The 142,962-nt window shown below is 44.3% G+C and overlaps 20 non-coding genes across 20 annotated transcripts; all 20 read right to left on the bottom strand.

Annotated features, from left to right (window-relative positions):
• Positions 1-2,772: 2,772 nt before the first annotated feature.
• On the bottom strand, positions 2,773-2,879 carry LOC138570816 (U6 spliceosomal RNA). The gene has a single exon (XR_011303841.1). It is a non-coding gene; the product is annotated as a U6 spliceosomal RNA (small nuclear RNA).
• A 5,415-nt stretch (positions 2,880-8,294) lies between these two features.
• LOC138570637 (U6 spliceosomal RNA) lies at positions 8,295-8,403 on the bottom strand. Its single transcript, XR_011303674.1, has one exon. It is a non-coding gene; the product is annotated as a U6 spliceosomal RNA (small nuclear RNA).
• A 5,416-nt stretch (positions 8,404-13,819) lies between these two features.
• On the bottom strand, positions 13,820-13,928 carry LOC138570638 (U6 spliceosomal RNA). Its single transcript, XR_011303675.1, has one exon. It is a non-coding gene; the product is annotated as a U6 spliceosomal RNA (small nuclear RNA).
• A 5,415-nt stretch (positions 13,929-19,343) lies between these two features.
• Positions 19,344-19,452, bottom strand: LOC138570641 (U6 spliceosomal RNA). The gene has a single exon (XR_011303677.1). It is a non-coding gene; the product is annotated as a U6 spliceosomal RNA (small nuclear RNA).
• Positions 19,453-24,867: 5,415 nt separating this feature from the next.
• LOC138570642 (U6 spliceosomal RNA) lies at positions 24,868-24,976 on the bottom strand. Its single transcript, XR_011303678.1, has one exon. It is a non-coding gene; the product is annotated as a U6 spliceosomal RNA (small nuclear RNA).
• A 5,417-nt stretch (positions 24,977-30,393) lies between these two features.
• Positions 30,394-30,502, bottom strand: LOC138570650 (U6 spliceosomal RNA). The gene has a single exon (XR_011303686.1). It is a non-coding gene; the product is annotated as a U6 spliceosomal RNA (small nuclear RNA).
• Positions 30,503-35,915: 5,413 nt separating this feature from the next.
• Positions 35,916-36,022, bottom strand: LOC138570817 (U6 spliceosomal RNA). Its single transcript, XR_011303842.1, has one exon. It is a non-coding gene; the product is annotated as a U6 spliceosomal RNA (small nuclear RNA).
• A 5,415-nt stretch (positions 36,023-41,437) lies between these two features.
• LOC138570556 (U6 spliceosomal RNA) lies at positions 41,438-41,544 on the bottom strand. The gene has a single exon (XR_011303596.1). It is a non-coding gene; the product is annotated as a U6 spliceosomal RNA (small nuclear RNA).
• Positions 41,545-43,970: 2,426 nt separating this feature from the next.
• On the bottom strand, positions 43,971-44,077 carry LOC138570818 (U6 spliceosomal RNA). The gene has a single exon (XR_011303843.1). It is a non-coding gene; the product is annotated as a U6 spliceosomal RNA (small nuclear RNA).
• Positions 44,078-60,733: 16,656 nt separating this feature from the next.
• On the bottom strand, positions 60,734-60,840 carry LOC138570557 (U6 spliceosomal RNA). The gene has a single exon (XR_011303597.1). It is a non-coding gene; the product is annotated as a U6 spliceosomal RNA (small nuclear RNA).
• A 2,425-nt stretch (positions 60,841-63,265) lies between these two features.
• LOC138570819 (U6 spliceosomal RNA) lies at positions 63,266-63,372 on the bottom strand. The gene has a single exon (XR_011303844.1). It is a non-coding gene; the product is annotated as a U6 spliceosomal RNA (small nuclear RNA).
• A 7,949-nt stretch (positions 63,373-71,321) lies between these two features.
• Positions 71,322-71,430, bottom strand: LOC138570643 (U6 spliceosomal RNA). Its single transcript, XR_011303679.1, has one exon. It is a non-coding gene; the product is annotated as a U6 spliceosomal RNA (small nuclear RNA).
• Positions 71,431-79,374: 7,944 nt separating this feature from the next.
• Positions 79,375-79,481, bottom strand: LOC138570820 (U6 spliceosomal RNA). The gene has a single exon (XR_011303845.1). It is a non-coding gene; the product is annotated as a U6 spliceosomal RNA (small nuclear RNA).
• Positions 79,482-95,482: 16,001 nt separating this feature from the next.
• LOC138570558 (U6 spliceosomal RNA) lies at positions 95,483-95,589 on the bottom strand. The gene has a single exon (XR_011303598.1). It is a non-coding gene; the product is annotated as a U6 spliceosomal RNA (small nuclear RNA).
• A 5,411-nt stretch (positions 95,590-101,000) lies between these two features.
• On the bottom strand, positions 101,001-101,107 carry LOC138570560 (U6 spliceosomal RNA). The gene has a single exon (XR_011303600.1). It is a non-coding gene; the product is annotated as a U6 spliceosomal RNA (small nuclear RNA).
• Positions 101,108-109,511: 8,404 nt separating this feature from the next.
• On the bottom strand, positions 109,512-109,618 carry LOC138570561 (U6 spliceosomal RNA). The gene has a single exon (XR_011303601.1). It is a non-coding gene; the product is annotated as a U6 spliceosomal RNA (small nuclear RNA).
• Positions 109,619-115,042: 5,424 nt separating this feature from the next.
• LOC138570562 (U6 spliceosomal RNA) lies at positions 115,043-115,149 on the bottom strand. The gene has a single exon (XR_011303602.1). It is a non-coding gene; the product is annotated as a U6 spliceosomal RNA (small nuclear RNA).
• Positions 115,150-120,562: 5,413 nt separating this feature from the next.
• LOC138570563 (U6 spliceosomal RNA) lies at positions 120,563-120,669 on the bottom strand. Its single transcript, XR_011303603.1, has one exon. It is a non-coding gene; the product is annotated as a U6 spliceosomal RNA (small nuclear RNA).
• Positions 120,670-129,073: 8,404 nt separating this feature from the next.
• On the bottom strand, positions 129,074-129,180 carry LOC138570564 (U6 spliceosomal RNA). The gene has a single exon (XR_011303604.1). It is a non-coding gene; the product is annotated as a U6 spliceosomal RNA (small nuclear RNA).
• An 8,394-nt stretch (positions 129,181-137,574) lies between these two features.
• On the bottom strand, positions 137,575-137,681 carry LOC138570565 (U6 spliceosomal RNA). The gene has a single exon (XR_011303605.1). It is a non-coding gene; the product is annotated as a U6 spliceosomal RNA (small nuclear RNA).
• Positions 137,682-142,962: the final 5,281 nt, after the last annotated feature.

Raw genomic sequence — 142,962 nt, forward strand, 5'->3', positions numbered from 1 at the left:
CTTACCTTTTGTGTAATCCTTTTGCTCTCAGCAGGGTTTTCCAAAGTTCCTTACTTAAAGAGGCTTTCTTATAAAAAAAAAATCCAAGACCTGTTTTTTATGGCCCACATGCCTCATATCCCGTTGCTCCCGATAAACTCACATCATCTCCCACCAATACAAGCTGTAAAAGATGTCAAGTGCATAGCCAAGAAAACTAGACGTGGGTCAAAGGTTGAGCAATCCTTAAATCAGCAGCAAAAATAACATTGAAATCAGCCTCAGAATCTCTTAAAGGATGGGCCAACATTGATTGCTTGCAGGGCGCAATCGGGCAGCCTCTGGTGCTGACGCCTTAAGGCAAGCGCAAAGGGAGAGCCAACCAAACCATTGATTAGGACCTCTGGACTTTCTGCCCTTTGACATAAGGACATTTGATATGGCAAACGTTTGACCAAACACAATTTAGATGTTGGATGGTATGAAATTAAGAGGCAAACAGCAATACACCAGCATTCTTTGCTGCTGTACTGATCTGGTCCTAAATGGTTTGGTTTAATGCCAATTATATTTAAAGATAAAAAGATTCATGCTCCAGGATGCTTGCAAATTGACACCCCCTCCCCATCACGATGGCTGGGTGAGGCACGCGTGAGAGCATCACAGCAGACGCACAGACATGAGAAACACTCTGTACCTCTGAGTGTATGTGGGCCCATGGCTGGATCAAGGACAAGGCAACAACAGGAGATGGTTTAAGGTGTCAGCACCCAGGCTGCCCCATCGCGCGCTGCAAGCATCAGATGTTGGACCATCCTTTAAGAGATTCTGAGGCTAATTTCAATGTTAACTTTGCTGCTGATTTAAGGATTGCTCAACCTTCGACCCACGTCTAGTTTGCTTGGCTAAGCCCTGAAAATCTTTTACAGCTTGTATTGGTGGGAGATGATGTGAGTTTATCAAGAGCAATGGGATATGAGGCATGTGCGCCACAAAATGCTGGTCTAGGATCTTTTATATGAAAGCCACTTTGGAAAACCCTAGTGAGAGCAAAAGGATTACACAAAGGAAAGGGAGTCAGTGGATCAAGGGATAGCACATCTGACTGTGAGTCCGTTAATTGTAAGTCCAAATCCTACCCGTTTCGACATTTTTCCAGGCTTTTTGTTTCATTTCTTAACAGATCCATTCCTATGTACCTCTGTGTTTTCAACAGAGTTTTCATTGTAAGGGAGGGACATACAGTATGCCTTAAACATTCCTGGCAGGGAAGACTCTATGTAAAAGCAAGAGTAGAGTACAGCTTAATAAATAATCAGCAGGACACTCTAGACCTTCCCCAAAAAACATAACATTATTTCTCTGCATGAATGTGCGTTGAACAGCGCAAGTAGTTTGGTTAATGTCAGTGGATAAATGTCACTTTCCCACAGCGCAGAACAAAATCACTTGTACAGGCCGCTTCTGCAAAAGCATTACCGCTGTAGAAAGCAGTGAAAAGGTGAGGCAGTGTGCAGTCACCCCTGACCCTTCACTGCCCTGATCGGCCACGATCGGCCAAGGACCTCTCTATGAGAGCTGGGGGTGGAGTTTTTCTGGACCTCGGTAACTTAGGGAGACATGGCTAAAGGGATCCTCAATCAACGGCCCAGCCTTTGCTTTGTGGCCTGTCCGAATATTTCTGTTCTCCAAATTACCTGCTGCTGCCCAGGTGTCAGCTGGTGAGATGGAATGACGTCCCAGGGATGATCCTGGCAGATGATTTGCATAGGCACACCCCCTCTCCCTCTGTCCTAGCCCTGCTTACTCCACAATAGCAAGTATCTGGGGAAAATATAGTGGTCGAGTTAGGGTAGCAGTAACTAGCCAATCTGAGAAAGTAAATCTGGGGCGCTTGGCGACTTGTGGGGAACAACTGCAGAGCTCAGTGCCCAGAACGTTGTGGCACAGGGAGGAGGTCTGTGGGATTTCAGTAACGTAGAGACATGCAACCTGGTCGGGAGTGCTTCAGGTCTTCTTCCTTGCATGTTCCAAGCAACTCAACAAAGCATCAACAGGCTGAGATACCAGCCAATGAGCCCCTTTCCACTTGATTTAAAGCCTAAAATCTTTTCCATGCAAACACATAGCCCCCAAATATCATATTTTCTTTGTTTTCTCTCTCTCAGTCTCTCTCACTCCCCCTCCCTCCTACCCTCCCTCCTTCCCGCCCTCACTCTTACTCCCCCCCACAAACCTCCCTTTCCCTCTCACTCTTCCTCTTCCTCTCCCTACCATTCATTTTAAGTTTTCATGCACTGCAGCACATTGTGACAATGGTATTTCACAATGAAACTGTTTGTTGATTTCTTTTTTGATTTCTGTAACTTTCAAACTAAAAGCAGCCAAATCCGGAGTACAACGCTCCGCTCCAATTAAAGATTAAGGCCTAGAAGCAAGTAAAGCTGTAGTTCAGAGCGATGTTTGCAAATAGCACCTTAAAGCAGTTTACGCTGGAGTGCACAACAAGGGGGAAAGTGATAATACTGAGTTTGGTAAAATGGGATAAAAAAAATCAAAAGACGCGTGCCACTTCTAAAAGTGCAAGCCGAAATTGAAGGCGACGGGGCTGTTCATTCAGTCAATAGGACTCACAAGTAAAAGGCTCCTGAGGCATTAGTGTTGAATTTGGCTCAAAATGTATTGTGTTGTCGTGTAATATGTATGGACATACAATTTTAATCTTCATTAAAAAAGATGTATTAAAAAAATAAAGCCTTGCAAATTAAGAAAGTTTCTGTCCTGTCATGCGCCAAAAATAGTGAATGCTTTACGAATGTGCGTGCCACCCTTTAGAGCAGGGGCCAATTTAATTTTCCCATTATCATTCCAATATTAGTACATGTGTTGCTGAAGCAAGCGCAAAGGGAGAGTCAATCAAACCATTGATTAGGACCTCCAGTCAAAGGTTTGCCATACCAAATGTCCTTATGTCAGAGGGCAGAAAGTCAAAACACCATTTAGATATCGGGTGGTATGAAATGAAGAGGCAAACAACAGTGAATAAGCATTCTTTGCTGCTGTATTGATCTGGTCCTAAAGGGGCTGGTTTAATGCCAATTATATTTAAAGATTCATGCTCCAGGGTGCTTGCAAAATGACGCCAACCTCCTCCCCATCACAATGGCTGGGTGATGCAAGCCTGAGAACATCACAATAGACCCATAGACATGAGAACAACTCTGTACCTCTGAGTGTATGTGGGCCCATGGCTGTATCAAGGACAAGGCAGAACAGGAGGTGGCTTATGGCGCCAGTTCCAGAGGCTGTCCAATTGATCCCTGTAAGCAACAAATGTTGGACCATCCTTTAAGAGATTCTGAGGCTGATTTCAATGTTAACTTTGCTGCTGATTTTAGGATTGGTCAACCTTCGACCCAAATCTAGTTTGCTTGGATAAGCCCTGGAAATCCTTTACAGCTTGTACTGGTGGGAGATGATGTGAGTTTATCAAGAGCAACGGGATATGAGGCATGTGTGCCACAAAAAGCAGTTCTAGGATTTTTTATAAGAAAGCCGCTTTAAGAAGGGAAGTTTGGACAACCCTACTGAGAGCAAAAGTATTACACAAAAGGTAAGGGGGTCAGTGGGTCAACGGATAGCACATTTGACTGCGAGTCCGTTTATTGTAAGTCCAAATACTACCAGTTTCGACATTTCCCAGGCTTTTTGTTTAATCTCTTAACAGACCCATTCCTATGTACCTCTGTTTTCATTGTAAGCGAGGGACATACCGTATGCCTTAAACATTCCTTGGCTGCGAAGACTCTATGTAAAAGAAAGAGTAGCAGACAGCTTAATAAATCATCAGCAGGACCCTCTAGACCTTCCCCAAAAAAAATAAAATGATTTCTCTGCATGTATGTGAGTTGAGCAGCGCAAGTAGTTTGGTTAATGTCAGTGGATAAATGTCACTTTCACACAGCGCAGAACAGAATCACTTGTACAGGCCACTTCTGCAAAAGCATTACCAGTGTAGAAAGCAGTGAAAAGGTGAGGCAGTGTACAGTCACCCCCGACCCTTCACTGCCCCGATCGGCCACGATCGGCCAAGGACCTCTATGAGAGCTAAGGGTGGAATTTTTCTGGAGCTCGGTAACTTAGGGAGACATGGCTAAAGGGATCCTCAATCAACAGCCCAGCATTTGCTTTGTGGCCTGTCCGTATATGTCTGTTCTCCAAATTACCTGCCGCAGGCCAGATGTCAGCTGGTGAGATGGAATGACGTACCAGGCAGGATCCTGGCAGGTGATTTGCATAGGCACATCCCCTCTCCCTCTCTCTTAGCCCTGCTTACTCCACAGTAGCAAGTATCTAGGGAAAATACAGTGGTCGAGGTGGGGTATTAGTAACTAGCCACTCTGAGAAAGTAAATCTGGGGCGCTTCGCGACTTGTGGGGAACAACTGCAGAGCTCAGTGCCCAGAACTTTGTGGCACAGGGAGGAGGTCTGTGGGATATCAGTAACTTGGAGACATGCAACCTGGTTGGGAGTGCTTCAGGTCTCCTTCCTTGCATGCTCCAAGCAACTCAACAAAGCATCAACAGACTGAGATACCAGCCACAGAGCCACTTTCCACTTGATTTAAAGCCTAAACTCTTTTCCATGCAAACACATAGTCCCCAAATACCATATTTTCTTTGTTTTCTCTCTCTTTATCTCTCTCTACCTCCCTCCCTCCCTCCTGCCTTCCCTCCTGTCCTCTCTCTTTTCCCCCCGCCCCGCTAACTCTCCCTCTCACTCTTCCTCTTCTCCCTTCCATTCATTTTAAGTTTTCATGCGCTGCAGCACATTGTGACAATGGTATTTCACAATGAAACTGTTTGAAAGTTACAGAAATCAAAAAAGAAATCAACCAACTAAAAGCAGCCAAACCCGGAGTACAATGCTCAGCTCCAATCAAAGATTAAGGCCTAGAAGCAAGTAAAGCTGTAGTTCAGAGCGATGTTTGCAAATAGCACCTTGAAGCAGTTTACGCTGGAGTGCACAACAAGGGGAAAAGAGATAATACTGAGTTTGGTAGAATGGGATCGAAAAACAAAAGAAGCGTGCCACTTCTAAAAGTACAAGTCAAGAAATTGAAGGGGACTGGGCTGTTTATTCAGTCAATAGGACTCACAAGTAAAAGGCTTCAGAGGCATTAGTGTTGAATTTGGCGCAAAATGTATTGTGTTGTCGTGTAATATGCATGAACATACAATTTCAATCTTCATTAAAAAAGATGTATTAAAAAATAAAGACTTGCAAATTAAGAAAGTTTCTGTCCTGTCATGTGCCAACAATAGTGAATGCTTTAAAAATGTGCGTGTCATCCTTTAGAGCAGGAACCAATTCCATTTTCCCATTATCATTCCAATATTAGTACATGTGTTGCTGAGGCACATAGGAATGGATCTGTTAAGAAATTAAACAAACACCTGGAAAAATGTTGAAACAGGTAGAATTTGGACTTACAATAAACTGACTCACCGTCAGATGTGCCATCCCTCGACCCACTGACCCCCTTACCTTTTGTGTAATCCTTTTGCTCTCAGCAGGGTTTTCCAAAGTTCCTTACTTAAAGAGGCTTTCTTATAAAAAAAAATCCAAGACCTGTTTTTTATGGCCCACATGCCTCATATCCCGTTGCTCCCGATAAACTCACATCATCTCCCACCAATACAAGCTGTAAAAGATGTCAAGTGCATAGCCAAGAAAACTAGACGTGGGTCAAAGGTTGAGCAATCCTTAAATCAGCAGCAAAAATAACATTGAAATCAGCCTCAGAATCTCTTAAAGCATGGGCCAACATTGATTGCTTGCAGGGCGCAATCGGGCAGCCTCTGGTGCTGACGCCTTAAGGCAAGCGCAAAGGGAGAGCCAACCAAACCATTGATTAGGACCTCTGGACTTTCTGCCCTTTGACATAAGGACATTTGATATGGCAAACGTTTGACCAAACACAATTTAGATGTTGGATGGTATGAAATTAAGAGGCAAACAGCAATACACCAGCATTCTTTGCTGCTGTACTGATCTGGTCCTAAATGGTTTGGTTTAATGCCAATTATATTTAAAGATAAAAAGATTCATGCTCCAGGATGCTTGCAAATTGACACCCCCTCCCCATCACGATGGCTGGGTGAGGCACGCGTGAGAGCATCACAGCAGACGCATAGACATGAGAAACACTCTGTACCTCTGAGTGTATGTGGGCCCATGGCTGGATCAAGGACAAGGCAACAACAGGAGATGGTTTAAGGTGTCAGCACCCAGGCTGCCCCATCGCGCGCTGCAAGCATCAGATGTTGGACCATCCTTTAAGAGATTCTGAGGCTAATTTCAATGTTAACTTTGCTGCTGATTTAAGGATTGCTCAACCTTCGACCCACGTCTAGTTTGCTTGGCTAAGCCCTGAAAATCTTTTACAGCTTGTATTGGTGGGAGATGATGTGAGTTTATCAAGAGCAATGGGATATGAGGCATGTGCGCCACAAAATGCTGGTCTAGGATCTTTTATATGAAAGCCACTTTGGAAAACCCTAGTGAGAGCAAAAGGATTACACAAAGGAAAGGGAGTCAGTGGATCAAGGGATAGCACATCTGACTGTGAGTCCGTTAATTGTAAGTCCAAATCCTACCCGTTTCGACATTTTTCCAGGCTTTTTGTTTCATTTCTTAACAGATCCATTCCTATGTACCTCTGTGTTTTCAACAGAGTTTTCATTGTAAGGGAGGGACATACAGTATGCCTTAAACATTCCTGGCAGGGAAGACTCTATGTAAAAGCAAGAGTAGAGTACAGCTTAATAAATAATCAGCAGGACACTCTAGACCTTCCCCAAAAAACATAACATTATTTCTCTGCATGTATGTGCGTTGAACAGCGCAAGTAGTTTGGTTAATGTCAGTGGATAAATGTCACTTTCCCACAGCGCAGAACAAAATCACTTGTACAGGCCGCTTCTGCAAAAGCATTACCGCTGTAGAAAGCAGTGAAAAGGTGAGGCAGTGTGCAGTCACCCCTGACCCTTCACTGCCCTGATCGGCCACGATCGGCCAAGGACCTCTCTATGAGAGCTGAGGGTGGAGTTTTTCTGGACCTCGGTAATTTAGGGAGACATGGCTAAAGGGATCCTCAATCAACGGCCCAGTCTTTGCTTTGTGGCCTGTCCGAATATTTCTGTTCTCCAAATTACCTGCTGCTGCCCAGGTGTCAGCTGGTGAGATGGAATGACGTCCCAGGGATGATCCTGGCAGATGATTTGCATAGGCACACCCCCTCTCCCTCTGTCTTAGCCCTGCTTACTCCACAATAGCAAGTATCTGGGGAAAATATAGTGGTCGAGTTAGGGTAGCAGTAACTAGCCAATCTGAGAAAGTAAATCTGGGGCGCTTGGCGACTTGTGGGGAACAACTGCAGAGCTCAGTGCCCAGAACGTTGTGGCACAGGGAGGAGGTCTGTGGGATTTCAGAAACGTAGAGACATGCAACCTGGTCGGGAGTGCTTCAGGTCTTCTTCCTTGCATGTTCCAAGCAACTCAACAAAGCATCAACAGGCTGAGATACCAGCCAATGAGCCCCTTTCCACTTGATCTAAAGCCTAAAATCTTTTCCATGCAAACACATAGCCCCCAAATATCATATTTTCTTTGTTTTCTCTCTCTCAGTCTCTCTCACTCCCCCTCCCTCCTACCCTCCCTCCTTCCCGCCCTCACTCTTTCTCCCCCCCACAAACCTCCCTTTCCCTCTCACTCTTCCTCTTTCTCTCCCTACCATTCATTTTAAGTTTTCATGCACTGCAGCACATTGTGACAATGGTATTTCACAATGAAACTGTTTGTTGATTTCTTTTTTGATTTCTGTAACTTTCAAACTAAAAGCAGCCAAATCCGGAGTACAACGCTCCGCTCCAATTAAAGATTAAGGCCTAGAAGCAAGTAAAGCTGTAGTTCAGAGCGATGTTTGCAAATAGCACCTTAAAGCAGTTTACGCTGGAGTGCACAACAAGGGGGAAAGTGATAATACTGAGTTTGGTAAAATGGGATAAAAAAAAACAAAAGACGCGTGCCACTTCTAAAAGTGCAAGCCAAGAAATTGAAGGCGACGGGGCTGTCCATTCAGTCAATAGGACTCACAAGTAAAAGGCTCCTGAGGCATTAGTGTTGAATTTGGCTCAAAATGTATTGTGTTGTCGTGTAATATGTATGAACATACAATTTCAATCTTCATTAAAAAAGATGTATTAAAAAAATAAAGCCTTGCAAATTAAGAAAGTTTCTGTCCTGTCATGTGCAAAAAATAGTGAATGCTTTACGAATGTGCGTGCCATCCTTTAGAGCAGGGGCCAATTTAATTTTCCCATTATCATTCCAATATTAGTACATGTGTTGCTGAAGTAAGCGCAAAGGGAGAGTCAATCAAACCATTGATTAGGACCTCCAGTCAAAGGTTTGCCATACCAAATGTCCTTATGTCAGAGGGCAGAAAGTCAAAACACCATTTAGATATCGGGTGGTATGAAATGAAGAGGCAAACAACAGTGAATAAGCATTCTTTGCTGCTGTATTAATCTGGTCCTAAAGGGGCTGGTTTAATGCCAATTATATTTAAAGATTCATGCTCCAGGGTGCTTGCAAAATGACACCAACCCCCTCCCCATCACAATGGCTGGGTGATGCAAGCCTGAGAACATCACAATAGACCCATAGACATGAGAACAACTCTGTACCTCTGAGTGTATGTGGGCCCATGGCTGTATCAAGGACAAGGCAGAACAGGAGGTGGCTTATGGCGCCAGTTCCAGAGGCTGTCCAATTGATCCCTGTAAGCAACAAATGTTGGACCATCCTTTAAGAGATTCTGAGGCTGATTTCAATGTTAACTTTGCTGCTGATTTTAGGATTGGTCAACCTTCGACCCAAATCTAGTTTGCTTGGATAAGCCCTGGAAATCTTTTACAGCTTGTACTGGTGGGAGATGATGTGAGTTTATCAAGAGCAACGGGATATGAGGCATGTGTGCCACAAAAAGCAGTTCTAGGATTTTTTATAAGAAAGCCGCTTTAAGAAGGGAAGTTTGGACAACCCTACTGAGAGCAAAAGTATTACACAAAAGGTAAGGGGGTCAGTGGGTCAACGGATAGCACATTTGACTGCGAGTCCGTTTATTGTAAGTCCAAATACTACCAGTTTCGACATTTCCCAGGCTTTTTGTTTAATCTCTTAACAGACCCATTCCTATGTACCTCTGTTTTCATTGTAAGCGAGGGACATACCGTATGCCTTAAACATTCCTTGGCTGCGAAGACTCTATGTAAAAGAAAGAGTAGCAGACAGCTTAATAAATCATCAGCAGGACCCTCTAGACCTTCCCCAAAAAACATAAAATGATTTCTCTGCATGTATGTGAGTTGAGCAGCGCAAGTAGTTTGGTTAATGTCAGTGGATAAATGTCACTTTCACACAGCGCAGAACAGAATCACTTGTACAGGCCACTTCTGCAAAAGCATTACCAGTGTAGAAAGCAGTGAAAAGGTGAGGCAGTGTACAGTCACCCCCGACCCTTCACTGCCCCGATCGGCCACAATCGGCCAAGGACCTCTCTATGAGAGCTAAGGGTGGAATTTTTCTGGAGCTCGGTAACTTAGGGAGACATGGCTAAAGGGATCCTCAATCAACAGCCCAGCATTTGCTTTGTGGCCTGTCCGTATATGTCTGTTCTCCAAATTACCTGCCGCAGCCCAGACGTCAGCTGGTGAGATGGAATGATGTACCAGGCAGGATCCTGGCAGGTGATTTGCATAGGCACATCCCCTCTCCCTCTCTCTTAGCCCTGCTTACTCCACAGTAGCAAGTATCTAGGGAAAATACAGTGGTCGAGGTGGGGTATCAGTAACTAGCCACTCTGAGAAAGTAAATCTGGGGCGCTTCGCGACTTGTGGGGAACAACTGCAGAGCTCAGTGCCCAGAACTTTGTGGCACAGGGAGGAGGTCTGTGGGATATCAGTAACTTGGAGACATGCAACCTGGTTGGGAGTGCTTCAGGTCTCCTTCCTTGCATGCTCCAAGCAACTCAACAAAGCATCAACAGACTGAGATACCAGCCACAGAGCCACTTTCCACTTGATTTAAAGCCTAAACTCTTTTCCATGCAAACACATAGTCCCCAAATACCATATTTTCTTTGTTTTCTCTCTCTTTATCTCTCTCTACCTCCCTCCCTCCCTCCTGCCTTCCCTCCTGTCCTCTCTCTTTTCCCCCCGCCCCGCTAACTCTCCCTCTCACTCTTCCTCTTCTCCCTTCCATTCATTTTAAGTTTTCATGCACTGCAGCACATTGTGACAATGGTATTTCACAATGAAACTGTTTGAAAGTTACAGAAATCAAAAAAGAAATCAACCAACTAAAAGCAGCCAAATCCGGAGTACAATGCTCAGCTCCAATTAAAGATTAAGGCCTAGAAGCAAGTAAAGCTGTAGTTCAGAGCGATGTTTGCAAATAGCACCTTGAAGCAGTTTACGCTGGAGTGCACAACAAGGGGAAAAGAGATAATACTGAGTTTGGTAGAATGGGATTGAAAAACAAAAGAAGCGTGCCACTTCTAAAAGTACAAGTCAAGAAATTGAAGGGGACTGGGCTGTTTATTCAGTCAATAGGACTCACAAGTAAAAGGCTTCAGAGGCATTAGTGTTGAATTTGGCGCAAAATGTATTGTGTTGTCGTGTAATATGCATGAACATACAATTTCAATCTTCATTAAAAAAGATGTATTAAAAAATAAAGACTTGCAAATTAAGAAAGTTTCTGTCCTGTCATGTGCCAACAATAGTGAATGCTTTAAAAATGTGCGTGTCATCCTTTAGAGCAGGAACCAATTCCATTTTCCCATTATCATTCCAATATTAGTACATGTGTTGCTGAGGCACATAGGAATGGATCTGTTAAGAAATTAAACAAACACCTGGAAAAATGTTGAAACAGGTAGAATTTGGACTTACAATAAACTGACTCACCGTCAGATGTGCCATCCCTTGACCCACTGACCCCCTTACCTTTTGTGTAATCCTTTTGCTCTCAGCAGGGTTTTCCAAAGTTCCTTACTTAAAGAGGCTTTCATATAAAAAATAAATCCTAGACCTGTTTTTTATGGCCCACATGCCTCATATCCCGTTGCTCCCGATAAACTCACATCATCTCCCACCAATACAAGCTGTAAAAGATGTCAAGTGCATAGCCAAGGAAACTAGACGTGGGTCAAAGGTTGAGCAATCCTTAAATCAGCAGCAAAAATAACATTGAAATCAGCCTCAGAATCTCTTAAAGGATGGGCCAACATTGATTGCTTGCAGGGTGCAATCGGGCAGCCTCTGGTGCTGACGCCTTAAGGCAAGCGCAAAGGGAGAGCCAACCAAACCATTGATTAGGACCTCTGGACTTTCTGCCCTTTGACATAAGGACATTTGATATGGCAAACGTTTGACCAAACACAATTTAGATGTTGGATGGTATGAAATTAAGAGGCAAACAGCAATACACCAGCATTCTTTGCTGCTGTACTTATCTGGTCCTAAATGGTTTGGTTTAATGCCAATTATATTTAAAGATAAAAAGATTCATGCTCCAGGGTGCTTGCAAATTGACACCCCCTCCCCATCACGATGGCTGGGTGAGGCACGCATGAGAGCATAACAGCAGACGCATAGACATGAGAAACACTCTGTACCTCTGAGTGTATGTGGACCCATGGCTGGATCAAGGACAAGGCAACAACAGGAGATGGTTTAAGGTGTCAGCACCCAGGCTGCCCCATCGCGCGCTGCAAGCATCAGATGTTGGACCATCCTTTAAGAGATTCTGAGGCTAATTTCAATGTTAACTTTGCTGCTGATTTAAGGATTGCTCAACCTTCGACCCACGTCTAGTTTGCTTGGCTAAGCCCTGAAAATCTTTTACAGCTTGTATTGGTGGGAGATGATGTGAGTTTATCAAGAGCAATGGGATATGAGGCATGTGCGCCACAAAATGCTGGTCTAGGATCTTTTATATGAAAGCCACTTTGGAAAACCCTAGTGAGAGCAAAAGGATTACACAAAGGAAAGGGAGTCAGTGGATCAAGGGATAGCACATCTGACTGTGAGTCCGTTAATTGTAAGTCCAAATCCTACCCGTTTCGACATTTTTCCAGGCTTTTTGTTTCATTTCTTAACAGATCCATTCCTATGTACCTCTGTGTTTTCAACAGAGTTTTCATTGTAAGGGAGGGACATACAGTATGCCTTAAACATTCCTGGCAGGGAAGACTCTATGTAAAAGCAAGAGTAGAGTACAGCTTAATAAATAATCAGCAGGACACTCTAGACCTTCCCCAAAAAACATAACATCATTTCTCTGCATGTATGTGCGTTGAACAGCGCAAGTAGTTTGGTTAATGTCAGTGGATAAATGTCACTTTCCCACAGCGCAGAACAAAATCACTTGTACAGGCCGCTTCTGCAAAAGCATTACCGCTGTAGAAAGCAGTGAAAAGGTGAGGCAGTGTGCAGTCACCCCTGACCCTTCACTGCCCTGATCGGCCACGATCGGCCAAGGACCTCTCTATGAGAGCTGAGGGTGGAGTTTTTCTGGACCTCGGTAACTTAGGGAGACATGGCTAAAGGGATCCTCAATCAACGGCCCAGTCTTTGCTTTGTGGCCTGTCCGAATATTTCTGTTCTCCAAATTACCTGCTGCTGCCCAGGTGTCAGCTGGTGAGATGGAATGACGTCCCAGGGATGATCCTGGCAGATGATTTGCATAGGCACACCCCCTCTCCCTCTGTCCTAGCCCTGCTTACTCCACAATAGCAAGTATCTGGGGAAAATATAGTGGTCGAGTTAGGGTAGCAGTAACTAGCCAATCTGAGAAAGTAAATCTGGGGCGCTTGGCGACTTGTGGGGAACAACTGCAGAGCTCAGTGCCCAGAACGTTGTGGCACAGGGAGGAGGTCTGTGGGATTTCAGTAACGTAGAGACATGCAACCTGGTCGGGAGTGCTTCAGGTCTTCTTCCTTGCATGTTCCAAGCAACTCAACAAAGCATCAACAGGCTGAGATACCAGCCAATGAGCCCCTTTCCACTTGATTTAAAGCCTAAAATCTTTTCCATGCAAACACATAGCCCCCAAATATCATATTTTCTTTGTTTTCTCTCTCTCAGTCTCTCTCACTCCCCCTCCCTCCTACCCTCCCTCCTTCCCGCCCTCACTCTTTCTCCCCCCCACAAACCTCCCTTTCCCTCTCACTCTTCCTCTTTCTCTCCCTACCATTCATTTTAAGTTTTCATGCACTGCAGCACATTGTGACAATGGTATTTCACAATGAAACTGTTTGTTGATTTCTTTTTTGATTTCTGTAACTTTCAAACTAAAAGCAGCCAAATCCGGAGTACAACGCTCCGCTCCAATTAAAGATTAAGGCCTAGAAGCAAGTAAAGCTGTAGTTCAGAGCGATGTTTGCAAATAGCACCTTAAAGCAGTTTACGCTGGAGTGCACAACAAGGGGGAAAGTGATAATACTGAGTTTGGTAAAATGGGATAAAAAAAAACAAAAGACGCGTGCCACTTCTAAAAGTGCAAGCCAAGAAATTGAAGACGACGGGGCTGTCCATTCAGTCAATAGGACTCACAAGTAAAAGGCTCCTGAGGCATTAGTGTTGAATTTGGCTCAAAATGTATTGTGTTGTCGTGTAATATGTATGAACATACAATTTCAATCTTCATTAAAAAAGATGTATTAAAAAAATAAAGCCTTGCAAATTAAGAAAGTTTCTGTCCTGTCATGTGCAAAAAATAGTGAATGCTTTACGAATGTGCGTGCCATCCTTTAGAGCAGGGGCCAATTTAATTTTCCCATTATCATTCCAATATTAGTACATGTGTTGCTGAAGTAAGCGCAAAGGGAGAGTCAATCAAACCATTGATTAGGACCTCCAGTCAAAGGTTTGCCATACCAAATGTCCTTATGTCAGAGGGCAGAAAGTCAAAACACCATTTAGATATCGGGTGGTATGAAATGAAGAGGCAAACAACAGTGAATAAGCATTCTTTGCTGCTGTATTAATCTGGTCCTAAAGGGGCTGGTTTAATGCCAATTATATTTAAAGATTCATGCTCCAGGGTGCTTGCAAAATGACACCAACCCCCTCCCCATCACAATGGCTGGGTGATGCAAGCCTGAGAACATCACAATAGACCCATAGACATGAGAACAACTCTGTACCTCTGAGTGTATGTGGGCCCATGGCTGTATCAAGGACAAGGCAGAACAGGAGGTGGCTTATGGCGCCAGTTCCAGAGGCTGTCCAATTGATCCCTGTAAGCAACAAATGTTGGACCATCCTTTAAGAGATTCTGAGGCTGATTTCAATGTTAACTTTGCTGCTGATTTTAGGATTGGTCAACCTTCGACCCAAATCTAGTTTGCTTGGATAAGCCCTGGAAATCTTTTACAGCTTGTACTGGTGGGAGATGATGTGAGTTTATCAAGAGCAACGGGATATGAGGCATGTGTGCCACAAAAAGCAGTTCTAGGATTTTTTATAAGAAAGCCGCTTTAAGAAGGGAAGTTTGGACAACCCTACTGAGAGCAAAAGTATTACACAAAAGGTAAGGGGGTCAGTGGGTCAACGGATAGCACATTTGACTGCGAGTCCGTTTATTGTAAGTCCAAATACTACCAGTTTCGACATTTCCCAGGCTTTTTGTTTAATCTCTTAACAGACTCATTCCTATGTACCTCTGTTTTCATTGTAAGCGAGGGACATACCGTATGCCTTAAACATTCCTTGGCTGCGAAGACTCTATGTAAAAGAAAGAGTAGCAGACAGCTTAATAAATCATCAGCAGGACCCTCTAGACCTTCCCCAAAAAACATAAAATGATTTCTCTGCATGTATGTGAGTTGAGCAGCGCAAGTAGTTTGGTTAATGTCAGTGGATAAATGTCACTTTCACACAGCGCAGAACAGAATCACTTGTACAGGCCACTTCTGCAAAAGCATTACCAGTGTAGAAAGCAGTGAAAAGGTGAGGCAGTGTACAGTCACCCCCGACCCTTCACTGCCCCGATCGGCCACGATCGGCCAAGGACCTCTCTATGAGAGCTAAGGGTGGAATTTTTCTGGAGCTCGGTAACTTAGGGAGACATGGCTAAAGGGATCCTCAATCAACAGCCCAGCATTTGCTTTGTGGCCTGTCCGTATATGTCTGTTCTCCAAATTACCTGCCGCAGCCCAGATGTCAGCTGGTGAGATGGAATGACGTACCAGGCAGGATCCTGGCAGGTGATTTGCATAGGCACATCCCCTCTCCCTCTCTCTTAGCCCTGCTTACTCCACAGTACCAAGTATCTAGGGAAAATACAGTGGTCGAGGTGGGGTATCAGTAACTAGCCACTCTGAGAAAGTAAATCTGGGGCGCTTCGCGACTTGTGGGGAACAACTGCAGAGCTCAGTGCCCAGAACTTTGTGGCACAGGGAGGAGGTCTGTGGGATATCAGTAACTTGGAGACATGCAACCTGGTTGGGAGTGCTTCAGGTCTCCTTCCTTGCATGCTCCAAGCAACTCAACAAAGCATCAACAGACTGAGATACCAGCCACAGAGCCACTTTCCACTTGATTTAAAGCCTAAACTCTTTTCCATGCAAACACATAGTCCCCAAATACCATATTTTCTTTGTTTTCTCTCTCTTTATCTCTCTCTACCTCCCTCCCTCCCTCCTGCCTTCCCTCCTGTCCTCTCTCTTTTCCCCCCGCCCCGCTAACTCTCCCTCTCACTCTTCCTCTTCTCCCTTCCATTCATTTTAAGTTTTCATGCGCTGCAGCACATTGTGACAATGGTATTTCACAATGAAACTGTTTGAAAGTTACAGAAATCAAAAAAGAAATCAACCAACTAAAAGCAGCCAAACCCGGAGTACAATGCTCAGCTCCAATCAAAGATTAAGGCCTAGAAGCAAGTAAAGCTGTAGTTCAGAGCGATGTTTGCAAATAGCACCTTGAAGCAGTTTACGCTGGAGTGCACAACAAGGGGAAAAGAGATAATACTGAGTTTGGTAGAATGGGATCGAAAAACAAAAGAAGCGTGCCACTTCTAAAAGTACAAGTCAAGAAATTGAAGGGGACTGGGCTGTTTATTCAGTCAATAGGACTCACAAGTAAAAGGCTTCAGAGGCATTAGTGTTGAATTTGGCGCAAAATGTATTGTGTTGTCGTGTAATATGCATGAACATACAATTTCAATCTTCATTAAAAAAGATGTATTAAAAAATAAAGACTTGCAAATTAAGAAAGTTTCTGTCCTGTCATGTGCCAACAATAGTGAATGCTTTAAAAATGTGCGTGTCATCCTTTAGAGCAGGAACCAATTCCATTTTCCCATTATCATTCCAATATTAGTACATGTGTTGCTGAGGCACATAGGAATGGATCTGTTAAGAAATTAAACAAACACCTGGAAAAATGTTGAAACAGGTAGAATTTGGACTTACAATAAACTGACTCACCGTCAGATGTGCCATCCCTCGACCCACTGACCCCCTTACCTTTTGTGTAATCCTTTTGCTCTCAGCAGGGTTTTCCAAAGTTCCTTACTTAAAGAGGCTTTCTTATAAAAAAAAATCCAAGACCTGTTTTTTATGGCCCACATGCCTCATATCCCGTTGCTCCCGATAAACTCACATCATCTCCCACCAATACAAGCTGTAAAAGATGTCAAGTGCATAGCCAAGAAAACTAGACGTGGGTCAAAGGTTGAGCAATCCTTAAATCAGCAGCAAAAATAACATTGAAATCAGCCTCAGAATCTCTTAAAGGATGGGCCAACATTGATTGCTTGCAGGGCGCAATCGGGCAGCCTCTGGTGCTGACGCCTTAAGGCAAGCGCAAAGGGAGAGCCAACCAAACCATTGATTAGGACCTCTGGACTTTCTGCCCTTTGACATAAGGACATTTGATATGGCAAACGTTTGACCAAACACAATTTAGATGTTGGATGGTATGAAATTAAGAGGCAAACAGCAATACACCAGCATTCTTTGCTGCTGTACTGATCTGGTCCTAAATGGTTTGGTTTAATGCCAATTATATTTAAAGATAAAAAGATTCATGCTCCAGGATGCTTGCAAATTGACACCCCCTCCCCATCACGATGGCTGGGTGAGGCACGCGTGAGAGCATCACAGCAGACGCATAGACATGAGAAACACTCTGTACCTCTGAGTGTATGTGGGCCCATGGCTGGATCAAGGACAAGGCAACAACAGGAGATGGTTTAAGGTGTCAGCACCCAGGCTGCCCCATCGCGCGCTGCAAGCATCAGATGTTGGACCATCCTTTAAGAGATTCTGAGGCTAATTTCAATGTTAACTTTGCTGCTGATTTAAGGATTGCTCAACCTTCGACCCACGTCTAGTTTGCTTGGCTAAGCCCTGAAAATCTTTTACAGCTTGTATTGGTGGGAGATGATGTGAGTTTATCAAGAGCAATGGGATATGAGGCATGTGCGCCACAAAATGCTGGTCTAGGATCTTTTATATGAAAGCCACTTTGGAAAACCCTAGTGAGAGCAAAAGGATTACACAAAGGAAAGGGAGTCAGTGGATCAAGGGATAGCACATCTGACTGTGAGTCCGTTAATTGTAAGTCCAAATCCTACCCGTTTCGACATTTTTCCAGGCTTTTTGTTTCATTTCTTAACAGATCCATTCCTATGTACCTCTGTGTTTTCAACAGAGTTTTCATTGTAAGGGAGGGACATACAGTATGCCTTAAACATTCCTGGCAGGGAAGACTCTATGTAAAAGCAAGAGTAGAGTACAGCTTAATAAATAATCAGCAGGACACTCTAGACCTTCCCCAAAAAACATAACATTATTTCTCTGCATGTATGTGCGTTGAACAGCGCAAGTAGTTTGGTTAATGTCAGTGGATAAATGTCACTTTCCCACAGCGCAGAACAAAATCACTTGTACAGGCCGCTTCTGCAAAAGCATTACCGCTGTAGAAAGCAGTGAAAAGGTGAGGCAGTGTGCAGTCACCCCTGACCCTTCACTGCCCTGATCGGCCACGATCGGCCAAGGACCTCTCTATGAGAGCTGAGGGTGGAGTTTTTCTGGACCTCGGTAATTTAGGGAGACATGGCTAAAGGGATCCTCAATCAACGGCCCAGTCTTTGCTTTGTGGCCTGTCCGAATATTTCTGTTCTCCAAATTACCTGCTGCTGCCCAGGTGTCAGCTGGTGAGATGGAATGACGTCCCAGGGATGATCCTGGCAGATGATTTGCATAGGCACACCCCCTCTCCCTCTGTCTTAGCCCTGCTTACTCCACAATAGCAAGTATCTGGGGAAAATATAGTGGTCGAGTTAGGGTAGCAGTAACTAGCCAATCTGAGAAAGTAAATCTGGGGCGCTTGGCGACTTGTGGGGAACAACTGCAGAGCTCAGTGCCCAGAACGTTGTGGCACAGGGAGGAGGTCTGTGGGATTTCAGAAACGTAGAGACATGCAACCTGGTCGGGAGTGCTTCAGGTCTTCTTCCTTGCATGTTCCAAGCAACTCAACAAAGCATCAACAGGCTGAGATACCAGCCAATGAGCCCCTTTCCACTTGATTTAAAGCCTAAAATCTTTTCCATGCAAACACATAGCCCCCAAATATCATATTTTCTTTGTTTTCTCTCTCTCAGTCTCTCTCACTCCCCCTCCCTCCTACCCTCCCTCCTTCCCGCCCTCACTCTTTCTCCCCCCCACAAACCTCCCTTTCCCTCTCACTCTTCCTCTTTCTCTCCCTACCATTCATTTTAAGTTTTCATGCACTGCAGCACATTGTGACAATGGTATTTCACAATGAAACTGTTTGTTGATTTCTTTTTTGATTTCTGTAACTTTCAAACTAAAAGCAGCCAAATCCGGAGTACAACGCTCCGCTCCAATTAAAGATTAAGGCCTAGAAGCAAGTAAAGCTGTAGTTCAGAGCGATGTTTGCAAATAGCACCTTAAAGCAGTTTACGCTGGAGTGCACAACAAGGGGGAAAGTGATAATACTGAGTTTGGTAAAATGGGATAAAAAAAAACAAAAGACGCGTGCCACTTCTAAAAGTGCAAGCCAAGAAATTGAAGGCGACGGGGCTGTCCATTCAGTCAATAGGACTCACAAGTAAAAGGCTCCTGAGGCATTAGTGTTGAATTTGGCTCAAAATGTATTGTGTTGTCGTGTAATATGTATGAACATACAATTTCAATCTTCATTAAAAAAGATGTATTAAAAAAATAAAGCCTTGCAAATTAAGAAAGTTTCTGTCCTGTCATGTGCAAAAAATAGTGAATGCTTTACGAATGTGCGTGCCATCCTTTAGAGCAGGGGCCAATTTAATTTTCCCATTATCATTCCAATATTAGTACATGTGTTGCTGAAGTAAGCGCAAAGGGAGAGTCAATCAAACCATTGATTAGGACCTCCAGTCAAAGGTTTGCCATACCAAATGTCCTTATGTCAGAGGGCAGAAAGTCAAAACACCATTTAGATATCGGGTGGTATGAAATGAAGAGGCAAACAACAGTGAATAAGCATTCTTTGCTGCTGTATTAATCTGGTCCTAAAGGGGCTGGTTTAATGCCAATTATATTTAAAGATTCATGCTCCAGGGTGCTTGCAAAATGACACCAACCCCCTCCCCATCACAATGGCTGGGTGATGCAAGCCTGAGAACATCACAATAGACCCATAGACATGAGAACAACTCTGTATCTCTGAGTGTATGTGGGCCCATGGCTGTATCAAGGACAAGGCAGAACAGGAGGTGGCTTATGGCGCCAGTTCCAGAGGCTGTCCAATTGATCCCTGTAAGCAACAAATGTTGGACCATCCTTTAAGAGATTCTGAGGCTGATTTCAATGTTAACTTTGCTGCTGATTTTAGGATTGGTCAACCTTCGACCCAAATCTAGTTTGCTTGGATAAGCCCTGGAAATCTTTTACAGCTTGTACTGGTGGGAGATGATGTGAGTTTATCAAGAGCAACGGGATATGAGGCATGTGTGCCACAAAAAGCAGTTCTAGGATTTTTTATAAGAAAGCCGCTTTAAGAAGGGAAGTTTGGACAACCCTACTGAGAGCAAAAGTATTACACAAAAGGTAAGGGGGTCAGTGGGTCAACGGATAGCACATTTGACTGCGAGTCCGTTTATTGTAAGTCCAAATACTACCAGTTTCGACATTTCCCAGGCTTTTTGTTTAATCTCTTAACAGACCCATTCCTATGTACCTCTGTTTTCATTGTAAGCGAGGGACATACCGTATGCCTTAAACATTCCTTGGCTGCGAAGACTCTATGTAAAAGAAAGAGTAGCAGACAGCTTAATAAATCATCAGCAGGACCCTCTAGACCTTCCCCAAAAAACATAAAATGATTTCTCTGCATGTATGTGAGTTGAGCAGCGCAAGTAGTTTGGTTAATGTCAGTGGATAAATGTCACTTTCACACAGCGCAGAACAGAATCACTTGTACAGGCCACTTCTGCAAAAGCATTACCAGTGTAGAAAGCAGTGAAAAGGTGAGGCAGTGTACAGTCACCCCCGACCCTTCACTGCCCCGATCGGCCACAATCGGCCAAGGACCTCTCTATGAGAGCTAAGGGTGGAATTTTTCTGGAGCTCGGTAACTTAGGGAGACATGGCTAAAGGGATCCTCAATCAACAGCCCAGCATTTGCTTTGTGGCCTGTCCGTATATGTCTGTTCTCCAAATTACCTGCCGCAGCCCAGACGTCAGCTGGTGAGATGGAATGACGTACCAGGCAGGATCCTGGCAGGTGATTTGCATAGGCACATCCCCTCTCCCTCTCTCTTAGCCCTGCTTACTCCACAGTAGCAAGTATCTAGGGAAAATACAGTGGTCGAGGTGGGGTATCAGTAACTAGCCACTCTGAGAAAGTAAATCTGGGGCGCTTCGCGACTTGTGGGGAACAACTGCAGAGCTCAGTGCCCAGAACTTTGTGGCACAGGGAGGAGGTCTGTGGGATATCAGTAACTTGGAGACATGCAACCTGGTTGGGAGTGCTTCAGGTCTCCTTCCTTGCATGCTCCAAGCAACTCAACAAAGCATCAACAGACTGAGATACCAGCCACAGAGCCACTTTCCACTTGATTTAAAGCCTAAACTCTTTTCCATGCAAACACATAGTCCCCAAATACCATATTTTCTTTGTTTTCTCTCTCTTTATCTCTCTCTACCTCCCTCCCTCCCTCCTGCCTTCCCTCCTGTCCTCTCTCTTTTCCCCCCGCCCCGCTAACTCTCCCTCTCACTCTTCCTCTTCTCCCTTCCATTCATTTTAAGTTTTCATGCGCTGCAGCACATTGTGACAATGGTATTTCACAATGAAACTGTTTGAAAGTTACAGAAATCAAAAAAGAAATCAACCAACTAAAAGCAGCCAAACCCGGAGTACAATGCTCAGCTCCAATCAAAGATTAAGGCCTAGAAGCAAGTAAAGCTGTAGTTCAGAGCGATGTTTGCAAATAGCACCTTGAAGCAGTTTACGCTGGAGTGCACAACAAGGGGAAAAGAGATAATACTGAGTTTGGTAGAATGGGATCGAAAAACAAAAGAAGCGTGCCACTTCTAAAAGTACAAGTCAAGAAATTGAAGGGGACTGGGCTGTTTATTCAGTCAATAGGACTCACAAGTAAAAGGCTTCAGAGGCATTAGTGTTGAATTTGGCGCAAAATGTATTGTGTTGTCGTGTAATATGCATGAACATACAATTTCAATCTTCATTAAAAAAGATGTATTAAAAAATAAAGACTTGCAAATTAAGAAAGTTTCTGTCCTGTCATGTGCCAACAATAGTGAATGCTTTAAAAATGTGCGTGTCATCCTTTAGAGCAGGAACCAATTCCATTTTCCCATTATCATTCCAATATTAGTACATGTGTTGCTGAGGCACATAGGAATGGATCTGTTAAGAAATTAAACAAACACCTGGAAAAATGTTGAAACAGGTAGAATTTGGACTTACAATAAACTGACTCACCGTCAGATGTGCCATCCCTCGACCCACTGACCCCCTTACCTTTTGTGTAATCCTTTTGCTCTCAGCAGGGTTTTCCAAAGTTCCTTACTTAAAGAGGCTTTCTTATAAAAAAAAATCCAAGACCTGTTTTTTATGGCCCACATGCCTCATATCCCGTTGCTCCCGATAAACTCACATCATCTCCCACCAATACAAGCTGTAAAAGATGTCAAGTGCATAGCCAAGAAAACTAGACGTGGGTCAAAGGTTGAGCAATCCTTAAATCAGCAGCAAAAATAACATTGAAATCAGCCTCAGAATCTCTTAAAGGATGGGCCAACATTGATTGCTTGCAGGGCGCAATCGGGCAGCCTCTGGTGCTGACGCCTTAAGGCAAGCGCAAAGGGAGAGCCAACCAAACCATTGATTAGGACCTCTGGACTTTCTGCCCTTTGACATAAGGACATTTGATATGGCAAACGTTTGACCAAACACAATTTAGATGTTGGATGGTATGAAATTAAGAGGCAAACAGCAATACACCAGCATTCTTTGCTGCTGTACTGATCTGGTCCTAAATGGTTTGGTTTAATGCCAATTATATTTAAAGATAAAAAGATTCATGCTCCAGGATGCTTGCAAATTGACACCCCCTCCCCATCACGATGGCTGGGTGAGGCACGCGTGAGAGCATCACAGCAGACGCATAGACATGAGAAACACTCTGTACCTCTGAGTGTATGTGGGCCCATGGCTGGATCAAGGACAAGGCAACAACAGGAGATGGTTTAAGGTGTCAGCACCCAGGCTGCCCCATCGCGCGCTGCAAGCATCAGATGTTGGACCATCCTTTAAGAGATTCTGAGGCTAATTTCAATGTTAACTTTGCTGCTGATTTAAGGATTGCTCAACCTTCGACCCACGTCTAGTTTGCTTGGCTAAGCCCTGAAAATCTTTTACAGCTTGTATTGGTGGGAGATGATGTGAGTTTATCAAGAGCAATGGGATATGAGGCATGTGCGCCACAAAATGCTGGTCTAGGATCTTTTATATGAAAGCCACTTTGGAAAACCCTAGTGAGAGCAAAAGGATTACACAAAGGAAAGGGAGTCAGTGGATCAAGGGATAGCACATCTGACTGTGAGTCCGTTAATTGTAAGTCCAAATCCTACCCGTTTCGACATTTTTCCAGGCTTTTTGTTTCATTTCTTAACAGATCCATTCCTATGTACCTCTGTGTTTTCAACAGAGTTTTCATTGTAAGGGAGGGACATACAGTATGCCTTAAACATTCCTGGCAGGGAAGACTCTATGTAAAAGCAAGAGTAGAGTACAGCTTAATAAATAATCAGCAGGACACTCTAGACCTTCCCCAAAAAACATAACATTATTTCTCTGCATGTATGTGCGTTGAACAGCGCAAGTAGTTTGGTTAATGTCAGTGGATAAATGTCACTTTCCCACAGCGCAGAACAAAATCACTTGTACAGGCCGCTTCTGCAAAAGCATTACCGCTGTAGAAAGCAGTGAAAAGGTGAGGCAGTGTGCAGTCACCCCTGACCCTTCACTGCCCTGATCGGCCACGATCGGCCAAGGACCTCTCTATGAGAGCTGAGGGTGGAGTTTTTCTGGACCTCGGTAATTTAGGGAGACATGGCTAAAGGGATCCTCAATCAACGGCCCAGTCTTTGCTTTGTGGCCTGTCCGAATATTTCTGTTCTCCAAATTACCTGCTGCTGCCCAGGTGTCAGCTGGTGAGATGGAATGACGTCCCAGGGATGATCCTGGCAGATGATTTGCATAGGCACACCCCCTCTCCCTCTGTCTTAGCCCTGCTTACTCCACAATAGCAAGTATCTGGGGAAAATATAGTGGTCGAGTTAGGGTAGCAGTAACTAGCCAATCTGAGAAAGTAAATCTGGGGCGCTTGGCGACTTGTGGGGAACAACTGCAGAGCTCAGTGCCCAGAACGTTGTGGCACAGGGAGGAGGTCTGTGGGATTTCAGAAACGTAGAGACATGCAACCTGGTCGGGAGTGCTTCAGGTCTTCTTCCTTGCATGTTCCAAGCAACTCAACAAAGCATCAACAGGCTGAGATACCAGCCAATGAGCCCCTTTCCACTTGATTTAAAGCCTAAAATCTTTTCCATGCAAACACATAGCCCCCAAATATCATATTTTCTTTGTTTTCTCTCTCTCAGTCTCTCTCACTCCCCCTCCCTCCTACCCTCCCTCCTTCCCGCCCTCACTCTTTCTCCCCCCCACAAACCTCCCTTTCCCTCTCACTCTTCCTCTTTCTCTCCCTACCATTCATTTTAAGTTTTCATGCACTGCAGCACATTGTGACAATGGTATTTCACAATGAAACTGTTTGTTGATTTCTTTTTTGATTTCTGTAACTTTCAAACTAAAAGCAGCCAAATCCCGAGTACAACGCTCCGCTCCAATTAAAGATTAAGGCCTAGAAGCAAGTAAAGCTGTAGTTCAGAGCGATGTTTGCAAATAGCACCTTAAAGCAGTTTACGCTGGAGTGCACAACAAGGGGGAAAGTGATAATACTGAGTTTGGTAAAATGGGATAAAAAAAAACAAAAGACGCGTGCCACTTCTAAAAGTGCAAGCCAAGAAATTGAAGGCGACGGGGCTGTCCATTCAGTCAATAGGACTCACAAGTAAAAGGCTCCTGAGGCATTAGTGTTGAATTTGGCTCAAAATGTATTGTGTTGTCGTGTAATATGTATGAACATACAATTTCAATCTTCATTAAAAAAGATGTATTAAAAAAATAAAGCCTTGCAAATTAAGAAAGTTTCTGTCCTGTCATGTGCAAAAAATAGTGAATGCTTTACGAATGTGCGTGCCATCCTTTAGAGCAGGGGCCAATTTAATTTTCCCATTATCATTCCAATATTAGTACATGTGTTGCTGAAGTAAGCGCAAAGGGAGAGTCAATCAAACCATTGATTAGGACCTCCAGTCAAAGGTTTGCCATACCAAATGTCCTTATGTCAGAGGGCAGAAAGTCAAAACACCATTTAGATATCGGGTGGTATGAAATGAAGAGGCAAACAACAGTGAATAAGCATTCTTTGCTGCTGTATTAATCTGGTCCTAAAGGGGTTGGTTTAATGCCAATTATATTTAAAGATTCATGCTCCAGGGTGCTTGCAAAATGACACCAACCCCCTCCCCATCACAATGGCTGGGTGATGCAAGCCTGAGAACATCACAATAGACCCATAGACATGAGAACAACTCTGTACCTCTGAGTGTATGTGGGCCCATGGCCTGTATCAAGGACAAGGCAGAACAGGAGGTGGCTTATGGCACCAGTTCCAGAGGCTGTCCAATTGATCCCTGTAAGCAACAAATGTTGGACCATCCTTTAAGAGATTCTGAGGCTGATTTCAATGTTAACTTTGCTGCTGATTTTAGGATTGGTCAACCTTCGACCCAAATCTAGTTTGCTTGGATAAGCCCAGGAAATCTTTTACAGCTTGTACTGGTGGGAGATGATGTGAGTTTATCAAGAGCAACGGGATATGAGGCATGTGTGCCACAAAAAGCAGTTCTAGGATTTTTTATAAGAAAGCCGCTTTAAGAAGGGAAGTTTGGACAGCCCTACTGAGAGCAAAAGTATTACACAAAAGGTAAGGGGGTCAGTGGGTCAACGGATAGCACATTTGACTGCGAGTCCGTTTATTGTAAGTCCAAATACTACCAGTTTCGACATTTCCCAGGCTTTTTGTTTAATCTCTTAACAGACCCATTCCTATGTACCTCTGTTTTCATTGTAAGCGAGGGACATACCGTATGCCTTAAACATTCCTTGGCTGCGAAGACTCTATGTAAAAGAAAGAGTAGCAGACAGCTTAATAAATCATCAGCAGGACCCTCTAGACCTTCCCCAAAAAACATAAAATGATTTCTCTGCATGTATGTGAGTTGAGCAGCGCAAGTAGTTTGGTTAATGTCAGTGGATAAATGTCACTTTCACACAGCGCAGAACAGAATCACTTGTACAGGCCACTTCTGCAAAAGCATTACCAGTGTAGAAAGCAGTGAAAAGGTGAGGCAGTGTACAGTCACCCCCGACCCTTCACTGCCCCGATCGGCCACAATCGGCCAAGGACCTCTCTATGAGAGCTAAGGGTGGAATTTTTCTGGAGCTCGGTAACTTAGGGAGACATGGCTAAAGGGATCCTCAATCAACAGCCCAGCATTTGCTTTGTGGCCTGTCCGTATATGTCTGTTCTCCAAATTACCTGCCGCAGCCCAGACGTCAGCTGGTGAGATGGAATGACGTACCAGGCAGGATCCTGGCAGGTGATTTGCATAGGCACATCCCCTCTCCCTCTCTCTTAGCCCTGCTTACTCCACAGTAGCAAGTATCTAGGGAAAATACAGTGGTCGAGGTGGGGTATCAGTAACTAGCCACTCTGAGAAAGTAAATCTGGGGCGCTTCGCGACTTGTGGGGAACAACTGCAGAGCTCAGTGCCCAGAACTTTGTGGCACAGGGAGGAGGTCTGTGGGATATCAGTAACTTGGAGACATGCAACCTGGTTGGGAGTGCTTCAGGTCTCCTTCCTTGCATGCTCCAAGCAACTCAACAAAGCATCAACAGACTGAGATACCAGCCACAGAGCCACTTTCCACTTGATTTAAAGCCTAAACTCTTTTCCATGCAAACACATAGTCCCCAAATACCATATTTTCTTTGTTTTCTCTCTCTTTATCTCTCTCTACCTCCCTCCCTCCCTCCTGCCTTCCCTCCTGTCCTCTCTCTTTTCCCCCCGCCCCGCTAACTCTCCCTCTCACTCTTCCTCTTCTCCCTTCCATTCATTTTAAGTTTTCATGCACTGCAGCACATTGTGACAATGGTATTTCACAATGAAACTGTTTGAAAGTTACAGAAATCAAAAAAGAAATCAACCAACTAAAAGCAGCCAAATCCGGAGTACAATGCTCAGCTCCAATTAAAGATTAAGGCCTAGAAGCAAGTAAAGCTGTAGTTCAGAGCGATGTTTGCAAATAGCACCTTGAAGCAGTTTACGCTGGAGTGCACAACAAGGGGGAAAGAGATAATACTGAGTTTGGTAGAATGGGATTGAAAAACAAAAGAAGCGTGCCACTTCTGAAAGTACAAGTCAAGAAATTGAAGGGGACTGGGCTGTTTATTCAGTCAATAGGACTCACAAGTAAAAGGCTTCAGAGGCATTAGTGTTGAATTTGGCGCAAAATGTATTGTGTTGTCGTGTAATATGCATGAACATACAATTTCAATCTTCATTAAAAAAGATGTATTAAAAAATAAAGACTTGCAAATTAAGAAAGTTTCTGTCCTGTCATGTGCCAACAATAGTGAATGCTTTAAAAATGTGCGTGTCATCCTTTAGAGCAGGAACCAATTCCATTTTCCCATTATCATTCCAATATTAGTACATGTGTTGCTGAGGCACATAGGAATGGATCTGTTAAGAAATTAAACAAACACCTGGAAAAATGTTGAAACAGGTAGAATTTGGACTTACAATAAACTGACTCACCGTCAGATGTGCCATCCCTTGACCCACTGACCCCCTTACCTTTTGTGTAATCCTTTTGCTCTCAGCAGGGTTTTCCAAAGTTCCTTACTTAAAGAGGCTTTCATATAAAAAATAAATCCTAGACCTGTTTTTTATGGCCCACATGCCTCATATCCCGTTGCTCCCGATAAACTCACATCATCTCCCACCAATACAAGCTGTAAAAGATGTCAAGTGCATAGCCAAGGAAACTAGACGTGGGTCAAAGGTTGAGCAATCCTTAAATCAGCAGCAAAAATAACATTGAAATCAGCCTCAGAATCTCTTAAAGGATGGGCCAACATTGATTGCTTGCAGGGTGCAATCGGGCAGCCTCTGGTGCTGACGCCTTAAGGCAAGCGCAAAGGGAGAGCCAACCAAACCATTGATTAGGACCTCTGGACTTTCTGCCCTTTGACATAAGGACATTTGATATGGCAAACGTTTGACCAAACACAATTTAGATGTTGGATGGTATGAAATTAAGAGGCAAACAGCAATACACCAGCATTCTTTGCTGCTGTACTTATCTGGTCCTAAATGGTTTGGTTTAATGCCAATTATATTTAAAGATAAAAAGATTCATGCTCCAGGGTGCTTGCAAATTGACACCCCCTCCCCATCACGATGGCTGGGCGAGGCACGCATGAGAGCATCACAGCAGACGCATAGACATGAGAAACACTCTGTACCTCTGAGTGTATGTGGACCCATGGCTGGATCAAGGACAAGGCAACAACAGGAGATGGTTTAAGGTGTCAGCACCCAGGCTGCCCCATCGCGCGCTGCAAGCATCAGATGTTGGACCATCCTTTAAGAGATTCTGAGGCTAATTTCAATGTTAACTTTGCTGCTGATTTAAGGATTGCTCAACCTTCGACCCACGTCTAGTTTGCTTGGCTAAGGCCTGAAAATCTTTTACAGCTTGTATTGGTGGGAGATGATGTGAGTTTATCAAGAGCAATGGGATATGAGGCATGTGCGCCACAAAATGCTGGTCTAGGATCTTTTATATGAAAGCCACTTTGGAAAACCCTAGTGAGAGCAAAAGGATTACACAAAGGAAAGGGAGTCAGTGGATCAAGGGATAGCACATCTGACTGTGAGTCCGTTAATTGTAAGTCCAAATCCTACCCGTTTCGACATTTTTCCAGGCTTTTTGTTTCATTTCTTAACAGATCCATTCCTATGTACCTCTGTGTTTTCAACAGAGTTTTCATTGTAAGGGAGGGACATACAGTATGCCTTAAACATTCCTGGCAGGGAAGACTCTATGTAAAAGCAAGAGTAGAGTACAGCTTAATAAATAATCAGCAGGACACTCTAGACCTTCCCCAAAAAACATAACATCATTTCTCTGCATGTATGTGCGTTGAACAGCGCAAGTAGTTTGGTTAATGTCAGTGGATAAATGTCACTTTCCCACAGCGCAGAACAAAATCACTTGTACAGGCCGCTTCTGCAAAAGCATTACCGCTGTAGAAAGCAGTGAAAAGGTGAGGCAGTGTGCAGTCACCCCTGACCCTTCACTGCCCTGATCGGCCACGATCGGCCAAGGACCTCTCTATGAGAGCTGAGGGTGGAGTTTTTCTGGACCTCGGTAACTTAGGGAGACATGGCTAAAGGGATCCTCAATCAACGGCCCAGTCTTTGCTTTGTGGCCTGTCCGAATATTTCTGTTCTCCAAATTACCTGCTGCTGCCCAGGTGTCAGCTGGTGAGATGGAATGACGTCCCAGGGATGATCCTGGCAGATGATTTGCATAGGCACACCCCCTCTCCCTCTGTCCTAGCCCTGCTTACTCCACAATAGCAAGTATCTGGGGAAAATATAGTGGTCGAGTTAGGGTAGCAGTAACTAGCCAATCTGAGAAAGTAAATCTGGGGCGCTTGGCGACTTGTGGGGAACAACTGCAGAGCTCAGTGCCCAGAACGTTGTGGCACAGGGAGGAGGTCTGTGGGATTTCAGTAACGTAGAGACATGCAACCTGGTCGGGAGTGCTTCAGGTCTTCTTCCTTGCATGTTCCAAGCAACTCAACAAAGCATCAACAGGCTGAGATACCAGCCAATGAGCCCCTTTCCACTTGATTTAAAGCCTAAAATCTTTTCCATGCAAACACATAGCCCCCAAATATCATATTTTCTTTGTTTTCTCTCTCTCAGTCTCTCTCACTCCCCCTCCCTCCTACCCTCCCTCCTTCCCGCCCTCACTCTTTCTCCCCCCCACAAACCTCCCTTTCCCTCTCACTCTTCCTCTTTCTCTCCCTACCATTCATTTTAAGTTTTCATGCACTGCAGCACATTGTGACAATGGTATTTCACAATGAAACTGTTTGTTGATTTCTTTTTTGATTTCTGTAACTTTCAAACTAAAAGCAGCCAAATCCGGAGTACAACGCTCCGCTCCAATTAAAGATTAAGGCCTAGAAGCAAGTAAAGCTGTAGTTCAGAGCGATGTTTGCAAATAGCACCTTAAAGCAGTTTACGCTGGAGTGCACAACAAGGGGGAAAGTGATAATACTGAGTTTGGTAAAATGGGATAAAAAAAAACAAAAGACGCGTGCCACTTCTAAAAGTGCAAGCCAAGAAATTGAAGGCGACGGGGCTGTCCATGCAGTCAATAGGACTCACAAGTAAAAGGCTCCTGAGGCATTAGTGTTGAATTTGGCTCAAAATGTATTGTGTTGTCGTGTAATATGTATGAACATACAATTTCAATCTTCATTAAAAAAGATGTATTAAAAAAATAAAGCCTTGCAAATTAAGAAAGTTTCTGTCCTGTCATGTGCAAAAAATAGTGAATGCTTTACGAATGTGCGTGCCATCCTTTAGAGCAGGGGCCAATTTAATTTTCCCATTATCATTCCAATATTAGTACATGTGTTGATGAAGTAAGCGCAAAGGGAGAGTCAATCAAACCATTGATTAGGACCTCCAGTCAAAGGTTTGCCATACCAAATGTCCTTATGTCAGAGGGCAGAAAGTCAAAACACCATTTAGATATCGGGTGGTATGAAATGAAGAGGCAAACAACAGTGAATAAGCATTCTTTGCTGCTGTATTAATCTGGTCCTAAAGGGGCTGGTTTAATGCCAATTATATTTAAAGATTCATGCTCCAGGGTGCTTGCAAAATGACACCAACCCCCTCCCCATCACAATGGCTGGGTGATGCAAGCCTGAGAACATCACAATAGACCCATAGACATGAGAACAACTCTGTACCTCTGAGTCTATGTGGGCCCATGACTGTATCAAGGACAAGGCAGAACAGGAGGTGGCTTATGGCGCCAGTTCCAGAGGCTGTCCAATTGATCCCTGTAAGCAACAAATGTTGGACCATCCTTTAAGAGATTCTGAGGCTGATTTCAATGTTAACTTTGCTGCTGATTTTAGGATTGGTCAACCTTCGACCCAAATCTAGTTTGCTTGGATAAGCCCAGGAAATCTTTTACAGCTTGTACTGGTGGGAGATGATGTGAGTTTATCAAGAGCAACGGGATATGAGGCATGTGTGCCACAAAAAGCAGTTCTAGGATTTTTTATAAGAAAGCCGCTTTAAGAAGGGAAGTTTGGACAACCCTACTGAGAGCAAAAGTATTACACAAAAGGTAAGGGGGTCAGTGGGTCAACGGATAGCACATTTGACTGCGAGTCCGTTTATTGTAAGTCCAAATACTACCAGTTTCGACATTTCCCAGGCTTTTTGTTTAATCTCTTAACAGACCCATTCCTATGTACCTCTGTTTTCATTGTAAGCGAGGGACATACCGTATGCCTTAAACATTCCTTGGCTGCGAAGACTCTATGTAAAAGAAAGAGTAGCAGACAGCTTAATAAATCATCAGCAGGACCCTCTAGACCTTCCCCAAAAACATAAAATGATTTCTCTGCATGTATGTGAGTTGAGCAGCGCAAGTAGTTTGGTTAATGTCAGTGGATAAATGTCACTTTCACACAGCGCAGAACAGAATCACTTGTACAGGCCACTTCTGCAAAAGCATTACCAGTGTAGAAAGCAGTGAAAAGGTGAGGCAGTGTACAGTCACCCCCGACCCTTCACTGCCCCGATCGGCCACAATCGGCCAAGGACCTCTCTATGAGAGCTAAGGGTGGAATTTTTCTGGAGCTCGGTAACTTAGGGAGACATGGCTAAAGGGATCCTCAATCAACAGCCCAGCATTTGCTTTGTGGCCTGTCCGTATATGTCTGTTCTCCAAATTACCTGCCGCAGCCCAGACGTCAGCTGGTGAGATGGAATGACGTACCAGGCAGGATCCTGGCAGGTGATTTGCATAGGCACATCCCCTCTCCCTCTCTCTTAGCCCTGCTTACTCCACAGTAGCAAGTATCTAGGGAAAATACAGTGGTCGAGGTGGGGTATCAGTAACTAGCCACTCTGAGAAAGTAAATCTGGGGCGCTTCGCGACTTGTGGGGAACAACTGCAGAGCTCAGTGCCCAGAACTTTGTGGCACAGGGAGGAGGTCTGTGGGATATCAGTAACTTGGAGACATGCAACCTGGTTGGGAGTGCTTCAGGTCTCCTTCCTTGCATGCTCCAAGCAACTCAACAAAGCATCAACAGACTGAGATACCAGCCACAGAGCCACTTTCCACTTGATTTAAAGCCTAAACTCTTTTCCATGCAAACACATAGTCCCCAAATACCATATTTTCTTTGTTTTCTCTCTCTTTATCTCTCTCTACCTCCCTCCCTCCCTCCTGCCTTCCCTCCTGTCCTCTCTCTTTTCCCCCCGCCCCGCTAACTCTCCCTCTCACTCTTCCTCTTCTCCCTTCCATTCATTTTAAGTTTTCATGCACTGCAGCACATTGTGACAATGGTATTTCACAATGAAACTGTTTGAAAGTTACAGAAATCAAAAAAGAAATCAACCAACTAAAAGCAGCCAAATCCGGAGTACAATGCTCAGCTCCAATTAAAGATTAAGGCCTAGAAGCAAGTAAAGCTGTAGTTCAGAGCGATGTTTGCAAATAGCACCTTGAAGCAGTTTACGCTGGAGTGCACAACAAGGGGAAAAGAGATAATACTGAGTTTGGTAGAATGGGATCGAAAAACAAAAGAAGCGTGCCACTTCTAAAAGTACAAGTCAAGAAATTGAAGGGGACTGGGCTGTTTATTCAGTCAATAGGACTCACAAGTAAAAGGCTTCAGAGGCATTAGTGTTGAATTTGGCGCAAAATGTATTGTGTTGTCGTGTAATATGCATGAACATACAATTTCAATCTTCATTAAAAAAGATGTATTAAAAAATAAAGACTTGCAAATTAAGAAAGTTTCTGTCCTGTCATGTGCCAACAATAGTGAATGCTTTAAAAATGTGCGTGTCATCCTTTAGAGCAGGAACCAATTCCATTTTCCCATTATCATTCCAATATTAGTACATGTGTTGCTGAGGCACATAGGAATGGATCTGTTAAGAAATTAAACAAACACCTGGAAAAATGTTGAAACAGGTAGAATTTGGACTTACAATAAACTGACTCACCGTCAGATGTGCCATCCCTCGACCCACTGACCCCCTTACCTTTTGTGTAATCCTTTTGCTCTCAGCAGGGTTTTCCAAAGTTCCTTACTTAAAGAGGCTTTCTTATAAAAAAAAAATCCAAGACCTGTTTTTTATGGCCCACATGCCTCATATCCCGTTGCTCCCGATAAACTCACATCATCTCCCACCAATACAAGCTGTAAAAGATGTCAAGTGCATAGCCAAGAAAACTAGACGTGGGTCAAAGGTTGAGCAATCCTTAAATCAGCAGCAAAAATAACATTGAAATCAGCCTCAGAATCTCTTAAAGGATGGGCCAACATTGATTGCTTGCAGGGCGCAATCGGGCAGCCTCTGGTGCTGACGCCTTAAGGCAAGCGCAAAGGGAGAGCCAACCAAACCATTGATTAGGACCTCTGGACTTTCTGCCCTTTGACATAAGGACATTTGATATGGCAAACGTTTGACCAAACACAATTTAGATGTTGGATGGTATGAAATTAAGAGGCAAACAGCAATACACCAGCATTCTTTGCTGCTGTACTGATCTGGTCCTAAATGGTTTGGTTTAATGCCAATTATATTTAAAGATAAAAAGATTCATGCTCCAGGATGCTTGCAAATTGACACCCCCTCCCCATCACGATGGCTGGGTGAGGCACGCGTGAGAGCATCACAGCAGACGCATAGACATGAGAAACACTCTGTACCTCTGAGTGTATGTGGGCCCATGGCTGGATCAAGGACAAGGCAACAACAGGAGATGGTTTAAGGTGTCAGCACCCAGGCTGCCCCATCGCGCGCTGCAAGCATCAGATGTTGGACCATCCTTTAAGAGATTCTGAGGCTAATTTCAATGTTAACTTTGCTGCTGATTTAAGGATTGCTCAACCTTCGACCCACGTCTAGTTTGCTTGGCTAAGCCCTGAAAATCTTTTACAGCTTGTATTGGTGGGAGATGATGTGAGTTTATCAAGAGCAATGGGATATGAGGCATGTGCGCCACAAAATGCTGGTCTAGGATCTTTTATATGAAAGCCACTTTGGAAAACCCTAGTGAGAGCAAAAGGATTACACAAAGGAAAGGGAGTCAGTGGATCAAGGGATAGCACATCTGACTGTGAGTCCGTTAATTGTAAGTCCAAATCCTACCCGTTTCAACATTTTTCCAGGCTTTTTGTTTCATTTCTTAACAGATCCATTCCTATGTACCTCTGTGTTTTCAACAGAGTTTTCATTGTAAGGGAGGGACATACAGTATGCCTTAAACATTCCTGGCAGGGAAGACTCTATGTAAAAGCAAGAGTAGAGTACAGCTTAATAAATAATCAGCAGGACACTCTAGACCTTCCCCAAAAAACATAACATTATTTCTCTGCATGAATGTGCGTTGAACAGCGCAAGTAGTTTGGTTAATGTCAGTGGATAAATGTCACTTTCCCACAGCGCAGAACAAAATCACTTGTACAGGCCGCTTCTGCAAAAGCATTACCGCTGTAGAAAGCAGTGAAAAGGTGAGGCAGTGTGCAGTCACCCCTGACCCTTCACTGCCCTGATCGGCCACGATCGGCCAAGGACCTCTCTATGAGAGCTGGGGGTGGAGTTTTTCTGGACCTCGGTAACTTAGGGAGACATGGCTAAAGGGATCCTCAATCAACGGCCCAGCCTTTGCTTTGTGGCCTGTCCGAATATTTCTGTTCTCCAAATTACCTGCTGCTGCCCAGGTGTCAGCTGGTGAGATGGAATGACGTCCCAGGGATGATCCTGGCAGATGATTTGCATAGGCACACCCCCTCTCCCTCTGTCCTAGCCCTGCTTACTCCACAATAGCAAGTATCTGGGGAAAATATAGTGGTCGAGTTAGGGTAGCAGTAACTAGCCAATCTGAGAAAGTAAATCTGGGGCGCTTGGCGACTTGTGGGGAACAACTGCAGAGCTCAGTGCCCAGAACGTTGTGGCACAGGGAGGAGGTCTGTGGGATTTCAGTAACGTAGAGACATGCAACCTGGTCGGGAGTGCTTCAGGTCTTCTTCCTTGCATGTTCCAAGCAACTCAACAAAGCATCAACAGGCTGAGATACCAGCCAATGAGCCCCTTTCCACTTGATTTAAAGCCTAAAATCTTTTCCATGCAAACACATAGCCCCCAAATATCATATTTTCTTTGTTTTCTCTCTCTCAGTCTCTCTCACTCCCCCTCCCTCCTACCCTCCCTCCTTCCCGCCCTCACTCTTACTCCCCCCCACAAACCTCCCTTTCCCTCTCACTCTTCCTCTTCCTCTCCCTACCATTCATTTTAAGTTTTCATGCACTGCAGCACATTGTGACAATGGTATTTCACAATGAAACTGTTTGTTGATTTCTTTTTTGATTTCTGTAACTTTCAAAGTAAAAGCAGCCAAATCCGGAGTACAACGCTCCGCTCCAATTAAAGATTAAGGCCTAGAAGCAAGTAAAGCTGTAGTTAAGAGCGATGTTTGCAAATAGCACCTTAAAGCAGTTTACGCTGGAGTGCACAACAAGGGGGAAAGTGATAATACTGAGTTTGGTAAAATGGGATAAAAAAAATCAAAAGACGCGTGCCACTTCTAAAAGTGCAAGCCGAAATTGAAGGCGACGGGGCTGTTCATTCAGTCAATAGGACTCACAAGTAAAAGGCTCCTGAGGCATTAGTGTTGAATTTGGCTCAAAATGTATTGTGTTGTCGTGTAATATGTATGAACATACAATTTTAATCTTCATTAAAAAAGATGTATTAAAAAAATAAAGCCTTGCAAATTAAGAAAGTTTCTGTCCTGTCATGCGCCAAAAATAGTGAATGCTTTACGAATGTGCGTGCCACCCTTTAGAGCAGGGGCCAATTTAATTTTCCCATTATCATTCCAATATTAGTACATGTGTTGCTGAAGCAAGCGCAAAGGGAGAGTCAATCAAACCATTGATTAGGACCTCCAGTCAAAGGTTTGCCATACCAAATGTCCTTATGTCAGAGGGCAGAAAGTCAAAACACCATTTAGATATCGGGTGGTATGAAATGAAGAGGCAAACAACAGTGAATAAGCATTCTTTGCTGCTGTATTGATCTGGTCCTAAAGAGGCTGGTTTAATGCCAATTATATTTAAAGATTCATGCTCCAGGGTGCTTGCAAAATGACACCAACCTCCTCCCCATCACAATGGCTGGGTGATGCAAGCCTGAGAACATCACAATAGACCCATAGACATGAGAACAACTCTGTACCTCTGAGTGTATGTGGGCCCATGGCTGTATCAAGGACAAGGCAGAACAGGAGGTGGCTTATGGCGCCAGTTCCAGAGGCTGTCCAATTGATCCCTGTAAGCAACAAATGTTGGACCATCCTTTAAGAGATTCTGAGGCTGATTTCAATGTTAACTTTGCTGCTGATTTTAGGATTGGTCAACCTTCGACCCAAATCTAGTTTGCTTGGATAAGCCCTGGAAATCCTTTACAGCTTGTACTGGTGGGAGATGATGTGAGTTTATCAAGAGCAACGGGATATGAGGCATGTGTGCCACAAAAAGCAGTTCTAGGATTTTTTATAAGAAAGCCGCTTTAAGAAGGGAAGTTTGGACAACCCTACTGAGAGCAAAAGTATTACACAAAAGGTAAGGGGGTCAGTGGGTCAACGGATAGCACATTTGACTGCGAGTCCGTTTATTGTAAGTCCAAATACTACCAGTTTCGACATTTCCCAGGCTTTTTGTTTAATCTCTTAACAGACCCATTCCTATGTACCTCTGTTTTCATTGTAAGCGAGGGACATACCGTATGCCTTAAACATTCCTTGGCTGCGAAGACTCTATGTAAAAGAAAGAGTAGCAGACAGCTTAATAAATCATCAGCAGGACCCTCTAGACCTTCCCCAAAAAACATAAAATGATTTCTCTGCATGTATGTGAGTTGAGCAGCGCAAGTAGTTTGGTTAATGTCAGTGGATAAATGTCACTTTCACACAGCGCAGAACAGAATCACTTGTACAGGCCACTTCTGCAAAAGCATTACCAGTGTAGAAAGCAGTGAAAAGGTGAGGCAGTGTACAGTCACCCCCGACCCTTCACTGCCCCGATCGGCCACGATCGGCCAAGGACCTCTCTATGAGAGCTAAGGGTGGAATTTTTCTGGAGCTCGGTAACTTAGGGAGACATGGCTAAAGGGATCCTCAATCAACAGCCCAGCATTTGCTTTGTGGCCTGTCCGTATATGTCTGTTCTCCAAATTACCTGCCGCAGGCCAGATGTCAGCTGGTGAGATGGAATGACGTACCAGGCAGGATCCTGGCAGGTGATTTGCATAGGCACATCCCCTCTCCCTCTCTCTTAGCCCTGCTTACTCCACAGTAGCAAGTATCTAGGGAAAATACAGTGGTCGAGGTGGGGTATCAGTAACTAGCCACTCTGAGAAAGTAAATCTGGGGCGCTTCGCGACTTGTGGGGAACAACTGCAGAGCTCAGTGCCCAGAACTTTGTGGCACAGGGAGGAGGTCTGTGGGATATCAGTAACTTGGAGACATGCAACCTGGTTGGGAGTGCTTCAGGTCTCCTTCCTTGCATGCTCCAAGCAACTCAACAAAGCATCAACAGACTGAGATACCAGCCACAGAGCCACTTTCCACTTGATTTAAAGCCTAAACTCTTTTCCATGCAAACACATAGTCCCCAAATACCATATTTTCTTTGTTTTCTCTCTCTTTATCTCTCTCTACCTCCCTCCCTCCCTCCTGCCTTCCCTCCTGTCTTCTCTCTTTTCCCCCCGCCCCGCTAACTCTCCCTCTCACTCTTCCTCTTCTCCCTTCCATTCATTTTAAGTTTTCATGCACTGCAGCACATTGTGACAATGGTATTTCACAATGAAACTGTTTGAAAGTTACAGAAATCAAAAAAGAAATCAACCAACTAAAAGCAGCCAAATCCGGAGTACAATGCTCAGCTCCAATTAAAGATTAAGGCCTAGAAGCAAGTAAAGCTGTAGTTCAGAGCGATGTTTGCAAATAGCACCTTGAAGCAGTTTACGCTGGAGTGCACAAGGGGGAAAGAGATAATACTGAGTTTGGTAGAATGGGATTGAAAAACAAAAGAAGCGTGCCACTTCTAAAAGTACAAGTCAAGAAATTGAAGGGGACTGGGCTGTTTATTCAGTCAATAGGACTCACAAGTAAAAGGCTTCAGAGGCATTAGTGTTGAATTTGGCGCAAAATGTATTGTGTTGTCGTGTAATATGCATGAACATACAATTTCAATCTTCATTAAAAAAGATGTATTAAAAAATAAAGACTTGCAAATTAAGAAAGTTTCTGTCCTGTCATGTGCCAACAATAGTGAATGCTTTAAAAATGTGCGTGTCATCCTTTAGAGCAGGAACCAATTCCATTTTCCCATTATCATTCCAATATTAGTACATGTGTTGCTGAGGCACATAGGAATGGATCTGTTAAGAAATTAAACAAACACCTGGAAAAATGTTGAAACAGGTAGAATTTGGACTTACAATAAACTGACTCACCGTCAGATGTGCCATCCCTTGACCCACTGACCCCCTTACCTTTTGTGTAATCCTTTTGCTCTCAGCAGGGTTTTCCAAAGTTCCTTACTTAAAGAGGCTTTCATATAAAAAATAAATCCTAGACCTGTTTTTTATGGCCCACATGCCTCATATCCCGTTGCTCCCGATAAACTCACATCATCTCCCACCAATACAAGCTGTAAAAGATGTCAAGTGCATAGCCAAGGAAACTAGACGTGGGTCAAAGGTTGAGCAATCCTTAAATCAGCAGCAAAAATAACATTGAAATCAGCCTCAGAATCTCTTAAAGGATGGGCCAACATTGATTGCTTGCAGGGTGCAATCGGGCAGCCTCTGGTGCTGACGCCTTAAGGCAAGCGCAAAGGGAGAGCCAACCAAACCATTGATTAGGACCTCTGGACTTTCTGCCCTTTGACATAAGGACATTTGATATGGCAAACGTTTGACCAAACACAATTTAGATGTTGGATGGTATGAAATTAAGAGGCAAACAGCAATACACCAGCATTCTTTGCTGCTGTACTTATCTGGTCCTAAATGGTTTGGTTTAATGCCAATTATATTTAAAGATAAAAAGATTCATGCTCCAGGGTGCTTGCAAATTGACACCCCCTCCCCATCACGATGGCTGGGTGAGGCACGCATGAGAGCATCACAGCAGACGCATAGACATGAGAAACACTCTGTACCTCTGAGTGTATGTGGACCCATGGCTGGATCAAGGACAAGGCAACAACAGGAGATGGTTTAAGGTGTCAGCACCCAGGCTGCCCCATCGCGCGCTGCAAGCATCAGATGTTGGACCATCCTTTAAGAGATTCTGAGGCTAATTTCAATGTTAACTTTGCTGCTGATTTAAGGATTGCTCAACCTTCGACCCACGTCTAGTTTGCTTGGCTAAGCCCTGAAAATCTTTTACAGCTTGTATTGGTGGGAGATGATGTGAGTTTATCAAGAGCAATGGGATATGAGGCATGTGTGCCACAAAATGCTGGTCTAGGATCTTTTATATGAAAGCCACTTTGGAAAACCCTAGTGAGAGCAAAAGGATTACACAAAGGAAAGGGAGTCAGTGGATCAAGGGATAGCACATCTGACTGTGAGTCCGTTAATTGTAAGTCCAAATCCTACCCGTTTCGACATTTTTCCAGGCTTTTTGTTTCATTTCTTAACAGATCCATTCCTATGTACCTCTGTGTTTTCAACAGAGTTTTCATTGTAAGGGAGGGACATACAGTATGCCTTAAACATTCCTGGCAGGGAAGACTCTATGTAAAAGCAAGAGTAGAGTACAGCTTAATAAATAATCAGCAGGACACTCTAGACCTTCCCCAAAAAACATAACATCATTTCTCTGCATGTATGTGCGTTGAACAGCGCAAGTAGTTTGGTTAATGTCAGTGGATAAATGTCACTTTCCCACAGCGCAGAACAAAATCACTTGTACAGGCCGCTTCTGCAAAAGCATTACCGCTGTAGAAAGCAGTGAAAAGGTGAGGCAGTGTGCAGTCACCCCTGACCCTTCACTGCCCTGATCGGCCACGATCGGCCAAGGACCTCTCTATGAGAGCTGAGGGTGGAGTTTTTCTGGACCTCGGTAACTTAGGGAGACATGGCTAAAGGGATCCTCAATCAACGGCCCAGTCTTTGCTTTGTGGCCTGTCCGAATATTTCTGTTCTCCAAATTACCTGCTGCTGCCCAGGTGTCAGCTGGTGAGATGGAATGACGTCCCAGGGATGATCCTGGCAGATGATTTGCATAGGCACACCCCCTCTCCCTCTCTCTTAGCCCTGCTTACTCCACAGTAGCAAGTTTCTAGGGAAAATACAGTGGTCGAGGTGGGGTATCAGTAACTAGCCACTCTGAGAAAGTAAATCTGGGGCGCTTCGCGACTTGTGGGGAACAACTGCAGAGCTCAGTGCCCAGAACTTTGTGGCACAGGGAGGAGGTCTGTGGGATTTCAGTAACGTAGAGACATGCAACCTGGTCGGGAGTGCTTCAGGTCTTCTTCCTTGCATGTTCCAAGCAACTCAACAAAGCATCAACAGGCTGAGATACCAGCCAATGCGCCCCTTTCCACTTGATTTAAAGCCTAAAATCTTTTCCATGCAAACACATAGCCCCCAAATATCATATTTTCTTTGTTTTCTCTCTCTCAGTCTCTCTCACTCCCCCTCCCTCCTACCCTCCCTCCTTCCCACCCTCACTCTTTCTCCCCCCCACAAACCTCCCTTTGCCTCTCACTCTTCCTCTTTCTCTCCCTACCATTCATTTTAAGTTTTCATGCACTGCAGCACATTGTGACAATGGTATTTCACAATGAAACTGTTTGTTGATTTCTTTTTTGATTTCTGTAACTTTCAAACTAAAAGCAGCCAAATCCGGAGTACAACGCTCCGCTCCAATTAAAGATTAAGGCCTAGAAGCAAGTAAAGCTGTAGTTCAGAGCGATGTTTGCAAATAGCACCTTAAAGCAGTTTACGCTGGAGTGCACAACAAGGGTGAAAGTGATAATACTGAGTTTGGTAAAATGGGATAAAAAAAATCAAAAGACGCGTGCCACTTCTAAAAGTGCAAGCCAAGAAATTGAAGGCAACGGGGCTGTTCATTCAGTCAATAGGACTCACAAGTAAAAGGCTCCTGAGGCATTAGTGTTGAATTTGGCTCAAAATGTATTGTGTTGTCGTGTAATATGTATGAACATACAATTTCAATCTTCATTAAAAAAGATGTATTAAAAAAATAAAGCCTTGCAAATTAAGAAAGTTTCTGTCCTGTCATGTGCAAAAAATAGTGAATGCTTTACGAATGTGCGTGCCATCCTTTAGAGCAGGGGCCAATTTAATTTTCCCATTATCATTCCAATATTAGTACATGTGTTGCTGAAGCAAGCGCAAAGGGAGAGTCAATCAAACCATTGATTAGGACCTCCAGTCAAAGGTTTGCCATACCAAATGTCCTTATGTCAGAGGGCAGAAAGTCAAAACACCATTTAGATATCGGGTGGTATGAAATGAAGAGGCAAACAACAGTGAATAAGCATTCTTTGCTGCTGTATTGATCTGGTCCTAAAGGGGTTGGTTTAATGCCAATTATATTTAAAGATTCATGCTCCAGGGTGCTTGCAAAATGACACCAACCCCCTCCCCATCACAATGGCTGGGTGATGCAAGCCTGAGAACATCACAATAGACCCATAGACATGAGAACAACTCTGTACCTCTGAGTGTATGTGGGCCCATGGCTGTATCAAGGACAAGGCAGAACAGGAGGTGGCTTATAGCGCCAGTTCCAGAGGCTGTCCAATTGATCCCTGTAAGCAACAAATGTTGGACCATCCCTTTAAGAGATTCTGAGGCTGATTTCAATGTTAACTTTGCTGCTGATTTTAGGATTGGTCAACCTTCGACCCAAATCTAGTTTGCTTGGATAAGCCCTGGAAATCTTTTACAGCTTGTACTGGTGGGAGATGATGTGAGTTTATCAAGAGCAACGGGATATGAGGCATGTGTGCCACAAAAAGCAGTTCTAGGATTTTTTATAAGAAAGCCGCTTTAAGAAGGGAAGTTTGGACAACCCTACTGAGAGCAAAAGTATTACACAAAAGGTAAGGGGGTCAGTGGGTCAACGGGTAGCACATTTGACTGCGAGTCCGTTTATTGTAAGTCCAAATACTACCAGTTTCGACATTTCCCAGGCTTTTTGTTTAATCTCTTAACAGACCCATTCCTATGTACCTCTGTTTTCATTGTAAGCGAGGGACATACCGTATGCCTTAAACATTCCTGGGCTGCGAAGACTCTATGTAAAAGAAAGAGTAGCAGACATCTTAATAAATCATCAGCAGGACCCTCTATACCTTCCCCAAAAAACATAAAATGATTTCTCTGCATGTATGTGAGTTGAGCAGCGCAAGTAGTTTGGTTAATGTCAGTGGATAAATGTCACTTTCACACAGCGCAGAACAGAATCACTTGTACAGGCCACTTCTGCAAAAGCATTACCAGTGTAGAAAGCAGTGAAAAGGTGAGGCAGTGTACAGTCACCCCCGACCCTTCACGGCCCTGATCGGCCACGATCGGCCAAGGACCTCTCTATGAGAGCTGAGGGTGGAGTTTTTCTGGACCTCGGTAACTTAGGGAGACATGGCTAAAGGGATCCTCAATCAATGGCCCAGTCTTTGCTTTGTGGCCTGTCCGAATATTTCTGTTCTCCAAATTACCTGCTGCTGCCCAGGTGTCAGCTGGTGAGATGGAATGACGTCCCAGGGATGATCCTGGCAGATGATTTGCATAGGCACACCCCCTCTCCCTCTGTCTTAGCCCTGCTTACTCCACAATAGCAAGTATCTGGGGAAAATATAGTGGTCGAGTTAGGGTAGTAGTAACTAGCCAATCTGAGAAAGTAAATCTGGGGCGCTTGGCGACTTGTGGGGAACAACTGCAGAGCTCAGTGCCCAGAACGTTGTGGCACAGAGAGGAGGTCTGTGGGATTTCAGTAACGTAGAGACATGCAACCTGGTCGGGAGTGCTTCAGGTCTTCTTCCTTGCATGTTCCAAGCAACTCAACAAAGCATCAACAGGCTGAGATACCAGCCAATGAGCCCCTTTCCACTTGATTTAAAGCCTAAAATCTTTTCCATGCAAACACATAGCCCCCAAATATCATATTTTCGTTGTTTTCTCTCTCTCAGTCTCTCTCACTCCCCCTCCCTCCTACCCTCCCTCCTTCCCGCCCTCACTCTTTCTCCCCCCCACAAACCTCCCTTTCCCTCTACTCTCCCTCTTCCTCTCCCTACCATTCATTTTAAGTTTTCATGCACTGCAGCAGATTGTGACAATGGTATTTCACAATGAAACTGTTTGTTGATTTCTTTTTTGATTTCTGTAACTTTCAAACTAAAAGCAGCCAAATCCGGAGTACAACGCTCCGCTCCAATTAAAGATTAAGGCCTAGAAGCAAGTAAAGCTGTAGTTCAGAGCGATGTTTGCAAATATCACCTTAAAGCAGTTTACGCTGGAGTGCACAACAAGGGGGAAAGTGATAATACTGAGTTTGGTAAAATGGGATAAAAAAAATCAAAAGACGCGTGCCACTTCTAAAAGTGCAAGCCAAGAAATTGAAGGCGACGGGGCTGTTCATTCAGTCAATAGGACTCACAAGTAAAAGGCTCCTGAGGCATTAGTGTTGAATTTGGCTCAAAATGTATTGTGTTGTCGTGTAATATGTATGAACATACAATTTCAATCTTCATTAAAAAAGATGTATTAAAAAAATAAAGCCTTGCAAATTAAGAAAGTTTCTGTCCTGTCATGCGCCAAAAATAGTGAATGCTTTACGAATGTGCGTGCCACCCTTTAGAGCAGGGGCCAATTTAATTTTCCCATTATCATTCCAATATTAGTACATGTGTTGCTGAAGCAAGCGCAAAGGGAGAGTCAATCAAACCATTGATTAGGACCTCCAGTCAAAGGTTTGCCATACCAAATGTCCTTATGTCAGAGGGCAGAAAGTCAAAACACCATTTAGATATCGGGTGGTATGAAATGAAGAGGCAAACAACAGTGAATAAGCATTCTTTGCTGCTGTATTGATCTGGTCCTAAAGGGGCTGGTTTAATGCCAATTATATTTAAAGATTCATGCTCCAGGGTGCTTGCAAAATGACACCAACCCCCTCCCCATCACAATGGCTGGGTGATGCAAGCCTGAGAACATCACAATAGACCCATAGACATGAGAACAACTCTGTACCTCTGAGTGTATGTGGGCCCATGGCTGTATCAAGGACAAGGCAGAACAGGAGGTGGCTTATGGCGCCAGTTCCAGAGGCTGTCCAATTGATCCCTGTAAGCAACAAATGTTGGACCATCCTTTAAGAGATTCTGAGGCTGATTTCAATGTTAACTTTGCTGCTGATTTTAGGATTGGTCAACCTTCGACCCAAATCTAGTTTGCTTGGATAAGCCCTGGAAATCTTTTACAGCTTGTACTGGTGGGAGATGATGTGAGTTTATCAAGAGCAACGGGATATGAGGCATGTGTGCCACAAAAAGCAGTTCTAGGATTTTTTATAAGAAAGCCGCTTTAAGAAGGGAAGTTTGGACAACCCTACTGAGAGCAAAAGTATTACACAAAAGGTAAGGGGGTCAGTGGGTCAACGGATAGCACATTTGACTGCGAGTCCGTTTATTGTAAGTCCAAATACTACCAGTTTCGACATTTCCCAGGCTTTTTGTTTAATCTCTTAACAGACCCATTCCTATGTACCTCTGTTTTCATTGTAAGCGAGGGACATACCATATGCCTTAAACATTCCTTGGCTGCGAAGACTCTATGTAAAAGAAAGAGTAGCAGACAGCTCAATAAATCATCCGCAGGACCCTCTAGACCTTCCCCAAAAAATATAAAATGATTTCTCTGCATGTATGTGAGTTGAGCAGCGCAAGTAGTTTGGTTAATGTCAGTGGATAAATGTCACTTTCACACAGCGCAGAACAGAATCACTTGTACAGGCCACTTCTGCAAAAGCATTACCAGTGTAGAAAGCAGTGAAAAGGTGAGGCAGTGTACAGTCACCCCCGACCCTTCACTGCCCCGATCGGCCACGATCGGCCAAGGACCTCTCTATGAGAGCTAAGGGTGGAATTTTTCTGGAGCTCGGTAACTTAGGGAGACATGGCTAAAGGGATCCTCAATCAACAGCCCAGCATTTGCTTTGTGGCCTGTCCGTATATGTCTGTTCTCCAAATTACCTGCCGCAGCCCAGATGTCAGCTGGTGAGATGGAATGACGTACCAGGCAGGATCCTGGCAGGTGATTTGCATAGGCACATCCCCTCTCCCTCTCTCTTAGCCCTGCTTACTCCACAGTAGCAAGTATCTAGGGAAAATACAGTGGTCGAGGTGGGGTATCAGTAACTAGCCACTCTGAGAAAGTAAATCTGGGGCGCTTCGCGACTTGTGGGGAACAACTGCAGAGCTCAGTGCCCAGAACTTTGTGGCACAGGGAGGAGGTCTGTGGGATATCAGTAACTTGGAGACATGCAACCTGGTTGGGAGTTCTTCAGGTCTCCTTCCTTGCATGCTCCAAGCAACTCAACAAAGCATCAACAGACTGAGATACCAGCCACAGAGCCACTTTCCACTTGATTTAAAGCCTAAACTCTTTTCCATGCAAACACATAGTCCCCAAATACCATATTTTCTTTGTTTTCTCTCTCTTTATCTCTCTCTACCTCCCTCCCTCCCTCCTGCCCTCTCTCTTTTTCCCCCGCCCCGCTCCCTCTCCCTCTCACTCTTCCTCTTCTCCCTTCCATTCATTTTAAGTTTTCATGCACTGCAGCACATTGTGACAATGGTATTTCACAATGAAACTGTTGGAAAGTTACAGAAATCAAAAAAGAAATCAACCAACTAAAAGCAGCCAAATCCGGAGTACAATGCTCAGCTCCAATTAAAGATTAAGGCCTAGAAGCAAGTAAAGCTGTAGTTCAGAGCGATGTTTGCAAATAGCAGCTTGAAGCAGTTTACGCTGGAGTGCACAACAAGGGGGAAAGAGATAATACTGAGTTTGGTAGAATGGGATCGAAAAACAAAAGAAGCGCGCCACTTCTAAAAGTACAAGTAAAGAAATTGAAGGGGACTGGGCTGTTTATTCAGTGAATAGGACTCACAAGTAAAAGGCTTCAGAGGCATTAGTGTTGAATTTGGCGCAAAATGTATTGTGTTGTGTAATATGCATGAACATACAATTTCAATCTTCAGTAAAAAAGATGTATTAAAAAATAAAGACTTGCAAATTAAGAAAGTTTCTGTCCTGTCATGTGCCAACAATAGTGAATGCTTTAAAAATGTGCGTGTCATCCTTTAGAGCAGGAACCAATTCCATTTTCCCATTATCATTCCAATATTAGTACATGTGTTGCTGAGGCACATAGGAATGGACCTGTTAAGAAATTAAACAAACACCTGGAAAAATGTTGAAACAGGTAGAATTTGGACTTACAATAAACTGACTCACCGTCAGATGTGCCATCCCTTGACCCACTGACCCCCTTACCTTTTGTGTAATCCTTTTGCTCTCAGCAGGGTTTTCCAAAGTTCCTTACTTAAAGAGGCTTTCTTATAAAAAAAAAATCCAAGACCTGTTTTTTATGGCCCACATGCCTCATATCCCGTTGCTCCCGATAAACTCACATCATCTCCCACCAATACAAGCTGTAAAAGATGTCAAGTGCATAGCCAAGAAAACTAGACGTGGGTCAAAGGTTGAGCAATCCTTAAATCAGCAGCAAAAATAACATTGAAATCAGCCTCAGAATCTCTTAAAGGATGGGCCAACATTGATTGCTTGCAGGGCGCAATCGGGCAGCCTCTGGTGCTGACGCCTTAAGGCAAGCGCAAAGGGAGAGCCAACCAAACCATTGATTAGGACCTCTGGACTTTCTGCCCTTTGACATAAGGACATTTGATATGGCAAACGTTTGACCAAACACAACTTAGATGTTGGATGGTATGAAATTAAGAGGCAAACAGCAATACACCAGCATTCTTTGCTGCTGTACTGATCTGGTCCTAAATGGTTTGGTTTAATGCCAATTATATTTAAAGATAAAAAGATTCATGCTCCAGGATGCTTGCAAATTGACACCCCCTCCCCATCACGATGGCTGGGTGAGGCACGCGTGAGAGCATCACAGCAGACGCATAGACATGAGAAACACTCTGTACCTCTGAGTGTATGTGGGCCCATGGCTGGATCAAGGACAAGGCAACAACAGGAGATGGTTTAAGGTGTCAGCACCCAGGCTGCCCCATCGCGCGCTGCAAGCATCAGATGTTGGACCATCCTTTAAGAGATTCTGAGGCTAATTTCAATGTTAACTTTGCTGCTGATTTAAGGATTGTGTCATGCGCCGCCTCCGCACCTGGCGTCTTTGGCCCCGCTGCCGCTTAGGGACTTCCTGATTCCCGTCACGCTGACGCTACGTTCTCTCTATGCGGTCTAGTCTTCTCCGCCGTAGCGCTATTTAACCACTCCTCTCCCTGAGCACAGCGCGTTGCAACCTTCCACGGTCAGCTGCTTTTCCTCGCTGCCGCGGTCTTGCTACACGCTGTTTACCTTTTGCTCCTCGAGCATTTTTACTCTTACTCTTTCCGTCCTTATTACCGGTCCTACTCCGGTCCCAGTCTTTCGTTTCCTCTCTACCTCCATTCCTTAGTTCCAGCTCTTTGCCTTTACTTTGTTTTCTTACCTTTTGGCGTTTTTTCGCTGCAATATAATTCCACCTGGTTCCGGTAGCTGCCTTCTCCCATCATTCATCTGCATACACGTCCAGCGGCCATCAGGATACTTACCGGTCCAAGGGGTTTTTTGCCTACTCTGGCTTTTTTCCCCCTTCCCGTCTCTCCCGGGAGGGGGACACGGTCAGGGCGCATTTACACGCTCTCACTGTGGCTTCCTCTTGTGGGAGACACTCTCAATCTCGAAAAAAGGAAAAGGATTATACGGCGCATCGAGCTCTCAGTCCAGCTGAAGAGGATTTCGACTCCACAGGTGAGGAGGTTGAAGAGAGAAAGAGGGGTATTACACCAGTGGTAGAATCGGAAGCTGACAGTTTGCAACGCCCACAAACACCAATCATGGCTACTCCTGAGCAAGTGCAGGAACTAATCGCTGCGGTACAAAGCCTTTCTCTAGAAATGCAGAATATGAAAACTGAAAACAATCTGTTAAAACAAATGGTGGCAGTAAGGGAGCCCCCCAACACAGACCTGCCCCCTATGCCTTTGTCTTCAGGGAAGTATGATGGTTCCCCCAAGACCCTAAAAGAATTTCTTGACGCTTGCAGGGTGTATTTTTCCTTCAGAACCCGCACCTACGCCTCAGATCATGCCAAGGTTGGATTCCTGGTGTCTAATATGACAGGGAACGCTCTAGCTTGGGCCACCCCTCTAGTCACCGGAAATGACCCTGTCCTTCAGAATTTCGATGCATTCATTGCTTTTGTTAAACAAACCTTTGAGAGACCCGAAGTCTCGATGGCAGCTGGTGAAGACTTGATGGACATTCGTCAAGGACAGTTTGATGTGCTGTCTTATATCTCCTCATTTAAGAGATTGGCCATGGAGACGGGTTGGTCTGAACAGTCTCAATTTATTTTGTTCCGCAGAGGACTTCGAGAAGAGTTAAAAGATGAAATGGCTCACTTTCCTCGGCCTACTTCCCTGCAGGATCTTATGACGGCCGCCCTTCAGATGGAGTTCAGGATGCAAGAAAGGCGTCAAGAAAGAAGAAAAGCACGTACCTCCTTTTCAAGGACCTCCTCACCTCCTTCGGCAGCGCCCAAACCTCACGATGAGCCCATGCAAATCGGCACTACTCGCCGTTCTTTAACACCTGAAGAAAGAAGGAGGAGAAGGGAACAGGGCCTATGTGCCTACTGTGCCTCTGATCGCCACACGGTGCATAATTGTTCTGAACTAACCAAGAAACCGGCGGAAAACGCAAACCCTCGAACCTAGTGGGGACGGGTTATCGAGGGCAATCTTCCAGTCCCTACGTTACTATGTCTATTGATTCCTCGAACCCTTCTGAAGATTCCCGCCTGATGGTTATAACGGTCCAGGTTACTATCAATGGCAGCCCCGTAGAGACGCTAGCTCTCTTGGATTGCGGTGCCGCAGGAAACTTCGCTGACACCCTTTGGGTAGACAAAGTGGGTGCTTCACGGATAGACCGCAGCCACGGTCAGAAAGTAGAAGGAGTAGACGGCACACCTTTGAGTTCAGGACTCATTGTTCAGACAACCGAACCCCTTCCTCTGACTATATTTCAACATTCAGAAGTCATTACTTTTGACATCATTCGAGCAGCCCATTTTCCTCTTATCTTGGGGATTACCTGGTTGCGACAACATAATCCCCATGTCGACTGGAAGTCTAACACTTTGCAGTTTAATTCCAGCTATTGCCAGACACACTGCTTTAAAGAAGCACATTACCAGGAGGTAAAGATATCTCCCACTGTTCTCCCCACGAGTATAGGGGTGCTTTCCATTGACTCGGTATTGGAAGAATACCCTATGGTGTTTGCTGAATCCGCTCCAATGGCATTACCACCTCACAGACCGGAGGACTGCTCTATCGAGCTAATACCTAATGCCCTGGTCCCATTTGGACGAATGTTTGCTTTATCCAAGACTGAAAAGGACGCTTTACGAAAATATCTGGATGACAACTTGTGCAACGGTCTCATCAGACCCTCTAAATCCCCGGCGGGTGCTCCCTTGTTCTTTATTCCAAAGAGGGATTCTAAGGACCTCAGACCATGCATCGATTACAGGGGACTCAATAAAGTCACTTGTAAGGACAGATATCCCATGCCCCTCATTCCTGACATTTTGGAATCTGTACAGGGAGCAACAGTCTTCTCTAAATTGGATCTGCGCAATGCATATCATTTACTCAGAGTGAGTCCAGGAGATGAATGGAAGACGGCTTTCAGGACACCATTCGGCCTATACGAATACTACGTTATGCCTTTCGGACTGGTCAATGCTCCCGCTATATTCCAAAGGTTCATAGACCGAATATTCTCTGATTTATTGTTTATTTCAGTTGTGGTTTACCTTGACGACATACTTATTTTTTCACAGTCTATGTCAGAACATCTACTACATCTCACTGAGGTCCTGGAGCGCCTTAAAAAACATCATTTATTGGCCAAACGTGAAAAGTGTGTTTTTGGGGTATCCTCGATCCCTTACTTAGGGTTTATCCTCTCACCACAAGGAGTACAAATGGATCAAAAGAAGGTTGAGGCCATTCTCCATTGGCAGGCTCCTTCCTCAGTCAAAGAAGTTCAGAGATTCCTGGGCCTGGCTAATTTTTATAGGCGTTTCGTGCCAGGTTTTTCCAACACTGTCCTACCAATTACCAATTTGTTAAAGAAGACATCTGTGCCTTTCATTTGGAGCCCACAGGCTGAAGAAAGCTTTCAACTCTTGAAGAAGAGCTTCTGCAGCGCTCCCATCCTATGCCAGCCAGACCAAAGCAAACCTTTTATTGTTGAAACAGATGCCTCTGCCGCAGCAATAGGAGCAGTTCTACTACAAGAGCATGACAACGCGGAACACCCAATAGCATATCTATCAAAAACTCTCACTCCGAGTCAACGGAATTATTCAGTAATAGAACGTGAACTACTAGCCATGAAAAAAGCCTGTGAAGTCTGGAGACACCTCTTACAGGGGTGCAACCACCCTTTTGTAATCCGGACAGACCATAAGAATTTACAAGTTTTACAGTCAATGGATTGCATCAATTCCAGACAAGCCCGGTGGGCGCATTTTTTCTCACAATATGACTTTACCATCACATATATTCCTGGAAGCCAAAACACTTTGGCAGATGCTCTGTCCAGAAAGGCTTTCTCCTCCCATGTTGCCTCATCCTGCCCGGAAAAGTTGTTTCCCAGGAACCGCATTGTTGCCACTATCTCTTCCCTGTTTCAACGGATAAAAGAAGCTGTCTCCTTACATCCAGAACCTCGCGACATGATCCAAAAGGATGGTTTGTTCCTGAAGAAACAGAGGATCTGGATACCATCCAAACCTCTTCAAAAAGACATAATGTCCTGGTGCCATGATCACAAGACAGCAGGCCATAGGGGACAAACCAGCACCTTGGACTTGATTAGTAGAGCTTTTTATTGGCCTAATATGTCTAAAGATGTTAAACATTATGTCATGTCCTGCAGAGTCTGCTGTCAGAGTAAAAACAACACAAAGAAACCCATAGGTCTGCTACAACAAGATGCCATCCCGGAACGTCCGTGGAGTCATATATCTACAGATTTCATTGTGGACTTACCTTTGTCCCACGGATGTACATGCATAATGGTGTCCATCGACTCTCTCACCAAGATGGCTCATTTTTCTCCACTCCCTGGTATACCAACTGCCGATGGTATGGCATTAGTGTTCATTAAAGATGTGTTTCGACTCCATGGTCTCCCCGACAAGATTGTATCAGATCGAGGAAGCCAATTCGTCTCCAGATTCTGGAAGTCCTTATGCGCCGCTCTTAATATTCAGCGCGCTTTGTCATCAGGATATCATCCCCATACCAATGGGCAGACAGAGCGGTTAAACGCCACCTTGGAACAGTATTTGCGCAGCTATACCAATATGGAACAAGACAACTGGGTGGATATGCTGCCGACAGCGGAGTTCGCATATAATAATGCCAGTCATTCCGCAAGCAAAATGTCTCCATTCTATTGTTCATATGGCTTTCATCCCCGAGCCATCATTCCACATTTTTTCTGCAAACCTGCACTTCCGGCGGTAGAAGAGACACTTATCCGAATAAAGGACATCCAAGACAAAGCCAAGTTGAATCTCAGAGATAGCCTCCAGGCTTACAAAAGGCAAGCTGACCGGCACCGGCAGGTTGTACCTGATTGGGAGGTTGGTTCCAAGGTATGGTTATCTACTAAATACCTTCCTAGATGGTCTCGCCCATCTAAACTGTCCCCCAGGTTTATCGGTCCCTATCCCATTTCTGCCAAGATCAATCCAGTGGCCTTCCGCCTTAAGCTGCCACATTCTCTTAGGCGGATTCACCCAGTGTTTCACGCATCTCTTTTGAAGAGTGCCGAACAGTCATTAAGGGCTCGTCCTTTCCCCACTCTTTCTCACTCACCTGATGCTCCTGATTATGAAGTGTCCGGGTTGCTGGACTCCAGATACCGCAAAGGGCGCCTGGAATACCTGGTGCATTGGAAAGGTTTTTCACATACTGAGGACTCTTGGGAACCAATTGCACACATCCACGCTCCTATCCTTCTCCGGAAGTTTCACCGTTTGCATCCCGGCAAACCGGGTGGCCTGGGCCTTGGCAGGGGGCATACTGTCATGCGCCGCCTCCGCACCTGGCGTCTTTGGCCCCGCTGCCGCTTAGGGACTTCCTGATTCCCGTCACGCTGACGCTACGTTCTCTCTATGCGGTCTAGTCTTCTCCGCCGTAGCGCTATTTAACCACTCCTCTCCCTGAGCACAGCGCGTTGCAACCTTCCACGGTCAGCTGCTTTTCCTCGCTGCCGCGGTCTTGCTACACGCTGTTTACCTTTTGCTCCTCGAGCATTTTTACTCTTACTCTTTCCGTCCTTATTACCGGTCCTACTCCGGTCCCAGTCTTTCGTTTCCTCTCTACCTCCATTCCTTAGTTCCAGCTCTTTGCCTTTACTTTGTTTTCTTACCTTTTGGCGTTTTTTCGCTGCAATATAATTCCACCTGGTTCCGGTAGCTGCCTTCTCCCATCATTCATCTGCATACACGTCCAGCGGCCATCAGGATACTTACCGGTCCAAGGGGTTTTTTGCCTACTCTGGCTTTTTTCCCCCTTCCCGTCTCTCCCGGGAGGGGGACACGGTCAGGGCGCATTTACACGCTCTCACTGTGGCTTCCTCTTGTGGGAGACACTCTCAATCTCGAAAAAAGGAAAAGGATTATACGGCGCATCGAGCTCTCAGTCCAGCTGAAGAGGATTTCGACTCCACAGGTGAGGAGGTTGAAGAGAGAAAGAGGGGTATTACACCAGTGGTAGAATCGGAAGCTGACAGATTGCTCAACCTTCGACCCACGTCTAGTTTGCTTGGCTAAGCCCTGAAAATCTTTTACAGCTTGTATTGGTGGGAGATGATGTGAGTTCATCAAGAGCAATGGGATATGAGGCATGTGCGCCACAAAATGCTGGTCTACGATCTTTTATATGAAAGCCACTTTGGAAAACCCTAGTGAGAGCAAAAGGATTACACAAAGGAAAGGGAGTCAGTGGATCAAGGGATAGCACATCTGACTGTGAGTCCGTTAATTGTAAGTCCAAATCCTACCCGTTTCGACATTTTTCCAGGCTTTTTGTTTCATTTCTTAACAGATCCATTCCTATGTACCTCTGTGTTTTCAACAGAGTTTTCATTGTAAGGGAGGGACATACAGTATGCCTTAAACATTCCTGGGCTGCGAAGACTCTATGTAAAAGCAAGAGCAGAGTACAGCTTAATAAATAATCAGCAGGACACTCTAGACCTTCCCCAAAAAACATAACATTATTTCTCTGCATGTATGTGCGTTGAACAGCGCAAGTAGTTTGGTTAATGTCAGTGGATAAATGTCACTTTCCCACAGCGCAGAACAAAATCACTTGTACAGGCCGCTTCTGCAAAAGCATTACCGCTGTAGAAAGCAGTGAAAAGGTGAGGCAGTGTGCAGTCACCCCTGACCCTTCACTGCCCTGATCGGCCACGATCGGCCAAGGACCTCTCTATGAGAGCTGAGTGTGGAGTTTTTCTGGACCTCGGTAACTTAGGGAGACATGGCTAAAGGGATCCTCAATCAACGGCCCAGCCTTTGCTTTGTGGCCTGTCCGAATATTTCTGTTCTCCAAATTACCTGCTGCTGCCCAGGTGTCAGCTGGTGAGATGGAATGACGTCCCAGGGATGATCCTGGCAGATGATTTGCATAGGCACACCCCCTCTCCCTCTGTCTTAGCCCTGCTTACTCCACAATAGCAAGTATCTGGGGAAAATATAGTGGTCGAGTTAGGGTAGCAGTAACTAGCCAATCTGAGAAAGTAAATCTGGGGCGCTTGGCGACTTGTGGGGAACAACTGCAGAGCTCAGTGCCCAGAAAGTTGTGGCACAGGGAGGAGGTCTGTGGGATTTCAGTAACGTAGAGACATGCAACCTGGTCGGGAGTGCTTCAGGTCTTCTTCCTTGCATGTTCCAAGCAACTCAACAAAGCATCAACAGGCTGAGATACCAGCCAATGAGCCCCTTTCCACTTGATTTAAAGCCTAAAATCTTTTCCATGCAAACACATAGCCCCCAAATATCATATTTTCGTTGTTTTCTCTCTCTCAGTCTCTCTCACTCCCCCTCCCTCCTACCCTCCCTCCTTCCCGCCCTCACTCTTTCTCCCCCCCACAAACCTCCCTTTCCCTCTACTCTCCCTCTTCCTCTCCCTACCATTCATTTTAAGTTTTCATGCACTGCAGCAGATTGTGACAATGGTATTTCACAATGAAACTGTTTGTTGATTTCTTTTTTGATTTCTGTAACTTTCAAACTAAAAGCAGCCAAATCCGGAGTACAACGCTCCGCTCCAATTAAAGATTAAGGCCTAGAAGCAAGTAAAGCTGTAGTTCAGAGCGATGTTTGCAAATATCACCTTAAAGCAGTTTACGCTGGAGTGCACAACAAGGGGGAAAGTGATAATACTGAGTTTGGTAAAATGGGATAAAAAAAATCAAAAGACGCGTGCCACTTCTAAAAGTGCAAGCCAAGAAATTGAAGGCGACGGGGCTGTTCATTCAGTCAATAGGACTCACAAGTAAAAGGCTCCTGAGGCATTAGTGTTGAATTTGGCTCAAAATGTATTGTGTTGTCGTGTAATATGTATGAACATACAATTTCAATCTTCATTAAAAAAGATGTATTAAAAAAATAAAGCCTTGCAAATTAAGAAAGTTTCTGTCCTGTCATGCGCCAAAAATAGTGAATGCTTTACGAATGTGCGTGCCAACCTTTAGAGCAGGGGCCAATTTAATTTTCCCATTATCATTCCAATACTAGTACATGTGTTGCTGAAGCAAGTGCAAAGGGAGAGTCAATCAAACCATTTATTAGGACCTCCAGTCAAAGGTTTGCCATACCAAATGTCCTTATGTCAGAGGGCAGAAAGTCAAAACACCATTTAGATATCGGGTGGTATGAAATGAAGAGGCAAACAACAGTGAATAAGCATTCTTTGCTGCTGTATTGATCTGGTCCTAAAGGGGCTGGTTTAATGCCAATTATATTTAAAGATTCATGCTCCAGGGTGCTTGCAAAATGACACCAACCCCCTCCCCATCACAATGGCTGGGTGATGCAAGCCTGAGAACATCACAATAGACCCATAGACATGAGAACAACTCTGTACCTCTGAGTGTATGTGGGCCCATGGCTGTATCAAGGACAAGGCAGAACAGGAGGTGGCTTATGGCGCCAGTTCCAGAGGCTGTCCAATTGATCCCTGTAAGCAACAAATGTTGGACCATCCTTTAAGAGATTCTGAGGCTGATTTCAATGTTAACTTTGCTGCTGATTTTAGGATTGGTCAACCTTCGACCCAAATCTAGTTTGCTTGGATAAGCCCTGGAAATCTTTTACAGCTTGTACTGGTGGGAGATGATGTGAGTTTATCAAGAGCAACGGGATATGAGGCATGTGTGCCACAAAAAGCAGTTCTAGGATTTTTTATAAGAAAGCCGCTTTAAGAAGGGAAGTTTGGACAACCCTACTGAGAGCAAAAGTATTACACAAAAGGTAAGGGGGTCAGTGGGTCAACGGATAGCACATTTGACTGCGAGTCCGTTTATTGTAAGTCCAAATACTACCAGTTTCGATATTTCCCAGGCTTTTTGTTTAATCTCTTAACAGACCCATTCCTATGTACCTCTGTTTTCATTGTAAGCGAGGGACATACCGTATGCCTTAAACATTCCTTGGCTGCGAAGACTCTATGTAAAAGAAAGAGTAGCAGACAGCTTAATAAATCATCAGCAAGACCCTCTAGACCTTCCCCAAAAAACATAAAATGATTTCTCTGCATGTATGTGAGTTGAGCAGCGCAAGTAGTTTGGTTAATGTCAGTGGATAAATGTCACTTTCACACAGCGCAGAACAGAATCACTTGTACAGGCCACTTCTGCAAAAGCATTACCAGTGTAGAAAGCAGTGAAAAGGTGAGGCAGTGTACAGTCACCCCCGACCCTTCACTGCCCCGATCGGCCACGATCGGCCAAGGACCTCTCTATGAGAGCTAAGGGTGGAATTTTTCTGGAGCTCGGTAACTTAGGGAGACATGGCTAAAGGGATCCTCAATCAACAGCCCAGCATTTGCTTTGTGGCCTGTCCGTATATGTCTGTTCTCCAAATTACCTGCCGCAGCCCAGATGTCAGCTGGTGAGATGGAATGACGTACCAGGCAGGATCCTGGCAGGTGATTTGCATAGGCACATCCCCTCTCCCTCTCTCTTAGCCCTGCTTACTCCACAGTAGCAAGTATCTAGGGAAAATACAGTGGTCGAGGTGGGGTATCAGTAACTAGCCACTCTGAGAAAGTAAATCTGGGGCGCTTCGCGACTTGTGGGGAACAACTGCAGAGCTCAGTGCCCAGAACTTTGTGGCACAGGGAGGAGGTCTGTGGGATATCAGTAACTTGGAGACATGCAACCTGGTTGGGAGTGCTTCAGGTCTCCTTCCTTGCATGCTCCAAGCAACTCAACAAAGCATCAACAGACTGAGATACCAGCCACAGAGCCACTTTCCACTTGATTTAAAGCCTAAACTCTTTTCCATGCAAACACATAGTCCCCAAATACCATATTTTCTTTGTTTTCTCTCTCTTTATCTCTCTCTACCTCCCTCCCTCCCTCCTGCCTTCCCTCCTGTCCTCTCTCTTTTCCCCCCGCCCCGCTAACTCTCCCTCTCACTCTTCCTCTTCTCCCTTCCATTCATTTTAAGTTTTCATGCACTGCAGCACATTGTGACAATGGTATTTCACAATGAAACTGTTTGAAAGTTACAGAAATCAAAAAAGAAATCAACCAACTAAAAGCAGCCAAATCCGGAGTACAATGCTCAGCTCCAATTAAAGATTAAGGCCTAGAAGCAAGTAAAGCTGTAGTTCAGAGCGATGTTTGCAAATAGCACCTTGAAGCAGTTTACGCTGGAGTGCACAACAAGGGGGAAAGAGATAATACTGAGTTTGGTAGAATGGGATCGAAAAACAAAAGAAGCGTGCCACTTCTAAAAGTACAAGTCAAGAAATTGAAGGGGACTGGGCTGTTTATTCAGTCAATAGGACTCACAAGTAAAAGGCTTCAGAGGCATTAGTGTTGAATTTGGCGCAAAATGTATTGTGTTGTCGTGTAATATGCCTGAACATACAATTTCAATCTTCATTAAAAAAGATGTATTGAAAAATAAAGACTTGCAAATTAAGAAAGTTTCTGTCCTGTCATGTGCCAACAATAGTGAATGCTTTAAAAATGTGCGTGTCATCCTTTAGAGCAGGAACCAATTCCATTTTCCCATTATCATTCCAATATTAGTACATGTGTTGCTGAGGCACATAGGAATGGATCTGTTAAGAAATTAAACAAACACCTGGAAAAATGTTGAAACAGGTAGAATTTGGACTTACAATAAACTGACTCACCGTCAGATGTGCCATCCCTTGACCCACTGACCCCCTTACCTTTTGTGTAATCCTTTTGCTCTCAGCAGGGTTTTCCAAAGTTCCTTACTTAAAGAGGCTTTCATATAAAAAAAAAATCCTAGACCTGTTTTTTATGGCCCACATGCCTCATATCCCGTTGCTCCCGATAAACTCACATCATCTCCCACCAATACAAGCTGTAAAAGATGTCAAGTGCATAGCCAAGGAAACTAGACGTGGGTCAAAGGTTGAGCAATCCTTAAATCAGCAGCAAAAATAACATTGAAATCAGCCTCAGAATCTCTTAAAGGATGGGCCAACATTGATTGCTTGCAGGGTGCAATCGGGCAGCCTCTGGTGCTGACGCCTTAAGGCAAGCGCAAAGGGAGAGCCAACCAAACCATTGATTAGGACCTCTGGACTTTCTGCCCTTTGACATAAGGACATTTGATATGGCAAACGTTTGACCAAACACAATTTAGATGTTGGATGGTATGAAATTAAGAGGCAAACAGCAATACACCAGCATTCTTTGCTGCTGTACTTATCTGGTCCTAAATGGTTTGGTTTAATGCCAATTATATTTAAAGATAAAAAGATTCATGCTCCAGGGTGCTTGCAAATTGACACCCCCTCCCCATCACGATGGCTGGGTGAGGCACGCGTGAGAGCATCACAGCAGACGCATAGACATGAGAAACACTCTGTACCTCTGAGTGTATGTGGACCCATGGCTGGATCAAGGACAAGGCAACAACAGGAGATGGTTTAAGGTGTCAGCACCCAGGCTGCCCCATCGCGCGCTGCAAGCATCAGATGTTGGACCATCCTTTAAGAGATTCTGAGGCTAATTTCAATGTTAACTTTGCTGCTGATTTAAGGATTGCTCAACCTTCGACCCACGTCTAGTTTGCTTGGCTAAGCCCTGAAAATCTTTTACAGCTTGTATTGGTGGGAGATGATGTGAGTTTATCAAGAGCAATGGGATATGAGGCATGTGCGCCACAAAATGCAGGTCTAGGATCTTTTATATGAAAGCCACTTTGGAAAACCCTAGTGAGAGCAAAAGGTTTACACAAAGGAAAGGGAGTCAGTGGATCAAGGGATAGCACATCTGACTGTGAGTCCGTTAATTGTACGTCCAAATCCTACCCGTTTCGACATTTTTCCAGGCTTTTTGTTTCATTTCTTAACAGATCCATTCCCATGTACCTCTGTGTTTTCAACAGAGTTTTCATTGTAAGGGAGGGACATACAGTATGCCTTAAACATTCCTGGCAGGGAAGACTCTATGTAAAAGCAAGAGTAGAGTACAGCTTAATAAATAATCAGCAGGACACTCTAGACCTTCCCCAAAAAACATAACATTATTTCTCTGCATGTATGTGCGTTGAACAGCGCAAGTAGTTTGGTTAATGTCAGTGGATAAATGTCACTTTCCCACAGCGCAGAACAAAATCACTTGTACAGGCCGCTTCTGCAAAAGCATTACCGCTGTAGAAAGCAGTGAAAAGGTGAGGCAGTGTGCAGTCACCCCTGACCCTTCACTGCCCTGATCGGCCACGATCAGCCAAGGACCTCTCTATGAGAGCTGAGGGTGGAGTTTTTCTGGACCTCGGTAACTTAGGGAGACATGGCTAAAGGGATCCTCAATCAACGGCCCAGTCTTTGCTTTGTGGCCTGTCCGAATATTTCTGTTCTCCAAATTACCTGCTGCTGCCCAGGTGTCAGCTGGTGAGATGGAATGACGTCCCAGGGATGATCCTGGCAGATGATTTGCATAGGCACACCCCCTCTCCCTCTGTCTTAGCCCTGCTTACTCCACAATAGCAAGTATCTGGGGGAAATATAGTGGTCGAGTTAGGGTAGCAGTAACTAGCCAATCTGAGAAAGTAAATCTGGGGCGCTTGGCGACTTGTGGGGAACAACTGCAGAGCTCAGTGCCCAGAACGTTGTGGCACAGGGAGGAGGTCTGTGGGATTTCAGTAACGTAGAGACATGCAACCTGGTCGGGAGTGCTTCAGGTCTTCTTCCTTGCATGTTCCAAGCAACTCAACAAAGCATCCATCAACAGGCTGAGATACCAGCCAATGAGCCCCTTTCCACTTGATTTAAAGCCTAAAATCTTTTCCATGCAAACACATAGCCCCCAAATATCATATTTTCTTTGTTTTCTCTCTCTCAGTCTCTCTCACTCCCCCTCCCTCCTACCCTCCCTCCTTCCCGCCCTCACTCTTTCTCCCCCCCACAAACCTCCCTTAGCCTCTCACTCTTCCTCTTTCTCTCCCTACCATTCATTTTAAGTTTTCATGCACTGCAGCACATTGTGACAATGGTATTTCACAATGAAACTGTTTGTTGATTTCTTTTTTGATTTCTGTAACTTTCAAACTAAAAGCAGCCAAATCCGGAGTACAACGCTCCGCTCCAATTAAAGATTAAGGCCTAGAAGCAAGTAAAGCTGTAGTTCAGACCGATGTTTGCAAATAGCACCTTAAAGCAGTTTACGCTGGAGTGCACAACAAGGGTGAAAGTGATAATACCGAGTTTGGTAAAATGGGATAAAAAAAATCAAAAGACGCGTGCCACTTCTAAAAGTGCAAGCCAAGAAATTGAAGGCGACGGGGCTGTTCATTCAGTCAATAGGACTCACAAGTAAAAGGCTCCTGAGGCATTAGTGTTGAATTTGGCTCAAAATGTATTGTGTTGTCGTGTAATATGTATGAACATACAATTTCAATCTTCATTAAAAAAGATGTATTAAAAAAATAAAGCCTTGCAAATTAAGAAAGTTTCTGTCCTGTCATGTGCAAAAAATAGTGAATGCTTTACGAATGTGCGTGCCATCCTTTAGAGCAGGGGCCAATTTAATTTTCCCATTATCATTCCAATATTAGTACATGTGTTGCTGAAGCAAGCGCAAAGGGAGAGTCAATCAAACCATTGATTAGGACCTCCAGTCAAAGGTTTGCCATACCAAATGTCCTTATGTCAGAGGGCAGAAAGTCAAAACACCATTTAGATATCGGGTGGTATGAAATGAAGAGGCAAACAACAGTGAATAAGCATTCTTTGCTGCTGTATTGATCTGGTCCTAAAGGGGTTGGTTTAATGCCAATTATATTTAAAGATTCATGCTCCAGGGTGCTTGCAAAATGACACCAACCCCCTCCCCATCACAATGGCTGGGTGATGCAAGCCTGAGAACATCACAATAGACCCATAGACATGAGAACAACTCTGTACCTCTGAGTGTATGTGGGCCCATGGCTGTATCAAGGACAAGGCAGAACAGGAGGTGGCTTATGGCGCCAGTTCCAGAGGCTGTCCAATTGATCCCTGTAAGCAACAAATGTTGGACCATCCTTTAAGAGATTCTGAGGCTGATTTCAATGTTAACTTTGCTGCTGATTTTAGGATTGGTCAACCTTCGACCCAAATCTAGTTTGCTTGGATAAGCCCTGGAAATCTTTTACAGCTTGTACTGGTGGGAGATGATGTGAGTTTATCAAGAGCAACGGGATATGAGGCATGTGTGCCACAAAAAGCAGTTCTAGGATTTTTTATAAGAAAGCCGCTTTAAGAAGGGAAGTTTGGACACCCCTACTGAGAGCAAAAGTATTACACAAAAGGTAAGGGGGTCAGTGGGTCAACGGGTAGCACATTTGACTGCGAGTCCGTTTATTGTAAGTCCAAATACTACCAGTTTCGACATTTCCCAGGCTTTTTGTTTAATCTCTTAACAGACCCATTCCTATGTACCTCTGTTTTCATTGTAAGCGAGGGACATACCGTATGCCTTAAACATTCCTGGGCTGCGAAGACTCTATGTAAAAGAAAGAGTAGCAGACATCTTAATAAATCATCAGCAGGACCCTCTATACCTTCCCCAAAAAACATAAAATGATTTCTCTGCATGTATGTGAGTTGAGCAGCGCAAGTAGTTTGGTTAATGTCAGTGGATAAATGTCACTTTCACACAGCGCAGAACAGAATCACTTGTACAGGCCACTTCTGCAAAAGCATTACCAGTGTAGAAAGCAGTGAAAAGGTGAGGCAGTGTACAGTCACCCCCGACCCTTCACTGCCCTGATCGGCCACGATCGGCCAAGGACCTCTCTATGAGAGCTGAGGGTGGAGTTTTTCTGGACCTCGGTAACTTAGGGAGACATGGCTAAAGGGATCCTCAATCAATGGCCCAGTCTTTGCTTTGTGGCCTGTCCGAATATTTCTGTTCTCCAAATTACCTGCTGCTGCCCAGGTGTCAGCTGGTGAGATGGAATGACGTCCCAGGGATGATCCTGGCAGATGATTTGCATAGGCACACCCCCTCTCCCTCTGTCTTAGCCCTGCTTACTCCACAATAGCAAGTATCTGGGGAAAATATAGTGGTCGAGTTAGGGTAGTAGTAACTAGCCAATCTGAGAAAGTAAATCTGGGGCGCTTGGCGACTTGTGGGGAACAACTGCAGAGCTCAGTGCCCAGAACGTTGTGGCACAGAGAGGAGGTCTGTGGGATTTCAGTAACGTAGAGACATGCAACCTGGTCGGGAGTGCTTCAGGTCTTCTTCCTTGCATGTTCCAAGCAACTCAACAAAGCATCAACAGGCTGAGATACCAGCCAATGAGCCCCTTTCCACTTGATTTAAAGCCTAAAATCTTTTCCATGCAAACACATAGCCCCCAAATATCATATTTTCGTTGTTTTCTCTCTCTCAGTCTCTCTCACTCCCCCTCCCTCCTACCCTCCCTCCTTCCCGCCCTCACTCTTTGTCCCCCCCACAAACCTCCCTTTCCCTCTACTCTCCCTCTTCCTCTCCCTACCATTCATTTTAAGTTTTCATGCACTGCAGCAGATTGTGACAATGGTATTTCACAATGAAACTGTTTGTTGATTTCTTTTTTGATTTCTGTAACTTTCAAACTAAAAGCAGCCAAATCCGGAGTACAACGCTCCGCTCCAATTAAAGATTAAGGCCTAGAAGCAAGTAAAGCAGTAGTTCAGAGCGATGTTTGCAAATATCACCTTAAAGCAGTTTACGCTGGAGTGCACAACAAGGGGGAAAGTGATAATACTGAGTTTGGTAAAATGGGATAAAAAAAATCAAAAGACGCGTGCCACTTCTAAAAGTGCAAGCCAAGAAATTGAAGGCGACGGGGCTGTTCATTCAGTCAATAGGACTCACAAGTAAAAGGCTCCTGAGGCATTAGTGTTGAATTTGGCTCAAAATGTATTGTGTTGTCGTGTAATATGTATGAACATACAATTTCAATCTTCATTAAAAAAGATGTATTAAAAAAATAAAGCCTTGCAAATTAAGAAAGTTTCTGTCCTGTCATGCGCCAAAAATAGTGAATGCTTTACGAATGTGCGTGCCACCCTTTAGAGCAGGGGCCAATTTAATTTTCCCATTATCATTCCAATATTAGTACATGTGTTGCTGAAGCAAGCGCAAAGGGAGAGTCAATCAAACCATTGATTAGGACCTCCAGTCAAAGGTTTGCCATACCAAATGTCCTTATGTCAGAGGGCAGAAAGTCAAAACACCATTTAGATATCGGGTGGTATGAAATGAAGAGGCAAACAACAGTGAATAAGCATTCTTTGCTGCTGTATTGATCTGGTCCTAAAGGGGCTGGTTTAATGCCAATTATATTTAAAGATTCATGCTCCAGGGTGCTTGCAAAATGACACCAACCCCCTCCCCATCACAATGGCTGGGTGATGCAAGCCTGAGAACATCACAATAGACCCATAGACATGAGAACAACTCTGTACCTCTGAGTGTATGTGGGCCCATGGCTGTATCAAGGACAAGGCAGAACAGGAGGTGGCTTATGGCGCCAGTTCCAGAGGCTGTCCAATTGATCCCTGTAAGCAACAAATGTTGGACCATCCTTTAAGAGATTCTGAGGCTGATTTCAATGTTAACTTTGCTGCTGATTTTAGGATTGGTCAACCTTCGACCCAAATCTAGTTTGCTTGGATAAGCCCTGGAAATCTTTTACAGCTTGTACTGGTGGGAGATGATGTGAGTTTATCAAGAGCAACGGGATATGAGGCATGTGTGCCACAAAAAGCAGTTCTAGGATTTTTTATAAGAAAGCCGCTTTAAGAAGGGAAGTTTGGACAACCCTACTGAGAGCAAAAGTATTACACAAAAGGTAAGGGGGTCAGTGGGTCAACGGATAGCACATTTGACTGCGAGTCTGTTTATTGTAAGTCCAAATACTACCAGTTTCGACATTTCCCAGGCTTTTTGTTTAATCTCTTAACAGACCCATTCCTATGTACCTCTGTTTTCATTGTAAGCGAGGGACATACCGTATGCCTTAAACATTCCTGGGCTGCGAAGACTCTATGTAAAAGAAAGAGTAGCAGACATCTTAATAAATCATCAGCAGGACCCTCTAGACCTTCCCCAAAAAACATAAAATGATTTCTCTGCATGTATGTGAGTTGAGCAGCGCAAGTAGTTTGGTTAATGTCAGTGGATAAATGTCACTTTCCCACAGCGCAGAACAGAATCACTTGTACAGGCCACTTCTGCAAAAGCATTACCAGTGTAGAAAGCAGTGAAAAGGTGAGGCAGTGTACAGTCACCCCCGACCCTTCACTGCCCCGATCGGCCACGATCGGCCAAGGACCTCTCTATGAGAGCTAAGGGTGGAATTTTTCTGGAGCTCGGTAACTTAGGGAGACATGGCTAAAGGGATCCTCAATCAACAGCCCAGCATTTGCTTTGTGGCCTGTCCGTATATGCCTGTTCTCCAAATTACCTGCCGCAGCCCAGACGTCAGCTGGTGAGATGGAATGACGTACCAGGCAGGATCCTGGCAGGTGATTTGCATAGGCACATCCTCTCTCCCTCTCTCTTAGCCCTGCTTACTCCACAGTAGCAAGTATCTAGGGAAAATACAGTGGTCGAGGTGGGGTATCAGTAACTAGCCACTCTGAGAAAGTAAATCTGGGGCGCTTCGCGACTTGTGGGGAACAACTGCAGAGCTCAGTGCCCAGAACTTTGTGGCACAGGGAGGAGGTCTGTGGGATATCAGTAACTTGGAGACATGCAACCTGGTTGGGAGTGCTTCAGGTCTCCTTCCTTGCATGCTCCAAGCAACTCAACAAAGCATCAACAGACTGAGATACCAGCCACAGAGCCACTTTCCACTTGATTTAAAGCCTAAACTCTTTTCCATGCAAACACATAGTCCCCAAATACCATATTTTCTTTGTTTTCTCTCTCTTTATCTCTCTCTACCTCCCTCCCTCCCTCCTGCCTTCCCTCCTGTCCTCTCTCTTTTCCCCCCACCCCGCTAACTCTCCCTCTCACTCTTCCTCTTCTCCCTTCCATTCATTTTAAGTTTTCATGCACTGCAGCACATTGTGACAATGGTATTTCACAATGAAACTGTTTGAAAGTTACAGAAATCAAAAAAGAAATCAACCAACTAAAAGCAGCCAAATCCGGAGTACAACGCTCAGCTCCAATTAAAGATTAAGGCCTAGAAGCAAGTAAAGCTGTAGTTCAGAGCGATGTTTGCAAATAGCACCTTAAAGCAGTTTACGCTGGAGTGCACAACAAGGGGGAAAGTGATAATACTGAGTTTGGTAAAATGGGATAAAAAAAATCAAAAGACGCGTGCCACTTCTAAAAGTGCAAGCCAAGAAATTGAAGGCGACGGGGCTGTTCATTCAGTCAATAGGACTCACAAGTAAAAGGCTCCTGAGGCATTAGTGTTGAATTTGGCTCAAAATGTATTGTGTTGTCGTGTAATATGTATGAACATACAATTTCAATCTTCATTAAAAAAGATGTATTAAAAAAATAAAGCCTTGCAAATTAAGAAAGTTTCTGTCCTGTCATGCGCCAAAAATAGTGAATGCTTTACGAATGTGCGTGCCACCCTTTAGAGCAGGGGCCAATTTAATTTTCCCATTATCATTCCAATACTAGTACATGTGTTGCTGAAGCAAGTGCAAAGGGAGAGTCAATCAAACCATTTATTAGGACCTCCAGTCAAAGGTTTGCCATACCAAATGTCCTTATGTCAGAGGGCAGAAAGTCAAAACACCATTTAGATATCGGGTGGTATGAAATGAAGAGGCAAACAACAGTGAATAAGCATTCTTTGCTGCTGTATTGATCTGGTCCTAAAGGGGCTGGTTTAATGCCAATTATATTTAAAGATTCATGCTCCAGGGTGCTTGCAAAATGACACCAACCCCCTCCCCATCACAATGGCTGGGTGATGCAAGCCTGAGAACATCACAATAGACCCATAGACATGAGAACAACTCTGTACCTCTGAGTGTATGTGGGCCCATGGCTGTATCAAGGACAAGGCAGAACAGGAGGTGGCTTATGGCGCCAGTTCCAGAGGCTGTCCAATTGATCCCTGTAAGCAACAAATGTTGGACCATCCTTTAAGAGATTCTGAGGCTGATTTCAATGTTAACTTTGCTGCTGATTTTAGGATTGGTCAACCTTCGACCCAAATCTAGTTTGCTTGGATAAGCCCTGGAAATCTTTTACAGCTTGTACTGGTGGGAGATGATGTGAGTTTATCAAGAGCAACGGGATATGAGGCATGTGTGCCACAAAAAGCAGTTCTAGGATTTTTTATAAGAAAGCCGCTTTAAGAAGGGAAGTTTGGACAACCCTACTGAGAGCAAAAGTATTACACAAAAGGTAAGGGGGTCAGTGGGTCAACGGATAGCACATTTGACTGCGAGTCCGTTTATTGTAAGTCCAAATACTACCAGTTTCGATATTTCCCAGGCTTTTTGTTTAATCTCTTAACAGACCCATTCCTATGTACCTCTGTTTTCATTGTAAGCGAGGGACATACCGTATGCCTTAAACATTCCTTGGCTGCGAAGACTCTATGTAAAAGAAAGAGTAGCAGACAGCTTAATAAATCATCAGCAAGACCCTCTAGACCTTCCCCAAAAAACATAAAATGATTTCTCTGCATGTATGTGAGTTGAGCAGCGCAAGTAGTTTGGTTAATGTCAGTGGATAAATGTCACTTTCACACAGCGCAGAACAGAATCACTTGTACAGGCCACTTCTGCAAAAGCATTACCAGTGTAGAAAGCAGTGAAAAGGTGAGGCAGTGTACAGTCACCCCCGACCCTTCACTGCCCCGATCGGCCACGATCGGCCAAGGACCTCTCTATGAGAGCTAAGGGTGGAATTTTTCTGGAGCTCGGTAACTTAGGGAGACATGGCTAAAGGGATCCTCAATCAACAGCCCAGCATTTGCTTTGTGGCCTGTCCGTATATGTCTGTTCTCCAAATTACCTGCCGCAGCCCAGATGTCAGCTGGTGAGATGGAATGACGTACCAGGCAGGATCCTGGCAGGTGATTTGCATAGGCACATCCCCTCTCCCTCTCTCTTAGCCCTGCTTACTCCACAGTAGCAAGTATCTAGGGAAAATACAGTGGTCGAGGTGGGGTATCAGTAACTAGCCACTCTGAGAAAGTAAATCTGGGGCGCTTCGCGACTTGTGGGGAACAACTGCAGAGCTCAGTGCCCAGAACTTTGTGGCACAGGGAGGAGGTCTGTGGGATATCAGTAACTTGGAGACATGCAACCTGGTTGGGAGTGCTTCAGGTCTCCTTCCTTGCATGCTCCAAGCAACTCAACAAAGCATCAACAGACTGAGATACCAGCCACAGAGCCACTTTCCACTTGATTTAAAGCCTAAACTCTTTTCCATGCAAACACATAGTCCCCAAATACCATATTTTCTTTGTTTTCTCTCTCTTTATCTCTCTCTACCTCCCTCCCTCCCTCCTGCCTTCCCTCCTGTCCTCTCTCTTTTCCCCCCGCCCCGCTAACTCTCCCTCTCACTCTTCCTCTTCTCCCTTCCATTCATTTTAAGTTTTCATGCACTGCAGCACATTGTGACAATGGTATTTCACAATGAAACTGTTTGAAAGTTACAGAAATCAAAAAAGAAATCAACCAACTAAAAGCAGCCAAATCCGGAGTACAATGCTCAGCTCCAATTAAAGATTAAGGCCTAGAAGCAAGTAAAGCTGTAGTTCAGAGCGATGTTTGCAAATAGCACCTTGAAGCAGTTTACGCTGGAGTGCACAACAAGGGGGAAAGAGATAATACTGAGTTTGGTAGAATGGGATCGAAAAACAAAAGAAGCGTGCCACTTCTAAAAGTACAAGTCAAGAAATTGAAGGGGACTGGGCTGTTTATTCAGTCAATAGGACTCACAAGTAAAAGGCTTCAGAGGCATTAGTGTTGAATTTGGCGCAAAATGTATTGTGTTGTCGTGTAATATGCCTGAACATACAATTTCAATCTTCATTAAAAAAGATGTATTGAAAAATAAAGACTTGCAAATTAAGAAAGTTTCTGTCCTGTCATGTGCCAACAATAGTGAATGCTTTAAAAATGTGCGTGTCATCCTTTAGAGCAGGAACCAATTCCATTTTCCCATTATCATTCCAATATTAGTACATGTGTTGCTGAGGCACATAGGAATGGATCTGTTAAGAAATTAAACAAACACCTGGAAAAATGTTGAAACAGGTAGAATTTGGACTTACAATAAACTGACTCACCGTCAGATGTGCCATCCCTTGACCCACTGACCCCCTTACCTTTTGTGTAATCCTTTTGCTCTCAGCAGGGTTTTCCAAAGTTCCTTACTTAAAGAGGCTTTCATATAAAAAAAAAATCCTAGACCTGTTTTTTATGGCCCACATGCCTCATATCCCGTTGCTCCCGATAAACTCACATCATCTCCCACCAATACAAGCTGTAAAAGATGTCAAGTGCATAGCCAAGGAAACTAGACGTGGGTCAAAGGTTGAGCAATCCTTAAATCAGCAGCAAAAATAACATTGAAATCAGCCTCAGAATCTCTTAAAGGATGGGCCAACATTGATTGCTTGCAGGGTGCAATCGGGCAGCCTCTGGTGCTGACGCCTTAAGGCAAGCGCAAAGGGAGAGCCAACCAAACCATTGATTAGGACCTCTGGACTTTCTGCCCTTTGACATAAGGACATTTGATATGGCAAACGTTTGACCAAACACAATTTAGATGTTGGATGGTATGAAATTAAGAGGCAAACAGCAATACACCAGCATTCTTTGCTGCTGTACTTATCTGGTCCTAAATGGTTTGGTTTAATGCCAATTATATTTAAAGATAAAAAGATTCATGCTCCAGGGTGCTTGCAAATTGACACCCCCTCCCCATCACGATGGCTGGGTGAGGCACGCGTGAGAGCATCACAGCAGACGCATAGACATGAGAAACACTCTGTACCTCTGAGTGTATGTGGACCCATGGCTGGATCAAGGACAAGGCAACAACAGGAGATGGTTTAAGGTGTCAGCACCCAGGCTGCCCCATCGCGCGCTGCAAGCATCAGATGTTGGACCATCCTTTAAGAGATTCTGAGGCTAATTTCAATGTTAACTTTGCTGCTGATTTAAGGATTGCTCAACCTTCGACCCACGTCTAGTTTGCTTGGCTAAGCCCTGAAAATCTTTTACAGCTTGTATTGGTGGGAGATGATGTGAGTTTATCAAGAGCAATGGGATATGAGGCATGTGCGCCACAAAATGCAGGTCTAGGATCTTTTATATGAAAGCCACTTTGGAAAACCCTAGTGAGAGCAAAAGGTTTACACAAAGGAAAGGGAGTCAGTGGATCAAGGGATAGCACATCTGACTGTGAGTCCGTTAATTGTACGTCCAAATCCTACCCGTTTCGACATTTTTCCAGGCTTTTTGTTTCATTTCTTAACAGATCCATTCCCATGTACCTCTGTGTTTTCAACAGAGTTTTCATTGTAAGGGAGGGACATACAGTATGCCTTAAACATTCCTGGCAGGGAAGACTCTATGTAAAAGCAAGAGTAGAGTACAGCTTAATAAATAATCAGCAGGACACTCTAGACCTTCCCCAAAAAACATAACATTATTTCTCTGCATGTATGTGCGTTGAACAGCGCAAGTAGTTTGGTTAATGTCAGTGGATAAATGTCACTTTCCCACAGCGCAGAACAAAATCACTTGTACAGGCCGCTTCTGCAAAAGCATTACCGCTGTAGAAAGCAGTGAAAAGGTGAGGCAGTGTGCAGTCACCCCTGACCCTTCACTGCCCTGATCGGCCACGATCAGCCAAGGACCTCTCTATGAGAGCTGAGGGTGGAGTTTTTCTGGACCTCGGTAACTTAGGGAGACATGGCTAAAGGGATCCTCAATCAACGGCCCAGTCTTTGCTTTGTGGCCTGTCCGAATATTTCTGTTCTCCAAATTACCTGCTGCTGCCCAGGTGTCAGCTGGTGAGATGGAATGACGTCCCAGGGATGATCCTGGCAGATGATTTGCATAGGCACACCCCCTCTCCCTCTGTCTTAGCCCTGCTTACTCCACAATAGCAAGTATCTGGGGGAAATATAGTGGTCGAGTTAGGGTAGCAGTAACTAGCCAATCTGAGAAAGTAAATCTGGGGCGCTTGGCGACTTGTGGGGAACAACTGCAGAGCTCAGTGCCCAGAACGTTGTGGCACAGGGAGGAGGTCTGTGGGATTTCAGTAACGTAGAGACATGCAGCCTGGTCGGGAGTGCTTCAGGTCTTCTTCCTTGCATGTTCCAAGCAACTCAACAAAGCATCCATCAACAGGCTGAGATACCAGCCAATGAGCCCCTTTCCACTTGATTTAAAGCCTAAAATCTTTTCCATGCAAACACATAGCCCCCAAATATCATATTTTCGTTGTTTTCTCTCTCTCAGTCTCTCTCACTCCCCCTCCCTCCTACCCTCCCTCCTTCCCGCCCTCACTCTTTGTCCCCCCCACAAACCTCCCTTTCCCTCTACTCTCCCTCTTCCTCTCCCTACCATTCATTTTAAGTTTTCATGCACTGCAGCAGATTGTGACAATGGTATTTCACAATGAAACTGTTTGTTGATTTCTTTTTTGATTTCTGTAACTTTCAAACTAAAAGCAGCCAAATCCGGAGTACAACGCTCCGCTCCAATTAAAGATTAAGGCCTAGAAGCAAGTAAAGCTGTAGTTCAGAGCGATGTTTGCAAATATCACCTTAAAGCAGTTTACGCTGGAGTGCACAACAAGGGGGAAAGTGATAATACTGAGTTTGGTAAAATGGGATAAAAAAAATCAAAAGACGCGTGCCACTTCTAAAAGTGCAAGCCAAGAAATTGAAGGCGACGGGGCTGTTCATTCAGTCAATAGGACTCACAAGTAAAAGGCTCCTGAGGCATTAGTGTTGAATTTGGCTCAAAATGTATTGTGTTGTCGTGTAATATGTATGAACATACAATTTCAATCTTCATTAAAAAAGATGTATTAAAAAAATAAAGCCTTGCAAATTAAGAAAGTTTCTGTCCTGTCATGCGCCAAAAATAGTGAATGCTTTACGAATGTGCGTGCCACCCTTTAGAGCAGGGGCCAATTTAATTTTCCCATTATCATTCCAATATTAGTACATGTGTTGCTGAAGCAAGCACAAAGGGAGAGTCAATCAAACCATTGATTAGGACCTCCAGTCAAAGGTTTGCCATACCAAATGTCCTTATGTCAGAGGGCAGAAAGTCAAAACACCATTTAGATATCGGGTGGTATGAAATGAAGAGGCAAACAACAGTGAATAAGCATTCTTTGCTGCTGTATTGATCTGGTCCTAAAGGGGCTGGTTTAATGCCAATTATATTTAAAGATTCATGCTCCAGGGTGCTTGCAAAATGACACCAACCCCCTCCCCATCACAATGGCTGGGTGATGCAAGCCTGAGAACATCACAATAGACCCATAGACATGAGAACAACTCTGTACCTCTGAGTGTATGTGGGCCCATGGCTGTATCAAGGACAAGGCAGAACAGGAGGTGGCTTATGGCGCCAGTTCCAGAGGCTGTCCAATTGATCCCTGTAAGCAACAAATGTTGGACCATCCTTTAAGAGATTCTGAGGCTGATTTCAATGTTAACTTTGCTGCTGATTTTAGGATTGGTCAACCTTCGACCCAAATCTAGTTTGCTTGGATAAGCCCTGGAAATCTTTTACAGCTTGTACTGGTGGGAGATGATGTGAGTTTATCAAGAGCAACGGGATATGAGGCATGTGTGCCACAAAAAGCAGTTCTAGGATTTTTTATAAGAAAGCCGCTTTAAGAAGGGAAGTTTGGACAACCCTACTGAGAGCAAAAGTATTACACAAAAGGTAAGGGGGTCAGTGGGTCAACGGATAGCACATTTGACTGCGAGTCTGTTTATTGTAAGTCCAAATACTACCAGTTTCGACATTTCCCAGGCTTTTTGTTTAATCTCTTAACAGACCCATTCCTATGTACCTCTGTTTTCATTGTAAGCGAGGGACATACCGTATGCCTTAAACATTCCTGGGCTGCGAAGACTCTATGTAAAAGAAAGAGTAGCAGACATCTTAATAAATCATCAGCAGGACCCTCTAGACCTTCCCCAAAAAACATAAAATGATTTCTCTGCATGTATGTGAGTTGAGCAGCGCAAGTAGTTTGGTTAATGTCAGTGGATAAATGTCACTTTCCCACAGCGCAGAACAGAATCACTTGTACAGGCCACTTCTGCAAAAGCATTACCAGTGTAGAAAGCAGTGAAAAGGTGAGGCAGTGTACAGTCACCCCCGACCCTTCACTGCCCTGATCGGCCACGATCGGCCAAGGACCTCTCTATGAGAGCTAAGGGTGGAATTTTTCTGGAGCTCGGTAACTTAGGGAGACATGGCTAAAGGGATCCTCAATCAACAGCCCAGCATTTGCTTTGTGGCCTGTCCGTATATGCCTGTTCTCCAAATTACCTGCCGCAGCCCAGACGTCAGCTGGTGAGATGGAATGACGTACCAGGCAGGATCCTGGCAGGTGATTTGCATAGGCACATCCCCTCTCCCTCTCTCTTAGCCCTGCTTACTCCACAGTAGCAAGTATCTAGGGAAAATACAGTGGTCGAGGTGGGGTATCAGTAACTAGCCACTCTGAGAAAGTAAATCTGGGGCGCTTCGCGACTTGTGGGGAACAACTGCAGAGCTCAGTGCCCAGAACTTTGTGGCACAGGGAGGAGGTCTGTGGGATATCAGTAACTTGGAGACATGCAACCTGGTTGGGAGTGCTTCAGGTCTCCTTCCTTGCATGCTCCAAGCAACTCAACAAAGCATCAACAGACTGAGATACCAGCCACAGAGCCACTTTCCACTTGATTTAAAGCCTAAACTCTTTTCCATGCAAACACATAGTCCCCAAATACCATATTTTCTTTGTTTTCTCTCTCTTTATCTCTCTCTACCTCCCTCCCTCCCTCCTGCCTTCCCTCCTGTCCTCTCTCTTTTCCCCCCACCCCGCTAACTCTCCCTCTCACTCTTCCTCTTCTCCCTTCCATTCATTTTAAGTTTTCATGCACTGCAGCACATTGTGACAATGGTATTTCACAATGAAACTGTTTGAAAGTTACAGAAATCAAAAAAGAAATCAACCAACTAAAAGCAGCCAAATCCGGAGTACAACGCTCAGCTCCAATTAAAGATTAAGGCCTAGAAGCAAGTAAAGCTGTAGTTCAGAGCGATGTTTGCAAATAGCACCTTAAAGCAGTTTACGCTGGAGTGCACAACAAGGGGGAAAGTGATAATACTGAGTTTGGTAAAATGGGATAAAAAAAATCAAAAGACGCGTGCCACTTCTAAAAGTGCAAGCCAAGAAATTGAAGGCGACGGGGCTGTTCATTCAGTCAATAGGACTCACAAGTAAAAGGCTCCTGAGGCATTAGTGTTGAATTTGGCTCAAAATGTATTGTGTTGTCGTGTAATATGTATGAACATACAATTTCAATCTTCATTAAAAAAGATGTATTAAAAAAATAAAGCCTTGCAAATTAAGAAAGTTTCTGTCCTGTCATGCGCCAAAAATAGTGAATGCTTTACGAATGTGCGTGCCACCCTTTAGAGCAGGGGCCAATTTAATTTTCCCATTATCATTCCAATACTAGTACATGTGTTGCTGAAGCAAGTGCAAAGGGAGAGTCAATCAAACCATTTATTAGGACCTCCAGTCAAAGGTTTGCCATACCAAATGTCCTTATGTCAGAGGGCAGAAAGTCAAAACACCATTTAGATATCGGGTGGTATGAAATGAAGACGCAAACAACAGTGAATAAGCATTCTTTGCTGCTGTATTGATCTGGTCCTAAAGGGGCTGGTTTAATGCCAATTATATTTAAAGATTCATGCTCCAGGGTGCTTGCAAAATGACACCAACCCCCTCCCCATCACAATGGCTGGGTGATGCAAGCCTGAGAACATCACAATAGACCCATAGACATGAGAACAACTCTGTACCTCTGAGTGTATGTGGGCCCATGGCTGTATCAAGGACAAGGCAGAACAGGAGGTGGCTTATGGCGCCAGTTCCAGAGGCTGTCCAATTGATCCCTGTAAGCAACAAATGTTGGACCATCCTTTAAGAGATTCTGAGGCTGATTTCAATGTTAACTTTGCTGCTGATTTTAGGATTGGTCAACCTTCGACCCAAATCTAGTTTGCTTGGATAAGCCCTGGAAATCTTTTACAGCTTGTACTGGTGGGAGATGATGTGAGTTTATCAAGAGCAACGGGATATGAGGCATGTGTGCCACAAAAAGCAGTTCTAGGATTTTTTATAAGAAAGCCGCTTTAAGAAGGGAAGTTTGGACAACCCTACTGAGAGCAAAAGTATTACACAAAAGGTAAGGGGGTCAGTGGGTCAACGGATAGCACATTTGACTGCGAGTCCGTTTATTGTAAGTCCAAATACTACCAGTTTCGACATTTCCCAGGCTTTTTGTTTAATCTCTTAACAGACCCATTCCTATGTACCTCTGTTTTCATTGTAAGCGAGGGACATACCGTATGCCTTAAACATTCCTTGGCTGCGAAGACTCTATGTAAAAGAAAGAGTAGCAGACAGCTTAATAAATCATCAGCAGGACCCTCTAGACCTTCCCCAAAAAACATAAAATGATTTCTCTGCATGTATGTGAGTTGAGCAGCGCAAGTAGTTTGGTTAATGTCAGTGGATAAATGTCACTTTCACACAGCGCAGAACAGAATCACTTGTACAGGCCACTTCTGCAAAAGCATTACCAGTGTAGAAAGCAGTGAAAAGGTGAGGCAGTGTACAGTCACCCCCGACCCTTCACTGCCCCGATCGGCCACGATCGGCCAAGGACCTCTCTATGAGAGCTAAGGGTGGAATTTTTCTGGAGCTCGGTAACTTAGGGAGACATGGCTAAAGGGATCCTCAATCAACAGCCCAGCATTTGCTTTGTGGCCTGTCCGTATATGTCTGTTCTCCAAATTACCTGCCGCAGCCCAGATGTCAGCTGGTGAGATGGAATGACGTACCAGGCAGGATCCTGGCAGGTGATTTGCATAGGCACATCCCCTCTCCCTCTCTCTTAGCCCTGCTTACTCCACAGTAGCAAGTATCTAGGGAAAATACAGTGGTCGAGGTGGGGTATCAGTAACTAGCCACTCTGAGAAAGTAAATCTGGGGCGCTTCGCGACTTGTGGGGAACAACTGCAGAGCTCAGTGCCCAGAACTTTGTGGCACAGGGAGGAGGTCTGTGGGATATCAGTAACTTGGAGACATGCAACCTGGTTGGGAGTGCTTCAGGTCTCCTTCCTTGCATGCTCCAAGCAACTCAACAAAGCATCAACAGACTGAGATACCAGCCACAGAGCCACTTTCCACTTGATTTAAAGCCTAAACTCTTTTCCATGCAAACACATAGTCCCCAAATACCATATTTTCTTTGTTTTCTCTCTCTTTATCTCTCTCTACCTCCCTCCCTCCCTCCTGCCTTCCCTCCTGTCCTCTCTCTTTTCCCCCCGCCCCGCTAACTCTCCCTCTCACTCTTCCTCTTCTCCCTTCCATTCATTTTAAGTTTTCATGCACTGCAGCACATTGTGACAATGGTATTTCACAATGAAACTGTTTGAAAGTTACAGAAATCAAAAAAGAAATCAACCAACTAAAAGCAGCCAAATCCGGAGTACAATGCTCAGCTCCAATTAAAGATTAAGGCCTAGAAGCAAGTAAAGCTGTAGTTCAGAGCGATGTTTGCAAATAGCACCTTGAAGCAGTTTACGCTGGAGTGCACAACAAGGGGGAAAGAGGTAATACTGAGTTTGGTAGAATGGGATCGAAAAACAAAAGAAGCGTGCCACTTCTAAAAGTACAAGTCAAGAAATTGAAGGGGACTGGGCTGTTTATTCAGTCAATAGGACTCACAAGTAAAAGGCTTCAGAGGCATTAGTGTTGAATTTGGCGCAAAATGTATTGTGTTGTCGTGTAATATGCATGAACATACAATTTCAATCTTCATTAAAAAAGATGTATTGAAAAATAAAGACTTGCAAATTAAGAAAGTTTCTGTCCTGTCATGTGCCAACAATAGTGAATGCTTTAAAAATGTGCGTGTCATCCTTTAGAGCAGGAACCAATTCCATTTTCCCATTATCATTCCAATATTAGTACATGTGTTGCTGAGGCACATAGGAATGGATCTGTTAAGAAATTAAACAAACACCTGGAAAAATGTTGAAACAGGTAGAATTTGGACTTACAATAAACTGACTCACCGTCAGATGTGCCATCCCTTGACCCACTGACCCCCTTACCTTTTGTGTAATCCTTTTGCTCTCAGCAGGGTTTTCCAAAGTTCCTTACTTAAAGAGGCTTTCATATAAAAAAAAAATCCTAGACCTGTTTTTTATGGCCCACATGCCTCATATCCCGTTGCTCCCGATAAACTCACATCATCTCCCACCAATACAAGCTGTAAAAGATGTCAAGTGCATAGCCAAGGAAACTAGACGTGGGTCAAAGGTTGAGCAATCCTTAAATCAGCAGCAAAAATAACATTGAAATCAGCCTCAGAATCTCTTAAAGGATGGGCCAACATTGATTGCTTGCAGGGTGCAATCGGGCAGCCTCTGGTGCTGACGCCTTAAGGCAAGCGCAAAGGGAGAGCCAACCAAACCATTGATTAGGACCTCTGGACTTTCTGCCCTTTGACATAAGGACATTTGATACGGCAAACGTTTGACCAAACACAATTTAGATGTTGGATGGTATGAAATTAAGAGGCAAACAGCAATACACCAGCATTCTTTGCTGCTGTACTTATCTGGTCCTAAATGGTTTGGTTTAATGCCAATTATATTTAAAGATAAAAAGATTCATGCTCCAGGGTGCTTGCAAATTGACACCCCCTCCCCATCACGATGGCTGGGTGAGGCACGCGTGAGAGCATCACAGCAGACGCATAGACATGAGAAACACTCTGTACCTCTGAGTGTATGTGGACCCATGGCTGGATCAAGGACAAGGCAACAACAGGAGATGGTTTAAGGTGTCAGCACCCAGGCTGCCCCATCGCGCGCTGCAAGCATCAGATGTTGGACCATCCTTTAAGAGATTCTGAGGCTAATTTCAATGTTAACTTTGCTGCTGATTTAAGGATTGCTCAACCTTCGACCCACGTCTAGTTTGCTTGGCTAAGCCCTGAAAATCTTTTACAGCTTGTATTGGTGGGAGATGATGTGAGTTTATCAAGAGCAATGGGATATGAGGCATGTGCGCCACAAAATGCTGGTCTAGGATCTTTTATATGAAAGCCACTTCGGAAAACCCTAGTGAGAGCAAAAGGTTTACACAAAGGAAAGGGAGTCAGTGGATCAAGGGATAGCACATCTGACTGTGAGTCCGTTAATTGTACGTCCAAATCCTACCCGTTTCGACATTTTTCCAGGCTTTTTGTTTCATTTCTTAACAGATCCATTCCTATGTACCTCTGTGTTTTCAACAGAGTTTTCATTGTAAGGGAGGGACATACAGTATGCCTTAAACATTCCTGGCAGGGAAGACTCTATGTAAAAGCAAGAGTAGAGTACAGCTTAATAAATAATCAGCAGGACACTCTAGACCTTCCCCAAAAAACATAACATTATTTCTCTGCATGTATGTGCGTTGAACAGCGCAAGTAGTTTGGTTAATGTCAGTGGATAAATGTCACTTTCCCACAGCGCAGAACAAAATCACTTGTACAGGCCGCTTCTGCAAAAGCATTACCGCTGTAGAAAGCAGTGAAAAGGTGAGGCAGTGTGCAGTCACCCCTGACCCTTCACTGCCCTGATCGGCCACGATCAGCCAAGGACCTCTCTATGAGAGCTGAGGGTGGAGTTTTTCTGGACCTCGGTAACTTAGGGAGACATGGCTAAAGGGATCCTCAATCAACGGCCCAGTCTTTGCTTTGTGGCCTGTCCGAATATTTCTGTTCTCCAAATTACCTGCTGCTGCCCAGGTGTCAGCTGGTGAGATGGAATGACGTCCCAGGGATGATCCTGGCAGATGATTTGCATAGGCACACCCCCTCTCCCTCTGTCTTAGCCCTGCTTACTCCACAATAGCAAGTATCTGGGGAAAATATAGTGGTCGAGTTAGGGTAGCAGTAACTAGCCAATCTGAGAAAGTAAATCTGGGGCGCTTGGCGACTTGTGGGGAACAACTGCAGAGCTCAGTGCCCAGAACGTTGTGGCACAGGGAGGAGGTCTGTGGGATTTCAGTAACGTAGAGACATGCAACCTGGTCGGGAGTGCTTCAGGTCTTCTTCCTTGCATGTTCCAAGCAACTCAACAAAGCATCAACAGGCTGAGATACCAGCCAATGAGCCCCTTTCCACTTGATTTAAAGCCTAAAATCTTTTCCATGCAAACACATAGCCCCCAAATATCATATTTTCTTTGTTTTCTCTCTCTCAGTCTCTCTCACTCCCCCTCCCTCCTACCCTCCCTCCTTCCCGCCCTCACTCTTTCTCCCCCCCACAAACCTCCCTTTGCCTCTCACTCTTCCTCTTTCTCTCCCTACCATTCATTTTAAGTTTTCATGCACTGCAGCACATTGTGACAATGGTATTTCACAATGAAACTGTTTGTTGATTTCTTTTTTGATTTCTGTAACTTTCAAACTAAAAGCAGCCAAATCCGGAGTACAACGCTCCGCTCCAATTAAAGATTAAGGCCTAGAAGCAAGTAAAGCTGTAGTTCAGAGCGATGTTTGCAAATATCACCTTAAAGCAGTTTACGCTGGTGTGCACAACAAGGGGGAAAGTGATAATACTGAGTTTGGTAAAATGGGATAAAAAAAATCAAAAGACGCGTGCCACTTCTAAAAGTGCAAGCCAAGAAATTGAAGGCGACGGGGCTGTTCATTCAGTCAATAGGACTCACAAGTAAAAGGCTCCTGAGGCATTAGTGTTGAATTTGGCTCAAAATGTATTGTGTTGTCGTGTAATATGTATGAACATACAATTTCAATCTTCATTAAAAAAGATGTATTAAAAAAATAAAGCCTTGCAAATTAAGAAAGTTTCAGTCCTGTCATGCGCCAAAAATAGTGAATGCTTTACGAATGTGCGTGCCACCCTTTAGAGCAGGGGCCAATTTAATTTTCCCATTATCATTCCAATATTAGTACATGTGTTGCTGAAGCAAGCGCAAAGGGAGAGTCAATCAAACCATTGATTAGGACCTCGAGTCAAAGGTTTGCCATACCAAATGTCCTTATGTCAGAGGGCAGAAAGTCAAAACACCATTTAGATATCGGGTGGTATGAAATGAAGAGGCAAACAACAGTGAATAAGCATTCTTTGCTGCTGTATTGATCTGGTCCTAAAGGGGCTGGTTTAATGCCAATTATATTTAAAGATTCATGCTCCAGGGTGCTTGCAAAATGACACCAACCCCCTCCCCATCACAATGGCTGGGTGATGCAAGCCTGAGAACATCACAATAGACCCATAGACATGAGAACAACTCTGTACCTCTGAGTGTATGTGGGCCCATGGCTGTATCAAGGACAAGGCAGAACAGGAGGTGGCTTATGGCGCCAGTTCCAGAGGCTGTCCAATTGATCCCTGTAAGCAACAAATGTTGGACCATCCTTTAAGAGATTCTGAGGCTGATTTCAATGTTAACTTTGCTGCTGATTTTAGGATTGGTCAACCTTCGACCCAAATCTAGTTTGCTTGGATAAGCCCTGGAAATCTTTTACAGCTTGTACTGGTGGGAGATGATGTGAGTTTATCAAGAGCAACGGGATATGAGGCATGTGTGCCACAAAAAGCAGTTCTAGGATTTTTTATAAGAAAGCCGCTTTAAGAAGGGAAGTTTGGACAACCCTACTGAGAGCAAAAGTATTACACAAAAGGTAAGGGGGTCAGTGGGTCAACGGATAGCACATTTGACTGCGAGTCTGTTTATTGTAAGTCCAAATACTACCAGTTTCGACATTTCCCAGGCTTTTTGTTTAATCTCTTAACAGACCCATTCCTATGTACCTCTGTTTTCATTGTAAGCGAGGGACATACCATATGCCTTAAACATTCCTTGGCTGCGAAGACTCTATGTAAAAGAAAGAGTAGCAGACAGCTCAATAAATCATCCGCAGGACCCTCTAGACCTTCCCCAAAAAACATAAAATGATTTCTCTGCATGTATGTGAGTTGAGCAGCGCAAGTAGTTTGGTTAATGTCAGTGGATAAATGTCACTTTCACACAGCGCAGAACAGAATCACTTGTACAGGCCACTTCTGCAAAAGCATTACCAGTGTAGAAAGCAGTGAAAAGGTGAGGCAGTGTACAGTCACCCCCGACCCTTCACTGCCCCGATCGGCCACGATCGGCCAAGGACCTCTCTATGAGAGCTAAGGGTGGAATTTTTCTGGAGCTCGGTAACTTAGGGAGACATGGCTAAAGGGATCCTCAATCAACAGCCCAGCATTTGCTTTGTGGCCTGTCCGTATATGTCTGTTCTCCAAATTACCTGCCGCAGCCCAGATGTCAGCTGGTGAGATGGAATGACGTACCAGGCAGGATCCTGGCAGGTGATTTGCATAGGCACATCCCCTCTCCCTCTCTCTTAGCCCTGCTTACTCCACAGTAGCAAGTATCTAGGGAAAATACAGTGGTCGAGGTGGGGTATCAGTAACTAGCCACTCTGAGAAAGTAAATCTGGGGCGCTTCGCGACTTGTGGGGAACAACTGCAGAGCTCAGTGCCCAGAACTTTGTGGCACAGGGAGGAGGTCTGTGGGATATCAGTAACTTGGAGACATGCAACCTGGTTGGGAGTGCTTCAGGTCTCCTTCCTTGCATGCTCCAAGCAACTCAACAAAGCATCAACAGACTGAGATACCAGCCACAGAGCCACTTTCCACTTGATTTAAAGCCTAAACTCTTTTCCATGCAAACACATAGTCCCCAAATACCATATTTTCTTTGTTTTCTCTCTCTTTATCTCTCTCTACCTCCCTCCCTCCCTCCTGCCTTCCCTCCTGTCCTCTCTCTTTTCCCCCCGCCCCGCTAACTCTCCCTCTCACTCTTCCTCTTCTCCCTTCCATTCATTTTAAGTTTTCATGCACTGCAGCACATTGTGACAATGGTATTTCACAATGAAACTGTTTGAAAGTTACAGAAATCAAAAAAGAAATCAACCAACTAAAAGCAGCCAAATCCGGAGTACAACGCTCAGCTCCAATTAAAGATTAAGGCCTAGAAGCAAGTAAAGCTGTAGTTCAGAGCGATGTTTGCAAATAGCACCTTAAAGCAGTTTACGCTGGAGTGCACAACAAGGGGGAAAGTGATAATACTGAGTTTGGTAAAATGGGATAAAAAAAATCAAAAGACGCGTGCCACTTCTAAAAGTGCAAGCCAAGAAATTGAAGGCGACGGGGCTGTTCATTCAGTCAATAGGACTCACAAGTAAAAGGCTCCTGAGGCATTAGTGTTGAATTTGGCTCAAAATGTATTGTGTTGTCGTGTAATATGTATGAACATACAATTTCAATCTTCATTAAAAAAGATGTATTAAAAAAATAAAGCCTTGCAAATTAAGAAAGTTTCTGTCCTGTCATGCGCCACAAATAGTGAATGCTTTACGAATGTGCGTGCCACCCTTTAGAGCAGGGGCCAATTTAATTTTCCCATTATCATTCCAATACTAGTACATGTGTTGCTGAAGCAAGTGCAAAGGGAGAGTCAATCAAACCATTTATTAGGACCTCCAGTCAAAGGTTTGCCATACCAAATGTCCTTATGTCAGAGGGCAGAAAGTCAAAACACCATTTAGATATCGGGTGGTATGAAATGAAGAGGCAAACAACAGTGAATAAGCATTCTTTGCTGCTGTATTGATCTGGTCCTAAAGGGGCTGGTTTAATGCCAATTATATTTAAAGATTCATGCTCCAGGGTGCTTGCAAAATGACACCAACCCCCTCCCCATCACAATGGCTGGGTGATGCAAGCCTGAGAACATCACAATAGACCCATAGACATGAGAACAACTCTGTACCTCTGAGTGTATGTGGACCCATGGCTGTATCAAGGACAAGGCAGAACAGGAGGTGGCTTATGGCGCCAGTTCCAGAGGCTGTCCAATTGATCCCTGTAAGCAACAAATGTTGGACCATCCTTTAAGAGATTCTGAGGCTGATTTCAATGTTAACTTTGCTGCTGATTTTAGGATTGGTCAACCTTCGACCCAAATCTAGTTTGCTTGGATAAGCCCTGGAAATCTTTTACAGCTTGTACTGGTGGGAGATGATGTGAGTTTATCAAGAGCAACGGGATATGAGGCATGTGTGCCACAAAAAGCAGTTCTAGGATTTTTTATAAGAAAGCCGCTTTAAGAAGGGAAGTTTGGACAACCCTACTGAGAGCAAAAGTATTACACAAAAGGTAAGGGGGTCAGTGGGTCAACGGATAGCACATTTGACTGCGAGTCCGTTTATTGTAAGTCCAAATACTACCAGTTTCGACATTTCCCAGGCTTTTTGTTTAATCTCTTAACAGACCCATTCCTATGTACCTCTGTTTTCATTGTAAGCGAGGGACATACCGTATGCCTTAAACATTCCTTGGCTGCGAAGACTCTATGTAAAAGAAAGAGTAGCAGACAGCTTAATAAATCATCAGCAGGACCCTCTAAACCTTCCCCAAAAAACATAAAATGATTTCTCTGCATGTATGTGAGTTGAGCAGCGCAAGTAGTTTGGTTAATGTCAGTGGATAAATGTCACTTTCACACAGCGCAGAACAGAATCACTTGTACAGGCCACTTCTGCAAAAGCATTACCAGTGTAGAAAGCAGTGAAAAGGTGAGGCAGTGTACAGTCACCCCCGACCCTTCACTGCCCCGATCGGCCACGATCGGCCAAGGACCTCTCTATGAGAGCTAAGGGTGGAATTTTTCTGGAGCTCGGTAACTTAGGGAGACATGGCTAAAGGGATCCTCAATCAACAGCCCAGCATTTGCTTTGTGGCCTGTCCGTATATGTCTGTTCTCCAAATTACCTGCCGCAGCCCAGATGTCAGCTGGTGAGATGGAATGACGTACCAGGCAGGATCCTGGCAGGTGATTTGCATAGGCACATCCCCTCTCCCTCTCTCTTAGCCCTGCTTACTCCACAGTAGCAAGTATCTAGGGAAAATACAGTGGTCGAGGTGGGGTATCAGTAACTAGCCACTCTGAGAAAGTAAATCTGGGGCGCTTCGCGACTTGTGGGGAACAACTGCAGAGCTCAGTGCCCAGAACTTTGTGGCACAGGGAGGAGGTCTGTGGGATATCAGTAACTTGGAGACATGCAACCTGGTTGGGAGTGCTTCAGGTCTCCTTCCTTGCATGCTCCAAGCAACTCAACAAAGCATCAACAGACTGAGATACCAGCCACAGAGCCACTTTCCACTTGATTTAAAGCCTAAACTCTTTTCCATGCAAACACATAGTCCCCAAATACCATATTTTCTTTGTTTTCTCTCTCTTTATCTCTCTCTACCTCCCTCCCTCCCTCCTGCCTTCCCTCCTGTCCTCTCTCTTTTCCCCCCGCCCCGCTAACTCTCCCTCTCACTCTTCCTCTTCTCCCTTCCATTCATTTTAAGTTTTCATGCACTGCAGCACATTGTGACAATGGTATTTCACAATGAAACTGTTTGAAAGTTACAGAAATCAAAAAAGAAATCAACCAACTAAAAGCAGCCAAATCCGGAGTACAACGCTCAGCTCCAATTAAAGATTAAGGCCTAGAAGCAAGTAAAGCTGTAGTTCAGAGCGATGTTTGCAAATAGCACCTTAAAGCAGTTTACGCTGGAGTGCACAACAAGGGGGAAAGTGATAATACTGAGTTTGGTAAAATGGGATAAAAAAAATCAAAAGACGCGTGCCACTTCTAAAAGTGCAAGCCAAGAAATTGAAGGCGACGGGGCTGTTCATTCAGTCAATAGGACTCACAAGTAAAAGGCTCCTGAGGCATTAGTGTTGAATTTGGCTCAAAATGTATTGTGTTGTCGTGTAATATGTATGAACATACAATTTCAATCTTCATTAAAAAAGATGTATTAAAAAAATAAAGCCTTGCAAATTAAGAAAGTTTCTGTCCTGTCATGCGCCAAAAATAGTGAATGCTTTACGAATGTGCGTGCCACCCTTTAGAGCAGGGGCCAATTTAATTTTCCCATTATCATTCCAATACTAGTACATGTGTTGCTGAAGCAAGTGCAAAGGGAGAGTCAATCAAACCATTTATTAGGACCTCCAGTCAAAGGTTTGCCATACCAAATGTCCTTATGTCAGAGGGCAGAAAGTCAAAACACCATTTAGATATCGGGTGGTATGAAATGAAGAGGCAAACAACAGTGAATAAGCATTCTTTGCTGCTGTATTGATCTGGTCCTAAAGGGGCTGGTTTAATGCCAATTATATTTAAAGATTCATGCTCCAGGGTGCTTGCAAAATGACACCAACCCCCTCCCCATCACAATGGCTGGGTGATGCAAGCCTGAGAACATCACAATAGACCCATAGACATGAGAACAACTCTGTACCTCTGAGTGTATGTGGACCCATGGCTGTATCAAGGACAAGGCAGAACAGGAGGTGGCTTATGGCGCCAGTTCCAGAGGCTGTCCAATTGATCCCTGTAAGCAACAAATGTTGGACCATCCTTTAAGAGATTCTGAGGCTGATTTCAATGTTAACTTTGCTGCTGATTTTAGGATTGGTCAACCTTCGACCCAAATCTAGTTTGCATGGATAAGCCCTGGAAATCTTTTACAGCTTGTACTGGTGGGAGATGATGTGAGTTTATCAAGAGCAACGGGATATGAGGCATGTGTGCCACAAAAAGCAGTTCTAGGATTTTTTATAAGAAAGGCGCTTTAAGAAGGGAAGTTTGGACAACCCTACTGAGAGCAAAAGTATTACACAAAAGGTAAGGGGGTCAGTGGGTCAACGGATAGCACATTTGACTGCGAGTCCGTTTATTGTAAGTCCAAATACTACCAGTTTCGACATTTCCCAGGCTTTTTGTTTAATCTCTTAACAGACCCATTCCTATGTACCTCTGTTTTCATTGTAAGCGAGGGACATACCGTATGCCTTAAACATTCCTTGGCTGCGAAGACTCTATGTAAAAGAAAGAGTAGCAGACAGCTTAATAAATCATCAGCAGGACCCTCTAGACCTTCCCCAAAAAACATAAAATGATTTCTCTGCATGTATGTGAGTTGAGCAGCGCAAGTAGTTTGGTTAATGTCAGTGGATAAATGTCACTTTCACACAGCGCAGAACAGAATCACTTGTACAGGCCACTTCTGCAAAAGCATTACCAGTGTAGAAAGCAGTGAAAAGGTGAGGCAGTGTACAGTCACCCCCGACCCTTCACTGCCCCGATCGGCCACGATCGGCCAAGGACCTCTCTATGAGAGCTAAGGGTGGAATTTTTCTGGAGCTCGGTAACTTAGGGAGACATGGCTAAAGGGATCCTCAATCAACAGCCCAGCATTTGCTTTGTGGCCTGTCCGTATATGTCTGTTCTCCAAATTACCTGCTGCAGCCCAGATGTCAGCTGGTGAGATGGAATGACGTACCAGGCAGGATCCTGGCAGGTGATTTGCATAGGCACATCCCCTCTCCCTCTCTCTTAGCCCTGCTTACTCCACAGTAGCAAGTATCTAGGGAAAATACAGTGGTCGAGGTGGGGTATCAGTAACTAGCCACTCTGAGAAAGTAAATCTGGGGCGCTTCGCGACTTGTGGGGAACAACTGCAGAGCTCAGTGCCCAGAACTTTGTGGCACAGGGAGGAGGTCTGTGGGATATCAGTAACTTGGAGACATGCAACCTGGTTGGGAGTGCTTCAGGTCTCCTTCCTTGCATGCTCCAAGCAACTCAACAAAGCATCAACAGACTGAGATACCAGCCACAGAGCCACTTTCCACTTGATTTAAAGCCTAAACTCTTTTCCATGCAAACACATAGTCCCCAAATACCATATTTTCTTTGTTTTCTCTCTCTTTATCTCTCTCTACCTCCCTCCCTCCCTCCTGCCTTCCCTCCTGTCCTCTCTCTTTTCCCCCCGCCCCGCTAACTCTCCCTCTCACTCTTCCTCTTCTCCCTTCCATTCATTTTAAGTTTTCATGCACTGCAGCACATTGTGACAATGGTATTTCACAATGAAACTGTTTGAAAGTTACAGAAATCAAAAAAGAAATCAACCAACTAAAAGCAGCCAAATCCGGAGTACAATGCTCAGCTCCAATTAAAGATTAAGGCCTAGAAGCAAGTAAAGCTGTAGTTCAGAGCAATGTTTGCAAATAGCACCTTGAAGCAGTTTACGCTGGAGTGCACAACAAGGGGGAAAGAGATAATACTGAGTTTGGTAGAATGGGATCGAAAAACAAAAGAAGCGTGCCACTTCTAAAAGTACAAGTCAAGAAATTGAAGGGGACTGGGCTGTTTATTCAGTCAATAGGACTCACAAGTAAAAGGCTTCAGAGGCATTAGTGTTGAATTTGGCGCAAAATGTATTGTGTTGTCGTGTAATATGCATGAACATACAATTTCAATCTTCATTAAAAAAGATGTATTGAAAAATAAAGACTTGCAAATTAAGAAAGTTTCTGTCCTGTCATGTGCCAACAATAGTGAATGCTTTAAAAATGTGCGTGTCATCCTTTAGAGCAGGAACCAATTCCATTTTCCCATTATCATTCCAATATTAGTACATGTGTTGCTGAGGCACATAGGAATGGATCTGTTAAGAAATTAAACAAACACCTGGAAAAATGTTGAAACAGGTAGAATTTGGACTTACAATAAACTGACTCACCGTCAGATGTGCCATCCCTTGACCCACTGACCCCCTTACCTTTTGTGTAATCCTTTTGCTCTCAGCAGGGTTTTCCAAAGTTCCTTACTTAAAGAGGCTTTCATATAAAAAAAAAATCCTAGACCTGTTTTTTATGGCCCACATGCCTCATATCCCGTTGCTCCCGATAAACTCACATCATCTCCCACCAATACAAGCTGTAAAAGATGTCAAGTGCATAGCCAAGGAAACTAGACGTGGGTCAAAGGTTGAGCAATCCTTAAATCAGCAGCAAAAATAACATTGAAATCAGCCTCAGAATCTCTTAAAGGATGGGCCAACATTGATTGCTTGCAGGGTGCAATCGGGCAGCCTCTGGTGCTGACGCCTTAAGGCAAGCGCAAAGGGAGAGCCAACCAAACCATTGATTAGGACCTCTGGACTTTCTGCCCTTTGACATAAGGACATTTGATATGGCAAACGTTTGACCAAACACAATTTAGATGTTGGATGGTATGAAATTAAGAGGCAAACAGCAATACACCAGCATTCTTTGCTGCTGTACTTATCTGGTCCTAAATGGTTTGGTTTAATGCCAATTATATTTAAAGATAAAAAGATTCATGCTCCAGGGTGCTTGCAAATTGACACCCCCTCCCCATCACGATGGCTGGGTGAGGCACGCGTGAGAGCATCACAGCAGACGCATAGACATGAGAAACACTCTGTACCTCTGAGTGTATGTGGACCCATGGCTGGATCAAGGACAAGGCAACAACAGGAGATGGTTTAAGGTGTCAGCACCCAGGCTGCCCCATCGCGCGCTGCAAGCATCAGATGTTGGACCATCCTTTAAGAGATTCTGAGGCTAATTTCAATGTTAACTTTGCTGCTGATTTAAGGATTGCTCAACCTTCGACCCACGTCTAGTTTGCTTGGCTAAGCCCTGAAAATCTTTTACAGCTTGTATTGGTGGGAGATGATGTGAGTTTATCAAGAGCAATGGGATATGAGGCATGTGCGCCACAAAATGCTGGTCTAGGATCTTTTATATGAAAGCCACTTCGGAAAACCCTAGTGAGAGCAGAAGGTTTACACAAAGGAAAGGGAGTCAGTGGATCAAGGGATAGCACATCTGACTGTGAGTCCGTTAATTGTACGTCCAAATCCTACCCGTTTCGACATTTTTCCAGGCTTTTTGTTTCATTTCTTAACAGATCCATTCCTATGTACCTCTGTGTTTTCAACAGAGTTTTCATTGTAAGGGAGGGACATACAGTATGCCTTAAACATTCCTGGCAGGGAAGACTCTATGTAAAAGCAAGAGTAGAGTACAGCTTAATAAATAATCAGCAGGACACTCTAGACCTTCCCCAAAAAACATAACATTATTTCTCTGCATGTATGTGCGTTGAACAGCGCAAGTAGTTTGGTTAATGTCAGTGGATAAATGTCACTTTCCCACAGCGCAGAACAAAATCACTTGTACAGGCCGCTTCTGCAAAAGCATTACCGCTGTAGAAAGCAGTGAAAAGGTGAGGCAGTGTGCAGTCACCCCTGACCCTTCACTGCCCTGATCGGCCACGATCAGCCAAGGACCTCTCTATGAGAGCTGAGGGTGGAGTTTTTCTGGACCTCGGTAACTTAGGGAGACATGGCTAAAGGGATCCTCAATCAACGGCCCAGTCTTTGCTTTGTGGCCTGTCCGAATATTTCTGTTCTCCAAATTACCTGCTGCTGCCCAGGTGTCAGCTGGTGAGATGGAATGACGTCCCAGGGATGATCCTGGCAGATGATTTGCATAGGCACACCCCCTCTCCCTCTGTCTTAGCCCTGCTTACTCCACAATAGCAAGTATCTGGGGAAAATATAGTGGTCGAGTTAGGGTAGTAGTAACTAGCCAATCTGAGAAAGTAAATCTGGGGCGCTTGGCGACTTGTGGGGAACAACTGCAGAGCTCAGTGCCCAGAACGTTGTGGCACAGAGAGGAGGTCTGTGGGATTTCAGTAACGTAGAGACATGCAACCTGGTCGGGAGTGCTTCAGGTCTTCTTCCTTGCATGTTCCAAGCAACTCAACAAAGCATCAACAGGCTGAGATACCAGCCAATGAGCCCCTTTCCACTTGATTTAAAGCCTAAAATCTTTTCCATGCAAACACATAGCCCCCAAATATCATATTTTCGTTGTTTTCTCTCTCTCAGTCTCTCTCACTCCCCCTCCCTCCTACCCTCCCTCCTTCCCGCCCTCACTCTTTCTCCCCCCCACAAACCTCCCTTTCCCTCTACTCTCCCTCTTCCTCTCCCTACCATTCATTTTAAGTTTTCATGCACTGCAGCAGATTGTGACAATGGTATTTCACAATGAAACTGTTTGTTGATTTCTTTTTTGATTTCTGTAACTTTCAAACTAAAAGCAGCCAAATCCGGAGTACAACGCTCCGCTCCAATTAAAGATTAAGGCCTAGAAGCAAGTAAAGCTGTAGTTCAGAGCGATGTTTGCAAATAGCACCTTAAAGCAGTTTACGCTGGAGTGCACAACAAGGGGGAAAGTGATAATACTGAGTTTGGTAAAATGGGATAAAAAAAATCAAAAGACGCGTGCCACTTCTAAAAGTGCAAGCCAAGAAATTGAAGGCGACGGGGCTGTTCATTCAGTCAATAGGACTCACAAGTAAAAGGCTCCTGAGGCATTAGTGTTGAATTTGGCTCAAAATGTATTGTGTTGTCGTGTAATATGTATGAACATACAATTTCAATCTTCATTAAAAAAGATGTATTAAAAAAATAAAGCCTTGCAAATTAAGAAAGTTTCTGTCCTGTCATGCGCCAAAAATAGTGAATGCTTTACGAATGTGCGTGCCACCCTTTAGAGCAGGGGCCAATTTAATTTTCCCATTATCATTCCAATACTAGTACATGTGTTGCTGAAGCAAGTGCAAAGGGAGAGTCAATCAAACCATTTATTAGGACCTCCAGTCAAAGGTTTGCCATACCAAATGTCCTTATGTCAGAGGGCAGAAAGTCAAAACACCATTTAGATATCGGGTGGTATGAAATGAAGAGGCAAACCACAGTGAATAAGCATTCTTTGCTGCTGTATTGATCTGGTCCTAAAGGGGCTGGTTTAATGCCAATTATATTTAAAGATTCATGCTCCAGGGTGCTTGCAAAATGACACCAACCCCCTCCCCATCACAATGGCTGGGTGATGCAAGCCTGAGAACATCACAATAGACCCATAGACATGAGAACAACTCTGTACCTCTGAGTGTATGTGGGCCCATGGCTGTATCAAGGAAAAGGCAGAACAGGAGGTGGCTTTTGGCACCAGTTCCAGAGGCTGTCCAATTGATCCCTGTAAGCAACAAATGTTGGACCATCCTTTAAGAGATTCTGAGGCTGATTTCAATGTTAACTTTGCTGCTGATTTTAGGATTGGTCAACCTTCGACCCAAATCTAGTTTGCTTGGATAAGCCCTGGAAATCTTTTACAGCTTGTACTGGTGGGAGATGATGTGAGTTTATCAAGAGCAACGGGATATGAGGCATGTGTGCCACAAAAAGCAGTTCTAGGATTTTTTATAAGAAAGCCGCTTTAAGAAGGGAAGTTTGGACAACCCTACTGAGAGCAAAAGTATTACACAAAAGGTAAGGGGGTCAGTGGAGTCAACGGATAGCACATTTGACTGCGAGTCCGTTTATTGTAAGTCCAAATACTACCAGTTTCGACATTTCCCAGGCTTTTTGTTTAATCTCTTAACAGACCCATTCCTATGTACCTCTGTTTTCATTGTAAGCGAGGGACATACCGTATGCCTTAAACATTCCTTGGCTGCGAAGACTCTATGTAAAAGAAAGAGTAGCAGACAGCTTAATAAATCATCAGCAGGACCCTCTAGACCTTCCCCAAAAAACATAAAATGATTTCTCTGCATGTATGTGAGTTGAGCAGCGCAAGTAGTTTGGTTAATGTCAGTGGATAAATGTCACTTTCACACAGCGCAGAACAGAATCACTTGTACAGGCCACTTCTGCAAAAGCATTACCAGTGTAGAAAGCAGTGAAAAGGTGAGGCAGTGTACAGTCACCCCCGACCCTTCACTGCCCCGATCGGCCACGATCGGCCAAGGACCTCTCTATGAGAGCTAAGGGTGGAATTTTTCTGGAGCTCGGTAACTTAGGGAGACATGGCTAAAGGGATCCTCAATCAACAGCCCAGCATTTGCTTTGTGGCCTGTCCGTATATGTCTGTTCTCCAAATTACCTGCCGCAGCCCAGATGTCAGCTGGTGAGATGGAATGACGTACCAGGCAGGATCCTGGCAGGTGATTTGCATAGGCACATCCCCTCTCCCTCTCTCTTAGCCCTGCTTACTCCACAGTAGCAAGTATCTAGGGAAAATACAGTGGTCGAGGTGGGGTATCAGTAACTAGCCACTCTGAGAAAGTAAATCTGGGGCGCTTCGCGACTTGTGGGGAACAACTGCAGAGCTCAGTGCCCAGAACTTTGTGGCACAGGGAGGAGGTCTGTGGGATATCAGTAACTTGGAGACATGCAACCTGGTTGGGAGTGCTTCAGGTCTCCTTCCTTGCATGCTCCAAGCAACTCAACAAAGCATCAACAGACTGAGATACCAGCCACAGAGCCACTTTCCACTTGATTTAAAGCCTAAACTCTTTTCCATGCAAACACATAGTCCCCAAATACCATATTTTCTTTGTTTTCTCTCTCTTTATCTCTCTCTACCTCCCTCCCTCCCTCCTGCCTTCCCTCCTGTCCTCTCTCTTTTCCCCCCGCCCCGCTAACTCTCCCTCTCACTCTTCCTCTTCTCCCTTCCATTCATTTTAAGTTTTCATGCACTGCAGCACATTGTGACAATGGTATTTCACAATGAAACTGTTTGAAAGTTACAGAAATCAAAAAAGAAATCAACCAACTAAAAGCAGCCAAATCCGGAGTACAATGCTCAGCTCCAATTAAAGATTAAGGCCTAGAAGCAAGTAAAGCTGTAGTTCAGAGCGATGTTTGCAAATAGCACCTTGAAGCAGTTTACGCTGGAGTGCACAACAAGGGGGAAAGAGATAATACTGAGTTTGGTAGAATGGGATCGAAAAACAAAAGAAGCGTGCCACTTCTAAAAGTACAAGTCAAGAAATTGAAGGGGACTGGGCTGTTTATTCAGTCAATAGGACTCACAAGTAAAAGGCTTCAGAGGCATTAGTGTTGAATTTGGCGCAGAATGTATTGTGTTGTCGTGTAATATGCATGAACATACAATTTCAATCTTCATTAAAAAAGATGTATTGAAAAATAAAGACTTGCAAATTAAGAAAGTTTCTGTCCTGTCATGTGCCAACAATAGTGAATGCTTTAAAAATGTGCGTGTCATCCTTTAGAGCAGGAACCAATTCCATTTTCCCATTATCATTCCAATATTAGTACATGTGTTGCTGAGGCACATAGGAATGGATCTGTTAAGAAATTAAACAAACACCTGGAAAAATGTTGAAACAGGTAGAATTTGGACTTACAATAAACTGACTCACCGTCAGATGTGCCATCCCTTGACCCACTGACCCCCTTACCTTTTGTGTAATCCTTTTGCTCTCAGCAGGGTTTTCCAAAGTTCCTTACTTAAAGAGGCTTTCATATAAAAAAAAAATCCTAGACCTGTTTTTTATGGCCCACATGCCTCATATCCCGTTGCTCCCGATAAACTCACATCATCTCCCACCAATACAAGCTGTAAAAGATGTCAAGTGCATAGCCAAGGAAACTAGACGTGGGTCAAAGGTTGAGCAATCCTTAAATCAGCAGCAAAAATAACATTGAAATCAGCCTCAGAATCTCTTAAAGGATGGGCCAACATTGATTGCTTGCAGGGTGCAATCGGGCAGCCTCTGGTGCTGACGCCTTAAGGCAAGCGCAAAGGGAGAGCCAACCAAACCATTGATTAGGACCTCTGGACTTTCTGCCCTTTGACATAAGGACATTTGATATGGCAAACGTTTGACCAAACACAATTTAGATGTTGGATGGTATGAAATTAAGAGGCAAACAGCAATACACCAGCATTCTTTGCTGCTGTACTTATCTGGTCCTAAATGGTTTGGTTTAATGCCAATTATATTTAAAGATAAAAAGATTCATGCTCCAGGGTGCTTGCAAATTGACACCCCCTCCCCATCACGATGGCTGGGTGAGGCACGCGTGAGAGCATCACAGCAGACGCATAGACATGAGAAACACTCTGTACCTCTGAGTGTATGTGGACCCATGGCTGGATCAAGGACAAGGCAACAACAGGAGATGGTTTAAGGTGTCAGCACCCAGGCTGCCCCATCGCGCGCTGCAAGCATCAGATGTTGGACCATCCTTTAAGAGATTCTGAGGCTAATTTCAATGTTAACTTTGCTGCTGATTTAAGGATTGCTCAACCTTCGACCCACGTCTAGTTTGCTTGGCTAAGCCCTGAAAATCTTTTACAGCTTGTATTGGTGGGAGATGATGTGAGTTTATCAAGAGCAATGGGATATGAGGCATGTGCGCCACAAAATGCTGGTCTAGGATCTTTTATATGAAAGCCACTTCGGAAAACCCTAGTGAGAGCAAAAGGTTTACACAAAGGAAAGGGAGTCAGTGGATCAAGGGATAGCACATCTGACTGTGAGTCCGTTAATTGTACGTCCAAATCCTACCCGTTTCGACATTTTTCCAGGCTTTTTGTTTCATTTCTTAACAGATCCATTCCTATGTACCTCTGTGTTTTCAACAGAGTTTTCATTGTAAGGGAGGGACATACAGTATGCCTTAAACATTCCTGGCAGGGAAGACTCTATGTAAAAGCAAGAGTAGAGTACAGCTTAATAAATAATCAGCAGGACACTCTAGACCTTCCCCAAAAAACATAACATTATTTCTCTGCATGTATGTGCGTTGAACAGCGCAAGTAGTTTGGTTAATGTCAGTGGATAAATGTCACTTTCCCACAGCGCAGAACAAAATCACTTGTACAGGCCGCTTCTGCAAAAGCATTACCGCTGTAGAAAGCAGTGAAAAGGTGAGGCAGTGTGCAGTCACCCCTGACCCTTCACTGCCCTGATAGGCCACGATCAGCCAAGGACCTCTCTATGAGAGCTGAGGGTGGAGTTTTTCTGGACCTCGGTAACTTAGGGAGACATGGCTAAAGGGATCCTCAATCAACGGCCCAGTCTTTGCTTTGTGGCCTGTCCGAATATTTCTGTTCTCCAAATTACCTGCTGCTGCCCAGGTGTCAGCTGGTGAGATGGAATGACGTCCCAGGGATGATCCTGGCAGATGATTTGCATAGGCACACCCCCTCTCCCTCTGTTTTAGCCCTGCTTACTCCACAATAGCAAGTATCTGGGGAAAATATAGTGGTCGAGTTAGGGTAGCAGTAACTAGCCAATCTGAGAAAGTAAATCTGGGGCGCTTGGCGACTTGTGGGGAACAACTGCAGAGCTCAGTGCCCAGAACGTTGTGGCACAGGGAGGAGGTCTGTGGGATTTCAGTAACGTAGAGACATGCAACCTGGTCGGGAGTGCTTCAGGTCTTCTTCCTTGCATGTTCCAAGCAACTCAACAAAGCATCAACAGGCTGAGATACCAGCCAATGAGCCCCTTTCCACTTGATTTAAAGCCTAAAATCTTTTCCATGCAAACACATAGCCCCCAAATATCATATTTTCTTTGTTTTTCGCTCTCTCAGTCTCTCTCACTCCCCCTCCCTCCTACCCTCCCTCCTTCCCGCCCTCACTCTTTCTCCCCCCCACAAACCTCCCTTTCCCTCTCACTCTTCCTCTTCCTCTCCCTACCATTCATTTTAAGTTTTCATGCACTGCAGCACATTGTGACAATGGTATTTCACAATGAAACTGTTTGTTGATTTCTTTTTTGATTTCTGTAACTTTCAAACTAAAAGCAGCCAAATCCGGAGTACAACGCTCCGCTCCAATTAAAGATTAAGGCCTAGAAGCAAGTAAAGCTGTAGTTCAGAGCGATTTTTGCAAAAAGCACCTTAAAGCAGTTTACGCTGGAGTGCACAACAAGGGGGAAAGTGATAATACTGAGTTTGGTAAAATGGGATAAAAAAAAATCAAAAGACGCGTGCCACTTCTAAATGTGCAAGCCAAGAAATTGAAGGCGACGGGGCTGTTCATTCAGTCAATAGGACTCACAAGTAAAAGGCTCCTGAGGCATTAGTGTTGAATTTGGCTCAAAATGTATTGTGTTGTCGTGTAATATGTATGAACATACAATTTCAATCTTCATTAAAAAAGATGTATTAAAAAAATAAAGCCTTGCAAATTAAGAAAGTTTCTGTCCTGTCATGTGCCAAAAATAGTGAATGCTTTACGAATGTGCGTGCCATCCTTTAGAGCAGGGGCCAATTTAATTTTCCCATTATCATTCCAATATTAGTACATGTGTTGCTGAAGCAAGCGCAAAGGGAGAGTCAATCAAACCATTGATTAGGACCTCCAGTCAAAGGTTTGCCATACCAAATGTCCTTATGTCAGAGGGCAGAAAGTCAAAACACCATTTAGATATCGGGTGGTATGAAATGAAGAGGCAAACAACAGTGAATAAGCATTCTTTGCTGCTGTATTGATCTGGTCCTAAAGGGGTTGGTTTAATGCCAATTATATTTAAAGATTCATGCTCCAGGGTGCTTGCAAAATGACACCAACCCCCTCCCCATCACAATGGCTGGGTGATGCAAGCCTGAGAACATCACAATAGACCCATAGACATGAGAACAACTCTGTACCTCTGAGTGTATGTGGGCCCATGGCTGTATCAAGGACAAGGCAGAACAGGAGGTGGCTTATGGCGCCAGTTCCAGAGGCTGTCCAATTGATCCCTGTAAGCAACAAATGTTGGACCATCCTTTAAGAGATTCTGAGGCTGATTTCAATGTTAACTTTGCTGCTGATTTTAGGATTGGTCAACCTTCGACCCAAATCTAGTTTGCTTGGATAAGCCCTGGAAATCTTTTACAGCTTGTACTGGTGGGAGATGATGTGAGTTTATCAAGAGCAACGGGATATGAGGCATGTGTGCCACAAAAAGCAGTTCTAGGATTTTTTATAAGAAAGCCGCTTTAAGAAGGGAAGTTTGGACAACCCTACTGAGAGCAAAAGTATTACACAAAAGGTAAGGGGGTCAGTGGGTCAACGGATAGCACATTTGACTGCAAGTCCGTTTATTGTAAGTCCAAATACTACCAGTTTCGACATTTCCCAGGCTTTTTGTTTAATCTCTTAACAGACCCCTTCCTATGTACCTCTGTTTTCATTGTAAGCGAGGGACATACCGTATGCCTTAAACATTCCTGGGCTGCGAAGACTCTATGTAAAAGAAAGAGTAGCAGACATCTTAATAAATCATCAGCAGGACCCTCTAGACCTTCCCCAAAAAACATAAAATGATTTCTCTGCATGTATGTGAGTTGTGCAGCGCAAGTAGTTTGGTTAATGTCAGTGGATAAATGTCACTTTCACACAGCGCAGAACAGAATCACTTGTACAGGCCACTTCTGCAAAAGCATTACCAGTGTAGAAAGCAGTGAAAAGGTGAGGCAGTGTACAGTCACCCCCGACCCTTCACTGCCCTGATCGGCCACGATCGGCCAAGGACCTCTCTATGAGAGCTAAGGGTGGAATTGTTCTGGAGCTCGGTAACTTAGGGAGACATGGCTAAAGGGATCCTCAATCAACAGCCCAGCATTTGCTTTGTGGCCTGTCCGTATATGTCTGTTCTCCAAATTACCTGCCGCAGCCCAGACGTCAGCTGGTGAGATGGAATGACGTACCAGGCAGGATCCTGGCAGGTGATTTGCATAGGCACATCCCCTCTCCCTCTCTCTTAGCCCTGCTTACTCCACAGTAGCAAGTATCTAGGGAAAATACAGTGGTCGAGGTGGGGTATCAGTAACTAGCCACTCTGAGAAAGTAAATCTGGGGCGCTTCGCGACTTGTGGGGAACAACTGCAGAGCTCAGTGCCCAGAACTTTGTGGCACAGGGAGGAGGTCTGTGGGATATCAGTAACTTGGAGACATGCAACCTGGTTGGGAGTGCTTCAGGTCTCCTTTCTTGCATGCTCCAAGCAACTCAACAAAGCATCAACAGACTGAGATACCAGCCACAGAGCCACTTTCCACTTGATTTAAAGCCTAAACTCTTTTCCATGCAAACACATAGTCCCCAAATACCATATTTTCTTTGTTTTCTCTCTTTATCTCTCTCTACCTCCCTCCCTCCCTCCTGCCTTCCCTCCTGCCCTCTCTCTTTTTCCCCCGCCCCGCTCCCTCTCCCTCTCACTCTTCCTCTTCTCCCTTCCATTCATTTTAAGTTTTCATGCACTGCAGCACATTGTGACAATGGTATTTCACAATGGAACTGTTTGAAAGTTACAGAAATCAAAAAAGAAATCAACCAACTAAAAGCAGCCAAATCCGGAGTACAATGCTCAGCTCCAATTAAAGATTAAGGCCTAGAAGCAAGTAAAGCTGTAGTTCAGAGCGATGTTTGCAAATAGCACCTTGAAGCAGTTTACGCTGGAGTGCACAACAAGGGGGAAAGAGATAATACTGAGTTTGGTAGAATGGGATCGAAAAACAAAAGAAGCGTGCCACTTCTAAAAGTACAAGTCAAGAAATTGAAGGGGACTGGGCTGTTTATTCAGTCAATAGGACTCACAAGTAAAAGGCTTCAGAGGCATTAGTGTTGAATTTGGCGCAAAATGTATTGTGTTGTCGGGTAATATGCATGAACATACAATTTCAATCTTCATTAAAAAAGATGTATTAAAAAATAAAGACTTGCAAATTAAGAAAGTTTCTGTCCTGTCATGTGCCAACAATAGTGAATGCTTTAAAAATGTGCTTGTCATCCTTTAGAGCAGGAACCAATTCCATTTTCCCATTATCATTCCAATATTAGTACATGTGTTGCTGAGGCACATAGGAATGGATCTGTTAAGAAATTAAACAAACACCTGGAAAAATGTTGAAACAGGTAGAATTTGGACTTACAATAAACTGACTCACCGTCAGATGTGTTGACCCACTGACCCCCTTATCTTTTGTGTAATCCTTTTGCTCTCAGCAGGGTTTTCCAAAGTTCCTTACTTAAAGCGGCTTTCTTATAAAAAAAAAATCCAAGACCTGTTTTTTATGGCCCACATGCCTCATATCCCGTTGCTCCCGATAAACTCACATCATCTCCCACCAATACAAGCTGTAAAAGATGTCAAGTGCATAGCCAAGAAAACTAGACGTGGGTCAAAGGTTGAGCAATCCTTAAATCAGCAGCAAAAATAACATTGAAATCAGCCTCAGAATCTCTTAAAGGATGGGCCAACATTGATTGCTTGCAGGGCGCAATCGGGCAGCCTCTGGTGCTGACGCCTTAAGGCAAGCGCAAAGGGAGAGCCAACCAAACCATTGATTAGGACCTCTGGACTTTCTGCCCTTTGACATAAGGACATTTGATATGGCAAACGTTTGACCAAACACAACTTAGATGTTGGATGGTATGAAATTAAGAGGCAAACAGCAATACACCAGCATTCTTTGCTGCTGTACTGATCTGGTCCTAAATGGTTTGGTTTAATGCCAATTATATTTAAAGATAAAAAGATTCATGCTCCAGGATGCTTGCAAATTGACACCCCCTCCCCATCACGATGGCTGGGTGAGGCACGCGTGAGAGCATCGCAGCAGACGCATAGACATGAGAAACACTCTGTACCTCTGAGTGTATGTGGGCCCATGGCTGGATCAAGGACAAGGCAACAACAGGAGATGGTTTAAGGTGTCAGCACCCAGGCTGCCCCATCGCGCGCTGCAAGCAACAGATGTTGGACCATCCTTTAAGAGATTCTGAGGCTAATTTCAATGTTAACTTTGCTGCTGATTTAAGGATTGCTCAACCTTCGACCCACGTCTAGTTTGCTTGGCTAAGCCCTGAAAATCTTTTACAGCTTGTATTGGTGGGAGATGATGTGAGTTTATCAAGAGCAATGGGATATGAGGCATGTGCGCCACAAAATGCTGGTCTAGGATCTTTCATATGAAAGCCACTTTGGAAAACCCTAGTGAGAGCAAAAGGATTACACAAAGGAAAGGGAGTTAGTGGATCAAGGGATAGCACATCTGACTGTGAGTCCGTTAATTGTTAGTCCAAATCCTACCCGTTTCGACATTTTTCCAGGCTTTTTGTTTCATTTCTTAACAGATCCATTCCTATGTACCTCTGTGTTTTCAACAGAGTTTTCATTGTAAGGGAGGGACATACAGTATGCCTTAAACATTCCTGGGCTGCGAAGACTCTATGTAAAAGCAAGAGTAGAGTACAGCTTAATAAATAATCAGCAGGACACTCTAGACCTTCCCCAAAAAACATAACATTATTTCTCTGCATGTATGTGCGTTGAACAGCGCAAGTAGTTTGGTTAATGTCAGTGGATAAATGTCACTTTCCCACAGCGCAGAACAAAATCACTTGTACAGGCCGCTTCTGCAAAAGCATTACCGCTGTAGAAAGCAGTGAAAAGGTGAGGCAGTGTGCAGTCACCCCTGACCCTTCACTGCCCTGATCGGCCACGATCAGCCAAGGACCTTTCTATGAGAGCTGACGGTGGAGTTTTTCTGGACCTCGGTAACTTAGGGAGACATGGCTAAAGGGATCCTCAATCAACGGCCCAGTCTTTGCTTTGTGGCCTGTCCGAATATTTCTGTTCTCCAAATTACCTGCTGCTGCCCAGGTGTCAGCTGGTGAGATGGAATGACGTCCCAGGGATGATCCTGGCAGATGATTTGCATAGGCACACCCCCTCTCCCTCTGTCTTAGCCCTGCTTACTCCACAATAGCAAGTATCTGGGGAAAATATAGTGGTCGAGTTAGGGTAGCAGTAACTAGCCAATCTGAGGAAATAAATCTGGGGCGCTTGGCGACTTGTGGGGAACAACTGCAGAGCTCAGTGCCCAGAACGTTGTGGCACAGGGAGGAGGTCTGTGGGATTTCAGTAACGTAGAGACATGCAACCTGGTCGGGAGTGCTTCAGGTCTTCTTCCTTGCATGTTCCAAGCAACTCAACAAAGCATCAACAGGCTGAGATACCAGCTAATGAGCCCCTTTCCACTTGATTTAAAGCCTAAAATCTTTTCCATGCAAACACATAGCCCCCAAATATCATATTTTCTTTGTTTTTGCTCTCTCAGTCTCTCTCACTCCCCCTCCCTCCTACCCTCCCCTCCTTCCCGCCCTCACTCTTTCTCCCCCCCACAAACCTCCCTTTCCCTCTCACTCTTCCTCTTCCTCTCCCTACCATTCATTTTAAGTTTTCATGCACTGCAGCACATTGTGACAATGGTATTTCACAATGAAACTGTTTGTTGATTTCTTTTTTGATTTCTGTAACTTTCAAACTAAAAGCAGCCAAATCCGGAGTACAACGCTCCGCTCCAATTAAAGATTAAGGCCTAGAAGCAAGTAAAGCTGTAGTTCAGAGCGATGTTTGCAAATAGCACCTTAAAGCAGTTTACGCTGGAGTGCACAACAAGGGGGGAAGTGATAATACTGAGTTTGGTAAAATGGGATAAAAAAAATCAAAAGACGCGTGCCACTTCTAAAAGTGCAAGCCAAGAAATTGAAGGCGACGGGGCTGTTCATTCAGTCAATAGGACTCACAAGTAAAAGGCTCCGGAGGCATTAGTGTTGAATTTGGCTCAAAATGTATTGTGTTGTCGTGTAATATGTATGAACATACAATTTCAATCTTCATTAAAAAAGATGTATTAAAAAAATAAAGCCTTGCAAATTAAGAAAGTTTCTGTCCTGTCATGTGCCAAAAATAGTGAATGCTTTACGAATGTGCGTGCCATCCTTTAGAGCAGGGGCCAATTTAATTTTCCCATTATCATTCCAATATTAGTACATGTGTTGCTGAAGCAAGCGCAAAGGGAGAGTCAATCAAACCATTGATTTGGACCTCCAGTCAAAGGTTTGCCATACCAAATGTCCTTATGTCAGAGGGCAGAAAGTCAAAACACCATTTAGATATCGGGTGGTATGAAATGAAGAGGCAAACAACAGTGAATAAGCATTCTTTGCTGCTGTATTGATCTGGTCCTAAAGGGGTTGGTTTAATGCCAATTATATTTAAAGATTCATGCTCCAGGGTGCTTGCAAAATGACACCAACCCCCTCCCCATCACAATGGCTGGGTGATGCAAGCCTGAGAACATCACAATAGACCCATAGACATGAGAACAACTCTGTACCTCTGAGTGTATGTGGGCCCATGGCTGTATCAAGGACAAGGCAGAACAGGAGGTGGCTTATGGCGCCAGTTCCAGAGGCTGTCCAATTGATCCCTGTAAGCAACAAATGTTGGACCATCCTTTAAGAGATTCTGAGGCTGATTTCAATGTTAACTTTGCTGCTGATTTTAGGATTGGTCAACCTTCGACCCAAATCTAGTTTGCTTGGATAAGCCCTGGAAATCTTTTACAGCTTGTACTGGTGGGAGATGATGTGAGTTTATCAAGAGCAACGGGATATGAGGCATGTGAGCCACAAAAAGCAGTTCTAGGATTTTTTATAAGAAAGCCGCTTTAAGAAGGAAGTTTGGACAACCCTACTGAGAGCAAAAGTATTACACAAAAGGTAAGGGGGTCAGTGGGTCAACCGATAGCACATTTGACTGTGAGTCAGTTTATTGTAAGTACAAATACTACCAGTTTCGACATTTCCCAGGCTTTTTGTTTAATCTCCTAACAGACCCATTCCTATGTACCTCTATTTTCATTGTAAGCGAGGGACATACCGTATGCCTTAAACATTCCTGGGCTGCGAAGACTCTATGTAAAAGAAAGAGTAGCAGACAGCTTAATAAATCATCAGCAGGACCCTCTATACCTTCCCCAAAAAACATAAAATGATTTCTCTGCATGTATGTGAGTTGAGCAGCGCAAGTAGTTTGGTTAATGTCAGTGGATAAATGTCACTTTCACACAGTGCAGAACAGAATCACTTGTACAGGCCACTTCTGCAAAAGCATTACCAGTGTAGAAAGCAGTGAAAAGGTGAGGCAGTGTACAGTCACCCCCGACCCTTCACTGCCCTGATCGGCCACGATCGGCCAAGGACCTCTCTATGAGAGCTAAGGGTGGAAATTGTCTGGTGCTCGGTAACTTAGGGAGACATGGCTAAAGGGATCCTCAATCAACAGCCCAGCATTTGCTTTGTGGCCTGTCCGTATATGTCTGTTCTCCAAATTACCTGCCGCAGCCCAAATGTCAGCTGGTGAGATGGAATGACGTACCAGGCAGGATCCTGGCAGGTGATTTGCATAGGCACATCCCCTCTCCCTCTCTCTTAGCCCTGCTTACTCCACAGTAGCAAGTATCTAGGGAAAATACAGTGGTCGAGGTGGGGTATCAGTAACTAGCCACTCTGAGAAAGTAAATCTGGGGCGCTACGCGACTTGTGGGGAACAACTGCAGAGCTCAGTGCCCAGAACTTTGTGGCACAGGGAGGAGGTCTGTGGGATATCAGTAACTTGGAGACATGCAACCTGGTTGGGAGTGCTTCAGGTCTCCTTCCTTGCATGCTCCAAGCAACTCAACAAAGCATCAACAGACTGAGATACCAGCCACAGAGCCACTTTCCACTTGATTTAAAGCCTAAACTCTTTTCCATGCAAACACATAGTCCCCAAATACATATTTTCTTTGTTTTCTCTCTCTTTATCTCTCTCTACCTCCCTCCCTCCCTCCTGCCTTCCCTCCTGCCCTCTGTCTTTTTCCCCCGCCCAGCTCCCTCTCCCTCTCACTCTTCCTCTTCTCCCTTCCATTCATTTTAAGTTTTCATGCACTGCAGCACATTGTGACAATGGTATTTCACAATGAAACTGTTTGAAAGTTACACAAATCAAAAAAGAAATCAACCAACTAAAAGCAGCCAAATCCGGAGTACAATGCTCAGCTCCAATTAAAGATTAAGGCCTAGAAGCAAGTAAAGCTGTAGTTCAGAGCGATGTTTGCAAATAGCAGCTTGAAGCAGTTTACGCTGGAGTGCACAACAAGGGGGAAAGAGATAATACTGAGTTTGGTAGAATGGGATCGAAAAACAAAAGAAGCGTGCCACTTCTAAAAGTACAAGTCAAGAAATTGAAGGGGACTGGGCTGTTTATTCAGTCAATAGGACTCACAAGTAAAAGGCTTCAGAGGCATTAGTGTTGAATTTGGCGCAAAATGTATTGTGTTGTCGTGTAATATGCATGAACATACAATTTCAATCTTCATTAAAAAAGATGTATTAAAAAATAAAGACTTGCAAATTAAGAAAGTTTCTGTCCTGTCATGTGCCAACAATAGTGAATGCTTTAAAAATGTGCGTGTCATCCTTTAGAGCAGGAACCAATTCCATTTTCCCATTATCATTCCAATATTAGTACATGTGTTGCTGAGGCACATAGGAATGGACCTGTTAAGAAATTAAACAAACACCTGGAAAAATGTTGAAACAGGTAGAATTTGGACTTACAATAAACTGACTCACCGTCAGAGGTGCCATCCCTTGACCCACTGACCCCCTTACCTTTTGTGTAATCCTTTTGCTCTCAGCAGGGTTTTCCAAAGTTCCTTACTTAAAGCGGCTTTCTTATAAAAAAAAAATCCAAGACCTGTTTTTTATGGCCCACATGCCTCATATCCCGTTGCTCCCGATAAACTCACATCATCTCCCACCAATACAAGCTGTAAAAGATGTCAAGTGCATAGCCAAGAAAACTAGACGTGGGTCAAAGGTTGAGCAATCCTTAAATTAGCAGCAAAAATAACATTGAAATCAGCCTCAGAATCTCTTAAAGGATGGGCCAACATTGATTGCTTGCAGGGCGCAATCGGGCAGCCTCTGGTGCTGACGCCTTAAGGCAAGCGCAAAGGGAGAGCCAACCAAACCATTGATTAGGACCTCTGGACTTTCTGCCCTTTGACATAAGGACGTTTGATATGGCAAACGTTTGACCAAACACAATTTAGATGTTGGATGGTATGAAATTAAGGGGCAAACAGCAATACACCAGCATTCTTTGCTGCTGTACTGATCTGGTCCTAAATGGTTTGGTTTAATGCCAATTATATTTAAAGATAAAAAGATTCATGCTCCAGGATGCTTGCAAATTGACACCCCCTCCCCATCACGATGGCTGGGTGAGGCACGCGTGAGAGCATCGCAGCAGACGCATAGACATGAGAAACACTCTGTACCTCTGAGTGTATGTGGGCCCATGGCTGGATCAAGGACAAGGCAACAACAGGAGATGGTTTAAGGTGTCAGCACCCAGGCAGCCCCATCGCGCGCTGCAAGCATCAGATGTTGGACCATCCTTTAAGAGATTCTGAGGCTAATTTCAATGTTAACTTTGCTGCTGATTTAAGGATTGCTCAACCTTCGACCCACGTCTAGTTTGCTTGGCTAAGCCCTGAAAATCTTTTACAGCTTGTATTGGTGGGAGATGATGTGAGTTTATCAAGAGCAATGGGATATGAGGCATGTGCGCCACAAAATGCTGGTCTAGGATCTTTTATATGAAAGCCACTTTGGAAAACCCTAGTGAGAGCAAAAGGATTACACAAAGGAAAGGGAGTCAGTGGATCAAGGGATAGCACATCTGACTGTGAGTCCGTTAATTGTAAGTCCAAATCCTACCCGTTTCGACATTTTTCCAGGCTTTTTGTTTCATTTCTTAACAGATCCATTCCTATGTACCTCTGTGTTTTCAACAGAGTTTTCATTGTAAGGGAGGGACATACAGTATGCCTTAAACATTCCTGGGCTGCGAAGACTCTATGTAAAAGCAAGAGTAGAGTACAGCTTAATAAATAATCAGCAGGACACTCTAGACCTTCCCCAAAAAACATAACATTATTTCTCTGCATGTATGTGCGTTGAACAGCGCAAGTAGTTTGGTTAATGTCAGTGGATAAATGTCACTTTCCCACAGCGCAGAACAAAATCACTTGTACAGGCCGCTTCTGCAAAAGCATTACCGCTGTAGAAAGCAGTGAAAAGGTGAGGCAGTGTGCAGTCACCCCTGACCCTTCACGGCCCTGATCGGCCACGATCGGCCAAGGACCTCTCTATGAGAGCTGAGGGTGGAGTTTTTCTGGACCTCGGTAACTTAGGGAGACATGGCTAAAGGGATCCTCAATCAACGGCCCAGCCTTTGCTTTGTGGCCTGTCCGAATATTTCTGTTCTCCAAATTACCTGCTGCTGCCCAGGTGTCAGCTGGTGAGATGGAATGACGTCCCAGGGATGATCCTGGCAGATGATTTGCATAGGCACACCCCCTCTCCCTCTGTCTTAGCCCTGCTTACTCCACAATAGCAAGTATCTGGGGAAAATATAGTGGTCGAGTTAGGGTAGCAGTAACTAGCCAATCTGAGAAAGTAAATCTGGGGCGCTTGGCGACTTGTGGGGAACAACTGCAGAGCTCAGTGCCCAGAACGTTGTGGCACAGGGAGGAGGTCTGTGGGATTTCAGTAACGTAGAGACATGCAACCTGGTCGGGAGTGCTTCAGGTCTTCTTCCTTGCATGTTCCAAGCAACTCAACAAAGCATCAACAGGCTGAGATACCAGCCAATGAGCCCCTAATGAGCCCCTTTCCACTTGATTTAAAGCCTAAAATCTTTTCCATGCAAACACATAGCCCCCAAATATCATATTTTCTTTGTTTTCTCTCTCTCAGTCTCTCTCACTCCCCCTCCCTCCTACCCTCCCTCCTTCCCACCCTCACTCTTTCTCCCCCCCACAAACCTCCCTTTCCCTCTCACTCTTCCTCTTCCTACCATTCATTTTAAGTTTTCATGCACTGCAGCACATTGTGACAATGGTATTTCACAATGAAACTGTTTGAAATTTACAGAAATCAAAAAAGAAATCAACCAACTAAAAGCAGCCAAATCCAGAGTACAATGCTCAGCTCCAATAAAAGATTAAGGCCTAGAAGCAAGTAAAGCTGTAGTTCAGAGCGATGTTTGCAAATAGCAGCTTGAAGCAGTTTACGCTGGAGTGCACAACAAGGGGGAAAGAGATAATACTGAGTTTGGTAGAATGGGATCGAAAAACAAAAGAAGCGCGCCACTTCAAAAAGTACAAGTCAAGAAATTGAAGGGGACTGGGCTGTTTATTCAGTCAATAGGACTCACAAGTAAAAGGCTTCAGAGGCATTAGTGTTGAATTTGGCGCAAAATGTATTGTGTTGTCGTGTAATATGCATGAACATACAATTTCAATCTTCATTAAAAAAGATGTATTAAAAAATAAAGACTTGCAAATTAAGAAAGTATCTGTCCTGTCATGTGCCAACAATAGTGAATGCTTTAAAAATGTGCGTGTCATCCTTTAGAGCAGGAACCAATTCCATTTTCCCATTATCATTCCAATATTAGTACATGTGTTGCTGAGGCACATAGGAATGGATCTGTTAAGAAATTAAACAAACACCTGGAAAAATGTTGAAACAGTTAGAATTTGGACTTACAATAAACTGACTTACCGTCAGATGTGCCATCCCTTGACCCACTGACCCCCTTACCTTTTGTGTAATCCTTTTGCTCTCAGCAGGGTTTTCCAAAGTTCCTTACTTAAAGAGGCTTTCTTATAAAAAAAAAATCCAAGACCTGTTTTTTATGGCCCACATGCCTCATATCCCGTTGCTCCCGATAAACTCACATCATCTCCCACCAATACAAGCTGTAAAAGATGTCAAGTGCATAGCCAAGAAAACTAGACGTGGGTCAAAGGTTGAGCAATCCTTAAATCAGCAGCAAAAATAACATTGAAATCAGCCTCAGAATCTCTTAAAGGATGGGCCAACATTGATTGCTTGCAGGGCGCAATCGGGCAGCCTCTGGTGCTGACGCCTTAAGGCAAGCGCAAAGGGAGAGCCAACCAAACCATTGATTAGGACCTCTGGACTTTCTTCCCTTTGACATAAGGACATTTGATATGGCAAACGTTTGACGAAACACAATTTAGATGTTGGATGGTATGAAATTAAGAGGCAAACAGCAATACACCAGCATTCTTTGCTGCTGTACTGATCTGGTCCTAAATGGTTTGGTTTAATGCCAATTATATTTAAAGATAAAAAGATTCATGCTCCAGGATGCTTGCAAATTGACACCCCCTCCCCATCACGATGGCTGGGTGAGGCACGCGTGAGAGCATCGCAGCAGACGCATAGACATGAGAAACACTCTGTACCTCTGAGTGTATGTGGGCCCATGGCTGGATCAAGGACAAGGCAACAACAGGAGATGGTTTAAGGTGTCAGCACCCAGGCTGCCCCATCGCGCGCTGCAAGCATCAGATGTTGGACCATCCTTTAAGAGATTCTGAGGCTAATTTCAATGTTAACTTTGCTGCTGATTTAAGGATTGCTCAACCTTCGACCCACGTCTAGTTTGCTTGGCTAAACCCTGAAAATCTTTTACAGCTTGTATTGGTGGGAGATGATGTGAGTTTATCAAGAGCAATGGGATATGAGGCATGTGCGCCACAAAATGCTGGTCTAGGATCTTTTATATGAAAGCCACTTTGGAAAACCCTAGTGAGAGCAAAAGGATTACACAAAGGAAAGGGAGTCAGTGGATCAAGGGATAGCACATCTGACTGTGAGTCCGTTAATTTTAAGTCCAAATCCTACCCGTTTTGACATTTTTCCAGGCTTTTTGTTTCATTTCTTAACAGATCCATTCCTATGTACCTCTGTGTTTTCAACAGAGTTTTCATTGTAAGGGAGGGACATACAGTATGCCTTAAACATTCCTGGCAGGGAAGACTCTATGTAAAAGCAAGAGTAGAGTACAGCTTAATAAATAATCAGCAGGACACTCTAGACCTTCCCCAAAAAACATAACATTATTTCTCTGCATGTATGTGCGTTGAACAGCGCAAGTAGTTTGGTTAATGTCAGTGGATAAATGTCACTTTCCCACAGCGCAGAACAAAATCACTTGTACAGGCCGCTTCTGCAAAAGCATTACCGCTGTAGAAAGCAGTGAAAAGGTGAGGCAGTGTGCAGTCACCCCTGACCCTTCACTGCCCTGATCGGCCACGATCAGCCAAGGACCTCTCTATGAGAGCTGAGGGTGGAGTTTTTATGGACCTCGGTAACTTAGGGAGACATGGCTAAAGGGATCCTCAATCAACGGCCCAGTCTTTGCTTTGTGGCCTGTCCGAATATTTCTGTTCTCCAAATTACCTGCTGCTGCCCAGGTGTCAGCTGGTGAGATGGAATGACGTCCCAGGGATGATCCTGGCAGATGATTTGCATAGGCACACCCCCTCTCCCTCTGTTTTAGCCCTGCTTACTCCACAATAGCAAGTATCTGGGGAAAATATAGTGGTCGAGTTAGGGTAGCAGTAACTAGCCAATCTGAGAAAGTAAATCTGGGGCGCTTGGCGACTTGTGGGGAACAACTGCAGAGCTCAGTGCCCAGAACGTTGTGGCACAGGGAGGAGGTCTGTGGGATTTCAGTAACGTAGAGACATGCAACCTGGTCGGGAGTGCTTCAGGTCTTCTTCCTTGCATGTTCCAAGCAACTCAACAAAGCATCAACAGGCTGAGATACCAGCCAATGAGCCCCTTTCCACTTGATTTAAAGCCTAAAATCTTTTCCATGCAAACACATAGCCCCCAAATATCATATTTTCTTTGTTTTCTCTCTCAGTCTCTCTCACTCCCCCTCCCTCCTTCCCGCCCTCACTCTTTCTCCCCCCACAAACCTCCCTTTCCCTCTCACTCTTCCTCTTCCTCTCCCTACCATTCATTTTAAGTTTTCATGCACTGCAGCACATTGTGACAATGGTATTTCACAATGAAACTGTTTGTTGATTTCTTTTTTGATTTCTGTAACTTTCAAACTAAAAGCAGCCAAATCCGGAGTACAACGCTCCGCTCCAATTAAAGATTAAGGCCTAGAAGCAAGTAAAGCTGTAGTTCAGAGCGATGTTTGCAAATAGCACCTTAAAGCAGTTTACGCTGGAGTGCACAACAAGGGGGAAAGTGATAATACTGAGTCTGGTAAAATGGGATAAAAAAAATCAAAAGACGCGTGCGACTTCTAAAAGTGCAAGCCAAGAAATTGAAGGCGACGGGGCTGTTCATTCAGTCAATAGGACTCACAAGTAAAAGGCTCCGGAGGCATTAGTGTTGAATTTGGCTCAAAATGTATTGTGTTGTCGTGTAATATGTATGAACATACAATTTCAATCTTCATTAAAAAAGATGTATTAAAAAAATAAAGCCTTGCAAATGAAGAAAGTTTCTGTCCTGTCATGTGCCAAAAATAGTGAATGCTTTACGAATGTGCGTGCCATCCTTTAGAGCAGGGGCCAATTTAATTTTCCCATTATCATTCCAATATTAGTACATGTGTTGCTGAAGCAAGCGCAAAGGGAGAGTCAATCAAACCATTGATTTGGACCTCCAGTCAAAGGTTTGCCATACCAAATGTCCTTATGTCATAGGGCAGAAAGTCAAAACACCATTTAGATATCGGGTGGTATGAAATGAAGAGGCAAACAACAGTGAATAAGCATTCTTTGCTGCTGTATTGATCTGGTCCTAAAGGGGTTGGTTTAATGCCAATTATATTTAAAGATTCATGCTCCAGGGTGCTTGCAAAATGACACCAACCCCCTCCCCATCACAATGGCTGGGTGATGCAAGCCTGAGAACATCACAATAGACCCATAGACATGAGAACAACTCTGTACCTCTGAGTGTATGTGGGCCCATGGCTGTATCAAGGACAAGGCAGAACAGGAGGTGGCTTATGGCGCCAGTTCCAGAGGCTGTCCAATTGATCCCTGTAAGCAACAAATGTTGGACCATCCTTTAGGAGATTCTGAGGCTGATTTCAATGTTAACTTTGCTGCTGATTTTAGGATTGGTCAACCTTCGACCCAAATCTAGTTTGCTTGGATAAACCCTGGAAATCTTTTACAGCTTGTACTGGTGGGAGATGATGTGAGTTTATCAAGAGCAACGGGATATTAGGCATGTGTGCCACAAAAAGCAGTTCTAGGATTTTTTATAAGAAAGCCGCTTTAAGAAGGGAAGTTTGGACAACCCTACTGAGAGCAAAAGTATTACACAAAAGGTAAGGGGGTCAGTGGGTCAACCGATAGCACATTTGACTGCGAGTCTGTTTATTGTAAGTACAAATACTACCAGTTTCGACATTTCCCAGGCTTTTTGTTTAATCTCTTAACAGACCCATTCCTATGTACCTCTGTTTTCATTGTAAGCGAGGGACATACCGTATGCCTTAAACATTCCTGGGCTGCGAAGACTCTATGTAAAAGAAAGAGTAGCAGACAGCTTAATAAATCATCAGCAGGACCCTCTATACCTTCCCCAAAAAACATAAAATGATTTCTCTGCATGTATGTGAGTTGAGCAGCGCAAGTAGTTTGGTTAATGTCAGTGGATAAATGTCACTTTCACACAGCGCAGAACAGAATCACTTGTACAGGCCACTTCTGCAAAAGCATTACCAGTGTAGAAAGCAGTGAAAAGGTGAGGCAGTGTACAGTCACCCCCGACCCTTCACTGCCCTGATCGGCCACGATCGGCCAAGGACCTCTCTATGAGAGCTAAGGGTGGAATTTTTCTGGAGCTCGGTAACTTAGGGAGACATGGCTAAAGGGATCCTCAATCAACAGCCCAGCATTTGCTTTGTGGCCTGTCCGTATATGTCTGTTCTCCAAATTACCTGCCGCAGCCCAGATGTCAGCTGGTGAGATGGAATGACGTACCAGGCAGGATCCTGGCAGGTGATTTGCATAGGCACATCCCCTCTCCCTCTCTCTTAGCCCTGCTTTACTCCACAGTAGCAAGTATCTAGGGAAAATACAGTGGTCAAGGTGGGGTATTAGTAACTAGCCACTCTGAGAAAGTAAATCTGGGGCGCTTCGCGACTTGTGGGGAACAACTGCAGAGCTCAGTGCCCAGAACTTTGTGGCACAGGGAGGAGGTCTGTGGGATATCAGTAACTTGGAGACATGCAACCTGGTCGGGGGGAGTGCTTCAGGTCTCCTTCCTTGCATGCTCCAAGCAACTCAACAAAGCATCAACAGACTGAGATACCAGCCACAGAGCCACTTTCCACTTGATTTAAAGCCTAAACTCTTTTCCATGCAAACACATAGTCCCCAAATACCATATTTTCTTTGTTTTCTCTCTCTTTATCTCTCTCTACCTCCCTCCCTCCCTCCTGCCCTCTCTCTTTTTCCCCCGCCCCGCTCCCTCTCCCTCTCACTCTTCCTCTTCTCCCTTCCATTCATTTTAAGTTTTCATGCACTGCAGCACATTGTGACAATGGTATTTCACAATGAAACTGTTTGAAAGTTACAGAAATCAAAAAAGAAATCAACCAACTAAAAGCAGCCAAATCCGGAGTACAATGCTCAGCTCCAATTAAAGATTAAGGCCTAGAAGCAAGTAAAGCTGTAGTTCAGAGCGATGTTTGCAAATAGCAGCTTGAAGCAGTTTACGCTGGAGTGCACAACAAGGGGGAAAGAGATAATACTGAGTTTGGTAGAATGGGATCGAAAAACAAAAGAAGCGCGCCACTTCTAAAAGTACAAGTAAAGAAATTGAAGGGGACTGGGCTGTTTATTCAGTGAATAGGACTCACAAGTAAAAGGCTTCAGAGGCATTAGTGTTGAATTTGGCGCAAAATGTATTGTGTTGTCGTGTAATATGCATGAACATACAATTTCAATCTTCAGTAAAAAAGATGTATTAAAAAATAAAGACTTGCAAATTAAGAAAGTTTCTGTCCTGTCATGTGCCAACAATAGTGAATGCTTTAAAAATGTGCGTGTCATCCTTTAGAGCAGGAACCAATTCCATTTTCCCATTATCATTCCAATATTAGTACATGTGTTGCTGAGGCACATAGGAATGGACCTGTTAAGAAATTAAACAAACACCTGGAAAAATGTTGAAACAGGTAGAATTTGGACTTACAATAAACTGACTCACCGTCAGATGTGCCATCCCTTGACCCACTGACCCCCTTACCTTTTGTGTAATCCTTTTGCTCTCAGCAGGGTTTTCCAAAGTTCCTTACTTAAAGAGGCTTTCTTATAAAAAAAAAATCCAAGACCTGTTTTTTATGGCCCACATGCCTCATATCCCGTTGCTCCCGATAAACTCACATCATCTCCCACCAATACAAGCTGTAAAAGATGTCAAGTGCATAGCCAAGAAAACTAGACGTGGGTCAAAGGTTGAGCAATCCTTAAATCAGCAGCAAAAATAACATTGAAATCAGCCTCAGAATCTCTTAAAGGATGGGCCAACATTGATTGCTTGCAGGGCGCAATCGGGCAGCCTCTGGTGCTGACGCCTTAAGGCAAGCGCAAAGGGAGAGCCAACCAAACCATTGATTAGGACCTCTGGACTTTCTGCCCTTTGACATAAGGACATTTGATATGGCAAACGTTTGACCAAACACAACTTAGATGTTGGATGGTATGAAATTAAGAGGCAAACAGCAATACACCAGCATTCTTTGCTGCTGTACTGATCTGGTCCTAAATGGTTTGGTTTAATGCCAATTATATTTAAAGATAAAAAGATTCATGCTCCAGGATGCTTGCAAATTGACACCCCCTCCCCATCACGATGGCTGGGTGAGGCACGCGTGAGAGCATCACAGCAGACACATAGACATGAGAAACACTCTGTACCTCTGAGTGTATGTGGGCCCATGGCTGGATCAAGGACAAGGCAACAACAGGAGATGGTTTAAGGTGTCAGCACCCAGGCTGCCCCATCGCGCGCTGCAAGCATCAGATGTTGGACCATCCTTTAAGAGATTCTGAGGCTAATTTCAATGTTAACTTTGCTGCTGATTTAAGGATTGCTCAACCTTCGACCCACGTCTAGTTTGCTTGGCTAAGCCCTGAAAATCTTTTACAGCTTGTATTGGTGGGAGATGATGTGAGTTCATCAAGAGCAATGGGATATGAGGCATGTGCGCCACAAAATGCTGGTCTACGATCTTTTATATGAAAGCCACTTTGGAAAACCCTAGTGAGAGCAAAAGGATTACACAAAGGAAAGGGAGTCAGTGGATCAAGGGATAGCACATCTGACTGTGAGTCCGTTAATTGTAAGTCCAAATCCTACCCGTTTCGACATTTTTCCAGGCTTTTTGTTTCATTTCTTAACAGATCCATTCCTATGTACCTCTGTGTTTTCAACAGAGTTTTCATTGTAAGGGAGGGACATACAGTATGCCTTAAACATTCCTGGGCTGCGAAGACTCTATGTAAAAGCAAGAGCAGAGTACAGCTTAATAAATAATCAGCAGGACACTCTAGACCTTCCCCAAAAAACATAACATTATTTCTCTGCATGTATGTGCGTTGAACAGCGCAAGTAGTTTGGTTAATGTCAGTGGATAAATGTCACTTTCCCACAGCGCAGAACAAAATCACTTGTACAGGCCGCTTCTGCAAAAGCATTACCGCTGTAGAAAGCAGTGAAAAGGTGAGGCAGTGTGCAGTCACCCCTGACCCTTCACTGCCCTGATCGGCCACGATCGGCCAAGGACCTCTCTATGAGAGCTGAGGGTGGAGTTTTTCTGGACCTCGGTAACTTAGGGAGACATGGCTAAAGGGATCCTCAATCAACGGCCCAGCCTTTGCTTTGTGGCCTGTCCGAATATTTCTGTTCTCCAAATTACCTGCTGCTGCCCAGGTGTCAGCTGGTGAGATGGAATGACGTCCCAGGGATGATCCTGGCAGATGATTTGCATAGGCACACCCCCTCTCCCTCTGTCTTAGCCCTGCTTACTCCACAATAGCAAGTATCTGGGGAAAATATAGTGGTCGAGTTAGGGTAGCAGTAACTAGCCAATCTGAGAAAGTAAATCTGGGGCGCTTGGCGACTTGTGGGGAACAACTGCAGAGCTCAGTGCCCAGAACGTTGTGGCACAGGGAGGAGGTCTGTGGGATTTCAGTAACGTAGAGACATGCAACCTGGTCGGGAGTGCTTCAGGTCTTCTTCCTTGCATGTTCCAAGCAACTCAACAAAGCATCAACAGGCTGAGATACCAGCCAATGAGCCCCTAATGAGCCCCTTTCCACTTGATTTAAAGCCTAAAATCTTTTCCATGCAAACACATAGCCCCCAAATATCATATTTTCTTTGTTTTTCGCTCTCTCAGTCTCTCTCACTCCCCCTCCCTCCTACCCTCCCTCCTTCCCGCCCTCACTCTTTCTCCCCCCCACAAACCTCCCTTTCCCTCTCACTCTTCCTCTTCCTCTCCCTACCATTCATTTTAAGTTTTCATGCACTGCAGCACATTGTGACAATGGTATTTCACAATGAAACTGTTTGTTGATTTCTTTTTTGATTTCTGTAACTTTCAAACTAAAAGCAGCCAAATCCGGAGTACAACGCTCCGCTCCAATTAAAGATTAAGGCCTAGAAGCAAGTAAAGCTGTAGTTCAGAGCGATTTTTGCAAAAAGCACCTTAAAGCAGTTTACGCTGGAGTGCACAACAAGGGGGAAAGTGATAATACTGAGTTTGGTAAAATGGGATAAAAAAAAATCAAAAGACGCGTGCCACTTCTAAATGTGCAAGCCAAGAAATTGAAGGCGACGGGGCTGTTCATTCAGTCAATAGGACTCACAAGTAAAAGGCTCCTGAGGCATTAGTGTTGAATTTGGCTCAAAATGTATTGTGTTGTCGTGTAATATGTATGAACATACAATTTCAATCTTCATTAAAAAAGATGTATTAAAAAAATAAAGCCTTGCAAATTAAGAAAGTTTCTGTCCTGTCATGTGCCAAAAATAGTGAATGCTTTACGAATGTGCGTGCCATCCTTTAGAGCAGGGGCCAATTTAATTTTCCCATTATCATTCCAATATTAGTACATGTGTTGCTGAAGCAAGCGCAAAGGGAGAGTCAATCAAACCATTGATTAGGACCTCCAGTCAAAGGTTTGCCATACCAAATGTCCTTATGTCAGAGGGCAGAAAGTCAAAACACCATTTAGATATCGGGTGGTATGAAATGAAGAGGCAAACAACAGTGAATAAGCATTCTTTGCTGCTGTATTGATCTGGTCCTAAAGGGGTTGGTTTAATGCCAATTATATTTAAAGATTCATGCTCCAGGGTGCTTGCAAAATGACACCAACCCCCTCCCCATCACAATGGCTGGGTGATGCAAGCCTGAGAACATCACAATAGACCCATAGACATGAGAACAACTCTGTACCTCTGAGTGTATGTGGGCCCATGGCTGTATCAAGGACAAGGCAGAACAGGAGGTGGCTTATGGCGCCAGTTCCAGAGGCTGTCCAATTGATCCCTGTAAGCAACAAATGTTGGACCATCCTTTAAGAGATTCTGAGGCTGATTTCAATGTTAACTTTGCTGCTGATTTTAGGATTGGTCAACCTTCGACCCAAATCTAGTTTGCTTGGATAAGCCCTGGAAATCTTTTACAGCTTGTACTGGTGGGAGATGATGTGAGTTTATCAAGAGCAACGGGATATGAGGCATGTGTGCCACAAAAAGCAGTTCTAGGATTTTTTATAAGAAAGCCGCTTTAAGAAGGGAAGTTTGGACAACCCTACTGAGAGCAAAAGTATTACACAAAAGGTAAGGGGGTCAGTGGGTCAACGGATAGCACATTTGACTGCAAGTCCGTTTATTGTAAGTCCAAATACTACCAGTTTCGACATTTCCCAGGCTTTTTGTTTAATCTCTTAACAGACCCCTTCCTATGTACCTCTGTTTTCATTGTAAGCGAGGGACATACCGTATGCCTTAAACATTCCTGGGCTGCGAAGACTCTATGTAAAAGAAAGAGTAGCAGACATCTTAATAAATCATCAGCAGGACCCTCTAGACCTTCCCCAAAAAACATAAAATGATTTCTCTGCATGTATGTGAGTTGTGCAGCGCAAGTAGTTTGGTTAATGTCAGTGGATAAATGTCACTTTCACACAGCGCAGAACAGAATCACTTGTACAGGCCACTTCTGCAAAAGCATTACCAGTGTAGAAAGCAGTGAAAAGGTGAGGCAGTGTACAGTCACCCCCGACCCTTCACTGCCCTGATCGGCCACGATCGGCCAAGGACCTCTCTATGAGAGCTAAGGGTGGAATTGTTCTGGAGCTCGGTAACTTAGGGAGACATGGCTAAAGGGATCCTCAATCAACAGCCCAGCATTTGCTTTGTGGCCTGTCCGTATATATGTCTGTTCTCCAAATTACCTGCCGCAGCCCAGACGTCAGCTGGTGAGATGGAATGACGTACCAGGCAGGATCCTGGCAGGTGATTTGCATAGGCACATCCCCTCTCCCTCTCTCTTAGCCCTGCTTACTCCACAGTAGCAAGTATCTAGGGAAAATACAGTGGTCGAGGTGGGGTATCAGTAACTAGCCACTCTGAGAAAGTAAATCTGGGGCGCTTCGCGACTTGTGGGGAACAACTGCAGAGCTCAGTGCCCAGAACTTTGTGGCACAGGGAGGAGGTCTGTGGGATATCAGTAACTTGGAGACATGCAACCTGGTTGGGAGTGCTTCAGGTCTCCTTTCTTGCATGCTCCAAGCAACTCAACAAAGCATCAACAGACTGAGATACCAGCCACAGAGCCACTTTCCACTTGATTTAAAGCCTAAACTCTTTTCCATGCAAACACATAGTCCCCAAATACCATATTTTCTTTGTTTTCTCTCTTTATCTCTCTCTACCTCCCTCCCTCCCTCCTGCCTTCCCTCCTGCCCTCTCTCTTTTTCCCCCGCCCCGCTCCCTCTCCCTCTCACTCTTCCTCTTCTCCCTTCCATTCATTTTAAGTTTTCATGCACTGCAGCACATTGTGACAATGGTATTTCACAATGGAACTGTTTGAAAGTTACAGAAATCAAAAAAGAAATCAACCAACTAAAAGCAGCCAAATCCGGAGTACAATGCTCAGCTCCAATTAAAGATTAAGGCCTAGAAGCAAGTAAAGCTGTAGTTCAGAGCGATGTTTGCAAATAGCACCTTGAAGCAGTTTACGCTGGAGTGCACAACAAGGGGGAAAGAGATAATACTGAGTTTGGTAGAATGGGATCGAAAAACAAAAGAAGCGTGCCACTTCTAAAAGTACAAGTCAAGAAATTGAAGGGGACTGGGCTGTTTATTCAGTCAATAGGACTCACAAGTAAAAGGCTTCAGAGGCATTAGTGTTGAATTTGGCGCAAAATGTATTGTGTTGTCGGGTAATATGCATGAACATACAATTTCAATCTTCATTAAAAAAGATGTATTAAAAAATAAAGACTTGCAAATTAAGAAAGTTTCTGTCCTGTCATGTGCCAACAATAGTGAATGCTTTAAAAATGTGCTTGTCATCCTTTAGAGCAGGAACCAATTCCATTTTCCCATTATCATTCCAATATTAGTACATGTGTTGCTGAGGCACATAGGAATGGATCTGTTAAGAAATTAAACAAACACCTGGAAAAATGTTGAAACAGGTAGAATTTGGACTTACAATAAACTGACTCACCGTCAGATGTGTTGACCCACTGACCCCCTTATCTTTTGTGTAATCCTTTTGCTCTCAGCAGGGTTTTCCAAAGTTCCTTACTTAAAGCGGCTTTCTTATAAAAAAAAAATCCAAGACCTGTTTTTTATGGCCCACATGCCTCATATCCCGTTGCTCCCGATAAACTCACATCATCTCCCACCAATACAAGCTGTAAAAGATGTCAAGTGCATAGCCAAGAAAACTAGACGTGGGTCAAAGGTTGAGCAATCCTTAAATCAGCAGCAAAAATAACATTGAAATCAGCCTCAGAATCTCTTAAAGGATGGGCCAACATTGATTGCTTGCAGGGCGCAATCGGGCAGCCTCTGGTGCTGACGCCTTAAGGCAAGCGCAAAGGGAGAGCCAACCAAACCATTGATTAGGACCTCTGGACTTTCTGCCCTTTGACATAAGGACATTTGATATGGCAAACGTTTGACCAAACACAACTTAGATGTTGGATGGTATGAAATTAAGAGGCAAACAGCAATACACCAGCATTCTTTGCTGCTGTACTGATCTGGTCCTAAATGGTTTGGTTTAATGCCAATTATATTTAAAGATAAAAAGATTCATGCTCCAGGATGCTTGCAAATTGACACCCCCTCCCCATCACGATGGCTGGGTGAGGCACGCGTGAGAGCATCGCAGCAGACGCATAGACATGAGAAACACTCTGTACCTCTGAGTGTATGTGGGCCCATGGCTGGATCAAGGACAAGGCAACAACAGGAGATGGTTTAAGGTGTCAGCACCCAGGCTGCCCCATCGCGCGCTGCAAGCAACAGATGTTGGACCATCCTTTAAGAGATTCTGAGGCTAATTTCAATGTTAACTTTGCTGCTGATTTAAGGATTGCTCAACCTTCGACCCACGTCTAGTTTGCTTGGCTAAGCCCTGAAAATCTTTTACAGCTTGTATTGGTGGGAGATGATGTGAGTTTATCAAGAGCAATGGGATATGAGGCATGTGCGCCACAAAATGCTGGTCTAGGATCTTTCATATGAAAGCCACTTTGGAAAACCCTAGTGAGAGCAAAAGGATTACACAAAGGAAAGGGAGTTAGTGGATCAAGGGATAGCACATCTGACTGTGAGTCCGTTAATTGTTAGTCCAAATCCTACCCGTTTCGACATTTTTCCAGGCTTTTTGTTTCATTTCTTAACAGATCCATTCCTATGTACCTCTGTGTTTTCAACAGAGTTTTCATTGTAAGGGAGGGACATACAGTATGCCTTAAACATTCCTGGGCTGCGAAGACTCTATGTAAAAGCAAGAGTAGAGTACAGCTTAATAAATAATCAGCAGGACACTCTAGACCTTCCCCAAAAAACATAACATTATTTCTCTGCATGTATGTGCGTTGAACAGCGCAAGTAGTTTGGTTAATGTCAGTGGATAAATGTCACTTTCCCACAGCGCAGAACAAAATCACTTGTACAGGCCGCTTCTGCAAAAGCATTACCGCTGTAGAAAGCAGTGAAAAGGTGAGGCAGTGTGCAGTCACCCCTGACCCTTCACTGCCCTGATCGGCCACGATCAGCCAAGGACCTTTCTATGAGAGCTGACGGTGGAGTTTTTCTGGACCTCGGTAACTTAGGGAGACATGGCTAAAGGGATCCTCAATCAACGGCCCAGTCTTTGCTTTGTGGCCTGTCCGAATATTTCTGTTCTCCAAATTACCTGCTGCTGCCCAGGTGTCAGCTGGTGAGATGGAATGACGTCCCAGGGATGATCCTGGCAGATGATTTGCATAGGCACACCCCCTCTCCCTCTGTCTTAGCCCTGCTTACTCCACAATAGCAAGTATCTGGGGAAAATATAGTGGTCGAGTTAGGGTAGCAGTAACTAGCCAATCTGAGGAAATAAATCTGGGGCGCTTGGCGACTTGTGGGGAACAACTGCAGAGCTCAGTGCCCAGAACGTTGTGGCACAGGGAGGAGGTCTGTGGGATTTCAGTAACGTAGAGACATGCAACCTGGTCGGGAGTGCTTCAGGTCTTCTTCCTTGCATGTTCCAAGCAACTCAACAAAGCATCAACAGGCTGAGATACCAGCTAATGAGCCCCTTTCCACTTGATTTAAAGCCTAAAATCTTTTCCATGCAAACACATAGCCCCCAAATATCATATTTTCTTTGTTTTTGCTCTCTCAGTCTCTCTCACTCCCCCTCCCTCCTACCCTCCCCTCCTTCCCGCCCTCACTCTTTCTCCCCCCCACAAACCTCCCTTTCCCTCTCACTCTTCCTCTTCCTCTCCCTACCATTCATTTTAAGTTTTCATGCACTGCAGCACATTGTGACAATGGTATTTCACAATGAAACTGTTTGTTGATTTCTTTTTTGATTTCTGTAACTTTCAAACTAAAAGCAGCCAAATCCGGAGTACAACGCTCCGCTCCAATTAAAGATTAAGGCCTAGAAGCAAGTAAAGCTGTAGTTCAGAGCGATGTTTGCAAATAGCACCTTAAAGCAGTTTACGCTGGAGTGCACAACAAGGGGGGAAGTGATAATACTGAGTTTGGTAAAATGGGATAAAAAAAATCAAAAGACGCGTGCCACTTCTAAAAGTGCAAGCCAAGAAATTGAAGGCGACGGGGCTGTTCATTCAGTCAATAGGACTCACAAGTAAAAGGCTCCGGAGGCATTAGTGTTGAATTTGGCTCAAAATGTATTGTGTTGTCGTGTAATATGTATGAACATACAATTTCAATCTTCATTAAAAAAGATGTATTAAAAAAATAAAGCCTTGCAAATTAAGAAAGTTTCTGTCCTGTCATGTGCCAAAAATAGTGAATGCTTTACGAATGTGCGTGCCATCCTTTAGAGCAGGGGCCAATTTAATTTTCCCATTATCATTCCAATATTAGTACATGTGTTGCTGAAGCAAGCGCAAAGGGAGAGTCAATCAAACCATTGATTTGGACCTCCAGTCAAAGGTTTGCCATACCAAATGTCCTTATGTCAGAGGGCAGAAAGTCAAAACACCATTTAGATATCGGGTGGTATGAAATGAAGAGGCAAACAACAGTGAATAAGCATTCTTTGCTGCTGTATTGATCTGGTCCTAAAGGGGTTGGTTTAATGCCAATTATATTTAAAGATTCATGCTCCAGGGTGCTTGCAAAATGACACCAACCCCCTCCCCATCACAATGGCTGGGTGATGCAAGCCTGAGAACATCACAATAGACCCATAGACATGAGAACAACTCTGTACCTCTGAGTGTATGTGGGCCCATGGCTGTATCAAGGACAAGGCAGAACAGGAGGTGGCTTATGGCGCCAGTTCCAGAGGCTGTCCAATTGATCCCTGTAAGCAACAAATGTTGGACCATCCTTTAAGAGATTCTGAGGCTGATTTCAATGTTAACTTTGCTGCTGATTTTAGGATTGGTCAACCTTCGACCCAAATCTAGTTTGCTTGGATAAGCCCTGGAAATCTTTTACAGCTTGTACTGGTGGGAGATGATGTGAGTTTATCAAGAGCAACGGGATATGAGGCATGTGAGCCACAAAAAGCAGTTCTAGGATTTTTTATAAGAAAGCCGCTTTAAGAAGGAAGTTTGGACAACCCTACTGAGAGCAAAAGTATTACACAAAAGGTAAGGGGGTCAGTGGGTCAACCGATAGCACATTTGACTGTGAGTCAGTTTATTGTAAGTACAAATACTACCAGTTTCGACATTTCCCAGGCTTTTTGTTTAATCTCCTAACAGACCCATTCCTATGTACCTCTATTTTCATTGTAAGCGAGGGACATACCGTATGCCTTAAACATTCCTGGGCTGCGAAGACTCTATGTAAAAGAAAGAGTAGCAGACAGCTTAATAAATCATCAGCAGGACCCTCTATACCTTCCCCAAAAAACATAAAATGATTTCTCTGCATGTATGTGAGTTGAGCAGCGCAAGTAGTTTGGTTAATGTCAGTGGATAAATGTCACTTTCACACAGTGCAGAACAGAATCACTTGTACAGGCCACTTCTGCAAAAGCATTACCAGTGTAGAAAGCAGTGAAAAGGTGAGGCAGTGTACAGTCACCCCCGACCCTTCACTGCCCTGATCGGCCACGATCGGCCAAGGACCTCTCTATGAGAGCTAAGGGTGGAAATTGTCTGGTGCTCGGTAACTTAGGGAGACATGGCTAAAGGGATCCTCAATCAACAGCCCAGCATTTGCTTTGTGGCCTGTCCGTATATGTCTGTTCTCCAAATTACCTGCCGCAGCCCAAATGTCAGCTGGTGAGATGGAATGACGTACCAGGCAGGATCCTGGCAGGTGATTTGCATAGGCACATCCCCTCTCCCTCTCTCTTAGCCCTGCTTACTCCACAGTAGCAAGTATCTAGGGAAAATACAGTGGTCGAGGTGGGGTATCAGTAACTAGCCACTCTGAGAAAGTAAATCTGGGGCGCTACGCGACTTGTGGGGAACAACTGCAGAGCTCAGTGCCCAGAACTTTGTGGCACAGGGAGGAGGTCTGTGGGATATCAGTAACTTGGAGACATGCAACCTGGTTGGGAGTGCTTCAGGTCTCCTTCCTTGCATGCTCCAAGCAACTCAACAAAGCATCAACAGACTGAGATACCAGCCACAGAGCCACTTTCCACTTGATTTAAAGCCTAAACTCTTTTCCATGCAAACACATAGTCCCCAAATACATATTTTCTTTGTTTTCTCTCTCTTTATCTCTCTCTACCTCCCTCCCTCCCTCCTGCCTTCCCTCCTGCCCTCTGTCTTTTTCCCCCGCCCAGCTCCCTCTCCCTCTCACTCTTCCTCTTCTCCCTTCCATTCATTTTAAGTTTTCATGCACTGCAGCACATTGTGACAATGGTATTTCACAATGAAACTGTTTGAAAGTTACACAAATCAAAAAAGAAATCAACCAACTAAAAGCAGCCAAATCCGGAGTACAATGCTCAGCTCCAATTAAAGATTAAGGCCTAGAAGCAAGTAAAGCTGTAGTTCAGAGCGATGTTTGCAAATAGCAGCTTGAAGCAGTTTACGCTGGAGTGCACAACAAGGGGGAAAGAGATAATACTGAGTTTGGTAGAATGGGATCGAAAAACAAAAGAAGCGTGCCACTTCTAAAAGTACAAGTCAAGAAATTGAAGGGGACTGGGCTGTTTATTCAGTCAATAGGACTCACAAGTAAAAGGCTTCAGAGGCATTAGTGTTGAATTTGGCGCAAAATGTATTGTGTTGTCGTGTAATATGCATGAACATACAATTTCAATCTTCATTAAAAAAGATGTATTAAAAAATAAAGACTTGCAAATTAAGAAAGTTTCTGTCCTGTCATGTGCCAACAATAGTGAATGCTTTAAAAATGTGCGTGTCATCCTTTAGAGCAGGAACCAATTCCATTTTCCCATTATCATTCCAATATTAGTACATGTGTTGCTGAGGCACATAGGAATGGACCTGTTAAGAAATTAAACAAACACCTGGAAAAATGTTGAAACAGGTAGAATTTGGACTTACAATAAACTGACTCACCGTCAGAGGTGCCATCCCTTGACCCACTGACCCCCTTACCTTTTGTGTAATCCTTTTGCTCTCAGCAGGGTTTTCCAAAGTTCCTTACTTAAAGCGGCTTTCTTATAAAAAAAAAATCCAAGACCTGTTTTTTATGGCCCACATGCCTCATATCCCGTTGCTCCCGATAAACTCACATCATCTCCCACCAATACAAGCTGTAAAAGATGTCAAGTGCATAGCCAAGAAAACTAGACGTGGGTCAAAGGTTGAGCAATCCTTAAATTAGCAGCAAAAATAACATTGAAATCCGCCTCAGAATCTTTTAAAGGATGGGCCAACATTGATTGCTTGCAGGGCGCAATCGGGCAGCCTCTGGTGCTGACGCCTTAAGGCAAGCGCAAAGGGAGAGCCATCCAAACCATTGATTAGGACCTCTGGACTTTCTGCCCTTTGACATAAGGACGTTTGATATGGCAAACGTTTGACCAAACACAATTTAGATGTTGGATGGTATGAAATTAAGGGGCAAACAGCAATACACCAGCATTCTTTGCTGCTGTACTGATCTGGTCCTAAATGGTTTGGTTTAATGCCAATTATATTTAAAGATAAAAAGATTCATGCTCCAGGATGCTTGCAAATTGACACCCCCTCCCCATCACGATGGCTGGGTGAGGCACGCGTGAGAGCATCGCAGCAGACGCATAGACATGAGAAACACTCTGTACCTCTGAGTGTATGTGGGCCCATGGCTGGATCAAGGACAAGGCAACAACAGGAGATGGTTTAAGGTGTCAGCACCCAGGCAGCCCCATCGCGCGCTGCAAGCATCAGATGTTGGACCATCCTTTAAGAGATTCTGAGGCTAATTTCAATGTTAACTTTGCTGCTGATTTAAGGATTGCTCAACCTTCGACCCACGTCTAGTTTGCTTGGCTAAGCCCTGAAAATCTTTTACAGCTTGTATTGGTGGGAGATGATGTGAGTTTATCAAGAGCAATGGGATATGAGGCATGTGCGCCACAAAATGCTGGTCTAGGATCTTTTATATGAAAGCCACTTTGGAAAACCCTAGTGAGAGCAAAAGGATTACACAAAGGAAAGGGAGTCAGTGGATCAAGGGATAGCACATCTGACTGTGAGTCCGTTAATTGTAAGTCCAAATCCTACCCGTTTCGACATTTTTCCAGGCTTTTTGTTTCATTTCTTAACAGATCCATTCCTATGTACCTCTGTGTTTTCAACAGAGTTTTCATTGTAAGGGAGGGACATACAGTATGCCTTAAACATTCCTGGGCTGCGAAGACTCTATGTAAAAGCAAGAGTAGAGTACAGCTTAATAAATAATCAGCAGGACACTCTAGACCTTCCCCAAAAAACATAACATTATTTCTCTGCATGTATGTGCGTTGAACAGCGCAAGTAGTTTGGTTAATGTCAGTGGATAAATGTCACTTTCCCACAGCGCAGAACAAAATCACTTGTACAGGCCGCTTCTGCAAAAGCATTACCGCTGTAGAAAGCAGTGAAAAGGTGAGGCAGTGTGCAGTCACCCCTGACCCTTCACGGCCCTGATCGGCCACGATCGGCCAAGGACCTCTCTATGAGAGCTGAGGGTGGAGTTTTTCTGGACCTCGGTAACTTAGGGAGACATGGCTAAAGGGATCCTCAATCAACGGCCCAGCCTTTGCTTTGTGGCCTGTCCGAATATTTCTGTTCTCCAAATTACCTGCTGCTGCCCAGGTGTCAGCTGGTGAGATGGAATGACGTCCCAGGGATGATCCTGGCAGATGATTTGCATAGGCACACCCCCTCTCCCTCTGTCTTAGCCCTGCTTACTCCACAATAGCAAGTATCTGGGGAAAATATAGTGGTCGAGTTAGGGTAGCAGTAACTAGCCAATCTGAGAAAGTAAATCTGGGGCGCTTGGCGACTTGTGGGGAACAACTGCAGAGCTCAGTGCCCAGAACGTTGTGGCACAGGGAGGAGGTCTGTGGGATTTCAGTAACGTAGAGACATGCAACCTGGTCGGGAGTGCTTCAGGTCTTCTTCCTTGCATGTTCCAAGCAACTCAACAAAGCATCAACAGGCTGAGATACCAGCCAATGAGCCCCTAATGAGCCCCTTTCCACTTGATTTAAAGCCTAAAATCTTTTCCATGCAAACACATAGCCCCCAAATATCATATTTTCTTTGTTTTCTCTCTCTCAGTCTCTCTCACTCCCCCTCCCTCCTACCCTCCCTCCTTCCCACCCTCACTCTTTCTCCCCCCCACAAACCTCCCTTTCCCTCTCACTCTTCCTCTTCCTACCATTCATTTTAAGTTTTCATGCACTGCAGCACATTGTGACAATGGTATTTCACAATGAAACTGTTTGAAATTTACAGAAATCAAAAAAGAAATCAACCAACTAAAAGCAGCCAAATCCAGAGTACAATGCTCAGCTCCAATAAAAGATTAAGGCCTAGAAGCAAGTAAAGCTGTAGTTCAGAGCGATGTTTGCAAATAGCAGCTTGAAGCAGTTTACGCTGGAGTGCACAACAAGGGGGAAAGAGATAATACTGAGTTTGGTAGAATGGGATCGAAAAACAAAAGAAGCGCGCCACTTCAAAAAGTACAAGTCAAGAAATTGAAGGGGACTGGGCTGTTTATTCAGTCAATAGGACTCACAAGTAAAAGGCTTCAGAGGCATTAGTGTTGAATTTGGCGCAAAATGTATTGTGTTGTCGTGTAATATGCATGAACATACAATTTCAATCTTCATTAAAAAAGATGTATTAAAAAATAAAGACTTGCAAATTAAGAAAGTATCTGTCCTGTCATGTGCCAACAATAGTGAATGCTTTAAAAATGTGCGTGTCATCCTTTAGAGCAGGAACCAATTCCATTTTCCCATTATCATTCCAATATTAGTACATGTGTTGCTGAGGCACATAGGAATGGATCTGTTAAGAAATTAAACAAACACCTGGAAAAATGTTGAAACAGTTAGAATTTGGACTTACAATAAACTGACTTACCGTCAGATGTGCCATCCCTTGACCCACTGACCCCCTTACCTTTTGTGTAATCCTTTTGCTCTCAGCAGGGTTTTCCAAAGTTCCTTACTTAAAGAGGCTTTCTTATAAAAAAAAAATCCAAGACCTGTTTTTTATGGCCCACATGCCTCATATCCCGTTGCTCCCGATAAACTCACATCATCTCCCACCAATACAAGCTGTAAAAGATGTCAAGTGCATAGCCAAGAAAACTAGACGTGGGTCAAAGGTTGAGCAATCCTTAAATCAGCAGCAAAAATAACATTGAAATCAGCCTCAGAATCTCTTAAAGGATGGGCCAACATTGATTGCTTGCAGGGCGCAATCGGGCAGCCTCTGGTGCTGACGCCTTAAGGCAAGCGCAAAGGGAGAGCCAACCAAACCATTGATTAGGACCTCTGGACTTTCTTCCCTTTGACATAAGGACATTTGATATGGCAAACGTTTGACGAAACACAATTTAGATGTTGGATGGTATGAAATTAAGAGGCAAACAGCAATACACCAGCATTCTTTGCTGCTGTACTGATCTGGTCCTAAATGGTTTGGTTTAATGCCAATTATATTTAAAGATAAAAAGATTCATGCTCCAGGATGCTTGCAAATTGACACCCCCTCCCCATCACGATGGCTGGGTGAGGCACGCGTGAGAGCATCGCAGCAGACGCATAGACATGAGAAACACTCTGTACCTCTGAGTGTATGTGGGCCCATGGCTGGATCAAGGACAAGGCAACAACAGGAGATGGTTTAAGGTGTCAGCACCCAGGCTGCCCCATCGCGCGCTGCAAGCATCAGATGTTGGACCATCCTTTAAGAGATTCTGAGGCTAATTTCAATGTTAACTTTGCTGCTGATTTAAGGATTGCTCAACCTTCGACCCACGTCTAGTTTGCTTGGCTAAACCCTGAAAATCTTTTACAGCTTGTATTGGTGGGAGATGATGTGAGTTTATCAAGAGCAATGGGATATGAGGCATGTGCGCCACAAAATGCTGGTCTAGGATCTTTTATATGAAAGCCACTTTGGAAAACCCTAGTGAGAGCAAAAGGATTACACAAAGGAAAGGGAGTCAGTGGATCAAGGGATAGCACATCTGACTGTGAGTCCGTTAATTTTAAGTCCAAATCCTACCCGTTTTGACATTTTTCCAGGCTTTTTGTTTCATTTCTTAACAGATCCATTCCTATGTACCTCTGTGTTTTCAACAGAGTTTTCATTGTAAGGGAGGGACATACAGTATGCCTTAAACATTCCTGGCAGGGAAGACTCTATGTAAAAGCAAGAGTAGAGTACAGCTTAATAAATAATCAGCAGGACACTCTAGACCTTCCCCAAAAAACATAACATTATTTCTCTGCATGTATGTGCGTTGAACAGCGCAAGTAGTTTGGTTAATGTCAGTGGATAAATGTCACTTTCCCACAGCGCAGAACAAAATCACTTGTACAGGCCGCTTCTGCAAAAGCATTACCGCTGTAGAAAGCAGTGAAAAGGTGAGGCAGTGTGCAGTCACCCCTGACCCTTCACTGCCCTGATCGGCCACGATCAGCCAAGGACCTCTCTATGAGAGCTGAGGGTGGAGTTTTTATGGACCTCGGTAACTTAGGGAGACATGGCTAAAGGGATCCTCAATCAACGGCCCAGTCTTTGCTTTGTGGCCTGTCCGAATATTTCTGTTCTCCAAATTACCTGCTGCTGCCCAGGTGTCAGCTGGTGAGATGGAATGACGTCCCAGGGATGATCCTGGCAGATGATTTGCATAGGCACACCCCCTCTCCCTCTGTTTTAGCCCTGCTTACTCCACAATAGCAAGTATCTGGGGAAAATATAGTGGTCGAGTTAGGGTAGCAGTAACTAGCCAATCTGAGAAAGTAAATCTGGGGCGCTTGGCGACTTGTGGGGAACAACTGCAGAGCTCAGTGCCCAGAACGTTGTGGCACAGGGAGGAGGTCTGTGGGATTTCAGTAACGTAGAGACATGCAACCTGGTCGGGAGTGCTTCAGGTCTTCTTCCTTGCATGTTCCAAGCAACTCAACAAAGCATCAACAGGCTGAGATACCAGCCAATGAGCCCCTTTCCACTTGATTTAAAGCCTAAAATCTTTTCCATGCAAACACATAGCCCCCAAATATCATATTTTCTTTGTTTTCTCTCTCAGTCTCTCTCACTCCCCCTCCCTCCTTCCCGCCCTCACTCTTTCTCCCCCCACAAACCTCCCTTTCCCTCTCACTCTTCCTCTTCCTCTCCCTACCATTCATTTTAAGTTTTCATGCACTGCAGCACATTGTGACAATGGTATTTCACAATGAAACTGTTTGTTGATTTCTTTTTTGATTTCTGTAACTTTCAAACTAAAAGCAGCCAAATCCGGAGTACAACGCTCCGCTCCAATTAAAGATTAAGGCCTAGAAGCAAGTAAAGCTGTAGTTCAGAGCGATGTTTGCAAATAGCACCTTAAAGCAGTTTACGCTGGAGTGCACAACAAGGGGGAAAGTGATAATACTGAGTCTGGTAAAATGGGATAAAAAAAATCAAAAGACGCGTGCGACTTCTAAAAGTGCAAGCCAAGAAATTGAAGGCGACGGGGCTGTTCATTCAGTCAATAGGACTCACAAGTAAAAGGCTCCGGAGGCATTAGTGTTGAATTTGGCTCAAAATGTATTGTGTTGTCGTGTAATATGTATGAACATACAATTTCAATCTTCATTAAAAAAGATGTATTAAAAAAATAAAGCCTTGCAAATGAAGAAAGTTTCTGTCCTGTCATGTGCCAAAAATAGTGAATGCTTTACGAATGTGCGTGCCATCCTTTAGAGCAGGGGCCAATTTAATTTTCCCATTATCATTCCAATATTAGTACATGTGTTGCTGAAGCAAGCGCAAAGGGAGAGTCAATCAAACCATTGATTTGGACCTCCAGTCAAAGGTTTGCCATACCAAATGTCCTTATGTCATAGGGCAGAAAGTCAAAACACCATTTAGATATCGGGTGGTATGAAATGAAGAGGCAAACAACAGTGAATAAGCATTCTTTGCTGCTGTATTGATCTGGTCCTAAAGGGGTTGGTTTAATGCCAATTATATTTAAAGATTCATGCTCCAGGGTGCTTGCAAAATGACACCAACCCCCTCCCCATCACAATGGCTGGGTGATGCAAGCCTGAGAACATCACAATAGACCCATAGACATGAGAACAACTCTGTACCTCTGAGTGTATGTGGGCCCATGGCTGTATCAAGGACAAGGCAGAACAGGAGGTGGCTTATGGCGCCAGTTCCAGAGGCTGTCCAATTGATCCCTGTAAGCAACAAATGTTGGACCATCCTTTAGGAGATTCTGAGGCTGATTTCAATGTTAACTTTGCTGCTGATTTTAGGATTGGTCAACCTTCGACCCAAATCTAGTTTGCTTGGATAAACCCTGGAAATCTTTTACAGCTTGTACTGGTGGGAGATGATGTGAGTTTATCAAGAGCAACGGGATATTAGGCATGTGTGCCACAAAAAGCAGTTCTAGGATTTTTTATAAGAAAGCCGCTTTAAGAAGGGAAGTTTGGACAACCCTACTGAGAGCAAAAGTATTACACAAAAGGTAAGGGGGTCAGTGGGTCAACCGATAGCACATTTGACTGCGAGTCTGTTTATTGTAAGTACAAATACTACCAGTTTCGACATTTCCCAGGCTTTTTGTTTAATCTCTTAACAGACCCATTCCTATGTACCTCTGTTTTCATTGTAAGCGAGGGACATACCGTATGCCTTAAACATTCCTGGGCTGCGAAGACTCTATGTAAAAGAAAGAGTAGCAGACAGCTTAATAAATCATCAGCAGGACCCTCTATACCTTCCCCAAAAAACATAAAATGATTTCTCTGCATGTATGTGAGTTGAGCAGCGCAAGTAGTTTGGTTAATGTCAGTGGATAAATGTCACTTTCACACAGCGCAGAACAGAATCACTTGTACAGGCCACTTCTGCAAAAGCATTACCAGTGTAGAAAGCAGTGAAAAGGTGAGGCAGTGTACAGTCACCCCCGACCCTTCACTGCCCTGATCGGCCACGATCGGCCAAGGACCTCTCTATGAGAGCTAAGGGTGGAATTTTTCTGGAGCTCGGTAACTTAGGGAGACATGGCTAAAGGGATCCTCAATCAACAGCCCAGCATTTGCTTTGTGGCCTGTCCGTATATGTCTGTTCTCCAAATTACCTGCCGCAGCCCAGATGTCAGCTGGTGAGATGGAATGACGTACCAGGCAGGATCCTGGCAGGTGATTTGCATAGGCACATCCCCTCTCCCTCTCTCTTAGCCCTGCTTTACTCCACAGTAGCAAGTATCTAGGGAAAATACAGTGGTCAAGGTGGGGTATTAGTAACTAGCCACTCTGAGAAAGTAAATCTGGGGCGCTTCGCGACTTGTGGGGAACAACTGCAGAGCTCAGTGCCCAGAACTTTGTGGCACAGGGAGGAGGTCTGTGGGATATCAGTAACTTGGAGACATGCAACCTGGTCGGGAGTGCTTCAGGTCTCCTTCCTTGCATGCTCCAAGCAACTCAACAAAGCATCAACAGACTGAGATACCAGCCACAGAGCCACTTTCCACTTGATTTAAAGCCTAAACTCTTTTCCATGCAAACACATAGTCCCCAAATACCATATTTTCTTTGTTTTCTCTCTCTTTATCTCTCTCTACCTCCCTCCCTCCCTCCTGCCCTCTCTCTTTTTCCCCCGCCCCGCTCCCTCTCCCTCTCACTCTTCCTCTTCTCCCTTCCATTCATTTTAAGTTTTCATGCACTGCAGCACATTGTGACAATGGTATTTCACAATGAAACTGTTTGAAAGTTACAGAAATCAAAAAAGAAATCAACCAACTAAAAGCAGCCAAATCCGGAGTACAATGCTCAGCTCCAATTAAAGATTAAGGCCTAGAAGCAAGTAAAGCTGTAGTTCAGAGCGATGTTTGCAAATAGCAGCTTGAAGCAGTTTACGCTGGAGTGCACAACAAGGGGGAAAGAGATAATACTGAGTTTGGTAGAATGGGATTGAAAAACAAAAGAAGCGCGCCACTTCTAAAAGTACAAGTAAAGAAATTGAAGGGGACTGGGCTGTTTATTCAGTGAATAGGACTCACAAGTAAAAGGCTTCAGAGGCATTAGTGTTGAATTTGGCGCAAAATGTATTGTGTTGTCGTGTAATATGCATGAACATACAATTTCAATCTTCAGTAAAAAAGATGTATTAAAAAATAAAGACTTGCAAATTAAGAAAGTTTCTGTCCTGTCATGTGCCAACAATAGTGAATGCTTTAAAAATGTGCGTGTCATCCTTTAGAGCAGGAACCAATTCCATTTTCCCATTATCATTCCAATATTAGTACATGTGTTGCTGAGGCACATAGGAATGGACCTGTTAAGAAATTAAACAAACACCTGGAAAAATGTTGAAACAGGTAGAATTTGGACTTACAATAAACTGACTCACCGTCAGATGTGCCATCCCTTGACCCACTGACCCCCTTACCTTTTGTGTAATCCTTTTGCTCTCAGCAGGGTTTTCCAAAGTTCCTTACTTAAAGAGGCTTTCTTATAAAAAAAAAATCCAAGACCTGTTTTTTATGGCCCACATGCCTCATATCCCGTTGCTCCCGATAAACTCACATCATCTCCCACCAATACAAGCTGTAAAAGATGTCAAGTGCATAGCCAAGAAAACTAGACGTGGGTCAAAGGTTGAGCAATCCTTAAATCAGCAGCAAAAATAACATTGAAATCAGCCTCAGAATCTCTTAAAGGATGGGCCAACATTGATTGCTTGCAGGGCGCAATCGGGCAGCCTCTGGTGCTGACGCCTTAAGGCAAGCGCAAAGGGAGAGCCAACCAAACCATTGATTAGGACCTCTGGACTTTCTGCCCTTTGACATAAGGACATTTGATATGGCAAACGTTTGACCAAACACAACTTAGATGTTGGATGGTATGAAATTAAGAGGCAAACAGCAATACACCAGCATTCTTTGCTGCTGTACTGATCTGGTCCTAAATGGTTTGGTTTAATGCCAATTATATTTAAAGATAAAAAGATTCATGCTCCAGGATGCTTGCAAATTGACACCCCCTCCCCATCACGATGGCTGGGTGAGGCACGCGTGAGAGCATCACAGCAGACACATAGACATGAGAAACACTCTGTACCTCTGAGTGTATGTGGGCCCATGGCTGGATCAAGGACAAGGCAACAACAGGAGATGGTTTAAGGTGTCAGCACCCAGGCTGCCCCATCGCGCGCTGCAAGCATCAGATGTTGGACCATCCTTTAAGAGATTCTGAGGCTAATTTCAATGTTAACTTTGCTGCTGATTTAAGGATTGCTCAACCTTCGACCCACGTCTAGTTTGCTTGGCTAAGCCCTGAAAATCTTTTACAGCTTGTATTGGTGGGAGATGATGTGAGTTCATCAAGAGCAATGGGATATGAGGCATGTGCGCCACAAAATGCTGGTCTACGATCTTTTATATGAAAGCCACTTTGGAAAACCCTAGTGAGAGCAAAAGGATTACACAAAGGAAAGGGAGTCAGTGGATCAAGGGATAGCACATCTGACTGTGAGTCCGTTAATTGTAAGTCCAAATCCTACCCGTTTCGACATTTTTCCAGGCTTTTTGTTTCATTTCTTAACAGATCCATTCCTATGTACCTCTGTGTTTTCAACAGAGTTTTCATTGTAAGGGAGGGACATACAGTATGCCTTAAACATTCCTGGGCTGCGAAGACTCTATGTAAAAGCAAGAGCAGAGTACAGCTTAATAAATAATCAGCAGGACACTCTAGACCTTCCCCAAAAAACATAACATTATTTCTCTGCATGTATGTGCGTTGAACAGCGCAAGTAGTTTGGTTAATGTCAGTGGATAAATGTCACTTTCCCACAGCGCAGAACAAAATCACTTGTACAGGCCGCTTCTGCAAAAGCATTACCGCTGTAGAAAGCAGTGAAAAGGTGAGGCAGTGTGCAGTCACCCCTGACCCTTCACTGCCCTGATCGGCCACGATCGGCCAAGGACCTCTCTATGAGAGCTGAGGGTGGAGTTTTTCTGGACCTCGGTAACTTAGGGAGACATGGCTAAAGGGATCCTCAATCAACGGCCCAGCCTTTGCTTTGTGGCCTGTCCGAATATTTCTGTTCTCCAAATTACCTGCTGCTGCCCAGGTGTCAGCTGGTGAGATGGAATGACGTCCCAGGGATGATCCTGGCAGATGATTTGCATAGGCACACCCCCTCTCCCTCTGTCTTAGCCCTGCTTACTCCACAATAGCAAGTATCTGGGGAAAATATAGTGGTCGAGTTAGGGTAGCAGTAACTAGCCAATCTGAGAAAGTAAATCTGGGGCGCTTGGCGACTTGTGGGGAACAACTGCAGAGCTCAGTGCCCAGAACGTTGTGGCACAGGGAGGAGGTCTGTGGGATTTCAGTAACGTAGAGACATGCAACCTGGTCGGGAGTGCTTCAGGTCTTCTTCCTTGCATGTTCCAAGCAACTCAACAAAGCATCAACAGGCTGAGATACCAGCCAATGAGCCCCTAATGAGCCCCTTTCCACTTGATTTAAAGCCTAAAATCTTTTCCATGCAAACACATAGCCCCCAAATATCATATTTTCTTTGTTTTCTCTCTCTCAGTCTCTCTCACTCCCCCTCCCTCCTACCCTCCCTCCTTCCCACCCTCACTCTTTCTCCCCCCCACAAACCTCCCTTTCCCTCTCACTCTTCCTCTTCCTACCATTCATTTTAAGTTTTCATGCACTGCAGCACATTGTGACAATGGTATTTCACAATGAAACTGTTTGAAATTTACAGAAATCAAAAAAGAAATCAACCAACTAAAAGCAGCCAAATCCAGAGTACAATGCTCAGCTCCAATAAAAGATTAAGGCCTAGAAGCAAGTAAAGCTGTAGTTCAGAGCGATGTTTGCAAATAGCAGCTTGAAGCAGTTTACGCTGGAGTGCACAACAAGGGGGAAAGAGATAATACTGAGTTTGGTAGAATGGGATCGAAAAACAAAAGAAGCGCGCCACTTCAAAAAGTACAAGTCAAGAAATTGAAGGGGACTGGGCTGTTTATTCAGTCAATAGGACTCACAAGTAAAAGGCTTCAGAGGCATTAGTGTTGAATTTGGCGCAAAATGTATTGTGTTGTCGTGTAATATGCATGAACATACAATTTCAATCTTCATTAAAAAAGATGTATTAAAAAATAAAGACTTGCAAATTAAGAAAGTATCTGTCCTGTCATGTGCCAACAATAGTGAATGCTTTAAAAATGTGCGTGTCATCCTTTAGAGCAGGAACCAATTCCATTTTCCCATTATCATTCCAATATTAGTACATGTGTTGCTGAGGCACATAGGAATGGATCTGTTAAGAAATTAAACAAACACCTGGAAAAATGTTGAAACAGTTAGAATTTGGACTTACAATAAACTGACTTACCGTCAGATGTGCCATCCCTTGACCCACTGACCCCCTTACCTTTTGTGTAATCCTTTTGCTCTCAGCAGGGTTTTCCAAAGTTCCTTACTTAAAGAGGCTTTCTTATAAAAAAAAATCCAAGACCTGTTTTTTATGGCCCACATGCCTCATATCCCGTTGCTCCCGATAAACTCACATCATCTCCCACCAATACAAGCTGTAAAAGATGTCAAGTGCATAGCCAAGAAAACTAGACGTGGGTCAAAGGTTGAGCAATCCTTAAATCAGCAGCAAAAATAACATTGAAATCAGCCTCAGAATCTCTTAAAGGATGGGCCAACATTGATTGCTTGCAGGGCGCAATCGGGCAGCCTCTGGTGCTGACGCCTTAAGGCAAGCGCAAAGGGAGAGCCAACCAAACCATTGATTAGGACCTCTGGACTTTCTTCCCTTTGACATAAGGACATTTGATATGGCAAACGTTTGACGAAACACAATTTAGATGTTGGATGGTATGAAATTAAGAGGCAAACAGCAATACACCAGCATTCTTTGCTGCTGTACTGATCTGGTCCTAAATGGTTTGGTTTAATGCCAATTATATTTAAAGATAAAAAGATTCATGCTCCAGGATGCTTGCAAATTGACACCCCCTCCCCATCACGATGGCTGGGTGAGGCACGCGTGAGAGCATCGCAGCAGACGCATAGACATGAGAAACACTCTGTACCTCTGAGTGTATGTGGGCCCATGGCTGGATCAAGGACAAGGCAACAACAGGAGATGGTTTAAGGTGTCAGCACCCAGGCTGCCCCATCGCGCGCTGCAAGCATCAGATGTTGGACCATCCTTTAAGAGATTCTGAGGCTAATTTCAATGTTAACTTTGCTGCTGATTTAAGGATTGCTCAACCTTCGACCCACGTCTAGTTTGCTTGGCTAAACCCTGAAAATCTTTTACAGCTTGTATTGGTGGGAGATGATGTGAGTTTATCAAGAGCAATGGGATATGAGGCATGTGCGCCACAAAATGCTGGTCTAGGATCTTTTATATGAAAGCCACTTTGGAAAACCCTAGTGAGAGCAAAAGGATTACACAAAGGAAAGGGAGTCAGTGGATCAAGGGATAGCACATCTGACTGTGAGTCCGTTAATTTTAAGTCCAAATCCTACCCGTTTTGACATTTTTCCAGGCTTTTTGTTTCATTTCTTAACAGATCCATTCCTATGTACCTCTGTGTTTTCAACAGAGTTTTCATTGTAAGGGAGGGACATACAGTATGCCTTAAACATTCCTGGCAGGGAAGACTCTATGTAAAAGCAAGAGTAGAGTACAGCTTAATAAATAATCAGCAGGACACTCTAGACCTTCCCCAAAAAACATAACATTATTTCTCTGCATGTATGTGCGTTGAACAGCGCAAGTAGTTTGGTTAATGTCAGTGGATAAATGTCACTTTCCCACAGCGCAGAACAAAATCACTTGTACAGGCCGCTTCTGCAAAAGCATTACCGCTGTAGAAAGCAGTGAAAAGGTGAGGCAGTGTGCAGTCACCCCTGACCCTTCACTGCCCTGATCGGCCACGATCAGCCAAGGACCTCTCTATGAGAGCTGAGGGTGGAGTTTTTATGGACCTCGGTAACTTAGGGAGACATGGCTAAAGGGATCCTCAATCAACGGCCCAGTCTTTGCTTTGTGGCCTGTCCGAATATTTCTGTTCTCCAAATTACCTGCTGCTGCCCAGGTGTCAGCTGGTGAGATGGAATGACGTCCCAGGGATGATCCTGGCAGATGATTTGCATAGGCACACCCCCTCTCCCTCTGTTTTAGCCCTGCTTACTCCACAATAGCAAGTATCTGGGGAAAATATAGTGGTCGAGTTAGGGTAGCAGTAACTAGCCAATCTGAGAAAGTAAATCTGGGGCGCTTGGCGACTTGTGGGGAACAACTGCAGAGCTCAGTGCCCAGAACGTTGTGGCACAGGGAGGAGGTCTGTGGGATTTCAGTAACGTAGAGACATGCAACCTGGTCGGGAGTGCTTCAGGTCTTCTTCCTTGCATGTTCCAAGCAACTCAACAAAGCATCAACAGGCTGAGATACCAGCCAATGAGCCCCTTTCCACTTGATTTAAAGCCTAAAATCTTTTCCATGCAAACACATAGCCCCCAAATATCATATTTTCTTTGTTTTCTCTCTCAGTCTCTCTCACTCCCCCTCCCTCCTTCCCGCCCTCACTCTTTCTCCCCCCACAAACCTCCCTTTCCCTCTCACTCTTCCTCTTCCTCTCCCTACCATTCATTTTAAGTTTTCATGCACTGCAGCACATTGTGACAATGGTATTTCACAATGAAACTGTTTGTTGATTTCTTTTTTGATTTCTGTAACTTTCAAACTAAAAGCAGCCAAATCCGGAGTACAACGCTCCGCTCCAATTAAAGATTAAGGCCTAGAAGCAAGTAAAGCTGTAGTTCAGAGCGATGTTTGCAAATAGCACCTTAAAGCAGTTTACGCTGGAGTGCACAACAAGGGGGAAAGTGATAATACTGAGTCTGGTAAAATGGGATAAAAAAAATCAAAAGACGCGTGCGACTTCTAAAAGTGCAAGCCAAGAAATTGAAGGCGACGGGGCTGTTCATTCAGTCAATAGGACTCACAAGTAAAAGGCTCCGGAGGCATTAGTGTTGAATTTGGCTCAAAATGTATTGTGTTGTCGTGTAATATGTATGAACATACAATTTCAATCTTCATTAAAAAAGATGTATTAAAAAAATAAAGCCTTGCAAATTAAGAAAGTTTCTGTCCTGTCATGTGCCAAAAATAGTGAATGCTTTACGAATGTGCGTGCCATCCTTTAGAGCAGGGGCCAATTTAATTTTCCCATTATCATTCCAATATTAGTACATGTGTTGCTGAAGCAAGCGCAAAGGGAGAGTCAATCAAACCATTGATTTGGACCTCCAGTCAAAGGTTTGCCATACCAAATGTCCTTATGTCATAGGGCAGAAAGTCAAAACACCATTTAGATATCGGGTGGTATGAAATGAAGAGGCAAACAACAGTGAATAAGCATTCTTTGCTGCTGTATTGATCTGGTCCTAAAGGGGTTGGTTTAATGCCAATTATATTTAAAGATTCATGCTCCAGGGTGCTTGCAAAATGACACCAACCCCCTCCCCATCACAATGGCTGGGTGATGCAAGCCTGAGAACATCACAATAGACCCATAGACATGAGAACAACTCTGTACCTCTGAGTGTATGTGGGCCCATGGCTGTATCAAGGACAAGGCAGAACAGGAGGTGGCTTATGGCGCCAGTTCCAGAGGCTGTCCAATTGATCCCTGTAAGCAACAAATGTTGGACCATCCTTTAGGAGATTCTGAGGCTGATTTCAATGTTAACTTTGCTGCTGATTTTAGGATTGGTCAACCTTCGACCCAAATCTAGTTTGCTTGGATAAACCCTGGAAATCTTTTACAGCTTGTACTGGTGGGAGATGATGTGAGTTTATCAAGAGCAACGGGATATTAGGCATGTGTGCCACAAAAAGCAGTTCTAGGATTTTTTATAAGAAAGCCGCTTTAAGAAGGGAAGTTTGGACAACCCTACTGAGAGCAAAAGTATTACACAAAAGGTAAGGGGGTCAGTGGGTCAACCGATAGCACATTTGACTGCGAGTCTGTTTATTGTAAGTACAAATACTACCAGTTTCGACATTTCCCAGGCTTTTTGTTTAATCTCTTAACAGACCCATTCCTATGTACCTCTGTTTTCATTGTAAGCGAGGGACATACCGTATGCCTTAAACATTCCTGGGCTGCGAAGACTCTATGTAAAAGAAAGAGTAGCAGACAGCTTAATAAATCATCAGCAGGACCCTCTATACCTTCCCCAAAAAACATAAAATGATTTCTCTGCATGTATGTGAGTTGAGCAGCGCAAGTAGTTTGGTTAATGTCAGTGGATAAATGTCACTTTCACACAGCGCAGAACAGAATCACTTGTACAGGCCACTTCTGCAAAAGCATTACCAGTGTAGAAAGCAGTGAAAAGGTGAGGCAGTGTACAGTCACCCCCGACCCTTCACTGCCCTGATCGGCCACGATCGGCCAAGGACCTCTCTATGAGAGCTAAGGGTGGAATTTTTCTGGAGCTCGGTAACTTAGGGAGACATGGCTAAAGGGATCCTCAATCAACAGCCCAGCATTTGCTTTGTGGCCTGTCCGTATATGTCTGTTCTCCAAATTACCTGCCGCAGCCCAGATGTCAGCTGGTGAGATGGAATGACGTACCAGGCAGGATCCTGGCAGGTGATTTGCATAGGCACATCCCCTCTCCCTCTCTCTTAGCCCTGCTTTACTCCACAGTAGCAAGTATCTAGGGAAAATACAGTGGTCAAGGTGGGGTATTAGTAACTAGCCACTCTGAGAAAGTAAATCTGGGGCGCTTCGCGACTTGTGGGGAACAACTGCAGAGCTCAGTGCCCAGAACTTTGTGGCACAGGGAGGAGGTCTGTGGGATATCAGTAACTTGGAGACATGCAACCTGGTCGGGAGTGCTTCAGGTCTCCTTCCTTGCATGCTCCAAGCAACTCAACAAAGCATCAACAGACTGAGATACCAGCCACAGAGCCACTTTCCACTTGATTTAAAGCCTAAACTCTTTTCCATGCAAACACATAGTCCCCAAATACCATATTTTCTTTGTTTTCTCTCTCTTTATCTCTCTCTACCTCCCTCCCTCCCTCCTGCCCTCTCTCTTTTTCCCCCGCCCCGCTCCCTCTCCCTCTCACTCTTCCTCTTCTCCCTTCCATTCATTTTAAGTTTTCATGCACTGCAGCACATTGTGACAATGGTATTTCACAATGAAACTGTTTGAAAGTTACAGAAATCAAAAAAGAAATCAACCAACTAAAAGCAGCCAAATCCGGAGTACAATGCTCGGCTCCAATTAAAGATTAAGGCCTAGAAGCAAGTAAAGCTGTAGTTCAGAGCGATGTTTGCAAATAGCAGCTTGAAGCAGTTTACGCTGGAGTGCACAACAAGGGGGAAAGAGATAATACTGAGTTTGGTAGAATGGGATCGAAAAACAAAAGAAGCGCGCCACTTCTAAAAGTACAAGTAAAGAAATTGAAGGGGACTGGGCTGTTTATTCAGTGAATAGGACTCACAAGTAAAAGGCTTCAGAGGCATTAGTGTTGAATTTGGCGCAAAATGTATTGTGTTGTCGTGTAATATGCATGAACATACAATTTCAATCTTCAGTAAAAAAGATGTATTAAAAAATAAAGACTTGCAAATTAAGAAAGTTTCTGTCCTGTCATGTGCCAACAATAGTGAATGCTTTAAAAATGTGCGTGTCATCCTTTAGAGCAGGAACCAATTCCATTTTCCCATTATCATTCCAATATTAGTACATGTGTTGCTGAGGCACATAGGAATGGACCTGTTAAGAAATTAAACAAACACCTGGAAAAATGTTGAAACAGGTAGAATTTGGACTTACAATAAACTGACTCACCGTCAGATGTGCCATCCCTTGACCCACTGACCCCCTTACCTTTTGTGTAATCCTTTTGCTCTCAGCAGGGTTTTCCAAAGTTCCTTACTTAAAGAGGCTTTCTTATAAAAAAAAAATCCAAGACCTGTTTTTTATGGCCCACATGCCTCATATCCCGTTGCTCCCGATAAACTCACATCATCTCCCACCAATACAAGCTGTAAAAGATGTCAAGTGCATAGCCAAGAAAACTAGACGTGGGTCAAAGGTTGAGCAATCCTTAAATCAGCAGCAAAAATAACATTGAAATCAGCCTCAGAATCTCTTAAAGGATGGGCCAACATTGATTGCTTGCAGGGCGCAATCGGGCAGCCTCTGGTGCTGACGCCTTAAGGCAAGCGCAAAGGGAGAGCCAACCAAACCATTGATTAGGACCTCTGGACTTTCTGCCCTTTGACATAAGGACATTTGATATGGCAAACGTTTGACCAAACACAACTTAGATGTTGGATGGTATGAAATTAAGAGGCAAACAGCAATACACCAGCATTCTTTGCTGCTGTACTGATCTGGTCCTAAATGGTTTGGTTTAATGCCAATTATATTTAAAGATAAAAAGATTCATGCTCCAGGATGCTTGCAAATTGACACCCCCTCCCCATCACGATGGCTGGGTGAGGCACGCGTGAGAGCATCACAGCAGACACATAGACATGAGAAACACTCTGTACCTCTGAGTGTATGTGGGCCCATGGCTGGATCAAGGACAAGGCAACAACAGGAGATGGTTTAAGGTGTCAGCACCCAGGCTGCCCCATCGCGCGCTGCAAGCATCAGATGTTGGACCATCCTTTAAGAGATTCTGAGGCTAATTTCAATGTTAACTTTGCTGCTGATTTAAGGATTGCTCAACCTTCGACCCACGTCTAGTTTGCTTGGCTAAGCCCTGAAAATCTTTTACAGCTTGTATTGGTGGGAGATGATGTGAGTTCATCAAGAGCAATGGGATATGAGGCATGTGCGCCACAAAATGCTGGTCTACGATCTTTTATATGAAAGCCACTTTGGAAAACCCTAGTGAGAGCAAAAGGATTACACAAAGGAAAGGGAGTCAGTGGATCAAGGGATAGCACATCTGACTGTGAGTCCGTTAATTGTAAGTCCAAATCCTACCCGTTTCGACATTTTTCCAGGCTTTTTGTTTCATTTCTTAACAGATCCATTCCTATGTACCTCTGTGTTTTCAACAGAGTTTTCATTGTAAGGGAGGGACATACAGTATGCCTTAAACATTCCTGGGCTGCGAAGACTCTATGTAAAAGCAAGAGCAGAGTACAGCTTAATAAATAATCAGCAGGACACTCTAGACCTTCCCCAAAAAACATAACATTATTTCTCTGCATGTATGTGCGTTGAACAGCGCAAGTAGTTTGGTTAATGTCAGTGGATAAATGTCACTTTCCCACAGCGCAGAACAAAATCACTTGTACAGGCCGCTTCTGCAAAAGCATTACCGCTGTAGAAAGCAGTGAAAAGGTGAGGCAGTGTGCAGTCACCCCTGACCCTTCACTGCCCTGATCGGCCACGATCGGCCAAGGACCTCTCTATGAGAGCTGAGTGTGGAGTTTTTCTGGACCTCGGTAACTTAGGGAGACATGGCTAAAGGGATCCTCAATCAACGGCCCAGCCTTTGCTTTGTGGCCTGTCCGAATATTTCTGTTCTCCAAATTACCTGCTGCTGCCCAGGTGTCAGCTGGTGAGATGGAATGACGTCCCAGGGATGATCCTGGCAGATGATTTGCATAGGCACACCCCCTCTCCCTCTGTCTTAGCCCTGCTTACTCCACAATAGCAAGTATCTGGGGAAAATATAGTGGTCGAGTTAGGGTAGCAGTAACTAGCCAATCTGAGAAAGTAAATCTGGGGCGCTTGGCGACTTGTGGGGAACAACTGCAGAGCTCAGTGCCCAGAAAGTTGTGGCACAGGGAGGAGGTCTGTGGGATTTCAGTAACGTAGAGACATGCAACCTGGTCGGGAGTGCTTCAGGTCTTCTTCCTTGCATGTTCCAAGCAACTCAACAAAGCATCAACAGGCTGAGATACCAGCCAATGAGCCCCTTTCCACTTGATTTAAAGCCTAAAATCTTTTCCATGCAAACACATAGCCCCCAAATATCATATTTTCTTTGTTTTCTCTCTCAGTCTCTCTCACTCCCCCTCCCTCCTACCCTCCCTCCTTCCCGCCCTCACTCTTTCTCCCCCCCACAAACCTCCCTTTCCCTCTCACTCTTCCTCTTCCTCTCCCTACCATTCATTTTAAGTTTTCATGCACTGCAGCACATTGTGACAATGGTATTTCACAATGAAACTGTTTGTTGATTTCTTTTTTGATTTCTGTAACTTTCAAACTAAAAGCAGCCAAATCCGGAGTACAACGCTCCGCTCCAATTAAAGATTAAGGCCTAGAAGCAAGTAAAGCTGTAGTTCAGAGCGATGTTTGCAAATAGCACCTTAAAGCAGTTTACGCTGGAGTGCACAACAAGGGGGAAAGTGATAATACTGAGTCTGGTAAAATGGGATAAAAAAAATCAAAAGACGCGTGCGACTTCTAAAAGTGCAAGCAAAGAAATTGAAGGCGACGGGGCTGTTCATTCAGTCAATAGGACTCACAAGTAAAAGGCTCCGGAGGCATTAGTGTTGAATT

The sequence above is a fragment of the Ambystoma mexicanum genome, chromosome 2q (genome assembly GCF_040938575.1).
Source record: "Ambystoma mexicanum isolate Mex_15411 chromosome 2q, UKY_AmexF1_1, whole genome shotgun sequence".
Lineage (NCBI taxonomy): Eukaryota > Metazoa > Chordata > Amphibia > Caudata > Ambystomatidae > Ambystoma > Ambystoma mexicanum.